Source organism: Tauraco erythrolophus, chromosome 15 (assembly GCF_009769465.1).
Source record: "Tauraco erythrolophus isolate bTauEry1 chromosome 15, bTauEry1.pri, whole genome shotgun sequence".
NCBI lineage: Eukaryota > Metazoa > Chordata > Aves > Musophagiformes > Musophagidae > Tauraco > Tauraco erythrolophus.
This window is the reverse complement of record NC_141479.1, coordinates 1,442,619-1,581,135: the sequence shown is the minus strand read 5'-3', so window position 1 is coordinate 1,581,135 and position 138,517 is coordinate 1,442,619. Positions and strand designations below refer to the sequence as shown.

The window sequence follows — 138,517 nt, the reverse complement described above, 5'->3', positions numbered from 1 at the left end:
GCTCGCGGCAGGTGCGGTACTCCAGGGCGAACTCCCGCAGCAGCTTGCAGATGGGCGTCACCTTCACGTCCCGCGCCACGCTCGCCGGGTACCCCAGGTACAGCAGGAAGGAGTGAAACCTGTGGGGACGTTGGTCACAGCGGGCCACCAACAGGACCACTGGGTTCTCACCGCATCCCCGGAACCTCGAGTCAACCAACCTGTTGAGGACGCGCCTGTGCACCACCTTCAAGACGACGATGCGCTGGGTGCTGTCCTTGAGGAAGTCCGTCAGCTTGCTCTTCAGCACCGGCTTGGTCTCATGCTTGGCGATCACCTTCAGGTTGTCCCAGGAGGCCCTGCACCTCCGCTCCAGCTGCACCAGGCTGTTGGCCAGCTCATCAAAGTCAACCTGGAAGAGCAAGACGTTAGCCCTCGGCCGTGCTGGTGGAGCTGGGCAGCCGTAGGACCTCCACCCGTGCCTTGCCCGGGTGTCATCTGCCTTGCCTCACCTTGGCGGAGCGGGTGATGGAGGCGATCTCCGAGTAGAGGTCGGTGGTTTCTGGGAACTTCTCTACCACCATCTGGCAGAGATGGTGGAGCAAGGACTGCCGGTGCACAGTGTCCTTCACTTCTGAGACCTTCTCCAGGTAACCCAGCTCAAAGCCTCTGCTCTGAAACCCCAACAGACTCAGTGGGGCCTCTACATCCCTCCTCCAGCAGATCACACAGATCCCCACTGGGTCCCCACCAACACCCACACCACCCAGCCTCCTCCGGCACCGCCCCAAGCTTCGCATGGTCCCTCCTCTTGGGTACCCATGCGCCATGGCTGGTCCCATCCTTGTGGCACTCAAGACAGTCCATGTCCCTCCCACCCTGCTCCTCACCTGAGAGCCATTCAGGAAGTTGCCCATGGCCAGCAGCGTGGCCAGGATGCACTTGAAGGTGTGATTTCTGGCCAGCTGCTCCATGCCCACCTTCAGATCAAACAGTGGCTCTGCAATCTCCTGGGTGAGGAAAGAGGCAGGTGAGATCCCTTGGTGACTCTCTCCCTTGGGAGCTTCGGCATTCGCCCTTGCCCATGAGGGCAACCACCCCATGGTCAACTCAAGCCCACACTCGCCTTGGAGACCTGCAGCCCATACCCAGCCAGGACGGCGTGTCCTGCACTTGGACATGGCTGGTTCCCACCAGGAACACGCTTGGCTCAGCACTCAGCACTGCTGGGGCTGGCAGTGGTGGGAGGGCAGAGGGGCGATGGGGTACACAGCTCCGTACCTGCTCCAGGCTCTCGTAGTCCAGCTTGAAGGCCCAGAGCTGGAGCCTGGCCGTGAGGTCACTGATGGAAGCCAGGGCGATCAGGAACTGCTCCGCGGAGCCCAAGGGCACATCAGGGTTGGCCAACTGGGCCTCCTGGATCTTCTGCTTCTCCTCCTCGGTCGGCACCATGGTCAGGATTTTCTATAACAGGCAAAGAGGGATGTGTCAGACTCCAGAGATGTCACCATGGGATGTGTCAACCCAGGGCTGGCAGCACAGGCGTTGTGGCATGGAGGCCTCCTGGCCAGGGGAAATGACCTGCACGAGGACCTCAGAGAAGCTGAGCTGCTCTGGTGCTCACCTCAATCCCTTCCTTGTTGACTGCAAACTCGTCGAAGTTGAGCACGGCCGTCTTGATGATGTGCACGGGTGGCAGGACTGTGAGGCCAATGTTGATGGCGTTGCTCCTCTTGGGGTCCAGCACCACCACCACCTTCTTCCCATCACTGGCCTTCTGCAAAGAGGATTGGATGGATGGGGGCAGCCAGGCAAAGGGCTCACCTTCATGAAAACACCACAGACACGGGCAGCCAGTTGGGGTGCCACTGGTGAGCCAAACCTGTCCGCTGCCCATCACCAAGCCTCTGGGCTGCGGGTACCCATCCTCAGCAGAGGGGAGGGGTGACAACGCGTGCCTAGGGACCCCATGGGAACTAGCAGCCTTCCTCCCACCCCTCAAACCCCCCTGGCTGATGGATGCCAGCCTGCTGGTACCTTCGAGGTTGGCACATCCTTTGACCGTGACTCGAAGAGATGCTGCAGTTTGGCAGCATTGACCTCAACACTCTGCAGGGATGCCCACAGCGTCGCCTGGCCGAACCTGCCTGGCCCCGAAGTGCCATCCAGCTGCTTCAGCTCCTTCCAGAAGAGCTTCACTGTCCTCTTCTTGGCCTGGGAAGGGCCATCTGTTGCTGTGAGGCCTGGTAGACTTGGGGGTGGAGGGCAGCCAGGGACCAGTGGAGGTGGAGGTGGTGGTGGGCAACCAGGGATGGCAGGAGGTGGAGGGGGAGGTGGTGGACAGCCAGGAATTGCTGGTGGTGGAGGGGGAGGTGGTGGGCAGCCAGGGGCTGCTGGTGGTGGAGGGGGAGGTGGTGGGCAGCCAGGGGCTGCTGGTGGTGGAGGAGGACCCATGAGAGTTCCAGTGCTCGTTGCTTCGATGCCAGGAGAGAGGAAGGAGCCGTTGGCCATGGGCCCTGCGTCCAGGATGTCAAAGTCTTCTTCTTCCCCCAAATCAGTGAAGTCCAAGTCCTTGATCTTCAGCTGCACAGGGCTGGCCTCCAGGCGCTCCCATGTCAGCTCCACATCCTTCTTGATGGGCATCATCCCGGTGTTCTCCAGCTTCTGCGTGTGAGTCTCGGCATCTATGCTGGACGCGGCACGCGCCAACTTGGCATGGGCGCTGGCCACCGGCCCTTCCGGAGCCCTGCCATGGAGCTGGGCGCCCTCCTGCTCCCGGCTGCTGCCTCCCTCGACCTCCATCTCCACCTCACCCTGGACCAGGGGGGATGACGGTTCCTTGGCAAAGACCTTCTCCCTCCCTGGCTCCGAGGAGCCCTTGGCGTAGAGCATGTCCAGCATAAACTTGGTGTCAGAGGAGATGGTGCTGCAGGAGTCGGTGGCGTCCGTCCGAGTCAAGCGGGACCCTGCGGGGAGAGGGGGAGAGGCTGGGACAACCCACTGGGAGAGGGTGGGTGCTGCTGGGCTGTGCGTGGAGTTGGGGTTCCGCTCCCTGGCAGAGCGTGCTCGGATGCCGGCGTTCGGAGTGGGACGGGGAGGTACCACCCATGGCTCTGGGTGTAACAAGCATGGGCTGGGGGCAGAGGGGCCAACTGCCACCCACCCTAGCGACCCCGATGGGCCCAGTGCCGCGGACACGCGTCTCGGCAGCACCTACTTATGCCAGGCGGCTCCGTCGCGGGCTCGGGGGTGCCGCTGTCCCTGTCCCACACGAGAGCGGTGGGATGCTCCAGCGCAGCGTTGCCGAGGACATCGAGTCGGCCCTTGGCCAGGGAAGAGATCTTCTCCTTCTGGGCCGCGGCCAGGTTCTCCAAGAAGCGAGCTCTGTGAGATGGGGATGGATGTTGGCCAGGAGCGAGGCAGGAACGGGGAGGACGGGCAAACCACGCCATGCCCCACTGCACAGCCAGCCCCGCAGCACAGAAACCCCCACACTGGGCACACCGTGTCGGGGGGGACCCGGAGGGTTCAACCTCCTCCGAGCCCTGCAGAGAGACAGCTGATGCCACCACAGCTCGGGGACATGGATGCTGCATCCCCACAGGAGCCGATGAGGTGCCACCATCACCTGTTGGTCCCAACGGACCCGGTGGTCACCACAACCCTTGTCCAAAAGCTGCAAAACCCAGGAGGGTGCCCGTGGGGACCCTCCTGCTCCTCATGCCCGGTGTGGCCAGAGCCCAGACACCTCTGGCCGGGTGCCAGCCCGGGGAAGCGCATGCCTGGAGACACACGCATGCCTCTACTTACTCAAACTTCCTCAAAATAGGCTTGTCCCCATGCAAGGAGGGGGCATCCTCCCGCCTGAGGGAAAACAGGGGTTAGCCCCCACCGCTGGCAGCGGCCCCCCGGGGACCCACCTGGCAGCCCTCCGACGTAGGACCCTCGCCCTGCTCTCACCCCATGGCCATGGGCTTCAGGGGGAGCCGGGAGAGCCCCAGCGAGTCCTCTCCTGCCTGGGCACCGCATGGCATTGGCTGCCAGCAAGACGAGGCACCGCGTGTGTGTGTCTCCCCCCCAAACCAGAGCCACCCAGTTTGCCACCAGGATGGCGATGCCAGCCCCGTGGTGGGCTGTGCCACCCCCAGCAGGGCCATGTCACCCCAAAATGGGGACAGATCAGAGGGTGCCATCACCCTGGGGAGGGGATGCTGGTGCCAGGGGAGAGCGGGCCAGGGTGAGAGGCAAGGTGGGTGCGAGGGGCAGCATCGCGGCGGCGGGGAGCAGACGCGCAGAGCCCGGGCACTTACCAGAGCGGGGAGGTTTGGTGCAGCCTGTAAAAGGAAAGATAGAAAGAGTGGGCAGAGGAGAGGGCAAGCGTGGGCAGAGAGGAGCAGCGAAGAAGAGCTGGAGAAGAGCCGTGCGCGCCCGAAGGACACCCCAGAACCCCTGGCTGAACCTTCTCAGATGCCCGCTCCCCCCGTCACACTTCTCTCCAGCCTCAGTTTCCCCCTGGGAGCATCCCCAGGGGGATTCCCCCCCGTGCACCCCAGCCCCTCTGGATACTCACTTGTAGATGCTGCGCTCGCCCGGGCCAAGGGGCTGCTCCTTCTCGGCTGGGGGGGAGGCCAGGGCCAGCCGCACGCTGGACGCGCTGTTGTAGATGCTGGCAGGACAGGGTCTGGAAGGAGAGGTGATGGGGACTGAGAGCAGGTCCCGTGGGGCTGCCACCCGTCCGGGCACCAGGAACGGAGCCAGGCGCCGCTCACAGCACATCCCAGAGTCTTCGCCACCACGGGCCACCTCCAGCTGCACTTACTGCACTGGGCTGCTCGGCGCGGGGACAGCCGGGGCATCCTCAGCAGGGGGTTCCTTTGGGGTGCCAGGGGACCCCAGCAGCGGTTGGGCATCAGGGCTGGGCTCCGGGCAGCTGCCCTGGGATCGCCACCCCCGCCGGCCCTCATCCGTCCTCCTCCGCTCCTTGCGTCCCGCCGCGGGTGGCTCTTCCACCCCATCCTCCAGCTTGAGAGCGCTCTGCAGAGGGACCAGAGGGGTCATGGCACCGGCTACGACCCCGGGCACGGCACCCCTGCCCGCTGCCATGGGACGTGGAGCGTGGCCGGATCCCGCAGAAGCTCCGCTCACCTCATAGAGCGTGAACTGGTGCTTCAAGTCGAGGTCGGTGCCTTTGCTGCCCAGGTACTGCTGCACCACCCGCTCCATGCCCTGCTGCTCCAGGCAGTCCGTCACGTCGTAGAAGGTGTCCTGGTCTGGGAGGGCTGCCAGCGTCTGAGCGGGACCAGAGGGATGCTGCTGGGACTGGCGTGCCCCACGCCGAGCTCCCTGGAGTGGCATCATGGGGTCGCCCTGCCACCCCCTCCCCGGACCTTGTTGATGAGTGTCATGGCGAAGACCAGCAGCTCCGTGTCGGCCCCGTTGCGTTGCTCCAGGATGGCCATCAGGTTGGACCACGGACACGCGCCTGGGGAAAGCGGCACGTGTGGGTGACGTGCAGGCCGGGGGGGGACACCGGCTCCCAGCGGGGACCTCGCGGGTGGCGGGGGCTGCACCCACCTCTCGCCTGGTCCACGGTGTTGACGGCGCGGATGAGGAGCAGGGCGTTGGGCTCTGTGTACTCCACGAACACCAGCAGCAGCTTCAGGGCCATCTTCACCACCAGGCGAAACTGGGAGAAGGGAGGGCAGCAGTGGCAGGGGGCTGCTGGCGTGGCACTGGGACACTGCAGGGTGGCCGTGCCCACAGCCCAGGGCTAGGAGATTTGCCACGGGGCCAGCGACCAGCCTGCAGCTGTGACACTGACAGCCAAGGGGCACCGGGAAAGGACCCAGAGCAGGATTCTCTTACTCAAGCTCTGTGCCCAGGAGCACGGTCACATCAGGATGGGGAGCTCTGGGGACCCTGGTTGACTTCCAGGTGGGTGGGAGTGGGACCCAACACCCCCAAAGGCACCAGGGCACTGTGCCCAAGGGCAGATGGTGAGGCTCACCGGGCTTCCCGACAGTGTGTACAGCCACTGGATGGTCTCGTTGTGGTTGATGACACCCTGCATCCCGTCCACGAAGAGCATGATCTGGCTCAAGGCTGCGAGGCAGAGCGCGGGCACGGTCATGGCATGCCAGCAAGGCCACCATCGCTCCCGCAGGGTAGCCCAGGCAAACGGGCTCGCTCGCCTCCCCGGGGGTGAGAGGTGCCCTGTACCCCAATACCGACCCCGCAGGATGTAATTCTGGTAGTTCTGGTCGGCCTCTGCCCCCACTTTGATGAGGCACGTCAGCCCGTCCAGGTTCACGAACTCTGGCACCAGGTCCTTGTCCTCCTGCAGGGTGAAGGGCAGGCGTTACAGCGGGGACCCCCGGGGACCCTCCACCCCGAACCGCGCCAGCGTCACCGTACCTGGAAGAGCTGCTTGAGGGAGAAGAGGGACCGCCGCAGCTCCGGCCCCTGCGAGTTGTACAGCTTCTCTGGAAGGAAAGGAGAGACCAGCAGTGACACAAAGAACCCCACGAGTTTCCTGTGTGGGACTGAAACAGGAACATGGGCAGGAGGTTGAGCTGCTTTTAGCCGTCCCTCCCCAGGCACAGCCCTGGCACGATCCCGGAGCCACCAGTAGCCCCACATCTTGAGAAGAGCTGCGGGATGAGGATGGGATGGGATGAGGATGAGGATGAGGATGAGGATGAGGATGGGATGGGATGGGATGGGATGGGATGGGATGGGATGGGATGGGATGGGATGGGAGGCAGCGTGACTCCGGCTGATCAGGGACAATAGGACGGTCACTGGGCTGGAGGTTGGATGGAGACTACATGCTCACAGGGATGGAGTCAGCACGGAGCAGCTGGGACATCGGGAAGCTGAGAAGCCCTGCTCTGGCAAGCGGAGAGTGAAGCCATCGGGAGCCAGCGCTTCCCGCATGGCAAAAAAATCGAGTTATCTGAACATCCTGAGTTATTTGGGTCAGGCTTGGAGCTGCAACGCGCCCAAACCACGCTGTCCAAGGAGACATGCCAACGAGGGCTCCGTAGAACATGAGGTCCCAGCAGCCTCCTCCGCTCACTTATCGGCTTGTCAGAGCAGCCGAGAGGGAAAGCAGAGCTCAGCCGGAGCCTGGGAACCACCAGCACAGAGCGTGACCCCGACCCTGGCCTTCCTGCAGGGACAGGGCTCCGTGCCGTGCCCCTTCTTCCCGTGCCACTCGGCTGCAGCCCTGCACAGCCCACCGATGCCCAGCTGGCATCACTCTGCTCGGTGCTTGCTTTGCCCTCTTACTATGGAAAAAAAAAAAAAAATATATAAATGGCTCGAGATTCCCAAATATTTTGCAGGACGTCCAAGCGGGCTGCCCAAAACCCCGGCAGCGCGTTGTGCTGAGCGAGAGCCATTTGTTTGTCTCCTCCCAGGCTGTATTTCGAGCTCGCCTGAATGACCCAGAATATCCGCAGCGGGCTCCCAGCCAAAGAGGCAAAAGTCCCGATTTCGGAGGATGGAGGGGATTAACCCAGCAGGTAACCCGGGGGACCTTGTCCCCTGCACGGCTGGGCGGTTATGGGGCAGGAGCTCCCTCTCCCCATCCTAAAAATCCTGGCCAAACTGCCCCCGGAGACCAAACCTCCGCCGTCTCGGGGGAGGACGAGCTGCCAGACCCGCACCCAGCCCCGACTCACCGAGGATGGCATGGACTCGGACGGAGAGCTGCGTGCGCAGGATCAGGGTCGGCCGTCTGCCCTTCCTAGGGCGGGGGGGAAATGCCACGTGAGCACCTGCAGCGGGACCACCGCAGCCCCCGGCCCTTTCCCATGGCTCCCAGTGGAGCGTGGGGTCCCCGTGTCCTATCCATGGAGGGCTCGGGCACCCCACGTGCCTCACCTGACCTCCTCGTAGAACCCTCCAGATCATCCTTCTGCTCCAGCAAGGACAAGTCAAGGTCCAGGTAGTGTCCAGAGGGGGACACCTGCAGCGCGCAGTCCTCCAGCTGGGGGTACAGACAGCCCCGCTGAGCCCCCGTGCCCACCTCAGCACCCCCAGGGCACCCTCCTGCCCACACCGCACCCACCAGCCAGCCACATCCCGCGGCGGGGTGGCAGATCCCACCCAAGTGCTGCACCCACAGGGACATGTCCCGACACCCTCCGCCCCAGCCCGGTGGTGGGAGGCTGGGGAGAAACACGGAGCCTCGGGCTGGGAAAAGGCAGAGCGAGGGCGGCCATGCTGCCGCCGGGCTCCTTGGCAATCCCTGGGGCGGGAGCCGCTGCGAGAGGCTGATCCGCTGCCTGGGGCTCCCTTTAGTCAGCTGGGGTGCGACCCGGGCAGGATCTGTCCCCTCCCAGGGCTGGGTGCCTTCGCCAGGGTGAATCACCTCTGCCCGTGGGGACTGGCTCTGAGGCAGCCGGCCCGGCCATGGGCACCCCAAACCAGGGCAAATCCCACGTGGCACCTTCCAGCGGGATGGGGGAAGGTGCAGCCCACGGCGAGGCTGGGGTGAGGGCATCTCCCCATGAAAGTCCACGCGCAGCACCCACGGCACACCCCAGCCAGTGGGAACAGCACCCAGGGGTGCTCTGGGCATGGCACCCACAAAGGCCCTGGGACCCAGCAGCCCATGGGCAGGGCTCCGGGGTGAGCTCCCCATGGGACAGAGTGGCTTCTCCTCCAGGCAGGAGTGAAGGCAGAGGGAGGGCAGTGCCTGCCTGCTCCTGCCAGCGCCCCTGTGCCCCGCCAAGCACATCAGGTCCTGTTCCTAAAGTGCCTGCAGCTCCAGCTCACCCCACCTCCGAGGAACTGATGCTCCTTCCCAAACCTGCAAGACTCCGTTACTGGGTTTTATCCAAAGCCCCATCTCCACGTGTCACAACATCATGCCAGAGCTCGCATGTACGGCTTCACCCCCAGCATGATGTTAAGCCAGAGGGCAAAGAAAACCAAAAATGCCACGTGCATTCCAATAATTAACCACCCTGACTCAGCCTCGAGATAACGGGCAATTTGGCAGGGCACTGCGTTGGGCTGGACGCAGTCGTTATGTTGTTAGAGTCCCTGCTCCACCTCCCGCGGCTGCTGGCCACGCCGGCCAGCCATGGCAACGTGCACCAAACACGGGCTGCTGGCACCGGGGCGAGCGCTGCTGGCTGCCAGCTCTGCCTCCGGTGTCGGGAACGCTGACCCTGCGCAGGGTTTGCTTGCTGGGGAAAGCTTCAGATGCCGTACGGGGAAACGGAGAGAATCATAGAATCATGGAACGGTTTGGGTTGGAAGGGTTGAAAGATCATCCAGTTCCAACCCCCCTGCCATGGGCAGGGACACCCTCCACTACACCAGGTTGCCCAAAGCCTCATCCAACCTGGCCTTGAACACTTCCAGGGATGGGGCAGCCACAGCTTCTCTGGGCAACCTGTTCCATCCTGATCTCCTGGATAGAGCTCTCCTGCATCCTCCTGGGCATCCTTGCATCCTCCTGGGCATCTTCCTCAGCCTCCTGGGCATGGGAGACTCCTCTTGCATCCTCCTGGGCATCCCTTCATCCTCCTGGGCATGGGAGACCCCTCCTGCATCCTCAGCATCCTCCTGGGCATCCCTTCATCCTTCTGGGCATCAGAGACCCCTCCTGCAACCCCTCAGGCACCCCTGCATCCTCCTGGGCATGGGAGACCCCCTCCTGCATCCTCCTGGGCACTCAAACACAGTGAAGAGCAACTCACAGCTCCAGCACAAAAGCTTTGCCTTCCCTGGGCTGCCAGAGCCCCGGAAAGCCAGAGTTCACATCCCTAGCTCCGACCCGGCCAGTGACATGTCCCAGCTGGTGGAGGGGAGGCCAAACCCCTGGGATGTGACCCCACGTGTTTCCCACGCGAGCTTGGCAGCGCTCCCTACCAGGGATGGGTGCTCTGAGCGCCCAATCCTGGCTTTGGCTACGACCTCTCTGGCAAGCGCCAGCCCCTGGGGATGGAGACGGGTTGTCCCAGCCTCACGCTGCCCTGCCAAAAATCCCGGGATGACACTTCCGCATCAGGGAGCAACCGCTGCCCCAGGGCTGGGGTTACGCCTGCGCCCCCGGATGAAATTTTGAACCGTGCAGGATCTGAGCTGGGACCTCGGGACCGGGCGCTTTGGGGCCATGGGGTACCGACAGCTCTCGGCGCGGGGCAGCTGCGACCCATCCGCCTCCAGCCTGTAAAACCATTTCAAAAATAAAAGCTGGGCTTCGGGGTCATGGGAAGATGCAGGCAAAGCGGAGCTGGGGGAGGAGGAGAGGGTTCCACGCTCACACCTCCAGCCCATAGCTCCTGGGAGCCTCCATCCACCCCATTGCCTCAAACCTGGGACACGGGGAAGGTGGAAACACACGGACCTCCCTGATGCCACTCCAACATCCAGCAACGAAGCTCAGCGAGGACACACACGCCAGGGAAGTGGCTTTTCCCCTGGGAAAGCCGGGTCCCGGCTCCCTGAACCACGGCGGTGTGACGGAAACATCTCCACCCCCGAGACGGAAGCATCCTCCGCCCCCAGCTGAACTCACGCTGCCCACCACGGCCTCACGTCTTCCTGCTCTCCCCATCACCACATCCCCACGCAGGAGGATGCTCCAAGGCTGGACGGTGAATAATCCTCTTTATCTGCCAGCAAACACTTTTCCTCCCTCTCTAATACTTTCTTTTTGCGGTCATCGCAATTCCCCCGCGCCGCGGCGGCTCTGCTGGGGGGAAACGACAGGAAAAAAATACATTATTCGCTCCAACGGAGGCAACGTTTGAGCTGAAGGCAGCAGTTAAACATGAGGCACCAGCAGGTCAGAAGCACCCGGTGTCTGCTCACCCACCCAAAAACTCATGGGAACCACAGGTTTATAGAGCTACACCGCAGGAGCAACCCCAGCCGGCACCCAAGCACGTTCACCGCGACGTGGCTTCGGGGCTAAAAAAAAAAAGTGTTTATTGCCAGGGCGCTCGGTCGCTGCCTCCTGACGGATGGCGGCACGCGGGTGGGAGTGCTGCCACTGCCTCATCGCGAGGGAATGGGGCAAAAAATAAAATGCCCAGGCCAGGAGGGATCTCTGGAGGTCACCCAGGGTTGGTCCGGAACTGCGTCCCTCTGGAAGTTCCCCCAGCCAGGCTCCTTTCTCACCAACACATCCCTCGTTTCTCATCAACAGCAGGAAGATCCCAGTCCTGGCAAGCAGCTGGCCTTCCCAGTAAAGCCACGGCACGAATGCATGGCCACGGTGCCTGTCCCAGGACCCACGGTGCCTGTCCCAGGACCCACGGTGCCTGTCCCAGGACCCACGGCGCCTGTCCCAGGACCCACGCGAGGACCAGGGAGCGGCGGAGGCTGCCAAGTGCCGGCACTCGGCTCTGAGGGTTCGGCAAGAAGCAGCCGGTGGAGTTTCATGGCGGTTAGGCCGGGGGAGATGGCAGCGCTGCCAACAACCCCGTCTCACCGCTTTCATGCCTGCCAGAGGTTAAGTGGAGCAAAGACCCTCGGCGAAGCTCCCCTCGAGCCGGTTAGGAGAACAAGCAGGATCAGTGGGACGTGGCTTGGGTTGGAAGGGACCTCAAAGATCACCCAGTTCCAACCCCCCTGCCATGGGCAGGGACACCTTCCACTACACCAGGTTGCCCAAAGCCCCATCCAACCTGGCCTTGAACACTGCCAGGGATGGGGCAGCCACAGCTTCTCTGGACAACCTGTGCCAGTGCCTCACCACCCTCAGAGGGAAAAATTTCTTTCTTAGATCTAATCTAAATCTTCCCTCTTTCAGTTTAAAGCCATTGCCCCGTGTCCTGTCACTACACACCCTTGTCCAAAGCCCCTCTCCAGCTTTCTTGTAGCCCCTTTAGGCACTGGAAGGTGCTGGAAGGTCTCCCCAGAGCCTTCTCTTCTCCAGGCTGAAAATCCCAACTGTCTCAGCCTGTCTCCATAGCAGAGGTGCTCCAGTCCTCGCATCATCTTCGTGGCCTCCTCTGGCCCCGCTCCAGCAGCTCCATGTCCTTCTTGTGTTGGGGACTCCAGAGCTGAAGGCAGCACTGCAGGGGGGGTCTCGCGAGAGCACTGAAGTCACCCCAGCAGCTCTCCTGCTTTGCAGCTCCGGGCCCGGCGAGCTGTGTGCTCTTCCTTAGATTTCCAGGGGAGGAAGGGGAAAGCAAAGCTCCAGCTCGCTGGGTTTTGCAATAGTTTGGAAAAATCCCGAGATTCAGAGGTGAGATAGTGCCGGGGGCAAGGGAGCGCAGCGGCCTTTGGGGACTTTTGGGGACTGTCCTGCCAAATCCCGCCTGCAGAGGTTCAGAAAACCCCCCCTCCCAGCGCAAGCATCACCCAAGGGCACTGGAAAAAATGCTGGAAAGCAGGAGAAGATACTATCAGCCTGGGGCCGAACAATGCGGCAGCGGCAAACAAAGCGGGAAGGTATTTTCGAGCACAAACACGCTTTCCGGGAGAGCATGAAAAAGCCATCAGTGGCGGGTCGCGCTCGGGGAGAGGAAGCGCCGAGGGTGTCATGGGGCAGGATGGGCCGTTCGAGGCAGCGGCGCCGGCATCAGAAACCTCCTGCTCATCATCTCCGGGCAGCTTTGCCGTGCCCAGGGAGGGCAGGACCCAGCTGGTCCCCTGTGGAAGCTCATCCCATGGGTGTCTGCAGTTCCGTCCTCTTCTGACAATGCTGAGACCCCCCAGCTCTCCCCCAGCCATTGCACCTCCCTCCTGGTGCTCTGCAGCTCCGGGCTCGCTGCCCAGCGCATGTCACCTCGGGACAAGCCTGGCACTGGGCATCCTCAGCTGAAATATTTATTTCTTTTTTTACAGCCAGTTCCTTGGGAAAAATCTGACTGTTTATTTACTAATTTTAGGGCAGTGAGTAATGGAGCTGAGCGCTACCTGGCACAAAGGGCACCGAGGGAGGTTTTGGCTAGTTGTGCCAGGGTAGTGACATCTGCGTGGCTCCGGGGTGCCAGATCCAAAGTGGGAGTGAACCAGGTGGCTCAGGAGACCAGCCTCACTCCGCAGGGCATAAATTCCGCTGCCTCCCGACGGAGCCAGCGGCTCATGCAAACCTTTTCAGGCCAGGATGGAGCTCCGGATAATGAAGGTAGGATGGTTTATAACCCATATAAACCAGGAATCTGGCTTATAAACCCAGAGCCGGGTCCTGGCCGCTCGCCCGTGGTTTTGCCATGGCGAGCTACAGAAAAAAAAAACATCCAGAGCTCAGCTTAGGCAGGGAACAGAGCTGGAAGCCCCAGGATCAACACGCCTCTGCCGGGCACGGGACCTCCGTGCAACGCTCCTGCCCTCGGGAACGCAGCGTCCAGCCCGGCAGCACCCGGGCTGGCGATCCCGTTACAGCCAGCTCCTGCCCGGGGAGGAGGGCACATGCCTGAAATTTGAGTTCGCTCCATTCGTCATCTCTCAGGGCTGTTTGTTCCCAAACAAACTCCATTTAGTCACCGCCTAAAAATCCCACGACGGTGATGACATGAGACGCTGCCGCTTCGCTCCAAGAAAAATGAAAAGGGGGATAAAAGGGAGGGGTTTTTTGGTGCAGGCAAAGGTCTCACAGCGACCCCCTCTCCCCTGAGAGGCCAGCAATCTCAGTGCCAGGCACACTGAGCCCATTTTCCCCTCCGACTGCCCCCATCCCTCCTGTCCGGCTCCGGGCAGGACATAATCCCCCTGCCCGCATGGGTTCCTGTGCTCCTACGGTGCTGCGACACAGAGATGCTCAGCCAAAACGCTGCTGGGTCCTGCGTAAGGAGGAAGACGAACCCATCCTCACCCTGTAAAGGATGCTCTGAAAGCATCCCGCCAGGAGAAGGTACCCAGGAGGAAGGGTCCCCCGTCCCCTCCGCTCCCCAGCCGATCTTTCCCAGCCTGGATCAGGCCTGAGGGCACGTAAGCGAGACCCAGCACCTCACTTCATCTTCAGCCTCCCGTCTTCCTCCCGGCCGGAGGAATTGCTCAGCGTGAATTTCCGCACCCGCTCTCCGGCGGCAAACCGGAGGGGCCGGCGGCCCTTCGGCTCCACCGTCACCTCCCCAAGGCCCATGTGCTGCTGCGAGCGGGGACACTGGCCGGGTCCTTGGAGTCAGGGAGCCGTGGTGCTCCCCTCGAGGCTCAGCTCCGCTCCCGGTAGCCGGTGTGGAAGGGTGGGAACCGGCATGGGAGCGTGCTGCCTGGCTCAGCCCCGACGACACGGTGATGGGTGCCTGCCCTCGTCCTGCTTCCCCCTGCCCGGGTTCCTGTCTGCTCTGAGCAAGCACATCCTCTTCCTCCCCGCCGACTCATCCGGGGCCGGCCGAGACCCGATATCACCGGCGGGGGCTCCCGGATTCCGCCGTGACTCAACACCGGGAGCGCTGCCCGGGCTCCGGCGGGGACACACCGCCCCGTCCCTCGCCTCCCCGCTCCCTCCAGCCGACAATTCCCCCCTCATTCCCTGCCCGGTGCCTTCTCCCCGCCCGGTCCCGGCCCCGGCTCCCCCTCACCGGCAGCGGGGCCTCGAGCAGGCGGTGCAGGGCGGGCAGCTGCGCCCCCAGGGCCAGCGCCTCCGCCACGGCGTAAACCGGGGCTCGCCGCGGCTCCGGGAAGCTGCCGCAGCCGAAGGGGTCCGCGTCCTCCAGGTACTGCACCCGGCACGGCACCGCCGCCTCCGCCATGGCAGCGCCGCCGCCGCCGCCGCTCCGCGCCGCTCCGCTCCCCCGGGGGTGGTGGCCGGGGAGGCCCCGCCCCTGGCCCCGCCCCCCGCCCCCGGCCCCGCCCCCGGCCCCGCCCCTGGCCCGTAGCTCGGTGCTCGCACGCGCCCTCCCGCTGGTCTCCCGGCGGCGCGGGGGGGGGTTGGCCGCCCGCAGCTGCCCCCCGCAACGGAGGGATGGTCCGGTGCCAGGGATGGTCCGGTGTCTGGGATGCTCCAGGCCCCGGGGATGCTCCGGTGCCAGAGATGCTCCAGTATCTGGGATGCTCCGGTGTCTGGGATGCTCCAGGCCCCAGGGATGGTCCAGTGCCAGGGATGCTCCAGTGCCAGGGATGCTCCAGGCCCCAGGGATGCTCCAGGCCCCAGGCATGCTCCAGTGCCAGAGATGCTCTGGTGTCTGAGATGCTCCGGTGTCTGAGATGCTCCGGTGTCTGGGATGGTCCAGTGTCAGGGATGCTCCAGTGTCAGGGATGCTCCAGGCCCCGGGATGGTCTGGTGTCAGAGATGCTCCAGTGCCAGGGATGGTCCAGTGTCAGGGATGCTCCAGGCCCCGGGATGCTCCAGCTCCAGAGATGCTCCAGTGCCTGGGATGGTCCGGTGCTAGGGATGCTCCAGTGTCTGGGATGCTCCAGGCCCCAGGGATGCTCCAGTGTCTGGGATGCTCCAGTGTCTGGGATGCTCCAGGCCCTGGGGATGCTCCAGTGCCAGGGATGCTCCAGTGTCTGGGATGCTCCAGTGTCAGGAATGGTCTGGTGCTACGGATGCTCCAGTGTCTGGGATGCTCCAGGCCCCGGGGATGCTCCAGTGCCAGGAATGGTCTGGTGCTACGGATGCTCCAGTGTCTGGGATGCTCCAGTGCCAGGGATGCTCCAGGCCCCGGGGATGCTCCAGTGCCAGAGATGCTCTGGTGCCAGAGATGCTCCGGTGTCTGGGATGGTCCAGTGTCTGGAATGCTCTGGTGTCTGGGATGCTCCAGGCCCCAGGGATGCTCCAGTGCCAGGGATGCTCCAGGCCCTGGGGATGCTCCGGGCTGCCCCCGGGGTGCCAGCTGGGGCTGCTCGCCCCCGGTGAATGGGAGCACGGATGGATGGGTGGGTGGGTGGGCTAAAAGTGGGGCAGGGGGGGAAGTGGTAGAGGAACAAGCTGGAGTGACTGGCTAGAGCCACCCTGCCCCAGATAGCCCGGAGCTGGGGTGCAGTGGTACCACCCCAGGCACCTCCGAGGCTGGTGTTGATGCCAATGAGGGTGTCCAAGATGGATCACGCAGTGTCCATCACCCACGATGGTGGGCTTGGGAAGGAGCAGGGAAAGGCAAGCCGGGCCCCGGGGACCGCAGCTGCACCGGGGATGGGACTGGGGATGTGGGGGGGTCTCAAACTCCGCACGAAGCGTTGCTGGGCTCCGCTGAGCACATCCGAGGGTGCCCGTGCCATGGGCAGTACCAGCCAGAGGGCTCGGCCCACTCACGGTGTCCTGTCCCACCTCCAAGGAAACACAGCCACAGCTCAGAGCTGGCGCTCCATGGAGCCAACGTCCCTTCCTGCCCCGTGCCAGGTGGCATCCCCGCTGCCCAGGCATCCCTCGGGGGGCACAGGGATGGGATATGGGAAACGGGGCATCTCCCGGAGCAGGGGGGATGGCCCAGGGTTGGTAGGCAAATGGGAGATTTTAGGGGTGTCTGAGAGGGGCTGGAGAGGTGAGGGAGACCCAGGAACCATGGGAATCCTCCTGGAGTGCTCCCAGACTGGTGCTCGGGCAGCGGCTGGAGCAGGGGTGAGTGGTCTCGGCTGGCAGCAGAAGGGGCTGAGCTCAGAGGGGGATTGGGTGGGAGACTGGGAATCCGGTGGGTGCAGGAGGACTGAGGTGGGCGAGGGGACCAGGGCAGAGCAGGGGCACCAGGGGAGGACACGGGGAACCAGGGTGATGCAGGGGGCACCAGGCAGGTTCCAGGGGACTGGCATGGGGTAGGGGGCACTGAGGCAGGGGTGAGGGGATCATTGTAGGGCAGGGGACAGTAGGGTAGGTGCAGGGGGACTGGCATGGATCAAAGGGCAGTGGGGCAGGTGCAGGGGCAGCAGGGTGATGCAGGTGGCACTGGGGCAGGTGCAGGGGGACTGGTGTGGGACAGGGGGCACCAGGGCAAGTGCAGGGGGACTGGTGTGGAACAGGGGGCACCGGGGCAGGAACAAGGGACTGGTGTGGGGCAGGGGGCATCAGGGCAGGAGCAGGGGACTGGTGTGGGGCAGGGGGCACTGGGGCAAGGAACTGGTGTGGGGCAGGGGGCACCAGGGCAGGTGTGGGGGGACTGGCATGGGTCAAGGGCAGTGGGGCGGGCAGATGCAGGGGCACCAGGGTGATGCAGGTAGCACTGGGGCAGGGAGGACTGGGACAGGTGCAGGGGGACTGGCGTGGGGCAGGGAGCACTGGGGCAGAGGCACCAGGGTGATGCAGATGGCACTAGGACAGGGGCAGGGGGACTGGTGTGGGGCACCGGGGCATCAGGGTGATGCAGGGGGGACCTGCACAGGCGCAGAGGGACCGAGGCGGGGCGGGGGGCACCGGCGGGTGCAGGTGAGCCGGAGTGGCGGGGGCGACACACGCAGGGGGTGAGCAGGGCGGTGCCGGGCCCCGGGGCGGTACCGGAGGGGGGGGGGGAGGCGGGGCGGGGGGGGGCCGGCCCGGTGCGGCGCGGCCCCACGTGCGCGTGACGCGGGCGGGGGCCGGGAGCGCGGCGGAGCGGCGGGGAGCGGCGGGGAGCGGCGGGGAGCGGCGCGGGGCCATGCAGCCCCCGGCGGCCTCCCCCGGCCCCGCCGCCCCGGCGGGTGCCGAGCTGCTGCGGTGGCAGTGGCGGGAGGTGCAGGCGCCCTGTCTGGTGGCCGCTTGGATCCTGGTGGCCAGCCTGGCCAAGATCGGTGAGTGTGTGTCCCCCCCCCCCCCCCAGCAACCCTCTCCGGTCGCCCCGGGGCTCCGGGAGCAGCTGCGCCCACCCGCGGGGCGGGCAGGGTGGGATGCGGCATCCCCGGGGGACGCGGGAGCAGCCGGGGCGATGGGACCACCGGACAGCGGGACACCGGCTGGGGACAAACGGCCGGAGCCCGGCTGGTCCGCGGCCTCAGGTGGGCTGCGGTGGCCTGGCACCACCCCGGCCCCTTCCGTGGGGTGACGAGCGGTGACGAGGTGACAGCGCGGGGGCCCGGGCCCGTTTTCACTGCGGGGGATGGACGGGTGGGTGCAGAGGAGGGACGGAGTGGATGGAGCCGTGGAGCTGAGCAGAGATGTCCAGCGAGGATGTCCCATGCCCTAAAGGCTGGCACGGCACACGCTGGAAGCCATTTGATTCCCTTGGTGGTGCCGGTTTTGGGAAAGATGTCGCCCTGGTAGACTGGGGACAGGTCCGTGCCCCTGGTCCCCTCCAGGGGGTCACCCCAGATCCGTGTGGCCTCAGGCTCTTGTGCTCCCAGGAGCCAGGAGGAGGCTCCACCACGAGAGGCTGCGTGGGAAGGTGCCAGGAGGATGCGCACGAGCTGCTGCAGGGCTGTGCCCCCCACCAGCACCCTTGGGTGGGTGCTGGGGAGGGGACACCCGCGGGTGGGTGCTGAACAGGTCCCCAGGGGCTGGTCCCCTGCAGCATCCCTGCTTGCTGGGCTGGGTCCAGTGGACGAGACCGTGACCTTGAGGCAGGTCTCCTCCTTGGGGACCCCGCCGCGGGCACGGCCCCTGTGGCAGGGGGCGTGGGCACCCTCTTAGTTTGGAGATAGCTCAAGAAACGTGGGTTCAGAGTTAGGCAGGGGAGTCTCCGAGCAGCTGGGGACCAGCAGCAGGTCTGGGTACACGGGGGACAGGTGTGACCACCAGCTTGGCCTCTGCCTGTCCTGAGCATGATGGAAACTGCTACCGTGGACCTCGTGCTCCTCCGTTTCCTTGGCCTTCTCCTGAGGGAGACCTAAAGTGTGGCGAGGAATGAATTAACGGGCGTCGTGAGCTTAAAAATACCACCCTCTGCAGCTGTGCCAGCTCCTGCTGCCGAGCGTCCCTCCTACCTGCAGAAGATCAGCGAGACGATCCCTTTCCCTGCCTCTTATTTTCTTCTCCGACATCTCCTCGGAGCTGCTTGCCGTGCGGGTTTCCCTTCACCCTGGCAGTGCCGGTGGGTGCGGGGGTGGCACGAGCCAGCGTCATTCCCAAGCCCCCAGCCCTGCCACGCTCTTCCAGGCCTGAGGTGAGCTGATGGCCTCCCTCCCTCTCCATCTGGGAGACACAACCCCAATGGTGGGTAGCTCGGGGCTGCGTGGCTCAACGCATCCCATGGGGCTGACGGATACTCGCGGCCCGGGGCAAGGAGCAACACCCGGACCTGGAGACAGGGCTGCAGGCAGCACCCTGGCAGGGGGGTCCCCGGACGTGGCACGTGGCTCCACACACACAGGGCCCCCAGGAACCCACAGAGGGGATGGAGCTGAGGATGTCGGAGAGCGGAGGGGGAAGCAGCGGCCACAGATGCCGGGCGTAGGCTGGCACAGAGGAGCTGTGGCGGTTGCGGCACTGGGCTGCCAGCTCACAGCCCTGTGACTGCAGGGGAGGAAGCGGCCCCATGCCCGGGTGATGGGGAAGTGACACTGCGGGCTCTGTTCTCGGTGGCGGTCATGATGCCAGAGTGCCCCGAGCCAGCAAACACCCGGGGCGGGGGAAAAACTGGCTTGGGTGTTGCCTTCCTGCCCAGCCAGGCATCATCCGGGCTTTGCTGCCTTTTCCGTACTCGGTCAGGGCCCAGATCTGCTTGAACGGGATGTGGGGAAGAGGGAAATTAAGGAGCAGTGAGAAGCATTGCCCCAAACCTGCTCCTCACCCACGGCTGCCCCATGGGCAGGGCTTTGCCAGCAGACGGGTGGGTTTTCTACCCAGCAGCATCCCCATGGGTTGCAACCCTCGCTCCTTGTCCCTTGACCCCTTCGCTTGTGGCACCATCAGCTGTCCCCGGCTGCTCATGTCTTGGTTTCGGTGTTTCCAGGAGCAGGTTTTGACCTAATCCTGTTTTAGGGATGCCTGAGGGTGGATTACGGCTCCGAAGTTAACTCCCGTGTGGCTAAGTCACCGTTGCTGTGGGAACCTTTAATGCTGAAATTCTTGACTAGTGCCTGGAAAATTAGAGCTCGTTCCCTCGCGGCGCCGAGGAGCTCGTGTGCTGCCGTTCACTCGGGAAGGCAGCAGCATCCTCCGCCTCAGCCAGGAAGGATTTTTGGACATGCAGGGTCTTTCCCATCGATGCCGCTCCCTTCTTTGCCCAAGTTTTTGGCTCTGGGACAACCAGGAGCCATGTCCCCGTGTCCCCATAGCATCTCTGTGGGCCCTCCTGGGTCTCTCCTTCCAGCCAGGGCATATTTACGGAGCACGGGGAATGCAGATGGGTTGGCGGAGCAGGGATCTTGGCAATGCTCCCGAGCGTGCAGAAAGGGGCTGGACGCCTCGTTCCCTTTCTTGAAAACTTCAGAGCTTTGTTGCCGTGGGCGGGGAGCGGTTTCGCAGCGTGCCGCAGGCGCCGAGCGAGCGCCGTTCACCCACTGGCGCTGCCTGGGCCGGGCTCACGTGGGGCCAACGGGGCTCTGTCGCGCTCGTGCGGTCCTTCAACAGGAATTTGGCACGGTAGGATGGCATGGCCAGGGCTTCCCATGCCAAGGAGTCAAGCACAGGTCAGCGTGAAGGTCTCTCCAAGAGGTAAAGTGGCCTTTAGCCTGCACGTTCCGTGGTGGGCTCAGAGATGTTGTCTCTGTTCTGGAACCAGACCTTTGACATTGAGTTGTCTCCTCTAATTCAGGGCTCAGCTGCAGTGAAGGAAAGAAAATCAACTAAGGTGCTAGGAAAGGAGAAAGGAAGAACGTCAGGAGGTCACGACCTCAGTGCCCGGGGTGTCCACATCTCAAGGACTGGTCCCAGGAAGGAGAGAGCTGGGCTGGGACAGGTTCAGAGGTTCTCCTGACAAGGGCATAGAGGCATGGAAAGCTACTGATGAAGCACTGCCTGTTCCTGGACTCATCTCCAGGTCCATGCTGCTGGAGACAGGACCCTGGGCTGAGCAGACTTATGGTCTGTCCGTGGGGGTTCCCAAGGAGGGAAGGAGCAGAGGGTCTGCGTGTGATCCCAGCAGAGCTTTCCTTCTAGTGGGATGACTTGGCACAAGCAATGGGCACCTTTAATCCAGCTAAAGGGCTTTAGGGACCGGGGTTTGGGTTGGCAGCAGGGCTGGGCTTGCAGCCAGGTGATGGCTCAGAGGCTGCCCTGACGTCCCTCGTACCTGCTGTGTGTTCAAGGACAGGGCTGGCTCTGGAGGAACCCACCCTCCAGGAGAAGGTTCCTTCGTCTGATGGCCAAGTCATGCTACAGAGCTGGGCGGGATGTCACAGGCGGTGGCAGAACTCAATGCTGGGGGGGAAAAACCGCTTTTGAGGACCCTCAACAGCCTTTCCCCAAGCACTGCCCAAAATATACAGCACCCTACGCTAGGGAGGAGAAATCCACAGGGATGGGGGGTTGCCCACCTGGAAGCTGGACCGATTTGGGATTACACAAGTCGCCCTGGCCCTGGGGACTTGGCTGCCTGGAGGTGTGAGTCCCCTGTGCTGACTGGCATGACATCCTGCTGGCTTGTGCCACGGAGCTGATGGATGAATACCAGGGCATACCCTGCTTGCTTTAAAAAAAAAAATAGATCCTATTCCACAATCCAAACCTTTGATTGTTCAAAGCATCTCTAAAACCTGCAGCTCCTGTTTTTTTTTTCACGCAGGTAGGTTAGCTGGTGCTCTGGCTGATGCTGCAGTGGTTTGCATGCTGCTCCGTCTGCCGGCTCAGACGGCTGCAAACAAGGTCACCCCGTCACCAGGGCCGGGCGTCCTCGGCTCTGAGCGGGGTAACGTGTCCCGGTGAACCAGGACGCCTGCGCTGGAGCAGCCACCGGCATCGCTTGTGACACCGTGACCGCGCTCGCTGGCTGCTGTTATCCGTTAAAGCACGGATGCTGGAGGCCAAGGAAAGCGAAACGCCCGGCTGCTTGGCTTGTTGGGCAGTGGCTGGGGAGGAGATGGAGATCCCAAAGGGTTGGGGATCTGAAATCCTGACCTGGGAACTAGCTGGAAGGTTCTTCTGCACACACATGGCCACGAAGCACCTTTAGGTGCTCCCTTGTCCACCCCAGGGTCCGTCACACGTCGGCCAACCCTTCCGCGGAGCCTCTGGATCTGGGATGCTCTGTCCTCATGCCCGTTTGGCTGACGCTTGCTTTCTTCTTTTCCTTCTAGTTTTCCACCTGTCGAGGAAGGTGACATCCATCGTCCCGGAGAGCTGCCTCCTCATCCTGCTGGGGCTGGGCCTGGGTGGCATCGTGCTGGCTGTGGCGAAGAAAGCTGAGTACCAGCTGGAGCCCAACATGTTCTTCCTCTTCCTTCTACCTCCCATCGTCCTGGACTCAGGCTACTTCATGCCCAGCCGGCTGTTCTTCGACAACATCGGCGCCATCCTCACCTACGCGGTGGTGGGCACCCTCTGGAACTCCTTCACCACCGGCACCGCACTCTGGGGGCTGCACCGGGCTGGCCTCATGGGTGGGTGCACAGGGCTGCCCTGCTTGGACCACATCCCCAAAAGACGGCTCGGAGGGTGCGAAGCACCCTCAAGTTCAGAGCCCACTGCCCGGCCCTGCTGTGGATTCCCAGGAATCAGGGCAGGAGCGGGGTCCTGGCACCCTGGGAATGGTGCTCTGGCAGGACCGTCAAGCGTGCAGGACGCTCAGCACCGGGCTGACTCATGTCTTTGCTATTTTTGTTACCGACCTTGGCTGGCTTTGCCGGCTCACTGCTGTCCTTCCCTGTCCTCTGGCCCTTGACTGGCCTGGGCCGTGTTTTGAGCTCTCCTGAGCACCGAGGAACCTCCAGGTGACCCGAGGTGGGGCTGCCGAGCCTCCTTCGGTGCACATCTACTGGAGGGGCAGCAATGCACCTGGGGGGATGTCCCAGCCCTGCTCCCTTCGTGCTGCAGCAAGGATGTGCTAAACCTTGCTTCGCCGGGGAGACCCCGGAGGTGTGGGAGCACCCCTGGGCTCAGCCCACTGCACTCCACATTGGGATGCTGCAGCCAAGTCACCGGAGCAGATGAGGGTGAGAGGGGCTCTGGGGCAGATGGTCCACCTGAGCTTGGTCCTTCTGTCCTAGCAGATCCAGGCGTTGAAGCTGGGCTGATGGATTTCCTGCTCTTCGGCAGCCTCATCTCAGCTGTGGACCCCGTGGCAGTGCTGGCCGTCTTCGAAGAGGTCCATGTAAATGAGACCCTCTTCATCATCGTGTTTGGCGAATCTCTCCTGAACGATGCTGTCACCGTGGTGAGTTGGAGCTTGGGGAACCCTAATGTAGATGCTCAGGATGGGTGGAGGATGCAGGTGACATCCCCAAGCTGGGAGCAGACCCATGCCGTGCTCCCTGTGTCCTTCCTCTCTCCTGGCCTTGGGGGATTTTGCCTGCTGAGGTGAGCCATGCCACTTGGCAGATGTGGGGCAGGTGATGCCTCTTCCACAGGGTCCATCCCACCCACAAGGGCAATTCCCTGCCTTCCCCAAGGGATTCGCTTTGCCTGCAGGTGCTCTACAAGGTCTTCAACTCTTTTGTGGAGCTGGGCCCAGCGCACATCCGTGCCACAGACTACGTGAAGGGGGTAGGTGAGTATGTGCCCCACCAGCCCCTCCGCCTCTTCCTCCAGCGTGGAAGTGGGGGGGGCAAGCACGGGTGCTGTGGGGTGGGCACTGAGCACCACAGCTCTGTCACCTTCATCCTGGTGCTCACATGCTGGCCGCCATCATGGGATGCTTTGGTGGGGACTTGGGTGGGAGCACAGGGCTCGGCCAGCCCAGCGTGGGATGGCCGTGGGGCACAGGAGCTGGGCTCGCTTGTGCATGGTGCAAACAAATCTTCTCCCCCCACCAGCCTCCTTCTTCCTGGTGAGCCTGGGGGGCACGGCCGTGGGGCTGCTCTTCGCCTTCCTCCTGGCCCTGATCACGCGGTTCACCAAGCGCGTGCGCATCATCGAGCCGCTCTTCGTCTTCCTCCTGGCCTACGTCGCGTACCTCGCTGCCGAGATGGTCTCACTCTCCTCCATCCTGGCGTGAGTACTGGCAAATCCCCTGGAGTGGGAGGTCCAGGAAATCAGGGGTGCTGAGCAGCAAGAGGTGGCGAGCAGACCCACTCCTCATCCCGCCATAGGGTCATGCCGCCTCCTTCTGCCCCTCTGCAGAGTCACCTTCTGTGGGATCTGCTGCAAGAAGTACGTGGAAGCCAACATCTCCCAGAAATCCCGCACCACGGTCAAGTACACCATGAAGACACTGGCCAGCAGCTCAGAGACCATCATCTTCATGTTTCTGGGCATCTCGGCTGTGGACACCTCCAAGTGGGCATGGGACACAGCACTGGTGCTGGGCACCCTCTTCTTTATCCTGCTCTTCAGAGCTGTGGGTCAGTCTACTCAACTGTGTTTCTGGCGGGTAGCACCCAGCCTTTTTCGTGCCGAAAAGTGGCATCCCCCAAGAAAGGCTGGGGCACGAGGCCAGCCATGGCTCCTGTCTGGGCTTTTGCCCCATCTCCAGGGGCAGGCAGGGCTCTGCCGGCATCCTGGGCTCTCCTTCTCCATCTTCCCTAGGTGTTGTCCTCCAGACCTGCGTGCTCAACCGCTTCCGTCTCATCCCTCTGGACAGGATCGACCAGGTGGTCATGTCATATGGTGGCCTACGCGGGGCCGTGGCCTTCGCCCTGGTCATCCTGCTGGACCCGGCAAAAGTCAAAGCCAAGGACTACTTTGTGGCAACGACCATCGTGGTGGTGTTCTTCACTGTCATCGTGCAGGTGAGGGTGGGCCAGGCGGGCACTCGGGGACATGTGCTTGGGGCAAGTACCTCTTTTCAAGTCACCTTTGGTCCTCGGTGCCTCCTGGCACCCCATCCATCACCAGGCTGGCGTGCAGGACCACCACGGCGAGGGTCATGGTGGTGGGGCCATGGCCCATGTTGTTTCCCTGTTGGCCTCTTGTCCTGGGACTGGCTCCAGGAGCAGCAACAGCATATGCCTGGCCAGGCTGTTCTCCTTACAGAGCTGCTGGTGGCTCCTGGATCTGGGGTTCCTGTGCCCCAGGAAGGGGAACTGTGCGGTGGATGGATGCCAGCCTTGGGGAAAGGGGACTGGGCGGGTACGACGTGGTCGCTGCCTGCCAGGACACAGCACCGTTGCCCAGGTCCTGGGCACAGGAGGTCGGGTTGGTAGGGACGTGCACAGCCGGCACAGCTACTGTCCCTGGTCACTTTGTGCTGCTTCTGCTCCCATGCCCCAGCCACGCACCCTCTCGCCCTTCCAGTCTTTCCCTTGCCTTCTCCTGCCGTTCTAGGGCCTCACCATCAAACCCCTGGTGACGTGGCTGAAGGTGAAGCGCAGCGACCACCACAAGCCCACGCTGAATGAGGAGCTGCATGAGCACGTAGGTGCTGGCGCCAGAGGCTGCCCGGCTCCCTGCACGGCTGGCGCTGGGCAGGGGTGATGGCACAGCCTTGGCACCCCAGGGCACCCGCAGCCTCACCACCGCTCTCATCCTTTTCTCCTCCATCAAGGCCTTTGACCACATCCTGGCAGCGGTGGAAGACATCGTGGGACACCATGGCTACCATTACTGGCGGGACAAGTGAGTGTCTCAGCCAGGAGCCTCTGCTGGCCATCCGCTGGGTGGGGGACACGTGCCAGCCCTGGGCACATCGCCGGGTTCCCGCTGGAGGACACCAGGCAGCAGGACCGGGAAGGCTGTATGCCTGTCCATCAGTCCGTCTGGAAGGAGACCGTCTGGCTGCTGTTGTGCAGCAGACCAAGCTCCCAAAAGCATCCCAGAGGTCGGTCAGGCAGGCGCAGCCGGGGATGCTGCGAGACCCGGCGTCGCTTTGCTGTGCTGGAGCTGCCGGGAGGCTGTGGGGCATCCGTGGCGATGACGATGGCCATGTGCCTCCCCAGGGATGGAGCTGCACTGGGTGCTGAGGAGGGAAGAGCCCAGTGAAAGCCTGGGCAGTGTTTATCTGCAGCTCAGCGACAGGAAAAGGATGCGAAAAGCCTGTTTCCTGGAGGGGAAGTGCTCCAGCGTGACAGCCCCGCTCCCACCCCCATCATCTCCCGCAGACCTGCTGGTCTCCAGCTTCCCCTTGGGCAGGGATGAAGGGCCAGCGTGTCCCGTCCCGTCCTGCCCTCCCTGGCAGCATGTCCCTGGATCCTGCATGCCCAGCCTGCTCTTGCCATGCTTTGGACACTCAACCTTGCGTGGGCAGGGGGCTCTGGCCAAGGTGCCCCGTGGGAGCTAAACTACCTGTGTCTTCGTCTCGTGGCAGGTGGGAACAGTTCGACAAGAAGTACCTGAGCCAGCTCCTGATGCGGAAATCTGCCTACAGGCTGCGGGACGAGATCTGGGATGTTTACTACAAGCTGAACATCCGCGATGCCATCAGCTTCGTTGACCAGGTTGGGGCACATGGTGGGAGCCGGGCAGCGGGATGGCCCTGACCGGAGCTGGCTGGCCAGGGGTGGTGGTCCGCCCCACATGTGGCCGTGCCGTGTCCCCTCTGGCAGTGGGGACCCAGCTGGGCTCGGGGGGGTCCCCGCTGCCCCGCTGCCAGCCTTGCCCTTCCACCTCCCAGGGTGGCCATGTGTTGTCGGCCGCCAAGCTGGCGCTGCCCTCCATGCCCAGCCGCACGTCCATGTCGGAGTCATCGGTCACAAACCTCCTGTGAGTACGAGCATCCCTCCAAGCCCCTGGGCAGACCTTGCCCGACCCCCGCAGCCACCCCGTTCCCCTGGGGCTGGCAGGGGGCTCACACGGAGCCCAGCATCTCCATCTCCGTCTCTTCCCCAGGCGGGAGAGCGGGAGCGGCGCGTGCCTGGACCTGCAGGTGATCGACACGGTGCGGAGCCGCCGGGACAAGGAGGACGCGGCCATGCACCACGTGCTGCGAGGGAGCCTCTACAAGCCCCGCCGGCGGGTGAGCGCTCCCCGGCCGCGGCGTGCGGCTCACCCCGAGGGTAGCAGCACCCGCGAGAGGAGCAGGGATGGAGGATGCTCCGCGGGGCCAGCTGGCTCACCCTGTGTCTCTTTGCCTCTCCCTCGGCCAGTACAAGGCCAGCTACAGCCGTCACTTCATCTCTCCAGATAAACAAGAGCGCCAAGATAAAGAAATCTTCCGGCAGAACATGAAGAGGCGGCTGGAGACCTTCAAGTCCACCAAGCACAATGTCTGCTCCTCCAAGAGCAAGGCCAGGCTGAAGGAAAAAGGCAGGAAAAAGGCAAGCGTTCCCAAAACGCCTGCTCCCTTCCACCCTCTGAGATCGGCCTCCCCAGGCTGTGGGTGTTGGGGTCCTTTGGGGTGTAGGTGAGGTGCTGCGGGGCACCAGCAGCTCCGGAGCCAGCGGGGAGAGCGGCTCAGCTCAGCTCAGTCCTGCGTGTGCTGCGCCTGCGGGTGTCACGCGTCCATGTGTCCCCACCACAGCGGCACCGCCGTGGGGCAGCTCTTCCCTAGGCAAAGCCATCCCAAACCCCACATCCCAAGAGCTCTCAGCGTAAAAGAGCCTGAACGTTGGTGCAGGTCCAGGCTCAGGAGCGTGGCCTTAAGTCGAGCCTTAGGTGTCTTCTGTCATTTGGAGGCTCCTGAAGCCGTTGCAGCTGAGATGTTTGTTGTAGGGCCATGAAGATGCAGTGTCTAAGGACGTCTGCTGACTGCCAGCTGCCATCTAGCCAGGGTGGGAATCTGCCCATGCAGGGCCACCTGGGGTGGGGTTAGGGGTTTGCACGGGGCAGGTCCCAGCCAATCCCTCTTCCTTCGCAGAAGAACATCTCTCTGACCAGCGAGGCGCCCAACGGGAAGACGCACAGAAACGTCCCCTGGCAGGAGGCGGGTAAGGCCGGTGGCAGGCGAGGTTTGCAGGTTCTGGCAAGGGGACCTGGTGGGGGGGGATGGAAGCAGCCCACTGTGCCTGCCCACTGCCAGCTCGGTGGCACAGCAGCACCCAGGGTTCCTTCTCCCATGGGTGCAGTCCTTCCGCCCCACCGGATGCCCAATCCTCCAAACCAACTCCCTCCCTCTGGCTGCAGCTCCTGTCCTGGTGATGGTCAGCTCAGAGGAGGAGGAGAGCGATAGCTCGGAGACGGAGAGAGAGGACGATGAAGGGATTGTGTTCATCGCTCGAGCCACCGATGAGGTCCTGCAGGGAAAGACAACTCCTGGTAGGCGCCGGTGCTCCCATGCCAGGGCAGCTGCCACTGGGTAGCTTGTCCTCCCTCCACCTGGGGAACAAAGTTGCCTTGGTCTGGGCAAAACCAAAGTCAGCAGAGCATGAATGACAGGATCACGGTTGTCTGTGGCTCCGGAGGCACGGCAGAGCCTCCCTGGTGGCTCCTGTGTGCCGGGGCCAGCTGGCCATTCAGTAGCAGTTGGTTCTGCAGTGTTTGCAGGGCTCAGGGAGAGCAAGAGCTGGGCAAGGTCCCTCTCACTGTCCCTCCTTCTGCATCTCCAGGCAGCCTGGACGTCTGCCCCAGCCCCTGCATCATCCCACCATCACCCACCTTGGCAGAGAAGGAGCTGCCGTGGAAAGGAGACCAGGCTGATCTGGCTGTTTACGTCTCGTCGGAGACCACCAAAATCGTGCCGGTGGACATGCAGAAGGCGTGGAACCAAAGCATCTCCTCCCTGGAGAGCATCGCTTCCCCGCCAGGCATCGAGAGCGGACCTCAGCACAGGAGATTCGCCTGCCCCGTGCTGGAGGAGCAACCCCAGTCGGCGAGCCAGGCGATGCCGGAGCAGAGCTCCTGCTTCCAGTTCCCCAGCCACATCTCGAAGAGCGGCCGGTCGCAGAGCGACAGCAGCCCGGATGGTGCTGAGCAGCAGGAGCTGCAGCCTTTGATGGCCACGGAGGAGCAGGGCAGGATGGTGCCCACCGCGGAGCCCCGGTGGCTGGTGTTCAACAGAGCGAGCCACCTCTGAGGCAGACCGTGGACGGGGAAGGGGCCGGGGGTTGTGGACAGGCTGCGACCCTCTGACCGCTGCGCTGTCTTGCGTTGTAAAGCTTGTGCGTGTCTCCATAAACTCCAGGAGTGGCAGGAGAGCCCAGTACTCCTCCTGGAGCTGCGTTCCAAGGTGGGCTTTGCCCATGCACCTACTGATGCAAAACCAGTCGATAATTGGGCTTTGTGCTGCAACAGCAGGTACCAGCCCCTGTCCACCTAGGGAGGCACACACCCCAAACCTTTCTCCCTCTCTGGTCCCAGCACATCTTCACAGCGCTGGGAGGCCAGAGATGTTCCTCTCAGTGCTGGGATCTCAGCTGGACTCGATCCTGTCGTGGCTGTGCTGCCCTGAGGTGTGTGGGTGCTGGTTAAGCAGCCGTGGCTGCTCACGGATGTAGGAACATGAGCTGATCTCCAGCCCAGCTGCGAGTAGGAGACCACCAGGGAGAGGGCTGGGAGCGGCGACCAGTGTACAAGAGCCCATCCACACCCAGAAACCGAGCCGTTGGCTTCAAGGTGGCTACAGTGCTGGTTCCTCACAGCATGCCCGGAGCTCAGCCAGGAGGCCGGAGATGGGCTCCTTGCCGCGGCAGCTCTGCATTCCCCCAGTTATGGAGGTACCTCCAAGGCAAGGCCATGACCTTCTCAGGACTGGGAGCAGCGCTCCTGGGGTTTGGCTCCACCAGGAGCTGGATTAGTGAACCTCTACGCACAGGAACTCCTCTAGCAGCCAACCTGCCGTGCCAGCCTCACGGCTGTTGTCTGGATGTGTTCCCAACAGCTGTGGTGTTGGGAATGTGTCCTTGGCATTCATCTTGCCCATATCCCAGTCCCTCCAGTTGCCCGAGGCCCATCAGCTGGGAGGGCTGGTCATGGTACAAGGAGCGGAGTGAGCAGCAGGTATGAATGTACATCAGGAGCAGGGGTGATGGGTGAGAGCTGAGCACGTCTTCAAAGGTCTGTCCCCACCACCGCCCTCCCATCCACCTCTTGTCCCTCCTGAGAGGGTGGTGGGACCCGGTGGCAATGGCCCACCCAGTGCATTATTCCTGGTGTGACCCCCAGAGCCAAGAATTGCTCCCCAAAAACTGCTCAGCCTGCAAAAGCCCAGCACGGCAGCTGGGCACCGGCAACGTGGGAGGGTTGGGGATGCTCCTCTTGGGGAGGAACGGGGAATTGGGCCGTTAATGCCCCACAGCAGGTGAATAACCACCTGTTCCAGCTACGTGGGCGTGCTGAGACAGCAGATGCCAAGGAGATATGAAGATGCACTGGATGAGTGAGCCCAAGGTGGGGCACGTGAGCTGGCAGTACCCCTGGTACTGTTGGCAGGGCTCAGCAAAGGCTGCTCTGCTCTCTACCTGTCCCACCAGATGAGCATGAGGTTTTTAAAAGGTTTTTATATAGTTTTGCATTTCTGGTTTTGATTTCTGGTATTGGGCCATACTAAATCCCTAGCTGGGTCAGTGTTTTCTGTAGCCATGGGCACCACGAATGACTCAAGACTTAATATCTTCTTTGCAAGAATATCGTTTTAATGTGAAAATATACGCAGAGTATTTTGTAACGTTCAATAAATGGGAGTTGGAGCAGGCGTTGTGGGCTGGTCTCTCTGCTGTCTGTGGTTCCTGCAGCTCCTGGTTCAGTTGTCCCTCGCAGGCACTGTGTCCCTGGGCCTCTCTGCCCTTCTCCCCCCGAGGCCACAGCCCCCCTCTCAGACTCGATGTGCCTAACTGGAGTTCCTCGTTTAATAATGTTTGCGGAAAATGTGAAATTCTTTCCAAGGAGAAGCTTGCCCACAGTGTCATTAGGCTGTAAGAGGCCAGCAGGCAGCCGGGCCCGGAGTGCTGGGAGCCCAGGTCTTCCCATGTCCATGCTGCTCCTCTCTTTGCCAAAAATATGGTTCAAATGGGTCTGTTTCAGAGTATTGTGGATCACAGGAACCTCCCTGCATCGATGTGTGCTGGCTTTGCTCTTCCCTCCACCCGCTGGCTCCTGAAGGAGAGTAAATGTGGTTTACTTAGAATCATAGAATCATGGAATGGTTTGGGTTGGAAGGGACCTCAAAGATCATCCAGTTCCAACCCCCCTGCCATGGGCAGGGACACCTTCCACTACACCAGGTTGCTCAAAGCCTTATCCAATCTTGATCCAAATCCAACTACTTGATCCACAAGATCGATGTTTGGATTGTATTCAGCCACCGACACCCCCAGGTCCTTTTTGGCAGGGTCCCTATACAGCTCCCAGCCCGGAGAGCTTTGCACTGGTCCCTCTGGAAGCTCTTCCTCCTCCTGATGTTTCCCATCTGCCTCACATCCCACCATCCAGCACCGCTGGCTGAGCTGTGCTCTGCGTGCCGGACCTCAGTGCCAGCGTTTTCTGCAGACACGACTGCCTTGGCAGTGCACCAGGGTGTGCGGGCCAGGATGTTTTTTTTACAAGGGCGTGTAGTGACAGGACACGGGGCAATGGATTTAAACTGAAAGAGGGCAGATTTAGGTTAGATATAAGAAAGAAATTTTTCACTCTGAGGGTGGTGAGGCACTGGCACAGGTTGCCCAGAGAAGCTGTGGCTGCCCCATCCCTGGCAGTGTTCAAGGCCAGGTTGGATGAGGCTTTGGGCAACCTGGTGTGTAGTGGAAGGTGTCCCTGCCCATGGCAGGGGGGTTGGAACTGGATGATCTTTAAGGTCCCTTCCAACCCAAACCATTCTATGATTCTATGATTCTATGTTTTCCTGGAAGTGGTGGGTCTGCAACATTCAGGTCCTCAGAGGAGGAAAAGTAGACATCTCAGCTCCCAGGAAACACTGGGGCTGGTTGCTGCTCTCACATAGATATCCGAGCCTAGCAGGTAGCGTGCGTGGAAGCTCTCCGTGCCACCAGCCAGCAGCTTGGAGCCCCCTCTTCCCACCCTTGACCCCAGCCATATTGTGACCAGGGATGGTGGCTCCTTCTACAACCTTCCCCACAGGGTTTTGTCAGTTTTTATTCTCCTACTCCGCTCTCTTTCACTTTGCAGGGAGAGATAGCAGGCAGCGTCCTTCCTGCAGAGGACTGCTCTGATCCTTCCACCATAGCACAGAGCCGTCTCCTTCAGCCTAAAAATACTGAAGTGCTTCAGTGGAAAAACACAAGAACCGGGCCAAACCACGAGCACATGTGCCCAAACCTCTGCTTCTCCGGGACACAGAAAGGCACAACCAAAGTTGCTGCTTGTCAGACTGTAACCCAGAACGTACAACTTTCTGTTACTACAAGCAACTCCATCCTGGAGCTGCCTGACTATCGCAGACCCATAATTTCGCATAATTTTGCAGGCTTCTCCTTAGAGCCTGCCATTAGGTCTGCACATTTTTTCCACAGTGATTTATTTTCTCAGCTTCTCTGCTTTCTCCATGGTACCAGAACTTGTGAAGTCAGCAGGGGCTGGAAGGCAGCTCTGGCAACAGGGGCATCAGCTGGATGGAAGAGCCAAGCTGTGGGTGATTGATTGGCGTTGGCCATCTCCCATGTCAGCTAAGCAGCAGCGTTGTGCAGTCATCTCAAAATCATACCTCGCCGTTGCACAATCCATGTTGGAGCATCGGGTAAATTTTAGGCTGGAAGGGGCTCAGGAGGTCTGCAGACCAACGCTGGCTCCATGCAGGGCTGGCGGCAAGTAGAGCAGGTAGCTCAGAGCCCTCTCCCATTGGGTTTAGAAAGTCCCCGAGGATGGAGGTGTCACCACCTCCCTATAGAATCATAGAATGGTTAGAGCTGGAAGGGACCTCAAAGATCATCTAGTTCCAAACCCCCGTGCCATGGGCAAGGAAACCCTTCACTACACCAGGCTGCCCAAAGCCTCATCCAACCTGGCCTTGAACACTTCCAGGGATGGGGCATCTACAACTTCTCTGGGCAACCTGTTCCAGTGCCTCACCACCCTCTGAGTGAAAAATTTCTTCCTTATATCCAATCTAAATCTCCCCTCTTTCAGTTTAAATCCATTGCCCCTTGTCCTGTCACCATGGCTGCGTCACTCTTGTGTGGAATGATTTTCTCCTTATGCCCAGAAAGTGTTTCCCCTGGTGCAGCTTGTCCCTGTTGCCTCTTTTTCTTCCGAGTGTGTCTCTCAGAAGAGTTGGGCTCTGGTTTCTCTGTGCCCCCTCGTAGGTAGCTCCCCTCTTTTCCTTGTTTTCCTAAAGCTGGTTCTCTCTGATCTATCTATCTATCTATCCATCTTGTTCTGGGAACCCCAGATTGGAGATAGTACCCAGTTGTGTCTCACAGGTACCAAGCCAAGAGGAATAATCACTTCCTTGAACCTGCCAGCTTCACGTTCTCTGTTGCAGCAAGGATGCTGTTGACTCACAGGCAACCTTGCGTGATTTTTCATTCTGTTCTATTTCTGGAGCACTTCTGACACCCTCATGTGATGTTTTCACAATGGCCTGTACAGGAACAAGCGGTGGGAAGCTAGTGAATGGGAGCCCAGCTTCTCACCTCCCACTTGGTCCCAGCAAGCACGAAGCGTGGCAGAGGTTTTGGCCACACTCATGTTTTCACAGAGAACAGCAGGAAGGCAAATGCAGGAGAATTCAAGAGTTCAGTCTGATCCTATCTGGAAACACATTTTGGAGACGCATCAGTCCGTTCTTTGCTCCTTCCTGCTCCTGTCTGTCTGTCCAGGCATCCATCTCACCTGGATAGGATCAGACTGGACACCTCTCCTGAATTCTCCCACTCTTTGCACGTGAAGCAGCCAACCCTGCTCCCTGCTTTCACTGGAAGCCTCCTCTGCCCGTTGGTGGAGAGAACGATTCATTTTCACTCCGACTTTCCCTCCGGAGGGGTGGGTGCCAGCCCTGGCCCCGGTCTGCCCCGCTGTGCCGGCTGCTGAAGCCGTGCAGAAGTTGCTGGGCTGACGGGATGCGAGCCGGCCGGGGCTGCGTGGCGAGTGGCTGGTGACGGAGCGGGGATCCGTCGGCAGCCGGGGTGGATAATGAGGAACAGATTTGCACTGGGCAGCGGTTCCCATGCTGCGTTCCAGGGCAGAGCGGCCAGGATGGGAGAGCTTTTGTGCTTCGTGCTGCAGCCCTCCGGCGCGTGCCGAGCCAGCCCCTCGGCTCGTCCGTGTCTCCTCGCTGGCTGCTGGCAGTGAATGTCCCCAGGCTCCCCACAGAGCTGGAGAACTTCTCCAGTGGCTGTGCCACCTGCCAGGCTGCAGAGCTGGGCAGGAGGCTTTCCCCGCACCCCAGCTGTGCAGGGGAACGAGCTGCAGCGTGGACGGGCTGAGGATAGACAAAATCAGCGGGATCTTTAGGTCAGCAGGAGCTGGGTTGGGTGATCCACACCCCTCTTCGTGGTTCAGATTTCTCTGCTTTTGCCTGGAGGAGCAAACACGGTGGTGAGACTCTCTGACCTGGAGGACTACGTGGCCAGGCTGCTGCTCTGGGGACTCTTGCACAACAGCCAGGATGGATGCTGACATGGAGGGGGTTTGGATTTTACGAGTACCCCAGATCCTAGAGTTGTGATCTTCCTCACAGCCAGACAGGGCTGTTTCTTGCTGCCGTGGGGAAGGCAAAGATCCCTGAAGAAGCCACCTGAGCTCCTCTCACCTCACCTTCTCCTGGAATCCAGCGCTGCACAGCCAGACTGCCCCAAAGGTAAATGAAACCTGTGGCGGGTTAGTTGGAGAGGGAGGGCACTGAGGACACTCTGGGGAGGTGGCCGCCAGCCCAGTTGGTCTGATCTACATCAGACTATAGGTTGTCCCAAGCCTGCAGGTAACCCATAAAGAAAGGCCTGGAAAGGTCATGGGGTACTTGTAGAGACCAGATTCTGTGGAAAGTCTGCTGTATTTGTGCTTTCCTCTCTCATAGCCATGCCTGTGCACAAGCTTTGCCTCGCGGAGCCCAGCTAAGCCCACGCTGTCGAAGTCGGAGAGCCAGTTAAAGCTTTGGCTGGCTGGGGGGGGGCTGGTTTTTGGGCTGTGCACACACCTGGGGCCTTGCTGTGTGCAGATCCCCGGTGGTTTTGGGGCTCTGAGGCTCCGAGCTGCCCCGAGAGCCCTCCTTTAGGCACGGCTGGTGCTGGCACCACACGAGCATCACTCGTGCAGGCGTCACCCCCTCCAGATTTCTCCTGGACACTTGGCGTCCTGCCTGCTTTCTCAGAAAGCCTCACCTCCCAGGGCCGGGATATCCTCTTGCCTACCACATATGTGGATGTGGATACAGATATTGTCAGCAGGCATCCCTACCCTCACCTATTCACAGAGAAAGCTGGCAAAAGCTTTGCAAAGGTATCCCGGAAAGATGGAAAACAACCCAAACAAACAACTCAAGGCCAGGAACTATTATGTTTTCACACACCGTGGTGTGGGTCTGGCTGATGGGAGCCGGCCGGTGAAGACGCATGAGTTCGTGTTTGCCAGGACCGAAGGAGAGTTGAGGGAGCAGGTTAGCCAGGCTGCTGGCAGGGAGCCCACCGGGCACCCCTGCCAGGCTCGCCCCCATCTTTTTTTTCTCCTGCGAGGCGAACGGATGGAATCTTTACAAACGTTTGATTTATTCCCCCCTCCTCTTAGGAAAAAATAGCTTCTAAAGCAAACAGGAAATTACAGAGACTGGAGAGTGCAATAAAGAGGGGAAAATCTCCAGCAGCCACCTCGCTGTGCTTGGATTTGCCTAGAAATCCAGCTCCAAAGGTAACCAAATTGCCCCGAACCTGCTGGAAACGGGGGGTCCCTGACCCCCTGGGGCCGCGGCGTGAGGGGAGCATCTCCCCCCCGGTGAGGGGGAGGCACCGAGGGCGTCCGGGGCTGGCCGGACCCCGGCCGTGCCGGAGGGGCGTCCCCGCCGCCGGGAGCTCGTCACCCGCGGGGCCGGGCCCGGCCGCACCCGCGCTGCGCGATGCGGCCGGCAGGGGGCGCCCCGGCCCCGCCCGGTCCCTCCGGGGGGGCTGAGCTCAGCGGGAGGCGCCAAAGGCGCCGCGATTCCACGAAGGGGCAGCCTTAAGGGGGAAACGAAACAAATATATATATATATGTGTGTGTGTGTGTGCGGTAGTTTTGGGTCTCTGGGTGGGGCAGGGGGGCAGCCGTGTGCGGGGTGAGCTGCTCCCCTCGGCTTCCCGCCGCCCGCGCTGCGATGCACAGGCAGCTGCCCGCCCCTTCCCTTTTCCCTTTCCTTTTCCCCTTCCCCAGCCTCTGCCGCTGCCCCTCTTCCCTCTCTTCTCCCCTTCCCCCTCTTCTCCCCTTCCCCCTCTTCTCCCCTTCCCCTTCTTCCCCCCTTCTTCCCCCTCTTCTCCCCTTCCCCCTCTTCCCCCCTTCTTCCCCCCTTCTTCCCCCCTCTTCCCCCCCCTTCCCCCCCCTTTCCCCTTCCTCCTTCCCCCTCTTTCCCCCTTCCCCCTCTTCCCTCTCTTTCGTTCCTTCCCCCCCCTTCCCCCTTCCTCCTTCCCGTTCCCCTTTCACTTTCCCTGCCCCTGCCCCACGGAAGGTCCCACCGCACAATTGCGGGTGGCCAGTGGTCTCGGTGAGCCTCCAGCTCACGCTTCTCCTCAGCCGCCTTCATCTCAGCCAGGGGCAAACGCCGGCAGGGGCTGCCTGGCCAGGGGAAAAGTACGACTCCAAACCAAAGCGTTTTTTAAAGAGAAACAAAAAAAAGCAGCAAAGAACACACGCTGGGACCTGTATGGACGCAGCGGTGGTGAGGAAGTTGCTGCCTGGACTCAGAGGGCCAAGGACCGCTGGCTCCAGCTGGGCTGCTGAACTCCCCGTGCTTCCAGGAATAGGAGTAGGGTACCCGGAGAGGATATACCAGGGATAGCCGGAATATCAATCCCACAGCTCTTGACCCACTTGTCCCGCTTACTGCCGAGTTCCTCTGGAGGCACCTGGGCCCAGTTTAACAATGGGGCCAGCATGGGCCCTGTATGAATGCTAGCAGGATCTAAGCCTCCTGGTCCCTTCCCTCGGTAGCTGGCCTTACCCTGTCTTGATCTGGGAGCAGAGATCGCTCTGCAAGGAGGAAGAGAACGGTAGTGGTGATGGAAGAAGGGCGAGTGAGAGGAAAGCAGAAGAGACGGATGACAGGAGGCATGAGCCCTCTGCCCTTGCTCGTCTGAAGAGGAAGCTGCTCATCTCCTTTGGAGAGACATTGTTATTCCTGCTGATGGGATTAAATCACATTGTTTCCTGCTGGTGCTCTCCAGCCCTGGTGCCCTGGAAATGAGGTGCCCACCCCAGCTGGCATGGCTGTCACATACTCCTGCCCGGTGCAGGGTCCTCTCCCCTCAGCCCGTACTGGGAACGAAGAGCCTCTGGTATAGGACTCATGATCCGCATCACACCATCTTCTCCAGGAACCTGCTGTGCCCCATGTTCCACTCGCTCTGTCTTCCTGCCTGGCATCCTTGCTGAAGGCATTCCCTGAGGTTCGTTCCTCTAATTGCCAGCTACAGATGCCCCATGGCAGACTGCTCCTATCCCCGTCAAACCAGCCCTTTCCAGTGGCATTAAGGAGCCTTCTCATCACTTCCTGCGCTCTGGATCTGCAGTCAGCAGCGTTGGCTCCAGAATCCCCTTGGGAGAAGACCCTGACCCCAAACCGTGGTTTGCCCACTGCAGTGACTCAAACCTCAGCCTGGAGCCTTGTGGAGCTGCTCTGTTGAGACAGAGATGGAGTAACCAGATCTCTCCCCTTTGCTACCAGCTGGGCAAGGCTGGATGGAGGCAAAGCAGGTCACTTCTGTACCAGGGCAGACCATCACTCAGCTCTGAGCAGGTTGCCATTCCCCTGCTGGAAATACCAGCAGGATTAAGAGTCCTTTGAGAAGCACCTGGAGGACCCACAGTGGGGCTGCCAGAGTTCAGTGGGCAACGCAGCCCAGCTGCTGCAGGGAACGTGAGAGCTGGTCTCCGGGAACGCCCATGCGGCTGTATAAAGCACTGATTGCGTGCCCACAGCTGGAGCTGCACCTCGGGGCTGCTGCTCTGCCCTGGTGAGAGCTGAGCTAACCCAGCTGCTTCTCTGCCTGCTTGAGCTGGAGAAGCAAACTGCAGGCAGGTGAGAGCTTTCCTTCTCTCTGGAGAGGCTCTGCCATGGGAGAATGGTTGGCAAGATCTGCTGGGATCTGCTGGGCACAGGCTCTGCAAGTGCTGGCTGTAAGTGTGGGGTTTGTGAGGGGCTGGGGGGTCTGGCTGGGGGCTTAGCAGAGGGAATAGCAATCCTGGGGGTCAGAGCTCCTGGAGCAGAGTGAAGGAGTTGCTGTGGTCCCTGGCTGCCATCCCAGGTAGGACTTGGGTGCTGGCCCTGGGTCTGCAACCTGTGGGGCAGTGGCTGCAGCCAGTGGTCAGAGGGAGGGTCCCTGCTCCCCTGGAGTGGGGTGGTTAGAGCTGGCAGCCCTCCATCCTAGCAGGGCATAGTTGAGTTTAGGTTGCTTTTGGGAAGAGAAGGGATGGGTCTCCTGGTCAGAAGTGTGTCCTAGCCCTTCTTTGGTAGTGGTTGGTGTTTAGTATGTACTTGGGGTGTCTGCTGAGGGCTGTATCTGCTTCTCTTGGTGTGGGCTGGGCAGGTATCTCGTGGGTGTTTGTTGCTCAGGTGTAAGCTGGGCACAGAGCAGGGGACACAGGGATCCTCTGGTGGTGCAGAGGCATGGAGGGGGTTGTGTCTGTGTGTTCTTGCAACCCTTGCTCTGTCAAGCAGACCTGGAAAGAGGAGCGGGCCCTTGGAGTGCGACTGAGGACGGCATCTGTGGTAGCTGTGAGACCCTGTGTGCCACGTCTCCCGTGTCTGCGGGAGAGGGGCTGGGGAGGTGGCTGCTGGGCTGGGGCAGGAAGGGTGTAGGTGCCCGCTGGCATGTCTAGCTCAGAGGTGAGCATGCTGTCTCGGAGAGTACAGTAAACATGTGCTGTGGGGACTAAATAGCATGCAGCATCACTGCCAGCAGGGAAGGTAAATAGATGACTGTCTTATGCCATTGAATACGTGGGATCTGGAGGGAGACAGGTCAGTTTTGGGCTGCTCCTTGGAGAAAGCCAATCTGTCCTTCTCTAACCAGAGACCTTGGTGAGTTTTGAGGCAGCAGTCCTGAAACCACAGCTGGATTTCGAAGCCAAGAGCACTTTGTCCTCAGGAAAGAGAGGCAGTGCCTGAACTTCGGGGAGATAAACCAAGCAGCTCCTCTTAAAGGATTTAAGCTCTTCTAACTGGGTCTGCATCCACAGAGGTGTGGCCCTGCCAGGCACTGCATCCTACAGGTGTCTGTTCCAGGCTGTTGGGGGAATTTGGGGCTTTCTCTCCAGGGTGGTCATGTCTGACCGACCAGTGCACCTGCCTACTGGTCAGAGCACTGGCAGCACCCCAGCAAGGGAGTCCAACCCAGTGGGGAAACATCTCAGGGGGGTGTGTGCTGTAGAGGAAATGTGCCTTATTGAGAAGGTGGATGATCAGGGCAGGAGGCCTGGTTTCCATCCAAGCCTTGCTCCTACCCGTTCTGGGTACGTTCATGACTTTCACATAAGGAAAAATCTCTGGAGGATGCCGTTCTAGAGGCATTAACCCAAGAGTGGTGTGCAGCATGGCCACTTCACAAGGCCTGGGGGCCACTTGTGTCCCCCTTCAAGAACAGCTCGAAGTTAAAGGAACCCAAAGCTTGAGACAGGTGTCTTGGGCATATGCAGAAGCAGGACTTTGTCCTGTGGGCTCTGGCAGCAATCAATGCTAGCGCTGGGCTGTTCCTGAACTGAGACCCTGGGCATGTGGGATGCCTGGAGCAAGTATTAGACTGACAAGTGCTCTGCATGTGTTGAGTCCAACTGGCTTGTCTGGGGAGACACTGTGTGTCATTGAGGCGTGCCTTCCTATCTGTCTGGAGAGGCTCTAAGGCTGGCACTGCCCCGCTTGGATCGCTTCCCTGTGCGACTGCACACTATCAGCTTGCACGTGTGCTGCAGCAGGCCTGATGCACAATTTCTTATTTTATTTTATTTTCCCCCATCCTGTGGCACACGTGGGTATTTGAGAGCCCTAAGTGGGCCCTTCCTGACTTCTGTACCTATAAAACACCTCCTGTAAAGCCTGCTGATGGTTAACTGCACACCATGTTGGCACGTGGCGCTGAACAACATCTTGAAGGGTAGCTGGAGACCTCGTAATTGAGTCGCTCCTGTTCCTTCAAAGGGTGAGCGTGACCAGCTGTTGTTATGTAGTCTCTCCTCCAGTCCTTCTGGGAAATCACACCACGATTATATTTCTGGCTTAAGAAATTTTTCCCCTAATCAGACTGGGCCTCACAATGAGGTTGCCACTTAGTGGTAATTACTTGCTTTAGAAGCCGAACGCCTCCTGAGGATTGCGAATAGGGGATTATCAAATTAATTAGTTAAACCAAGATGTGCTTTTGTGAAGCTGAGGCCTGCTTTGCTTGTGATCTGAAATAAAGGTTTAAATATTATTAAACCACGTACAACCCCCTCTTGTTTCCCTAATGGGGAGAGAGCTAGTTCTTTCCTGCAACGTTGGCGGTGGGATGAAGGGCTGCTCGCAGCTCTACTTGCTGCAGCATTTGTGGCTTTTATTTGATGAAACCTGTTTCAAGCAAACGTCTATCACTGGTCTTAAGGCACCTGTTTGTCCTGAGTGGGGTCTAACGTTGCTTCTTGGTGGCTTCTCATGTCCTCTACAGACTGCTGAGTGCAAGAGGAACAGGGTTCACCATGGGCAGCTTAGCGGGATGGTAACGTACCTTTCTCGAACCTGTGTTTTCAGGGCACAGCTTAATCCATGGGACATCTGCACAGCCATGTGGACATGGGAGCTGGCGGACAGCCCCAGTCCAGCAAAGAAAAGATGCCTGGAAGTAGATTCAGAGGCATCCACTCATCAGTGGGTTAGCAGGGGCTGGAGGTCCTGGAGTACCGCTCTGCCACAGCCTGCTCTCGGGCTCTCCTTTCCCTCACAAGTCCCTATGGACATAGGAAGTTCCCTACGCTGTGCTGAAGCCTACACCAACAATCGTGCTAAGCTAACCTGGAGCATGTGAGAGTGTTTTCCAAGGAGCTGCTGGCTGCAGTAGTGCAATCGCCTAGCTGGCGCGCATGTTGCACAACTTCCCCTAGGTCCGAAGATGTCCTTATCTGGCGTCTGAAACATCTGTCCTGTGTTTCTTCCAGCACAGCTGATTGGGAAAAGTATTGAGCTTTCCCTGATTTGTGCAACTGAAAATGAGCAGAACTCTGCCAGTGGCGACTGAAAGGCAGAGGTCCCTTGCCTGTCTCCTGCCTCTGCCTCTGCTCTTTCCCAGCTCTTGCAGGACCCTAGGTTGTGGTATGGCTTCAGCACACGCTTGAGAAATACTGCAGCTCCAGAAACCAGATCCAACAAAAGGGAAGGGGGGAAAAGTGGGGGGGGTTATGAGACATGGGTCTGAAGCTATGACCCCTGAGGTTTTCAGAACGGTTGGTCTACTGACCCCTCTCCCACCCCCTCCTCTTTCCACTCTGGGGAGACCCCACAGCCTTCAAAGTTTGGCTCCCCATCCTTCCTGGTGTCAGCGTTTGCTGCTTTTTGCTAGATTTCAGCTCTGGGACAGGTTGTGCTTAGCTCAGCTGCTGCTGCACCGGGTACCAAAGCGGTTCCCTGAGGGTAAAACTGCCCGTCGGTCCACGCAAAGGACCTGAGTCTGCCAGATGGGAAGCTGGAGCACCCGGATCTCTGCCGGCAGAGCTGGATGACAGCAGCATTTCGCAGCGGCTTTGGCAATTAAACCAAACCCAAGGAAAGCGCAGGCCTCGCGCAAGAGCAAGGAGCTGCTCCTGCGAGGAGACAGTGCGGGACTGTGTCGGGGAACAAGCGCGGCATTGTCGTGAAGCTCAGTCAAGAGGGGCTTTTTAACACCCACTAAAGTGCTGGCTACAGCTGCCTCCCATGTGCTTGGGTGGGAAATGGATCTACAATGCAGGAGAGGAGGGAAAGACCACTTTGCAATTTAAAAAAAAAAAAAAAAGCTATATTAGGATCCAGCCACGAGCAAACAGCAGTGCCATGTTCCCCCAGCGCAGTGCCGCGGCACAGGAAATCACATCACTGCCTCCGACTGGGATGGGGGTGAGCTGAGCTCGGGATCTCCAGCCTGGAAATCCTTGATGGGGAAGGTGCTCCTGGGCTTTCAGCGCAGCGTAGGAAAGGAAGGAGGCACAAGGCTGGGCTCTAAGCTGCTCTTGTGTTGGACAACCCATTCTCCCTCTGCTTCTATAAATAAATGTCTATAGCTGTCACCTTTCCTGCGTTGTCCTGTGCAGTGTTGGCTTGGGAATTTGTGGGGAGTTTTCAGTTGTCATGTCCACGTCCGAGCTGGCTGCTGCACTGCAAAAAGCATGTATGGGCTAATGGTTACGTAGTTTGAGTAGGACCTGGATAGTGAGCGTTGGCTGTGTGGTGTGGGGGGCGCCTGGCTCTGTCCCTGGTCGCAGAGCTGAAAAATGGGATAGGAACCAGATATGGGCTCTGTGTGCTTATGTGGTGCCCTCCTCATCTGGATTTATGGGGATCCTGTGAACTCCTCCACCAGCCCCTGAAAGTGCTGCTTTGCTCTTTCTGGCCCTCAAAGAGCTGGAATTTGGTGGCTTGACAGTGTCTTACCTGCTTACTCAGAGCTAAAGGAGAAGGCACCCTTGTGCTCCCAGGCCTGTGCAAGCCACCTGAAGGGGTGAGGAAAGCCAAAAGCTGCTCTCACCCTGGAGCTGCTGCCAGAGTCTGGGTGCAGGAGACCTGACCAGTTCAGTAACAGCGTGGGAGCAGATTCTCTGCTCCATCCCCTTCATCCTCATGGGCTCTCAGGTTGTCCTAACTCCACCTGGGTTGCAATTGCCCTTTTTCTGTTTCAAAAAGTGAGGTAGCTCCTGGCTTGTGCAGGAGCCTGTGGAGCACCTTCTGGCCCTGCAGCAGGCTTTCAAACGTATACAACTGCTCTGGGCTTTGGCCCATTGCTGGAGTAGATCTCAACTCAGTTCTCTGCAGACCCCAGGGTAATGGCAGAGACCTGTTTGCTGGATAAAAATAGTTGTGTGCCAAGGAATTGGGTTAGCCCTGGGCAACTGTGGCCTCCTGAAAGGAAACCTGTGTGTATTGCTGCAGTGGAAGAAACAGGAAGGACGTTTCCATAAAACACCTGGGTGTGAGAGGCATGGTGGGTCTCTTCTACCTCCTTTAATCTGCGGTGGAGGCCATGCCTCCAACAGAAATAGCTCAGCACTTCTGATAGCACGAGGTTTGTCACGCCCAGCTGCGTGCCATGCGTGCGCCGGAGGGACGTTGCTCTCTGCGCTCCCTTCCTCGGAGCAGGGACAATCCATAGGGAGACTCCCAGCACCCGCGGGAGGATGTTGCAACGGTGTGGCAATGTTTGTGGGCAAGGAGATGCGTTTGGGGAATAGATGAAGGGCTACTTTGCAGACGTAGCCTTGTGCAGATAGTGAGGTCTGTGGCCAGAGGCTCTGCTGGGGAAGTATGCCAGGTTCCTCATCCTCCTGCTATGAATAGGAGAGCGAAAGAAAGTCTCTCCTGCATCCACAGACAAGATCACAAATTCCTTCAGTTGTTGCGGATGACAACGACTAGGTAGTGCCTGTGCTGGGTTGTTAACATCCTTAGCATTGGCAAGGATGCCTGCCTTCACCCAGCTTGGAATTATCAACTGATCTCACCTGACATGGGCTGGAGGTTCTCGCCACGATGGCGTACTGCGGGCAGTGCCCTGCGGCTGCAGGGAGAAGGCAACTTTCTGTTAGAAGCCATGGGAGGGCCTCTGCAAGCCAGGACTGTGCGAAAGAGAAACGCTGAACAGTGAGGCAGCTGCTCTGGTCCACTGTCAATGTTACATCCTCTTCTAGGAGGACATCTCTTTCCACTTCAGGAAAGCAAACTGCATCCCTGCAGGGACTGTCATCCATCGCTGCTACCCATAGGAAATTCAACAGCACATCAAGCAGCTGGTGCATGGAATGGTTGGCTTTGGGACTGCTTGAACCCCTGTTTCATAGAATCATAGAATCATAGAATGGTTAGGGCTGGAAGGGACCTTCAAAGGTCATCTAGTCCAACCCCCCTGCAAGGAACAGGGATATCTCCAACTAGATCAGGTTGCTCAGGGCCTTGTCCAACCTGGCCTTGAACATCTCCAGGGATGGAGCATCCACCACCTCTCTGGGCAACCTGTTCCAGTGTTCTACCACTCTCATAGTAAAAAATTTTTTCCTAATATCCAACCTGAACCTACCTCCCTCTATTTTAAAACCATTACCCCTTGTCCTATCATAACTGGCCCTCCTGAACAGCCTCTCCCCATCTTTCCTGTAGGCCCCCTTGAGGTACTGGAAGACCGCTATAAGGTCACCCCGGAGCCTCCTCTTCTCCAGGCTGAACAGCCCCAACTCTTTCAGCCTGTCCTCATAGGAAAGGTGCTCCAGCCCTCTTATCATCTTCGTGGCCCTCCTCTGGACCCTCTCCAACTGGTCCATGTCCTTCTTATGTTGGGGACTCCAGAACTGGACGCAGTACTCCAAGTGAGGTCTGCTAGTTGATGTCTGAAAACCTCTAAACTAGCAAACCTCTGCTAGAGGTTTGCTAGTTGATGTCTGAAAACGTGCTGTGAGGCCATCATGTGCACTGGGGTTTAGGGCCAACTGTTGGCAGTCCTCCCTGGGAGAGGAGTATCTGAAGGAATTCTTGGGCTGGGCCAGCCCCTGTGGGCTCTGCTGCTGGCCCCATGGAGCAGGGCTTGGGAAGGCTGTGGGCACCTGCCCCTTCAGCTGAGGCAGCAGAGGTGGTTGGTAGCAGGCTCTCCTGTTTCAGCAGAGGCTTCACTGAGCCTGCCCTTGCAGGGAACATCTTTCCTTCTGCTGTGGGTCCTCAGGTCCTGCCTGGATCACCCCTCCTCTTGGGATGGATTGGTTTGCGTGACCTCTTCCACAACGGGGGACAGCAGCCAGGTACCAGCACCGTGGCCTCCTCGATGGAGTGTCAGACCCCACCGAGACTCCCGAGACCTGCTCTGCCAAGGCTGGGGAGGCAGCTCCCAGTCCCAAGCCCTGCTGCCAGGCCTTGCGCCTCATGTCCAGGGCTCCCGGGCTTCGCTTGTGTGTCACTTCCCGCTCCGCTTCCCGTTACACAAAGCCTTTGTGTGTCAGCAGATCCTGGGATGCCCTGCGGCACCTGCCTCTCCCCTCCCTCTCCGCCTCTGTGGCTCTGCCCTTTCCCGTTGTCACTTTTGTAGGCTGCTGCCTGCCTGTTTGGTGACCTTCCCCACTGCTCGGGACAGTATTTTGGCCCCTGGCCATCTTAAACAATTAATGGAGGGGTGGAGAAACTTGCCATGTTAAATTACTTCCTCCTTTGGGAGGGGGTGAGGTCTCCACATCTCCTGCCCGGTACCAATGCAGTTTGTTGCTGTTGCCTGAAGCGGCCACTGCCTCTCTGTTTTTCTTCTAAAAGTTAGAAAAAACAATCTTTCAGAGCGCTCTCTTTGCATTTCTCGGCGTTTCGCTGAAACCTGCGGCGCTGCCTCAGGCTCTCACGGAACAGAAAAAACTTCCCCGGACTTCGAGAAAAGCAAGCCAAGAGGAGGATTTTACTGGAAACCTCTTTGGGAAGCTGGAGACCTTCTCGGGATGCCTGCCGTGGGCTCCTTCTCCGCTAGCAGCTATTCGCATCTTCCCGGGCGAAGGCAGCTCCCTGCCACGGAGCATCTGCGTTAAGCAGGTCTGTGCGGAGGGCCGGGGCCGCGGATAGCAGCGATGCCGGAACAAGCAGCCCGCGAGCGTTCCTGACTCTGCCCGTGTCCGTACGGTCCCCGCAGGGCTGGGGAACGTGGCACCCCGCGCTCGCTATGCCCCTTCGCCGTCTAGCGCTGGAGTTGGCTGTCAGAGAAACCTTGGAGGTCCCCTGCTCAGCCCCGGTAGTGTCATGAGTTAGATTAGTTGGAGCTGTGCTGGGGGCGGTGAGGGCTTGGATTACAGTCCAGGACTCCAAGTGCTTTTGGTGGTTCACGTCGGAGGGGAGAGGAGACGCCCCGGCGCACACATGGAGGAAAAAGAGAAAAAACGCTGCCTTTGGAATTGAGGGGTGATAAAGGAGGCCGGGAACATGGTAAGGAAATCGCTGCGAGGGGCTCTCGCCCTGGGCACGAGCAGGGGTGCGCGGGACGGAGCTGCTGTCGGGGCAGCCTGCCTGGAGCCAGCGCAGGGCACTAATGCCAGGAGTGGGAAATGGCTCTTCTGGCACTTCCCATTATTCGGATGGCACACTGTACCCTGGGCTGCCAGCCCCAGATGGTGGCTGCAGGGAACAAGGCTCTTGTTGGCGCTGACTGGTTGCGGGGTGCTTAGCAGGGGTACGGCCCCTGGAGCAAGGGGCTGGGATGGGGCAGGTCAGGCAGGGGCCCTGTCTTTTGGGCTGCCCAGATGCTGGGCTCTCCTCCTGCCCTCTGGGGCTGTGGGCACTGCGCCTGCTTCTCTTCTCCTTCCCAAGGTGGGCAGCCAGGGGCTCAGAGAAACCCCTGGAGCCAGGCAGGGATCCTTCCCTTTCAGTGTCAAGTTCTGCACATGGGGGTCCTTGTTTTGGGAGGGGAGAGACTGGCGAGCCCAGGCGGGCAGCAGAGCACTTGTTTCCCTGGGAGCAGCTGCAGGGCAGTGCCCTTCCCAGCCACACTGGCACTGCCCTGCAAACAGAGGTGCCCAGCCCTGGGGCAGCCGTCTGGCTCCTGATGGTTTGTTCCTGGGTTCAGGCTGGGACCTGTGTGTCCAGCAGCCCTAAATCTCCTGGACATGTCCTGCTGTGTCGTGGGCTGCTTCTCCACAGTAGAGGGAACAAAATCCATCAACAGCTTGCGTTGCTGCTGTTCCTGGCAGTGACTTGCTTTTTCTTAAAAGTTCAGTTTCTGGGCTTGGAGAAGCTTGAAGGAAAAATTGCCCAACTTTTGGCTTCTGCAACCTGAGCTAAGTGCATGGACCTATGTCTGTTCCCTTTGCCACCCTCCAGCTCCTCTGCTGATGACCCCATGGCCCCCTGTGCCCTCATGTGGCTATGTCAGAGCTGTGGTGTGTTCTCCTCTCCTATCCTGCCATGGAGGCCAGCAGGCATCTCACTTCTTCCACTTCCCCACCCCAGTCAGGGTCCTCTTTCCCTCACCCCATGCCTAGTGTGTTCCTGGCAATTTTTGGTCTCTACTGGTTATTGTATGAAGTCGAAATCAAAGGTGAGCAGCACTGTTTGGGACTGTGCAAGGGTGGGTGGGTGCCATCCCTTGCAGTCCCATGGGCTGCATTTAGCCATAGGGGCTGGAGCAGGGCTTGTGAAGGCCTGAGGTAGAGACTGGCTGCTGCTATGCCCCATTCCTGGCAGTGTTCAAGGCCAGGTTGGATGAGGCTTTGGGCAACCTGGTGTAGTGGAGAGTTTCCCTGCCCATGGCAGGGGGGTTGGAACTAGATGATCTTTGAGGTCCCTTCCAACTCTAACCATTCCATGATTCTACTCTGCTCCTGCAAACTGGAGATGACTTTCTGATTCTGAAGTGCCTCATCCCCAGTTCAGGTCCTTTACCTTGCTCTAATGTGCGATGCAAAAGCTGTCTGAAGCAGGGTCTTTGTGCAGAGCACTGCCATGGCCAGTCCAGGTGCCACGGTGGGTTGTGGGCGTGCAGGGACCATGCATCACTGCTCGGGGGGGCCATGTGTCTCTCACAGGTGCTGAGTTCAGGCTTAGCAGCTGCAAGGAGTAGGAACCAGAGGCCAAGCTGCCACAGACCTGACAATGGGTGCTGGCCACACCACGGTCACCTGGGCTCTGTCCTCAACGCTGTGGTAGAGCAGTCTGCAGTTTGGGAGAAGTGATCTGTGAGCGGCTTAGTTGTGACTGTAGCTCCAAGCTGTTCTGTTTGACATCAGTTTTTGGTGTCCTGGTGAATCAACCAAACCCTGCAGGCAAAAGATTTGCATCTAAGAGAATGTAGGTCAATCTGTTGGCCTGCATGAGACATCCCCATGGCCTCTGGCAGTCTGCAGGACTTGGTTCCTGATGGGAGCCTGGTGCAGTACAACTGCTGGCTGCCCTGTTCTGTGTGAGGCAGGTGATTCCTCCTCCCAAGGTGTCTGTCACGCTTCAGTGTTATGGATGATGTGGTGCGTGTACGGGCGCACAGGGTTGTTGCAGCTGGGGGATGCCTAAAGCACCAAACGTGTAAGATATCTTCAGCTAAAGTAGCCCACTTCCACTAGAACTGACTTTTGCATGAAAACCCCATGGTGCGAGCAAGGCAGGAGCCTGGCTGGGCTCTGTCTACCCTGCTCGTCCCATCGTGGCTTTCGTGGCTGGGGGTCTGCCCTTCTTCCCTGGTACGGATTTCTCCTCTGTAGGAGAGGGAGCGGGCTTCTCCTTGCCTGGTGCCTGCTGCTGGAGGGTGCACAGCAGGTGGTCAGGGTGTACGGCCAGACCACAGCGCGTTCGACTTGAGGAAGAGTTTCCACCCAAGCGGGTGCAAAACCCTGTTCTCTTGGGTGGGCTGGCTGGAGGCAAAGCAAGCAATAGCCCCTCTCCTCCACTGGACTGTGCAGGGGTCTGGTTTCCAGCCTCTGTCTCCAGGTCATGAGGGACAGCTTCACCTCTGAGAAGTCACTCAAGCTGCAGCAGCTGGCCAGGGAGCCCAGGGCTGCTCTTCCACCCTTGCGAGGGTGATTGCTGCTGCTCTTCAACTGTAGCTGGAGCACTGTGAACCCAGCACGTGAGTTAAATGAGGCTCCCACAACTGTGTCTTGGACTTGCATAGGCTACTCTTCTCACATGGTGGCACTCTCGAAGTCTCCAGCCATCACGCAGATGTGTAGAGCATGGCCTGTGTGTATCACAAGATGTGCAAACGCTGGTGTCTCCCTGCAGAGAAGTTCAGGTGGCACCTCTATGCTGCCAGGAGAGAAGATGGGTTTTGGCAGAAAATAGTCTTTCTTTTATCCTCTGGTTATGTCTTCTCCTGGAGTGGGAAGGAAATGAGTCTGGGAATCACAAAGAGCTTTAAGCATTGGGGATCTTCTTCCTTTATTTCTGTGCCAAAGCCATGAGCAAGATGCTGGAATGCAGACAAAGCCCAGAGACGTAATCCTGAGCACATGGAAGTGGTTCGAAAGCATCTTCTCTGAGGTAACAAGGATGACAATTTGTGCTTAATGCCCCACTTCTTTCCCAAAACGCTGGGCAGGTGAACATGCTGTTCATTGTAGCAATGAAAATAATGGCTAAATGCAGGTGACAGGCCAGCTGCATCCATGTATCTCTGCCCAGCAATCACCCAATATGTCCTCAGTACCGGGTGGGAACGCAAGACAGCAACTGTTTATGGTGTCCAAGGAGGAATGTACACTGAGTGTTGACACTCATTTTCTGGAAATCGGCATCCTGTAGCATAACCACCTCTGGCCACGCTGCTGGCCATCCACTCATGTGTGCAGTCAGCCCTGAGGGCACACCTTGCTCAGTGCACCTGCTTCCTCCGTGGGAAGTTGGCAGAAGAAATCAAAAGTGAGAGCCTTGTGAGCATCTTACTGCTGGTTGCTTCAGAAAAGATAGCCAGCCGGCACCTCTGGCTCGGAATACCAGAGCACAGCATGACCTCTCAGCTCCCAGAGCCTAACTTTCTAGTTTCACCTCAAGCATAACCCTGTTTGCGACCGAGCTGTGCAAAACTGAACCATCCTACAGGCTGTGGGCACAGCCTAAACCTGAGCATCAGTGCTGAGTGTGGGTGGAAGACACAGGGGCTACAGGCCCCTTTAGTACTGAAGTGCTGTAAACTCTCTGTTAAAACAGTCAAGGTGTCTTCTGCAGAAGCTGTAGACTCAACCCACCTGTGGGCACTCAATATCAGAGCACCTTTTGTTCCTGTTCCTGGTTCTCTACCCATGCAGGACCCCTCTGTTCCTGTCCTGCAGAGCTCAACGTAGCCAAGGTCTGAAAAAGTGAGTAGTAGCACCAGGATCGGACGTGTTGCCGACCGAAGAGCCATAAAAAGCAGGGGCAGCCTGCTAGGGAAAGCTGCCTGCTTCTGGTGGTGGGATGCTCTGTGCCGTGCTTTCTACGCCACTCGTGATACCTGGCTTGCAGCTCGGAGAAGTGAATGGACTTGCTCTTGTTGACTCTGAAGGTTTGACCGTGCTAATTGCTCTCTGCTGCACCGAGTGCCTTATCTCTCTTGGCTGGCCTAGTCTTTCGTTAAAAAACAAACATGAAAAAATGGGGCCTTTCTTGTGGTAAGTGGTCCTGACTGGTTTCATACGAATCTCATTTTTTGCATCGCTGGACACCACGTTGAAACTTCTGAGATCAAAGCAGCACAGAATGAATCTGAAAGTCCTTCTGTCTGCTCAAATTTACCATCCTGCCATCAGCCTGGGATGCCCAGGATGAACCCTTGCTCCAGCTGGTGCAACCAGCTACTCGTTTGGATAGAATCAACTGCCTCAGCTGAAGAGCAATGGGGACCAGCCAAAGACTTGCAAGTGCTCCTCCTGGACATCAGTGGATGTGGTAGGGGCCCGATGGGATGCGATGCTGTGGCTGGATGGTGGTTTGCAGGGCGCAGGGAAGAAAAGCTGTAGGAGTTCTGGTGATCTGAGCTAGGTGTCCACCTTGAGCTTCACAGCCGGCATTAGGTGTGGCAGTGCTGGCAGGAGACTGAGTTGCGAGGCTTCCTGAGCAGGTTCCATCAGGAGGATACCTTCCCTGAGGCTGCCTGTCAAATCTCAGTGACTCCCAACAAAAACCTAGTGCTGCCGAGTCTCCACCATGGTTAAAGGATGTGGATTATTTGCTGCCTGCTGTCATCTTTCTGAATACATTTACCTTTTGAACAAGGTCCTTCTCATATGCTCAGGAGGCTGGTATGCAGACCCGTTAATGGATCAAGGGGGAAAATGCCTGTGGATGTATTCTCCTTTGTGTTTGGGCTTATAACCACCCACGTTTTGGCATACATCCCTTCTGTGCACAAAGATGTCTTTTAGAAATCGCTAGTTAAATCTCCACCCTTCTTTGATATGTATGGAAATAATGGGACACGTGAGACTGTTTTCTGTTCGGAAAAAAAAAAAAAAGCTATAAAGGGAGCAGCTCTAAGAGCCTGTGTTTACTCCTTCCTAACTCAGGAGTTTAGTAAAAGCAATGCCCTCAATTTATGCTCAATTTATGACTGATGTACTCAGCTTTCCAGGAGGCACGTGTTTAGCACTGTATCTGGATATAGGGGAAATGTTTTCATCCGAGTGTAAGTCCCAGGCTTGGCTGCTCAGGGCTGGGAGAGCTCGAGCATGCGCGTGTCTGCTCCCCAGTGAGCTCGAAGAGTCTTGGAGCAAATCTGGGTCCTTCTGACCAGGAGCACTTCTCCCTGCAGGGCACAGACTGATGCTTCTTGTGGTGGCCCAGGACTGAGCTGGCAGAGCCATGGCCATCTCTTGGCCGCCTGCTCTGTCCTTCTGGCTCATCCTTCCTCACAGCCTCTTCCTCAGAGGTGGTGTTTGATTGCTGCTGCCAGCTGCTTTTTCATATCAAAGATGTGCAGAGATGTGCTCCTTCAAGGAAGGGTCCTTGTGCACTTACTCTTTCTCATGTGATCGACCAGCCCCTCCTGGAATTGCTACTCGGCTTCAAAGAGTTTTCTGTTCCCTGTTGATGTAGCAGAACTTGTGTTTCATGAACACATGGTAATACAAAGCGTTCAAGGCCAAAAGGAACTATGGCTCATCTCTTATGGGATACTGGGACCATCGTGTGTTAGTTAGCTCCCACATTGAGCCCAGGAGCTCTTTTGTTAACTAAAACATGGCCTTTTCTTAGCAGCACTGACCCTCAATTATGGAGGTTGCAAGAGAGAGCAAACCCACCAGTCCCTTCAGGAGTCTGTCCAGCAGCTCGTGCACCTTGCAGAAGAAGGGGTGGGATACGAATGTGATCCAGCTGCAGCCTCAAGCTCAGAACGCGTGCAAAGCTGGCCGATAAGTAATAATCTAAACACTGACCCTGTGAAGATCGTTTCTGGCACTCGTCAGCTGTCCTGCTGAAGGATTATCATTTTCTCTTTGAGCACAGGAGGCTGCCCATCTGTTGTGAGATGCCCCCAGATGGGTGTCTGAACACAAGGTGTTGGCTATGGCCTCGTGCCTCTGACTAAGAGGTGTTAAAATGAGCTGACCTGTTTGGCCAAGAACTTACCAGGGTGTTTCATAGCGAATAAGCGCATCTTTCATCTGCCCCAAGTGCCCCGTTATTTAGCAGGTGTTAGGCACAAACGGTAAGGGGTACAAGGTGCTACTGCTCAGGCTGGTTTGCGAGATGGATGCCAACACCTGAAGTTGAGAGAGGAGCAAACACTCTAACTAATAATAAGATGAATGAGCCAAGCAATTTCTCCTGTTGGGCAGCAAATAAAAGATTTTTAGTGCATTCACAAGAAGAGCCCTGTAAAGAAAGAGAGGACGCTGTCATGTCCCAGGACTTGTCTGGTGTAGAAGTGGCCTCAGAAATTCTTGGCTCTGTCTGTGATATGTGACAGGATTTAGCAAGCCTTGTCCGAGCTTGTTGTAGGAACATGACACTTTGAACGTGGAGATCCCTGGCTGGACCATGGCATATGGTGTTGTGGCCAGACTGTCGGTGCCCAAGCCAGGGCAGCCCCTGCAGTCTGGTGGTGGGAGCGAAGGGCAGAGCCCTGGGGGGGTCTTGAGGAGGGGGGAAGGCATATGTGGCTAATGCTGGGCAGTGCAACCACAGCCACCATGTGCTCATGCTCTTCTAGCGTGAGTCTATTGCTGGGAAGGGTGTTTTAAAAGTACCCAAAGCTTTGCATCACACCGAGAACAGCTTTGTTAATTAATTGCATGGCTAGATCTACGCCAATGATATTTAAAAAAAATCTGTGCTTAGACAGTTATTTCAGATTAAGGACTTAATCCCTTGATTAAACTAAACCAAAATAAGCTGGTCTCCAGCTGTAGGATGGTGTTTTATACACAGCTCTTCTCATTTACTTGCAGGCCCTCGTTTTGGAAGGAAGATGTCTGTTTAAGGACAGGGCTTTGGTCTGTTCTCTCAGCTGCCCTCTAAACACCTGTATCATCTCCTTGATCTATTGCTAATAGAAAGTAACAGGTCTTTGGCAGCAGGGCTCAGTTGTTGCTCTGGATAAGACCTACCTCCTGCTCAGTTCATGGAGAGCTCAGTTGCGAGCAGGACACAACTCTGCGAGGAAAGGCTTATCTCCATTTCCCAGTTCTGCTCCTCTCTGGCTATAAGAGGACTTGCTTGGATTGTGGGTCAGTGTTTCATCTCCAGTTTGGCCTCTCTAATCTGTTCAGCAGTTGTTAGTGGTGTTTCTGATGTGTTGGGTGGATAAAAAAGGAAAGCCGTAGGCTCTGCTCCAGAGAACCTGGAGTATGAAAACCTAAAAGAAAGGGTAGAGAGAAGCAACGTGAATATAGAGCTCTGGTGGGAAGAGGTGCCGGTCCGCTGTGTCCGAATGCACGTGATGACATTTCCTTTGGGGAGCAGAGTTTGGTCAGGCGATGGCTGAAGGGCAGAGAGTTCGCCGTGCAAGGCTTCCCGTGGAGGGCCGGTGAAGGCTCTGCTTCTCCAGCGGCACAGGCTTTCCTCCCCAAAGGACTGCACCAGCAGATGTCTTTGGCAAGGATGAGTGTTGGGGTTTGGGTACGTTAAGAGCAGGTTTGCTTCTTGTGTTGCTGCATCACACCCATGTAAGCACCCCATCTGCGTGGGGGCAGACCCAGGGTCATGTTGCCATATGCTGATGTTTGCGTTTGGCCACCTGAAGCGTGATGCAGAGCCAGGGATGCCCCCGTACCGGGCTGCCTCTCCTCTCTACCATTCCCTGCCTTTCACCCCAGCATGAGGACAGCACTGGGATAGCTGTGCACTAGCTTTAAAGCTCAAGGCTTGCAGGAGGTCACACTTCACTTTCAAAGCAATCTAAGATGTCCCCTGGGTGATAGCCCAGCATTGGGCTTGCCTCTCCCTGGCCGAGCATGCCCAGACCTACAGCATGCGCAGAAGCGAGACCTCGGAACTCAAAAGCAAATACATCATTTTTCCCTTTGTTTAATTAAATGAGAGATCATGAGTTAATCGCTTCCAAGCGCTTGTTTTCCTGCGGCGCCTGGAATGATAATCCCGCGCGCTGCCCAGTAGGAGCTGCTTTGGCTGCCGCGGCCGCGTCAACCCGGAGAAGGGCTGGGGGAGCAGAGGGAGGCATCTGGAAATGATTCTCTGAGCTCCGTCTGCAGAGCACCACTCCCTGCAAGGCTGTAGGAGCTGGTTTATCCACAGGCTGCGGAGCCGTCCTGCCTGCCCCGGCGGCAGGGGAGCCGAGCTGGGCTACAGCTGTGCCCTGCGCACCGTGGCACGCAGAAGGCGGCCCGCGAGCGAAGCTGGCCTGGGTGAGACTGCAAACCCATTCCTCCCAAGTGGAACGGGGTGCTTTTCTCCCTGAAAAGCCTTAAACGATAGCCCAAAGAGCAGGTAGAACCGTTCCTGGTTATCGCGCAGGAAGGTGGTGTAATTACAGCAGTGCGAGTGCCGACCTCTGCAGCTCCACCACTTAACAGTACGTTATTTTAGCGAAAACGTCTAGAGGTAGGCAGGGTGCCGAAGGCAGGCGCCCTCCTCCCAGCCTCCCCCGGAGCGAGCAGCAGAGGGGGGAGCTGGCACTTGCTCTGGGAAGATTTTTCTCTCTTGAACTCATTGCCGCCGTGATTAGAGCGGCTCAGGAAATGGGGCTGGGAAGGTTCTCCTCCCTGCAGAAAGGGAGTGGGAAATCTCAAATTTTGTCAGAAAAACAAGCCTTGTTTTCAGCCAAAGACCTTTCTGAATGGAGAAACGTCTCGATTTTACAAGGCAAAGTGGCCTGGCTTTCGGCTTTGTGTCAGAAAGTGGAAAGGCTTCATGGAAAGCCCAGAGGTCTGTTTTTACTGGAAATGAGGTTTCTCACGTCAGCTGAGAGCCGAGCGGCCCCAGCCAAGCGGCGCAGCACGGCAGCCTGTGCTGGCGGAGGGACCGGCTAACCCGTCCCTGCTCGGTGCCTGCTGTGTGCTCCTTTTCCCCCAGTCCCAAAGCTGGCTGGGGGCCACGGGCAGGCACCACGCTGCGATGTTTGGAGCTCTGCCTCTTCCCAGTTTCTCTGTTCTTTCTACTTTCCAGTTCTGGGGTGTGGGGGGGTTGGGTTATCCCTCCTCCCTCCACCTTTGCAGGCTCTGGTCTCTTCTGTCCTGCCTTTGCACTGTCCATTGGTACTTGGGCAAGATGGGAGAAAATGGGTGCGTGCAGGACGTGGCCAGGCTCTGGGCAGCCGACAGAAGGAGGACAAAGTTGTGGGAGCTCCTGGCAAGGCCTCCCTGCTGAGCAGGAGCCAAGACGCTCGATGACTCAGAGCTGGGCGTACCATGGGCACTGCTCGTTCTGCTCACAGCCTCTTGGGCTCTGCTCCACTGCCCAGCTATGCTCCTTGCCCCACCAAGCCACAACAAGCACTGGGTTTAACTGGGGCACGTTGGGATACGTAGTTTTATTCTTTAGCTGCTCAGATGGGGGTCTAGGTTTCTCGGAGCACAGCTGCAGATCCCTCAGCTAAATTCCTGTCGCAAGATGAATCGTCAGCGTGTTACATGGGCCAGTCCAGCCTGCTAGAACGGAGTGTTGTCTGCCATAAGTCCTGGGTGAAACAGTTGGTCTGGCCTCACTGTGCTGATGGCTTTTAGGAGTCTTCAGGCAGCATGTAGGCTGTCAGCAGGGAAGATCTGTGCCTCTTCTTTACGTTCTCCTTGATCAAGACTCAACTTTTTGTAGACAAAGTTCTTGAGCAAGACGCTGGCTTCTCAGCAAGGTGCCTGGGTGAGTTGCAGCGAAAATGCTGCCAAGGCTTTGTGGGCCCAGGTGGGTCCAGCAGGGTTGCACCCTTGCCTTGCACTGACCTGTGTTGTCCTGTGCCACTTGGGTTCCTGCCCCGGGAGCTTGCTGGGAGAGCGCAGGTATTCTGACGCTGCACAAGGTGTGTAGCCCTGGGGATGTCTCTGCTCCCCGGGCAGGCTGGCTTCTTGTTCTCCAAACCCATAGGAGGCTCTCCAGGCTTCAGCCTTCACTGGTGAGCAGCAGGTCTCAAAGAGGAAGTCAAGTCCTGAATCAGAAAGAAATGTAGCTTGGCAAGAGTTCCCAGCAGCCGGAGCTGTTATGTAGATCTCCCTGTGCCCACAAAGGTAGGCAGAAAATTCAATCAGTGCACCTAGGAAAGCCCAAGAAGCTCCTGGTTACTCCAGATGCCTCTTGACAGGCTCCTCTCCCATCCTGCAGCGGCTGCTCACACCAGGAGAGGTAGACGTGTTCCCTGAGCGGGGTTGTAACTGATCTTGGGCTCCTCTTCCGGCTGCCTGCTTGTTAGTCCTGGCTTGGGGCTTCTGCCTGGACACTTGTAACCTCATCTCTCCAACAACTCCTGGTTCTTGCTGCAGTTTGTGATGGGGAGAGGGGCTCTTAGGGCCCAGCAGCAAAGCTTTGCTGCAGCAGTCTTTACCCCTCTATTCATTTCACAGCTTCTGTGGCTCCCATTATATCAGGGTGGTGGGCACCCAGGTCATTTCTGCCCCAACTCAGACCTGAGCTCTCTGTCAATTGTGAAGCCCTCCTGGGCTCTCCCTTCTCTCCAGCCCTCCTGAGTGGGACCACGCTGGCTTGTTCCCGTCACATGGCTCTGCCTGCAGAGCCCATCCTGTCCCCACGTGCCGCGTTCCTCTTCCCTCACTGTGCTCCAGCCCCTGCACCGGCAGCCGGCTCCCAGCTGAGGAGCAGTGAAAGCCGGTATGGCCGGACGTGACCTTCACCTGGGCTTTATTTAGCGCCTTGATTTATAGAGGAGTTATTTTAAAAGCATGTTTCTCTTTCAGGAGGTGTGGTGAGCATCTGGCGAGTGGTGGCGGTGAGCTGGAGTTCATAGGTCCTCCTGTGCTGTTGACAAAGAAGTATTTGAGTCTGAAGACATGTTTTGCTTGGGGAGATGCTCTCTGGCTTGGTTGGAAAACACTCCTGTTCGCCTTCGTGCTGGGTGGCTGAAAAGGAGCAAGTGTCCAGAGCCTTTCCTGGGAGGAGGATGTGGCAATACTGTTGGAGGCAGGGAAGCCTGAGACTTGTGTTCCCTGGAGGGAGCTGCTTTCTCCAGGAGGCTTTCTGTGCTCTGCCAGCTCTCAGAGGCTGCAGGAGCAGGCATGGGCTGAAGTGGAAGTGTGCTGGGGCAGGAGTGCCTTCTCCTTGGATCCTTGCTGCGTTTAGCTTGTTCTCCTCTTCAGGCACTGTTCCCTCATCCTGGGTCACAGAGGTTTCTCCTCATGCCTGCTGGGGGTTGCATCGCCTGCTTGAGATAAGGGATGTGGTTTGCAGGTAGGATGAGCTTTAGACTTCAGGTTTACCAGCCTCTGGAGCACAGGATGCTATCCCCTTCTTTTGCTCTCTTGAGCTGGTTCATATGAGTTCCGTGTGCCTCAAGCCATGGCTTCTCCACGCATGTGGCAGCAGGTACTGCCCGCAGGTCAGGTGTGTGAGGCTGGCCATTGACCAGCAGGACCACGTGGCCTCTTGCAGCCCTTGCTGAGGCCCTTTCCGCAGGCCACTCTGCAATCTGAGAAGTTAATTAGTACAAACAAGCAGCCCCATCCCTAGGATCGTGAGTTGGTTTAATGAGTCCACGATGGAGGGGAATCTGCTGCTGTTGCAGGCTCCAAGCTCTGCTATGTTTCACCCTCTGTGTTTCAAGGTGGCTTCTGAGCCTCTGAGGCTTCATCCTCCACCCAGGCAGGACCCATCCCTGGGAGACCACCCTGGGTGGGTGGAAGCACTGAAAAGTTGTGTTGCCTCCACGGAGGCTGTGTCCATCCTTATTCCATAACTGCCCAATGATGCTGGTGCTGTGATCGCATGTGTCACGATGGGATGTATGAATTTCTTTCCGTGTTGGGGGCTTTTCATGTGGAATTAGCAGAGACTGGTGAAAACATCTCCTCTTTCTACCAAACGGTAGGGGTTGAAACCTTCTCCTTGTCCTTTCAAAGCCTGCACAGCAGTCATGGCTTCGTGGTATAGCCTACCTGGAGAGAGGTGAAGCCTCTGTGCTGAGGAGCACAGTTAGCACTGAACTCTGCAATGGCTACAGGCTATGGTTATCCTGTGTTTTACTAAAGGAAGGATAATATACAGCTTGGTTTATTTTAACCATATAAAGGATTTTTGATTCGGTGCCAGTGCTAATAATTGTCTTGTGAAGGCTTTGCTAAGGCAGCAGGAACGGTGTGAGAACCTTAGAGCAATGCACTGACTCGTGCAAATATTTTGACTTCTTTGTTTTGTTTGCAATAGCAAACTTAACCAATTTCATTCGAGGGGGGATTGATATCTGGAAGAATTTTGCTCAAGAAGAGGAAGAGATATGGGGCAGAAGACAGCACAGAACCTCCTCTGGCTGGTTTTGACTGAGATTTTGAACCTGTGGACTGGGGAGGGTCAGATGGAAATTGTTTTCAAACACTACCAGCAGTAATGCTACTGTGCGTGTGCCCAAGCACGCTGGGCTCTGTGGTGGCTGGTGCCAGGTGGGAGAACACCTGTATGAAGGCCAGTTGTGTCCGACAAGGCCACAGATGCTTGCTGGGACAGGTTGGCGTCAACAGAGCTTACTGGAGCTGTGCTTGGCCCCTCTCTGTCATTTCACAAGAGCACAGGAGAGAAACAATGTGTGATGTTCAGTGCGTTATGTCACTATTTAGCAAAATTAGGTGAATTGAGGGGCTTCATGTTGGGCTTCATACCCATTTCCCTACCCTACTCCCTTCCCTTCATGTCTTTTTTAGCAGGCCCAGGGTACCATGTAAAGGCAACATTTCCTATTTAGGCTGTCGTCTTGGGTCTGTACAACTCATCCCACAGTTCCTATCGATCTGCTTTCTCTTCTTCTGTTTCCTGAACTCTGCTGGGCTCTCCCCTCATACCTCACATGGGGATGGTCTTGACCAGAATTGTGCAGAGGGCTGCAAGCTGCTGTACAGAGCAGGCTGATTTCCCTGAGATCTAAGGAAGAAATTTTTTACACTGAGGGTGGTGAGGCACTGGCACAGGTTGCCCAGAGAAGCTGTGGCTGCCCCATCCCTGGAAGTGTTCAAGGCCAGGTTGGATGAGACTTTGAGCAACCTGGTGTAGTGGAAGGTGTCCCTGCCCATGGCAGGGGGGTTGGCACTAGATGGTTTTGAAGGTCCCTTCCAACCCAAACCATTCTGTGATTCCATGATTGTCAGCTCTTGGCAATTTTCTCTTGATCTCCACAATAGCTAGTGGAAGATTTTCTCTGAAGACCTGTTCCTGCAGAGAAGGAAGTGCCTGGAAACTTCCAGGCTTTTCAGTTCAATTAATGGAATAAAAGTTGAGGGTTCATATCCTTCTTTTGAGTGGAAAGAAGCTTGTTTAAAACAGTCTTCTCCCATTTAGGATCGGGGTTAAATGCTCAGTCCTAGCATTCAACGCTAGGAAGCGTGCACATAAGGCTCCTGCTTTTTGAGTCCTTGGGTTAAGAATATGAAAAATAGCTCCTTAAACTCTATTTATCCAATTGCATTGACCTTGAGGGGTATTGCAGGAGGCAGCTGGTCTCTCCAAAGAGCTGCAAGTGCTTTAGGAGCCTGCTGCCATCAAGCCTTGCTTGTTGCTGACATCAGGAGAAACAACAGGAAAAAGTAATGGAGCAGTGCTGTGCCATGGGCAGCGTGTGGTTTGCTGCCACCCATGTTCTGCCAGCTCGGTGCAGGCAGGGACCATCGAGGCATCGCCTGGGTGTCCTCATCTTCCCTGTGCAATTCCGCAGGCTGTCCTACAAGAAAGTGTTACAGCAGAGCAGGGAGTTTACATTGTGCTTAAAACGCCCAACCCTCAAAAGGAGGAATTTAAAGATAGTTGAGCTGGGCAGCTTCGAGAGATGGGAAGGCTTGTGCGAGGAGCATCGTTTCTGCTGCCACTGCAGGTTGATTTAGGCTTCTCCTGAGACTCCGGCGTTTTCTCAGGCCAGTGGAGGTACCTGGAGCGATGAACATGTGCTCCCTCAGTGTGGAAGAAGCAAACCAGTTTGTTTCCTCCTGATCCCTTCGTTCTCCTGTTCCCTGGTGACAGCGTAAGCTGTCGTGGCGCTGCTTTGTTTAACTTTCTCTCCCAATCTTGCTGTGGGACTGAGGTATGTTTTCAGGCATGTCCATGCAGCTGTTCCTGTTCTGCAGGAGGCTGTAGGGCGCCTGGGCCAGCGGCTGAAATGCTTTTCTTGTCTCTAGTGAAGGGAGGTGGATTTAGATCAGATGAGGATCTGGCCAGACACCTGAGTAAACTTTCATTTGATTTTGTATCAAAACCCCCTCCCATTGGCTGCAAGTCAGCCAGAGAGGTCCCCATTAACTAGAAAGGAAAGGAGAGATCCTGATCCTCTCTCCAGATGTGTACAGATTTATTTTATTTTTTTTTTTTTTTGGCAAGCTCTCTTGATTTTACACCCATGCCATAGATCAGAATTTGGCCTCTAGCACTGGAATTGGTCCTGACACCGTGGGCAGGCTCTGGCTGGAAGGCTCTTCCCAAATGAAGGTGGAAGTAGGGAAGCCATCGCCTCTGATCCCTGGCAGGAAACGGGCATCCTACATATTGATGCCCGTGCTTGGGCACCAAAGGCAACTGTGTTCATGTGCAGCCTGCAGATCCTGTCGTGAGGCACCTCTCATGCTGGAAAATTCCTGGATCCTGGAGTGACCCTTTCATGAGAGGCAAACAACTTTGAATAACGAAGAATAGCACTGGTGAGCGGCCTTCCTTGGTAGTGAACAGCTCCGGCAGCTTATCCTGCACAGGGACTTCCAAGGGCAGTAGGCTGAGGTGCTTCAGCACGACTGGAACACAGGCACTGGCACAGGTTGCCCAGAGAAGCTGTGGCTGCCCCATCCCTGGAAGTGTTCAAGGCCAGGTTGGATGAGGCTTTGGGCGACCTGGTGTAGTGGAAGGTGTCCCTGCCCATGGCAGGGGGGTTGGAACTGGATGATCTTTGAAGTCCTTTCCAACCCAAACCATTCCGTGATTCTAACTGTTGCCCCTGCAACTCCCCTCAGCCCTCTGGGGAGCGTAACACAGGGCTTTAATGTACCCGAGCACTGGTTGGCATTTCCAGCCCTGGGTGTCCGGAACGTGGGGCCTGCCAATCCTGCCGATCCATCCACCCATGATACTCTGGCTCGCTCGCACGCACTCACGTGCTGCGGTGATGGTTTAATAGCAGCCCCACCCAGCGCAGTCGGGAGCAGGACTTGCTGCGTAAGCAAAAGCTGGGAAATCTCGCCGCTGCGCGCAGCGCTCCGTGAGCACTTCGCTGGCGTTTTGGGAGAGCTTTTTTTTTTTTTTTTTTTGTTTACCTGGAATTACAAGTGCCAAAAGAAAACTAGAAAGGACGGCAGTTTGCTCCTTTTGATCTTCGCTCCTCCTGCGTTTGGAGATGGCTGTGCTCCTGGGCGTAGGGCTCGCCCGGGCACCGGGGCGTACCGTGCCGTGGTACCGCTAACGCTTTCTCTCTTGGCAGGACTCGGAGTCGCTGGACGGCTGCATTCAGAGTACGTTATCAGCACTCTACCCTCCGTTTGAGGCTACCGCAGCCACTGTTCTGTGCCAAGTTTTTGATGTGGTGGAGAAGACGTACCGTGGGGATGGACTGCGCTACCTCATAGACTTCCTGATTCCAGCCAAGCACATCCTGCAGTGCATTCAGCAGGATGCCTGTGTGAGTACATCATGCTCTCTAAGGCCTGCGAAAGCTTTCTTGGAGAGCTTGCTTTCTCCTCCTGTATGTAAAACAGCTGGCAAAAAGTGCCGTGTGTATGGCAGCCTGGGTGGGAGGGCAGGCAGACAATTAGGAAACACTTGGGAAATCGTTACTGGAGCTGAACTGTGCAGAGATCAGCTGTGGAGCAGTGCCTTTGCCTTCCATAACCAGCAACACCGAACAGGAGGCTGAGAGGGTTCAGAGGGGGAGGTTTAGTGAAGCGTTTGCTGGATATGGCTGACTCGCATGGCTTCTAACCCCAGTCGTTCCCTGGCCCTGGGGATGAAGCTGTCGGGCTCTCACTGCTGGCAGGAGGATGTGTGGGGCGAAATGCTGCCAGTCGGTGTTTTTCCCAGAACTCCGGCACCCCTTTGATGGTTGCTGGAACGGTCGCAAGGCTCAGTAGCCCCGAGGAGTCATGTTACGTTTACTGCCAGAACGAGTCCAAGATTAACGTGCTTTACTGTTGGGAGTCTAAAATGTTAGAAACGATGAGTCAAATGCCTTCATCACAAACTTGGCTCGAAGTTTGCAAGATGGAGAAAAAAAAAAAACAAACCAACAACCAACCCCAACAACCTAAACCTGGGATTTGTTCTAGGCTTTCTGTTTTTAAACCTAGAGGGTGTGTACGGCCAGACTTTCGACAGAAGTCCTCATGGTGGAAGACAAGAGACTTCTGAGAGGAGGAAAAATATTAAATAGCTGAAATAGTCAGTTACTTGTTTGTCTCCAGGAGGTGAAATGCTGGAGGATCCATTGCATAGGACGGATCCACGTAACAGCCCTGGGAGCTGGTCACCTTGGAAGTGTTTTGGTGTGGTGTTTGTCCCACTGCGTTGTCAGCAGCCTCCGGCGTGGTGCCAGCCACGTCTTTGAGCCTGTACGGGAAGATCCAAGGTTGTACGTAAGGATTTTGGGGAGCTGCTTTCTCTCACCCGGAACACTCGAATAGGAATTATTCTATCGGTTTATCCGGCTGCAGTTTGCGATGCGACGGTGCATGGCGTGGTTCTCCCCTTGAAAGAAACGAAAGGCTTTTTGCTTGTACAAACCGGTAATTATTGCAAGACGTTTCATGGCTTTCCCCAAACCGCCTCCCTCACCGAAGGAGGTGAGGCAGCAATTTCCCCATTCCCCGAGATTTTGGCAGCTTCCAAGCCGCCGGCGGTGCCCTGGGCAGGTGAGGCAGCGGAGGGGAGGGAAGGAAGGAGCCTGGCTCCGAGCGGAGCCCGCTGCTCGGCACGGCCCTCCGCGGTTGGTTCATGGGGAGCTGTGTTCGGGGCGGACCCGCAGGAAGGGTGCCAGCGAGGGGGGCTGCTGGTCTGGCCCTCGCTGGGTGCCAGGCAGGGGCTGGCGAGGCCACGCACCCACCACAGGCCATGGCCGCCCTCGGGGCAAGGCCCTGGGAGACAGGGTGGCAGGGAGGGGAGGGCCTTGTGCTCCCTGACAGCCAATGGGAGGACAGCTGAGGCTGCGGCAGCCAATAGGAGTGTGGGGCTGCCTTGATGGGCATGGTGGCCTTGGCTGAGCTGGGGGCTGTTGGAGCAGGAGGTGGTGAGGTGATGGGCCCTGAGGTGGCAGAGGTGTGAGGGTGGTGGGCCCTGAGGGTCCTGAGGTGGCAGAGGTGTGAGGGTGGTGGGCTGTGGGGGTCCTGAGGTGGGAGGGTGGTGGGCCCTGGGGGTCCCTGAGGTGGGAGAGGTGAAGAGGGTGGGCCCTGGGGGTCTGAGAGATGTGAGAGTTGTGAGGGCGGTGGGCCCTGAGGTGAGAGGGGTGAAGGGAGTGGGCCCTGGGGGTCCTGAGGTGTGAGGGTGGTGGGCCCTGGGGGGTCCTGAGGTGGCAGAGGTGAGGGCGGTGGGCCCTGGAGGGCCTCAGGGTGCTGACAGCCCCTCAGGCTGGCCTGGAGCATGGGCCCGTTTGACATGGAGGCAAGGGGGTTGGTGGTGGCTGAGAGGTTGAGGTTCTGCTGGGGAGGGAAACCAGTATGGTGGGGCTGTCCTACACATGCAGCACTTTTCGGGGGGTGGTGGGGGGGGCAGGGCCAGCAGCCATGCTTGGAGCTGCCCTCCGGTCACAGGCCCAGGAATGGGGGAGGGCTCAGTGCCTGCCGTGGGGCAGCCACCTCCAGTGAGGGGCTGCCAGGGCTCAGCATTAGGTATTGGGGGCTTTTGCTGAAGTGTGACGTGTCTGGAAGAGTGGGCAGCAAGAGGCAGAGAGCTGGCACAGAGCTCTCAAAGAGCCCAGCTGGATGCCTGAACCTTTCCTGCTTGCTCATGTCCCCTTCTGGCCTTAAGATTTTGTGCTTTCAGTCTGGCAATACAGGGAGATCAAGGGAAGCTCTAGGTACCTTGCACTGTCTTTAGAGGAGGGCCCAGGCCATTCCATGTTTCATTTAGAAGTCTGCTTGTTTGAATTTTTATTGCGGAAAGTTATTTCTTTTCATTTGTTGTGCACCCCTCTTCCTCAGACCTCCGCTGCGTGCCCCTTCTTCTGTCTTCACTGTCTGAAATCACAGGACTATTTCTTGTTACTTTATTTTTTAAAAGTTTTGTCTGCTTTTTAGAGACTCTAAACAAAAGCAATGTTTCCTCCTTAGCTTGTAGTTCAACTGGTCTATATGAGCTTTTCCTAAGGGGGGGGAGGGGGGAGGCAAAAAGTATCTCCTGTCTGAATGGCTACTGTAGGAAATCTCGAGAGCACTGAATCTTTTTCTCAGCCTCTGCAGTGACAAAAGTTTAAGTGGCTTCATGAAGTGTTAGACGAGGTCATAGGTTTTAGCTTGGTGTATTAAAATCAATAGCCTGTGTGTGATCCCCAGGGGCTGTGGAGGGGTGTGCCAAGGAATCAGTTACTCTGCTCAGCACAGAGTAAGAAACCAGATTTTGCCCCTGGCCTTCAGATGACATCCTGAGCTAAATGGACTGCTGGTGTGTTCCAGCCCAGCCATCCCGATAGCTCTAGGAGCTACCTCCGTTCTGCCATCTCTGTCGTTGGTGCCCAGCTCTTTCCTCAGAGACAGCTTTATTCCTGGCTGCAACCACTGGGCATAGAGTCTGTTCCTGGCACTCCTCTGACGAGCCTGGTTTGGCTTAGTAGTGATTGGACATGAGAAGGGCAAATACTTGAGCCTCAAAGTGAAATGTTAAAACAACTGAAATAAGCCTCTTCACGTAATCTTCCCTTTGAAGGTGCTTCTTGGAGCAAGAGCAGCATGAGGATGCTCCACTTCTAAAATTGTAAAACTCTGAAGTGTTTAGGCTATTGAAGGACTGACATTCCTGCTTGGATGTTCCTCTAGCTCTTGCTGCAGTTTACACTGTGGCTTTGTAGGGTTTTTCAGGGACTTCAATGTGTGCTGCATTTTGGTTTTGGTGATTTTATTGCTGAGTTTTCTTCCACTTGTCAGTCAGTAGGCAGACAGCTCATCTAAGCAGTGAGGTTGGGTTTGGGATTTCTTAATGTATAAACTCCACATCCAGGTTTTAATAGAAACTCTGTGTCAGGTAGGTGCAGATGGAATTCAGCTTTGTGTTTATGCTACTGCTGATGGTGTCTCTCACTTTTCAGCCATATAAACTATTTGTAGTAGTTTGTAACTGATATTTTTTTATTGTCTGCCTCTTCTTCCCCCTAAAAGGCCCTTAGGTACAGATGGTCTTAGTGTACCTACTAGGAAATATTCTAATGGCAGAAGAAGGATTGATGTGGTCTGGTGTAGGGTGCAACTGTATAGTCTCTTTTGGAAAAAAGCACCTTGTTTTTGTTTAAAACCTTGTGTATAAAATATTTGGCTCGGACACTTACTGCAAGAGATACAAGCTGTGTTGACCGAGGTGCTGTGTGAGACTTGAGCTTGATGGAAAAGTCAGTGAAATACGTATGGCCTGAGACTTGCTGAAGCCAGTAGCAACTTCTGCAAACTGTGTCGTAAAGGCGGTCTTGTTTTTTGCTGATTCCAGCCCTGCTCTGCAAGAAAGGGAATAGTTGACGTAGAGGCATCAGAAAGCATAAGAACACAAGACCACAAAGCTTAGCTCCCTGTGCCTTTGAGGGAACTGTGTAAGATTTTAGGCTTTTTAAATTCTAAATTATTAAAGAAAGGGAGAGGGCAGTTGCTCTGAGTTCAAGGTTAGAATACAAAGGTAATATTAATATGGTGCTTAAGACAAATGACAGCTAAAGTAAGATTCAGTTTAGTAGTGATACAGCATGTAGATACAAGAGTAAGGCAGTTGCACTGAGTGAACAGAAATAAAACTGCTGTGACTGAAATGGATATGGAATGGGCTGTTGAAGAAAAGGGACTGGCTGGTCTCCATCCTGGAATATGGAAGAAGTTACCATGTCATGCTCAGTGTCTGATAACAGGGCTTTGTATTGAATCTGTTAAGTCAGGGCTAGTACCAAAACACAGAGAATAAGCTGAGCATACAACACCATGCACTGAGCAAGGACTGAATTACCTGACTCATTAAAAACTGGATAACGTTTTTTCCTGTGGTTTGCTCCATAGCAGGTAGTGTAAGACCAGCCTTTTTTGTAAAGCAGCTCTCTCCAGAGAGAAAAGTTTCGTTGTCTCATCTCTTCCATAAAGGATTTATGATGGAGTCATGTGGAAAATTAATTAAATGTGTCAAAGGGATGGAGGTTTATGCAAGTATTGCAAGATGAGTAGCAAACTGGTGAAAGGGAGGGTGCTTGTACTGCAGTGAAAACTGAGTTGGAGACAGGAGTCATGAGACACGCATTACTTCTCATCCGTGACCTCGGCATAAAAAGTAAGAGTATGCAGATGACAGATATTTGTGATGAAACCAGTGTGGGAGACATGAGCAATAACATAAAGGAGGAGGAGGAGGGTGATAAGTATATTACACAAGGTGAGCTCTAAAACTTTGAACTGAAGTTTTTGTAGCAGTAGATTCAGAGGGCAAGCACGTGCCTTGGCAAAGCAACAGGCAGAATTTCTCTTGTAAACTGGGGTTCATCAGTTTGAAATGAAAAACCGACAGGTGACTGGGTTACTGTAGGGGCACGACTGGAAGACAAGTGTGATCTCGGCTTTAAGAGATGCTTCTAGCACAGCTGGGAAGTGTTGGTGCCATTTAATGCAGTGTTTTGCAGTGCTTTGCACAATGAAAAAGTGGAACAAATAAATGTGTTGTGTGTTGTTGGTTTTGTTTTTTAAAAAAGGGCATCATCGAGGAGGTACTTCAGGCAGGCCCAAGAGATGATCAGGGGAGATGTGTTAAGGTGACGTGACATGGCATAATAATTTTAAGCAATGGGAACACATCCAGAGAATAAGCTCCAGGGTTGAGGAGGAGGAGGAGTTACTGAATCTGAAGGATGTTTTGGGCTTTCAAGCCTCTGAGCGACTTTGCATCAGGTGCAGTAGGGATAGGAAACCTGGCTGGGCTGGAGGTAAAGCTTGATGAACATAGGAAGAAACTTACTTAATGTTATTACTTATTGTTTCAAGGTGTGAGGATCCAGGGGTTTCCTTCCAGTTCTGTGGTTTCTCTGCTATATGGCAAAAAACTTGAATTAAAGTGTATTTTTTTCTTTCATCCATCTGGCCTGCAGAATATAGCATGTTTAGAAATTGCTTTCTCTGTCAAGACTTCCATGGGACCATGTAAAAGAAACAAAATAAAATGTCTGAAGTCTAATGCTGCCGATGCTAAAGTCTTTAGGCTTCCAGATGGCAGCTTTCTAATGGATGTGTTGCATCCAATACAGGTGAATCCTATCTAACCCCTTGTTGTGACGGAGAAAGATGAAAGCAATCATGAAGCTGATGGCTTATGTCATGGCTCAATCGAAATCTTACTTTATCCAAACAGAATCAAGTTCAAAGCAGTGATTATATTTTTTGAAGTTGTGATAAAGCTGGAAATAATTGAGTCAAGTTAGTTCAGCCATGAAACTTCAGTTCTTTTACTTGGTTGGGATTTGTCCGAGACTTGTCCTGAGTGCTGCTATGTTTTGGGAATGAGGAGATTAAGTGTAGTTCCTCGCAGCTTGCTGATGGGACTTGCTGCCTTCTTTCTCTGTGGTCCTGCTATGCCTTCCTCGTTTGCTGCCTCCTTTCTCCTGCCGTGTCTTAGCAGTGTCTCCTTCCATTTGCTGGTAGGTTGCAACCATCCCTTGCTGCTGCATCCCATGTGGCGTGTCTCCACCTGTCTTGTATAGGCCCTTGATAGCACTGGTTGAATGATGCTTTTTACCTGGCTCCATGCTCTTCGATTTGGCTTAACCAGAATCGCATGGGACATGCTGCATACTCCAGCAGAACACATTAGGGAATAAAAACAAGTCCTCAAACAGATCTTGGCGTTTTATTCTACCTTCCCTCATCAGCAAAGCTCTTCGTTACCTCCCTTCCAGCAGACCTCAGTCTAAAGACCCAACACTGCTTCAACAGGCAAAAGTTTTGTGGTGCCAGGCTGACTGGCAGCATCCTGTGCAATGAGGTTTCCGCATCTACAGCCTCCTTCCGGCAGGTTGGTGTCAAGTGTACCTGATACAACCTAGAGCTTGCTGTGGGTGCTCTGGAAATGATGTGTGTTTGGCTGTCTTCTCTGTTGAGGCTGTGGATGGTCATCAGTGGGGTTTGTCTGAGCGCTGTAAGCAGACCGCTGTCTGCCTGCACTTCTCTAATGGCACTTGGTCAGGGATGCTCTATGGTCAGAATTTTCATCTTAGTCCAGTTGGTCCTAATAAGTCAGAAATTAGGGTCTCCCAGCTTGAGAACTGGAAGGTGAGAACTTCTGATTTCTCTGCCCTGGAGTTCTGGGACTTAGACCTCTGCCTGTCTGTGCTGACTCAGCTTTAAAGCAGGGCTGACACCGGTTGGTTCGTAATCAGATCCTGAGTTGCTGGTGATCTGCGTTGGTAGCTTTTCTTGTTTCTGCTTTTCAAAGAGAAGACCTCAGTATGGAAAACTTTCCTACGCTAATAACCAAAGACCGTAAATTCAACTGTTCTATTGCTACTGCTGTGAAAGACTGGCCTTGATCTCCTGTCCAAAAGCTTGAGCTGAGGTTTGTTCCTGATGCTGAAAACACTTTCTCTTTTCTCCGTAGGTTCAGTACTGTGGCTTGCTGTTTCGCCATGAGGGCTGGCCCCTGTGTATTCACGAGAAGATTGTAGTCCAGTTGGCTTCCGTTGACTGGCGAATCTTGAAGCCTGGTGACTTCTACCTGCAGGTGGTCCCCTATCTCAAGAAGTCTCCACGAATTGTATTGAAATGTTTGGCGAAAGACAAGCATAATGTAGAGGAAGTCGTGATTCCAGAAGTTTCCTATACCTCTATTTTTACTCTGGAATGGTTGAGTACTATCAATGGAGAGCGGATGGGTATAGCACTGGAAAATTGTTTACTAACCACTGATGATAAAATATTTCGTGTCCCCTGGGACAAAGTGGTTAATCCTGAATTTATAAATAAACCAAAAATAATTGAGAACGATATCATCTCTCCAGAAATAACAGAGGAACCTTCAATTTTGTGCCTCCCCATGGACCATGCTGAGTGCAATTCACCAGACCTAGCATCTCAGTATCTACAGGAACAAAGTCCAAATCGAGACAACCTCGTCAGCAGCAGCACAGCTCCGCAGTCGAGTGAAGCTCTTGTCAATGGTGTGTGTACAAGTCCCGTGCCTCAAGAGAACTTGAAAAGTGACCTTGAAGGGGAGTACGTTGAGTTGACAGAAGTTTCACTGCCCAGGTTTGGACCACAAACAGGCTCTTTAACCCAATCACTAGCTTTAAATTATCTAACTCAGCCCAGAACACGAGTGAATGTGTCTAAAGGCAAGCACAGGTTTATTGTCATTCAAGACAGCACCTACTCCAAGAACTTCGTTCACTCAGCACTTATGCAGAAGGAGCACTGTCAAATGGACACTCTGAAGACTTCTTCTACAGAAGTTCTCAAAAATGTAATTCCATTGGAAAGCAATGAAGTGATGGTGCATGGAGAACTGTCTCCAGAAGGTCAACTGATATCAGGTGGTCCTGGAAACATGGGGAACAGCTTTCCTGTGGCTGAGTCTCCTGCCTGCAGTGTAGAAGATTCACCTGCAGAGCAGGAGACCTGTAGCGAACACTCGATCGATTGGCAATATGCACTGTGCAGCTACAGCGACCTGTGTGCTGGCGATGGTGTCAACTGCAAAGCACAAATGCCTGGTGCTCCTGGAAACATGGAAGGAGAAAGTGATGGTCCTAGCAGAAATCCTGGTGTTGAAACATCAGAGCAGAGCCCAGAAACAGTTCTAGATGCTGCTGCTGCTCCTGCTAAAGAAGAGGTACTGAGAGGACATGGAGAACCACTGACCGAGGGTCAAAATGAGGTGACACAGATGGATCCCTCTCCTGTGTCTGTCCTGGGACCTTCGGGACCACATTGCACACTGAAAGAAGGTTCTGATGTTTCTTGTCAGAGCATCAGTGAAAGTGTTGCACCAGTCCAGGCCACCACATTGCTTATCACGCCTGAGAGTTCAGATGTAGGTGTGGAGAGAGGCTCTCCTTCAGGGAACGTGGCAGATGTAGGAGCAGTTGGCACTTGCTGCGATGATCAGGAAGCAAATCTGAGTTCTCCGTTAAATCCTCCAGAACAGAACCAAGGAGTAGATGAATTTGAGCTGGGAAGAAGGGACAACCCTGAGGAAGTCAAAGAGATTGAACAAATATTGACTGTAAATGAGAATCAGAGTAGTCATAGTCACTGTTCTGTCAGAGCTCCTACAGATGGACTCTTGTCAGAGGGTGAAGAGCAAGAGGTCTCTGCATGTCAGCACAAGAAAGCTGAAGAAGCCGTACTACTCCAAAGTGCTGTGTCAGCAGAGGGTGATCAGACGGCAGAACAATTAAATAACAGTGACTCTTCGGGCCCTGATGCACAAGCAGAAGGCTCAAGTCAGTTCAGAACCCTCAGATCTGGAGAGAGGTGTGAGGAACCACAAAGACAAGCAGAAAACCAGGGCTGTAAAAGTGAAGAGAACTCTGTGCTGAACCCAGAGTGTGTTGCGGTACGGGAGTCCCAGGGAGGGGAGGAGAACCGCGGAGGTTTTTCTTACGGGGAAAAGCCAAAGACTATAGCCTTAAAACCACTGGAATCCATCGAAGAGGAACTGGAGGTTGGACCGCTGTCCTCAGAACCTGCTGAGGGCCATACAGAGTCCACTGCTCTGTGCTCCCACCAAGAGGCAGCTTCTGAGGCACCATCTCCTAAAGGTACAGCACTTGGGCGTTTGTGTGTTTGGCTGTTTGATAACGTGGATCGAATGCGAAGTCCTCAGGAGGTACCGCTGACAAGTGTGCCTGCTGGGAGGTTTTGGGGTAATAGCACAAACTACGGGAAAGTGATGAAGTTGTCATTTTTGTGGCTTGGAATTGGCTTTCTCTTCAGAGGTGGCTTTACTGTAGGTATTTTGTTTAAGAGTTCTTTGCAAATTTACATTGGTACAGAACAAAGTCCCAGTGTAACGGGCTTTTAGTTAATCTGATTGCTGGTGACCTCCACCCGTTACATTTGTCACGTGCACATTGTGGATGCACGCGATAGGAATGCGTGAGAAGAGAATGTCTCACTGTAGAAGTCTTTCAGAGTTGGAAATTAGCTTTGGGAAGATAGTTGTGGCAAGAGGAAGCAGCAGTGGATCTCACAGTAAAATACTAGTTGTGTAGCACGACCTGAAGATCAGCAAATGCGTGTGCTGGTAGCTGATGGAAGAAGCAAGCTGTGGAGTTGAGAATTTTTTTTCCCCCCTTCTTCCCTCCCTTCCCCTCTGCTTCACCCTAGTGAAGGGTTTAGAGAACTTGTCCTACGAGGAGCGGCTGAGGGAGCTGGGACTGTTAAGTCTGGAGAAGAGGAGGCTCGGGGTGGGGGGGACCTTATCACTCTACAGTCACCTGAAAGGAAGGTGCAGGGAGATGGGGGTCAGTCTCTTCTTCCACATTATGAATGACAGGATGAGAGGGAACGACCTCAAGTTACACCGGGGGAAATTTAGGTTAGATATCGGGAAAAATTTCTTTCCAGAGAGGGTTGTGAAGTATTGGAACAGGCTACCCAGGGAGGTGGTGGAGTCCCCATCCCTGGAGGTGTTTAAAAACCGTGTGGATTTGGTGTTGAGGAACGTGGTTTAGGGACCCTGACAGTGCAAGCTGAATGGTTGGACTCGATGATCTTGAGGGTCTCCTCCAACCAGATGATTGGAAGATTGGTTATAATTCAGCTTGGTTGTGTTTCAGGTAGGAACTGTTGAACTTGAGTGTGACAGCACAGAGAAATTAAACATCTAAACTTAAACAGTGTGTTCAAGTAGATATTGCCCAGACTTCTTGCTGCCTGGGTTCCTGTGCTGGAGCTGTGTTCCTTCAGAAGGAATTAGCAGGCAACCCAGGTCCCTCTGCCTTTGGCACCGGGCCGTAGGCAGGCCGTGTGGAACCGCAGGGACACCATGTTGGCTTTGCCTACTCTGCTGAGTCTGGAAAGCTGGAGGCAGATATGCAGATCGCATCGAGGAGAGCGTGTGTGGCGGGGGCGGGTGAGACGTGCCATTCCAGTTCGACAGCTCTCATTCCCTGAGACCCCTGGCTAGGAAAATTACCCGGCTCGAAATATTCGAGTGAGGACTCTGGAAAGGGTCGGAGGTACAGACCCATGTTGCTAGAGCATGTCTGGAGGAACAGATCAAGTCTTGGGACAGGCTGCCAGCTTGTGCTGGTCCTGGATTGCGTGGATCACCCCTGCAGTGCTGCTCCCTTCAGCTGCAAACAGCTACTTTCTCAAGTGTTCAAAAATCACATTTTTCCTGATATGACCTCCTAATGGAGCTAAAGTGGCCTTTGATTAAAATGAGAGTTCATTAACACCTGCACCAAAATATTTTAATGCCATAATTAGACAGGCCCACGATTGCCAGGCATTTCTGATACTTTTGGAGTGACATGCTGTGGAATGGAGGGGTCAGCTCAACTTTGTTGCTGAAATGTGCATCTCTCTAAGCATCTACACCATGAGCAGAAAGAGAGGTCACCTTCTGCCTATGTGTAGCTCTTGGGGGATGCATGCCAGTAAATAACCACGTGGTGGGTATCCATACCCCTGACCGAGCTGAACCTGGCTTAATTCCTGTTTGCACAGGACCGGACCTCAGCAAACCCAGGCTGTGGGGAGTGCTGGCTGTACGCTTTCCTAACGGCTCCAGCGGCTGCTTCTTTGCTGTTCCCATCTCTCCTGTCTAAAATTAGCCAGGTCCAGCTCATGTATGAGATAATAAGTGTGATGTTCTCACTGCTCCACAGGCTTCTTGGCCGCTGCTGTGAATTTCATCAGCGACGGACCCCTCTGGGGTATGTGTGGAGTTTGTTTTTAATGAAAGACAATTCAGATCTTTCTGGGGATTTGGCTGAAATAAGTGACGTTCATGGCCCGATTCTGATGGTGTTAAACTTTAGCATTGCAGTTAAAAACCCTGTTATCTCAGAGTTCACAGAGCAAAAGAAACAACCTAAATCACCAGAGACACCTGCCCCCCGCCCCCCTCCCCAACCACCAACCAAACTCTTTAAGGCATAGGGCAGGTCAGATAGCTGTTAATGCCAGGAGTATTTCCTGAACATTATCGCTGGAACTGGAATAAGCTTAATCTATTCAATTACGTTTGATTGCTTTGAGATCCAAACAAGCCATCCCCTTATCTAGCCCCATCAAACCCTCAGAGATACAATAATAACATAATTCAGATATAAAATTACAAAATGAAGCAAATGTCCTACTCTCAGTCCTACAAATGGACTTTTTTTTTTTTTTTTTCCCAGCCGGTCAGTCTGTAGGCAAGCTAAATTCTCTGTAACTGCCTCTTGCTGGGGTCATTTTGCTACTGTGATTGGGAACTGTGGGTATCTTGCCCAAACTATGAGTAACAACAAGCTTAAGCTTTACTAGGCCAGTTCTGATCTGCAGTTGACACCTCAGGAGTAGTGGGCAGATGCACAATTTGCTCTATGGGAGGTGGAGGAACTTGCTTGTTACGGCAGACGTTGTAGATCGTGTCAAAATACACGTTCAGAACTGGGGTGTCCGAGTTTGCTGTGTCTGCAGATTTTTCCTTGTCCTCTCTCCTCTTCCTCTTCTTCCCAGTCGCAAACTGAGCTTATTTTCTGCGCAAATATGATTCAACTCCAAGATTTTGAGTCGAACGTGAGCCGTTTCAAGTTGGTGCCTTAAAATTTACACTGGTTCCGTTCACAGAAAATCTGACTGCTGTTTCTCCCTAATGACTAACTGTAAGTGAAAGTGAATTTTGAAGCTTTGCAGCTCTGGAAAGGATTCCTATGTTTTGAGGGTGGTCAGTATCTTGATATTCAAGAAACGGGCTGAAAAGCCACACTGGGGCATGTTCAGCAGCACCTGTTAGGGTGTTCTGTTCCTGCTCCCTGTTACTACGTGACGTGAGCGTAGATGATGCTGGTGCTGGGGCAGTTTGCAGGAGAAATGCTAATGTCTCTTTGAAATGCACACAAGCAAATCCTCCTCTGCCACTTCCTTAACCTCAGGGAAAGGTGGAACCTGCAAACATGGCAAATTCAGATGTCTCAGTTCTCAATTTGCTTTTTGATGTGATCCCCCGTGTTCTACAATTTCCGCTTTAGTAAGTGTCTCCACCCCAGATTGTGAATAACAAACAGGGTGCTTGGGCCTGTTGGGAGGGAGGTGGGCGCTGCAGATCCTAACTGAGCGTGTGAAGCTCAGGGAAGAGGTTTTTTCGGGCAAGATGTATGTAGTCTGGAAGTTGCACCACTCCAGTGAGGTTTCCCTGGGGCTGAAAAGCCTCAGTACCAGGACCATGTCTGGTGGGCTGAGCAAAAGGCTTCTCTCTTCTGGCATTTGGGAGCTGCCACCTCATTCCTAAGAGATATCCAAGGCAGGGCTGCCATGTACGTTTGTGTCTTTCTCTTGCCCTGTTGTGGTACCTTCAATATAGCTATGTTCCCTTTCTTATCTTCTTTAAATGCTACCTTTTGGTCCTCTTTGCAGGCTTTCTACATTTAATGCAGATTTCTTTACTACAAACTGTGTGGTTCTGCTTGTTACCAGGTCCTACAGCTCCTTGCGAAGATGTTCTTCTAGAAAGTCTGTCACACTTTAATGTGAAACTGTTGAGGTGTGACTTACATGGCTTGGTGATTTTCAAGATACCCCATCTATGGGAGATCTGTGACCCTTTAAAATGCTGCTCCAGGAAGATCTAGCAGCATTGTCCAAAGCCAATGACCTCTTGCATCACTGGGAAGTGGAGGCTGAGGTAGCATTGGGAACACAACTGAGCTCTGGTGTGTCTCAGAACCCTGAAGCCATCGCACCAGCTTACGTAGTCAGATGCCACAGATGCCAAGCTGGGTCCCAGGGATGCTCCCTCGAGAGGGCTGTTACCAAAGACTGGTGAGCAGCTACTCCATCACGGCCTCGGTGCAGAGCCCTGGAGCCCCTCCTGGTTTCCCCCCCACTGTTTTATTTATTATTTTCAGATAATTTTGCGCAGTGAGCCACACTGCTCAGGGCGCTTCTCTCGCCCACTTTAGCAATTTTGAAAGCAGTTTGGGCTGAGCCTCAACCTGTAAATCTCCTTCACTGCTAAAACTTGTATTGAAAGCCACTTCAAGGACTGCTTTGTTCCTGGTCCTGCTCTTTAATGAAGTATTGGAATCTGTTAGTAAATAAACTGAGTCAATCGTCAGCATTGTTGATGCAGCAGGAAGGTAGGATGGTTGAAGTCAATTTTAAATAGCAATTAAAATGTCTGACCTCATAGCAAGCAAATAAACACTCCGTTCTTTTATTTTCCTAAAGAGAGGTTGATTTTTTTTTTGTTGGTAGCTGTTGCAGTATCAGGATTTGCAGCGAAGTGTAGACTTTTGTCTGCTTTATCTTTCTGCCAAATGGTGGGATAGCTTAGCTGTATTCTTAGGATGCTAAAGACGTATCGTTGAAGACATATTGTTGGCTTCCAATTCCTACAACGTTGGGAAATGGGGAATAATACTTCTTACACAGTAGGTAGATTTATCTTTTTTTCTTCTCTCCAGCTACTTTTACATGAAAATTGAAACTTGTTAAAACTAGCATTCGTTTCCCATGCAGTATTTTAGATGTTTAATTTTAGAATTAAATGTTTCTGATACTTTGTACTTTAGAGCTGGGTAAAGGAAGGATTTTCTCCAGTTCTCAGACAGAGCTGGTTGGTGTAATCATCCTGTTCTGCAGGGTTTTAAAATAGATTTCTGACTTCCACATTAACTGTTAATTAAAAAAATCTGGACGAGCAGAACAAGGTATCCTTGGCTAATTTCCAGCGGATTTGTCAGCCTCGAGTTGACTTCATGTTTTCAGGAACTAGTCTGAAAGTGGTGTTGGGGGAGTAATTCTGCTCTGGTGGAGCAGCTCTCCCTGTCAGGAGCTGGTTTATCACTTCAGCGTGCTCCAGCTGCTGGAGCTGAGCCAGGGACTTGTGCCGTGCCAGGCTTCCAGGCTGTGAGCGGACACGTACTGCTTGATACCTTGCCTTTAAAAATGACTTTGACTACAGTAATCCTGATCTGAATTGAGTTTTTGTACCTCGCAAACTTCACAAGAAATTGTTTGGTGTTTTTTTTTTTTTCTTAGAATTACAGTTGTATTAATGTTATAACCAGTTTTGGAACATGCATGCTACTGGCACGAGGACTGGAAGAGCTGCAGAGTGCTGGGGCTGGGGGCATGTCCCTCCCCAGCCTGGGACTTACCTGGGGCCTTTTGGGTGGAGCTCTGCTCTAGCTTCTGACTGCTGCTTGTCTTACAGGGATGGTGTCGGAAGGGGCAGAGATGAGAAAAGAAGCAACTGGCACAGATGTGTTGAAACCAGCAAGTAAAGTCAGTGCCCTGGAGGAACCCTCAGCTGCTGTTGCTCCACCGACATCTCCAGCTTCTGGGAGTGCCTGGGGTGGTCGGTCTGCACCTACCATAGTCAAGGATGTGAACCCAGAAGTGCTCAGGAGCGGAGTTGCCTGCCTGCCTGGTGAGTAGCTGAGCCAGAACGTGTCTGGGAAGCGTGGTTTGTAGGAGGGCAAAGCTGATGAGCCTCTGGTTGCAGCACTGTGGACTGGTGCCAGTTCCGTTCTGTTCACCCCAAACCTCTCCAGAAGCAACGCTTTTGAATCCTCTAAAGTTTCTGGATGGGAAGGACAGAAAGTAGAACTTCTCTCTCATGGAGGCCATGTTAACTTGCTCCCAGGAGTCCCAAAATGTTAACGAAGCATGCGTGAGTCAGAAAGGCCAAATCTGTGTGCTCATAGCAGGAGTTCAAAAAGAGAAGAGTGAGGATGCAGCTAATGATGGGCTGGTGGGCCTGACATCAGACCTGGTCGAAACAATAGGAACTTGATTCACTTGGTAGATAATTAAAGGATAGGAGTGTGGAAGATGCTGTTTGACGTTGCTCTTGTGAAACCAGTTTTATTCTTGGTAATTAGAAGTTTGGTTGATTAAATGTAGCTGCCTTAGATAGAATAGATTTTTAGAAAACGTTTGACTTTATGGCACATCGTGTTGAACGGAATATCCCAATGGGGTGTGGATGAGCACCGTGTGGAATGAACGATACTGCAGCTAAATAGCAGATGACAAAACTAGCTATCGAGGGAGGACTTCCCAGAATTGTTCTGCTGAGATCAGCTGTAGGTCAAACGTTGTTCAGTGTTTGCATCTGATATGGCAGCAAGTATCAAATTGTTGCAAATAAAACTTCATAGAATCATAGAATCACAGAATGGTTTGGGTTGGAAGAGACCTCAAAGATCATCTCTTTTCAACGCCTCTGCCATGGTCAGGGAAACCCTCCACTACACCAGGTTGCCCAAAACTTCTGGATGGGACAAATATTGGCAGAGTGATAAACAAAGCTGAGGCTGTTGGACAGGGCAGCCAGGATGGCTTGGTGTGCAGGGCCCACACAAGAGGTCTTTGTGTTGAACCAAACACGAGGGAAAGTGGAGGAAGTGAGATCCAACTCTCCAGAGCAAAACAGCCATTTGGCAGCGTCTGCCTGAGCTGCCCCTGCGGGCTTGCTCCCTTCCACAGCCAGCCAGAGGGTTGTCCAGTGCAGGGCAGGAAGATAGCTGCATTCAGGCAGCTCAGGAGCCACGTACAAGTTGAAAATTGGCCAGAGAAGAGGTTGAGCAGACTTGTGCAGGATGGAGAAGTTGGGAAGGAGGGCAGAAAGGCAGCACAGTGATTTCCCACACAGTGCTGGGGCTGCAAGACCAATTTTGACCTCAGATGTGTGAAGAAGAGATGACTAACCAGATTAGGACGGTGAGTTTACATCTGTGTGCTTGTTGGTGATGCATCTCAGATAGTTTGGGCTGCTTTGATGCCTTTGTTCTAAAAGGAAATGGAGAATGTTGGAGCTGGTGCAGAAAAGGGTGACAGCTCTTTCTTGTAACTGAATTGGATGCCTTATGGCAAGAGACTGGAAGGTTGTTTATCTCATAAGATGATTGAAAATGAGGTGAAAAAACCTTTCTGCAGGGAAGAAGAAAAAGGAAATAAGACTTTCCCAGTCTTCTGGAAAAGATGAAATGAGGAACTAAGTGCTGGGCAGAGTTACAGTACATTCAAACACGTAACTTTGCATTGGGAGGTGAATTGTTAGAACGAATTCCAAAGGCGGATTTCTAATCTTCTGGTCTGCTGATCAGGTTGGATGTTTTTATGCTGTGTACAACAGCCAAAAAATTACAGGTTTCGAGAGAGGGGTCTTTCAGAGAAGCTCATAGTCTGTGTTACGTGGTCTAATGCTCTAGTTGTTTCCTTTGTCACAGGTTTGTATCATAATGTGCAACTGTTAAATGAGGCAAATGCACTTGAATATCATAGAGTCGTAGAATGGTTTGGGTTGGAAGGAACCTCCAAGATCATCCAGTTCCAACCCCCCTGCCATGGGCAGGGACACCTTCCACTACACCAGGTTGCCCAAAGCCTCATCCAGCCTGGCCTTGAACACTTCCAGGGATGGGGCAGCCACAGCTTCTCTGGGCAACCTGTGCCAGTGCCTCACCATCCTCAATGTAAAAAATTTCTTCCTTCTATCTCATGGAAATCTCCCCTCTTTCAGTTTAAAGCCATTGCCCCGTGTCCTGTCACTACACACCTTTGTCCAAAGCCCCTCTCCAGCTTTCCTGTAGCCCTTTTAGGCACTGGAAGGTGCTGGAAGGTCTCCCTGAAGCCTTCTCTTCTCCAGGCTGAACAGCCCCAACTCTCTCAGCCTGTCTCCACAGCAGAGGTGCTCCAGCCCTCGGATCATCTTCATGGCCTCCTCTGGCCCCGCTCCAACAGCTCCGTGTCCTTCTGATGTTGGGGACCCCAGAGCTGAACGCAGCACTGCAGGGGGGGTCTCAGGAGAGCAGAGCAGAGGGGCAGAACGGGATGAAGGGTTGTGCACTTGAAATGCACTGAAGCAACAAGGTTGGGTTTGATACCACCGAAGGGCGTTTTTGCCTAAGGAAGGAATCCCGTTTTCTGTAGAAGCAGTATCGGATTTGACGGACATGGTTTCTCTCACATGTCTCCGTTTGGATTTCAGCGGGCAGTGCTCACACCTGAGGGGGAATGTGCTCACCACTCAGTTAAATGCTTTATGTTACACATTGATAATGATCCAGTAATTGCGTTAGGAGGGATAACTTCTATAATGAATAGTGAATAAGAGCTAATTAATAAACTAGTAGCTGATGGAGTCAGGAAGAAATTTTCCCTTCAGGAGAGTTTCGTTCCTGCGTTCTGCTCTTGAATCATCTGGTTATGCCACTGTTGGAGACCTGGCCCTGGTGGTGGTGGTTGCTTTTTTGACCTAGGCAGGTGATTCCCAGGCTCCTATATAGAAGTTCAAGCTTTGGTCAAGTTCTGGTGGTGCCCAGCCTCCCTGGTGGACAAAAGATGTTGCTTCAGAGTAAGAAAGTTTTTACTGAGCCTGGTTATTGAGCCGTTTTTCCTGTAATTTGAGTGCTTTGCTCTCTTTTGTAATTTTCTGATGATTCCCTTAGCTTAGCAAACAAGGTATATTAATAAGCTTTTTTCCTAATTTGTCTCCAGCTCTTTGATTATATGGTGTTCAGAATGCAGGATTTCAAGAGTAATGAAATTCCTCCTGAATCACACAGATGACAGAAGATTTTGTCCCTGCTGTGAGCAGGAAAATGCCTGTGTCACAGTGCTGGTCCCTGGGAGGACAAAGCCCTGCTTCTAAGTGAAGCCCATCTGTGTCTGTGGCCCTCACTCAAGTCACGTCCCAGTGACAGATTGAGATGGCACCGGGGCAGTTGTCTGTGCTCGGGGCTGTCCATCTGTATCTGTGTTACCTGGCAACTCACGTGCTTGTCCCTGGGATGGGGAGAGAGGTGGTCCAGACCAGTATCTCCTGTGGTAGCAGTGAAGTTCAGAAGAGAAAGACAACATAGCTTTCTCTAAGCTTCTGGTTTTGTCTTGTGCTTGGGATTTTTTTCCACCCCCCCCCCGCCCCCCCCATCAAATTTGTATGCCAGGAAATAGCTCCCGTTCGTGTGAATTACTTTTCACACAATAGAGGTGTAGTCCCTACTGTTCTCCAGGTCATTTACCTTCCTGGTGACGTGCACAGGCGCAGAGCAGGCTCACACTGCAGGCACGGCTCGCTTCAGAATGCAGCTCTGGGGCTCCAAAGTGGTGTGTCCACCTGCTCTTTACCTCTGCTTTGCATCCGGAGAGGAGGCTGCATGTAATTCTAGAAATGTCACTTTTATGTCTGTCTCTTCAGAGTTCTCAATGCATGTTGTGGCTAAAGCCTGAAGCTGGACTATCGTTTCGTTTTGGGAGCTCATAGAGCAGGCTTGGTTCCTGGGATAAACCGTGTCTCACCTTTTGGGAAGCACGGAGTGGAGAACTGTTGTCATGGCTAAGCGAAGCAGAGGAGTTTCTCCTTCCTCAACGTATCACAACTCAGCTGTGTTGCCAACACTGTGCCTTGTCCATTCCCTAGGCACTGAGTGAGCTCAGAAACTAATGAAAGCCTGGCACCAACCCTGCCCTTGCCAGAGCTGCGGGCAGGCAAGCGTGTGCTCCTGGGCTGCCCGCTCTGCAGCCTCTGAGGAGGAGCTCCAGGGCTTTGCTCCCAGGAGTGGATGTCTGGTTACGTGCTAGGCTCAGCCTGCAGTCTGCATGCCCAGTCTCATTAGGGAGCGCGTATTGTTCTGCAAGCCTGTGTTCTCTCATCTAACAGCAATGTAAATATTGTAAGCTAATTGGAGGTGAGATTAATTTGTCTTGAGTTTGACTCTTGCTTTTCCCAAAAGGTTGGGTTATCGTTAGCCAACTTCAGCCATATTTTATGAAGAATGTGATTGTGTAGAGGAGAACAGTCCAAACTTAACACTACCATGAGAGAAAGACAAGCAGAGCTCAGTTACTTCACTGTGGGGCTGCATTTGGGTACTGTGGAATTGTGTTTGTAGTCTACCGTGATCTGCAACATACATAGTTTTGGGCAACCTGTTATAGTGGAGGGTGTCCCTGCCCATGGCAGGGGGGTTGGAACTAGGTGATCTTTGAGGTCCCTTCCAACCCTAACCATTCCATGATTCTATGATTCAGTGGAGTGTTTCCAGGAAGGCAGTGGGGTGGTAGTAGGGGAATGAAGCATACACACCTGGAACCAGGCTCTGTTGACTTCCTTGTGTGACATTTCCCCCCTCCCCTCTTTTTACAGGAACCAGAGATAAATCAGGACGTGCAGTGGCCATAATAACGACGAGGAACACAGCCTGGTTAAACCCCCACTGCAACACCACTGAGCTTGTACGCCTTCTTCTGTACCTGCGTAGCATCCCAAGGTTTGTGATGCTCGGGGGCTGACGGAGTGGGCACTGCTGCTGTGTCTGCTTTGCATTTAGGGCTGTGGAAGCTGAGGCGGTGAGTGGAACAGGTTGTCCTTATTGACCTAGGAGCCTGGTCCAGACAGTCCCAAAACGGTACAGGTGGGGATCTCCTGTCAGGGCGAACTGGCTGGGGCTCAGTGGGCACTCTGGCTATTCTGTATGTGCCTTGTGTGTGCACGTGGTGTGGTAGAACTAGGTACGTACTGAATGTTTTCATGCGTTGCCATGAATCCAAGCTGTTCTCGCTGTCCTTCATTAGCTCAGAAAATGGGATTTGGGAGCTGTGATGGGGCAGTCATGCAGCAGCTCCGTGATAGTGTTGTGACATGATATTTTAAGGCCGGGCCTCCAAGTTGAGAGGGAGGGGAGGATTGCAAGGATTGAGAAAATCTGCCTTGATGTCTGGCTGACAATTGTTTTTGGAGTCTGCAGGCTGGAGTTCGCTGCAGCTACTCTTCCTTTCACTGTGACAGACTCTCCCCTCCAGCTCCCACAGGCTCTACGGAGACATTGTTTCACTTTTAGATGTTTACACTAGTAAGAGCTAAAGCTAACACTCTGAAAGTGATTTTTTTTATTATTATTTATTTTTTAGCCTTTGATAGAGGGAGCAGACTTAACCCATGAGAAAGCTTCTGCCACTCATGCTTTGTTTCTTATGCTTCTCCCTTCAAATCTGATTCTGGGCAAGGTAGATAATAGGATCTGATCCAGACTGGCTGTTCTTGTGAGGCACTGTGGCTAAGGCCAAGCTTGTCCCTCAACAAAACTAGGAAGGACTGGTTTTCCTGTGTGGATTACCCACAGCGGGTATCAACACTTTTTCCATCAGCGAGATGTATCTTAGAAATTTGAGAAATGGGAAGTTCAGGTGTGAACTGGAAATAGCAGGTAAAAACTGAGCAGTCCAGGTGGTGGTTTCCATGTATACAGGTTAGGAGAAGGTGGCCAGTTAGTTCCCTGACCTTAGAGCCATAAGATACTGTTTTTTTCACACTGTCATGACTACAGGTTCTGTTTCCATAATCTTGGTGATTTTCACTGATGACAAACATGAACTCTTTTTCTCTGTCCTCGCAGACTAGAATGCCAGGCTTTGGGTCTAACCGTTCTGGTGGATGCTCGTCGCTGTTCACCGGTCCCTGCTCTCTTCAAGGCATTCAACACACTGCAGGTGAGCCTTGAGCCTGGCCAAAGGAACGGTAGTTGGCTTGCTGTCTTGGTTGGATCTCCATCTGCTGCTTACATCTCTATCTGTCACCTGGCTTTTAGTTGGCTTTGAGAGGTGGAGTTATGCACCAAGCCCTGTTTTAGGAGGATGATCTGGACTTGCCAGACTGCAGACAAAGCAAAAAACCTATGCAAGCTTGGGTTAGGAGAGAAGACCCCTCCCCACCCCTCAAAATTTGCTTCTGTATCTGTGCTGAGAACAGCCTGTACCCAAATCTAAACACTGTTATGAATTATCACGCTTGGAGATGTCCCCAGCACGGAGAGACTGTGTGAAATATGCAGGGATTTTTGCCCACCATGGAGAAGAGAGAAAGAGAGGCCTCTGCCTCTGCTGTGCAGGGAAGGGAAGGACACTGCTTGTCATGCCAGGTGGAAGAGCACATGCAGCTGTTGATGTGGCTGTTGGTGAATGATTGAAATCAGACATGCTGTAACTCTATATTGCTTCAGGTCAAAGGCTTCCATATCACTCACTTGGAAGGCAAGTGGGTTGCGTTGCCCCTGCTCCCAGATAGCTTCTGTCTGCTGCTGTTAGAAAGCCAAGGAGATGCTGGGTTGTAACTATGACTAATCTTGTTTAAGCAGGTGTTCCTTTCAAGTCAGAGCTTAGGTCTCTCAGGACTCAAACTCTGCAAACTGGAACAGGGCAATGTTTTAATAAGGTTGGTGTCTCTGTGGTTTATGTGCTTCAGTGCCACATCTGAGAGTTGGGGCTGAGTCAGAGGTCTGTCCTCCTGCTTCCTGGGCTGGGTGGAGCTGTGAGCTGTATCAGTGTGCTCATTCTCTGTGGTGGAGGAGTAATCTGGTGCCCTGCTCAGTTCTGCAGAGGTAACAAGCAAGTGTCTTCTCTTCTATGCTGTGCCCATAGGGCAGTGGGCTTGCTAAAGCTTTTGAGCATTTCGTTGCCCATGTAATTCGCATGGTCGTGTCTTAGTGGGATGATTTGGAAATCAGCAACGTGTCGACACTGTCCCCAGTCTTGTACAAACATGGCAGGAATAAAGCCATTCTAACCTCTGAAATGAGGGGCAGGTGGGGGGTGGGAAGCTTTTTGCAGTGTCTCTGTAACATCCTGCTGTGATGGCTGTTTGGCTCTGAGCACCTCGTTATCAGGTTGGTGCACCAGTTAACAGCAATTAACGTGCTGCAACACAGATTGCTGGAGTTGAGCCTGTGCTCCAGGTAACAGTGACTGACAGAGGCTGGTTGCTCTGCTTGTGGTTTTCTGGTCCTTACCCTGACTCTCCTGCAGACTCCGTAAACAAGACCTGTTCAGCGAGCTCATCATCTGGTTGTGGCACAGGAACAATCCCTTGGCTCCTCCGAGCCTTTTGGTGATCCTTAGTATTTACCTCTGATCCCATGGCAGTACTCTCATCTGCTCCGAAACAAGGACAGAGAAGTACAGAGAAGTGACTAACTACAGCAGGGCAAGCCAAGCTTTCCAGGCTGCAGCCGAGTTTGCTGCTCAGTGGATACAGAGGTGCACAATCTGTGGTGTGCCTGAAGGTCACAGAGCAGATCATCTCCTTGGGGTCCTTTCTGAAATCCCTAACACATCTCCCGGTGTCTCTTGTCTCTGACAGACTGTCTCTGGAGCTCATTTCTCTGCTATTCTGTTTTCCACTTCAACGGGATTTTATTCACCTGGCTTTTGTGAAGCCTGCTATGATAGTGTGGGTGGAGTCCGTTAAACGCTGAGGTCCAGTGTTGCTTGTTCAATTTTGAAGGGACGTTTTCCTCTTGAGCAGTGAGGAGCACTGCCTCGCAGTGGGTCAGCACAGATCGGCTGACCTAACTCAGCGTCCCTTCCCCCTGCAGTGCTTGGATCTGTTAATCCTAGAGAACCTCCCTGGGGAAGCAAGGCTTTGATCCCACAAGTTTCTGGGTCAAGATCTGGCAATCTGAGGAAATACTTACTCCACTCTTCCATCTTTCCAGAATAAATGTGTGAACGGACTTTTTAAGTGCTCATACACAACTTCTGGTGCTGGCAGGTAGCTTTCCTTACAGTGTAGAGAGACTATCAGTTACTCTGTCTAGAGCCACGTAGTAAACTGGTGAAAGCTTCTCATCTTCTCTGCCTTCAGGATGGGGGGAGTTATGTTCTGCAAGACTTTTTTCCTCCTTCCTTTTGAGAATATGGGTGGCTGGGCACTGCTTGAAGTCCTTCTGTCCCAGACAGTACTGGGAGCAGCGGCAGAATAAAGTGCTGCAGCAGAGCTAAGTCAGGAAGGAGGGAGGAGGAACTCTGGCAGGCCCGTACGGAGGTGAAGGGAAACGCGCAGTGTGTACATGCTGCAAGAATTAGATCATGCTTGTTCCTGTGGGAAGCTGCATAATGATGCTTCGGAGCAAGGATTTTTGTGGAGGTAAATGCTGCTGTGATGTTTGGTCGCCGGTTGTCAGCAGTAAGCTCTGTGCTGGGGGACTTGTTCGGAGGAACTTTGCTCCTTGGTAGTGCTGGGCTGATCCCCTGATCAGTGAGCAGGCGGGGCATGGACAGTGGAATGTATGCCCTGGTCTTCAGGGAACAGATATCTGGGGGATTTCCCTCGGCCTGAGCCTTTGTAGAGTGAGGTTCTTTTGAATTTCACCTATCAGTACAAATGCTTAATCCTGTAATCTGCCGCATCTGAGAGTTGGATTGGGAAGGGAAGAGTCTGTTAGTGAAAACAGAGATAGAACAGCTGTTCAAAGCAGAAGACTTCTGTGCAAACCTTTCTGTTCATATTAAATGCCTTATTACTGCTGAAGTGCAGAGGACCTTGGTCTGATGTTGAAGAGCAGGGACCTCCTACTACTCCCTTAGAAGTGGTCACTTGGAGATTGAACATGGTATGTGAGAACTGTCCCATCTGCGCTGGTGTTTCTGGCAGCCTGTGCTTCAGACTGTGCTGGTGATGTTTGGGCTTCCGTTTGGGTCAGGAAGCCAGAAGACTGAAACTTCACTGCCTAATTCTCTCTTTAAAGAATAATAGTAAAGGGATGGGTATTTAACCTGGTGCTTTCTGAGCTCCTGTTGATGCTCCTCTGTTCTACGCTGTCCACACTGTGCCTTTTTTGGGAGGTGAGGAGTTTGTTTATGTGTGTGGGACTCTGTGTCTTTGCTTCCAGACAGCTGGTTTTGTTAGCAGAGGTGATACAAGATTGTGTGGAAAGCTGCAGGAAGGCTTCCCCAAGGAGAATCCTGCTGCTTCCAGCTCTGCCTGTCTCCCAAGATGCTCCTGTAAACTGTTTTAGTCTCTTTGGATTGCTCCATTAGTGCTGGATGAGACTGACTTATCTTCAGCTGTTTAAAGACAAAAATATGGTGAAAAATACTCAATTTCTTCAGAAATACGACTACTTCTTGGATTGGAAAGCCCTGAACTTCTCTCCTGACAGCTTTTATTTGTGAATGGTTTTTCAGTCTCTATTTTTAGCAGTAACAAAACAAGCAAGTGAGTGTTTTGGCTGTCGTTGTAACCTGGTGTTACACCGTCACTACCTTTGTCCCTTGCTCAGATTGCTCATCTCATGACTCTTAGAGTAGAAGAGTTGTGAAAGAATAAGTTTGTTTTGTGCCATGAACTGTCTTGAAACTGTGGCCAGTCTTCATCCTTCAGTACTTTCTGGCAGACAAATTCCAAGCTGCTGATGCAGCTGTAATACCTCCCCATCCTCTCTTCAGCACTTTAGTATTTACCTAATGCAGCCCAATTATGCAATAAATTCTTTTCAGCTGCTTGATCAGTGTTCAAATAACAGTGAAAGTGTGAATAATTTGCCTCAGAGAAAGGGGTTTGAGAAGACTGATAAACCTCTCACTGTTCTGGGAGGTGTTTCTGTTGGGATTTTTTTTTTCCTGACAGTTCAAAAGGATTGAGAGAAAGGTCTTGTTTTCTGCTCTGGAATCTCTGCTGCTGCTGCTTTGCTTGCAGAATTGGGTCTCCTTGCTTTGGTGTTGTTTCTTAATTGCCCTGCTGGGCCCAGAGTCGGGTTAGGCGGCTCAGTCTCTGCTGGTGCACTCTCTCCTCTGGCTCTGCCACTCCTGTTGGATATTTAACCTTAAACGCTGCTTGGAGCCGTTTATTTAAACAGGATTCCCTTGCCGTCATGGCCTGCTGTGTGGCGAGTTCCTTGCAGCTCAAGCAATACCAGAAAGGATTTGCTGCTCAGTTTCTGAGATATTTGCAGAGGCAAAGACCATCTAGGAGACATCTAGATGGGGTGGCTCTTACTTAACCATGTGGAATGACAGCTCAAACGACTGTGCTCCTTCCTGTGCAGATCCAGGCATCGTGTTTCGTGGGCCCTGTCTCCACGATCTGGATCTTTCTGCTGTTTCCTTCTTCCTGCTGTTGCTCTCTGCCTGTTTCTCACTTCCCTGTAGAGTGCTTCTATCATTGGAGAGCTGCTCCTGCATCACAGAGTTTGAACCGCAGCTGCCAGACGGCCCTTGTATTTGGAATTTCTGTCGGTTTAACAGTAGCGACAGGATGCAAGTCCTTGATTGTGAGTTGGCAGTAAGTAAAGACAAGATGACGTTTTTGGCACTGTGGGAAAAAAAAAAAACCTAACTTCCTTTCAGTTAGAAGTGACCAGGAAAGTTATCAAGAAAAAACTTGGACATTGGATATGATTTGGGGTTTTTTTTTAGTGTGGTGGTTTTTGTGTTTTTGTTTTTTTCCTCCCCCAACACGTTTCCTTATGGGGAAGGCAGAGGGTTTTTTTAGTACAGCCAAGACCTGACCTTTTTCATTGTTTCCTTAAATACTGCTGGACTAGTTGATCTGAAGAAACTACCCTAAGGACATAGCCTTGGTGCTCTGTAGAATGGCCTTCCCTATACCTGATGACTGTCTTCTGGGCTTCCTAAATGCCTTTGAAGGATAAAATGCAACCTCTTGTGCAAACCTGCTGTCGTATGTTCTCCTTAGCATCCCAGGCAGATAGGTAATGGATTTGCACTCTGTTCTGTTGTAGGACATCGATCCTCATTGCATTCATGGAGTACTGCTTCTGGTTGAAAGAGATCTGACTTTTCGGATGGAGAAGCCACCAGCAGGACAGGTAATGGGACCATTCATCCAGAGGTTGCTCTTGATGTTCTCCGTTTAACTTTCCAAGCAGCGAGTTCTCTGTCCGTGACATATGTTTATTCCCACATGAAATCTCTGTAGTTGTTCTCTGTGTTTTATGGTTGTGGTCTCTTACGGGTGTGGTATTTATAGGCTTGTAAAGTTTATACAAGCTGAACATATCTCTGTCATGCCGTGTTTATTGCCGAGTCCATCGGTGACATTCGCACCGTAATTGTGTCAGTCTGCTGGGGCCCTCAAGACACAGGGGGTTTGTTGGAAACATGGATAGCTGTGTGGAGGAGCCCTGCACAATTAACAGTGATAGGGGTGCTTTTCGTGTTCCCCTCTTAACAAGGGGGGAAAATCCTTGGTCAGGAAGAGATCATGTTAGGCTAAATCCTGAGCTCCATCCTTTGAAGGTTTCTTGTTGCTTTTCCACGAGATTTTGCATATCTCGTGTTTCCTCTCCTCGTAGCTGATGCTGTTAGTGGCTGAGAGACTTCTGTGAGAGAGGAAAGAGGAGATATGCATGTGTGTGATGTTCCCTTTGCAGCTGAAATGTCTAGGAAGGCTAACAGGAGATGGTAAGAGGAGGGAAATTCATCACAACGTTGCTGAACACCCCCACTAGAAGTAAATCTGCCTCCATATTCCATAGTTGTGTAAGAAATGTAGGCTCTCAGCCACTCTTTGTGCTGAGTGAATAGAGCATCAGGCTGCATCTTAGTCACCTCTCCCTGCTCTACAACTGTTACAAGCTACAAGAGTGGACTGAAATTCTGTGCCTGCCAAAACTCCGTACACTTTAGAGTAGGCCAGGGCCTCCCTTCTGGCTCCTGTGGATGAAAACATTGTGAACAGCATCAGTTGAGCTGTGCGTGATGTGCTCGCCCCGAAAGGGTGAAGAATAACAAATGCCATTAGTCCGTTTCCTCATTGCCCCTGCGTGGAAGGATTTGAAGCGAGAATGGGGACTGCAGGCATGTGCACGCAGGGAGAGCTGCAGAAGATGTTAAACACATTGAACAAATACAAAAGGCGTAGGAGGGAGCGGAGCAAAGGCGAGTAAAGACGCGGGCATGCGGGAGGAATTGGAAACATCATCACTATTTTGTAAGGAGGTGGAAACTTCACAGCATGTGGTGGTGGTGGGAGGGTTAAATGGCTGCACCTGAATTCCTGGTGTCTGGGCTGGCTTCCATGTACCTGCAGGAGCACTTGTCTGTTTCTCTGCTGAGTATAAAAACGCTCTGAGGTCCTACAGCCTCACAGAAGGCAAGTTATCTGTGTCAAGATCCAGGAAACACTTGGAGCAAACAGCTGCTGTGGTGAGTGGAGAGTTGAGGGCAGGGCAGAGGCTGCTCTGTTAGACTGTTTTTCCAGGAAGTGAAATGGGGAAGCTGGGAGCTGGATTTAACCTCTCAGACTCTCCAAACAAATGCAAATCAGAGCGCAACGTGGGAACATATGAGGGAGTTGCTCTGCCTATACTGGGAGGTACTGGCTCTGGAGAAGCCTGACTGCTGCCAGACTTCCATGACAGATGTTCTGCCTGGTGAAACGGCGTGTTGTGGCCTGCATTCCCTCAAGGTTCGCCCACTAAGCCGTACAGCAAGCTGCTCTAACATTGAATTGATTTTTTTTTTTCCCTTCGTACTGTAGTTACGTTGCAGATGGATGCTGCGTGCCTTGTTTCTACACAAGATAGATGAAGAAATAAAGGATGCTGTCTTTCGTTAACCTTCCCCTCCTCCTCCTCCAATACTCACACCTTAATGCGAACGTGCTTTTATTTCTTCTATTCCCGTGCAGTTTGAACTTCTCACCTCCATGAAGTCCCTCCATAAGCACATAGACAGCTCACAGCTGCCTCTAGAGCTGGATGGGACCTTCCCTTATTGCCACCGGGACTGGTTAAGCTTTCGCATGGTGAGTAGGATGCCTCCTGTTCTTTGGTGTCTGAGAGAGGAAATGGCATGGTAACGAAGCAAGAGGAGCTTATCAACAGCTTTAAAAGACAATAGTTCCTGTAATAGCTATGTATGCAAATGAATCTGTTATCAAAAGAATATTAATACTGTCTCCATAAAATGAGTGCACACTGCGACCTATTGGCATGACTACAGGAACTAAAATCTTAGTTCTTAACTCATCTGCTTGAACTGCATTAATTCAGATCTGGCCATATTTTGAAGGGAAGGAAGAAACAGAATCCTGGTTTGTTGTAATAGCCAGGGGCACTTCTCTTTGGTTATAGTCTGGGGCTTGAAGGGCAGACACTTCTTGTGCTAATCTCAGGAGAAGGTGTTAGTATCACGTTGCCTTTGAACTAGCAATCAAGAACTTAGCATTGTTGGTTTTGCAGCAGGTTCCCCAGACCAGGCTAGATGCTCCTGAGTGAAAACTGCAATCCTGGTAGGAGTGAAACTTGGAAGTTCCTGTTAATCAATTCAGATGCTTCTAGGAACTTTTTTCCTCCTTTAGATATAATTCACTCACTTACCAAAGTTGTCATCACACCTAAAAACTTTAGGAAAGCATCTAAACTAAAAACACAGAGAAGATTTAGCCCAGGAGAGCACTGAATTCCCCTTTGAGAGCTGGCCACGTGAGGCAAAGAAACAAAAGAAACGCAGATTCCGTGTTGGGTGAGTCTCAGGACCAAGATAACAGTAGGAGGCAGTACCAGCAATCTGTTCTTTCCCTCGTTTGGCTGCTCTGGATATGCCTCTCTGCCATGATCCTGTTTGACCTTCGTGCTTTTCTCCAGAAGGGTCCTGGATCAAGAGGTCTACAGTGAACTGTAGCTGGCTGCGGATTAGAGCAAGCCCAACGTGCAGGGAGGTGACTACCCCGTGGAAACGTTTGAGCTGACCCAGATTCAGCCTCGAGGGTAGAGGGGCTGAAACCGCAGCGCCCAGACACTGTTGCTAAAGAAGGGAGCCCTGACAAAGGGTGCTGTGGGCACCAGCGTGGCATGTGCTGATGATCTGTGGCAGGACTCCAGGTGTTGCTGGCCGTGCCACAGGGAACGTGCAGACTGCCAGAAATCCGCACAAGTAGCATCTGTGGCACCAGTACCCCGCTCTGGGTACACTCGTGCTGCAGAGCGGGCGTGGGTCTGTGGATCATGTGCTTGTGGAATCTTTAAAAGCTGTATCTAGGCATGATTTGGCACACTGAGACCAGAGAGGATTAAATCATAGGATCATAGAATCATAGACTGGTTAAGGTTGGAAGGGACCTCAAAGATCATCCAGTTCCAACCCCCCTGCCATGGGCAGGGACACCTTCCACTACACCAGGTTGCTCAAAGCCTCATCCAACCTGGCCTTGAACACTGCCAGGGATGGGGCATCTACACTTCTCTGGGCAACCTGTTCCAGTGCCTCAGCACCCTCAGAGTGAAAAATTTCTTCCTTCTACCTAGTCTAAATCTCCCCTCTTTCAGTTTAAATCCATTGCCCCGTGTCCTGTCACTACACACCCTTGTCCAAAGCCCCTCTCCAGCTTTCCTGTAGCCCCTTTAGGCACTGGAAGGTCTCCCCTTAGCCTTCTCTTCTCCAGGCTGAACAGCCCCAACTCTCTCAGCCTGTCTCCAGAGCAGAGGTGCTCCAGCCCTCGCATCATCTTTGTGGCCTCCTCTGGACCTGCTCCAACAGCTCCATGTCCTTCTGATGTTGGGGACCCCAGAGCTGAACGCAGCACTGTATGGGGGGGGTCTGAGGAGAGCAGATTAGAGGGGCAGAATCCCCTCCCTCGACCTGCACACAAATTGGCTGTCTTCACTTTGCGTTTGACTTACTCTGGTGACAGAACCATCACCGCAGCTTCCAAAATACTTGGTGGTCTTTTGGCTCTGGTCTCGCTGCCCGGGGTGCTGCGTGGCACAGTGCAGCCTTTGAAGCAGGTTAAGATATCATTGATGATACCGCTGCGTTGCTGGTGGCAAGCTTCAGCGGTGCGGCTTAGCGTGTGCCAAATGTTAGCTTATTTTTTCCAACTTATTTTAAAACCCATTTTTTAAACTTGCCTCTAAAAGCACCAGTATGAACCCGTGCCTATGTGGTAGAAGTACAGAAGCCGATTCTCGGTGCCTGGGATTCAGTTTGAGAATTTGAGCTTTATTTGACAGTGAGGAAGCGGAGAAGCTTTGCAAGAGGTTATGGATTGTTTTTTTGGACAGAGCTGAGAAAAACTTGAGAGCTGAGGTGCCCTGTCCGTGGAGAAGGATAATTTTTGAAGGAAGGAGCAAGGTACCAGAGTACTTCTTGTTTGTGTCTTGCATCTTAACGTGCGAAATGTTACCAAAGGGAGTTAGTGTAGGAATCAATCTACATGGGTTACCTATTTATATGATGTGCTGACCCACGTGCTCAGCTCCTTCAGATCTGCAGCTGTGTGACAAACAACATTTATTTCCTGTCCCAGGGATCTCACCTGCATCCTGTCTGCTAATCTGTCACTGCTGGGGCTGTTCCAGCGCTCCAGGGAGGGAGTTCAGTTCAGTAAAGATTCAAACAGCTGGGTTTTTTTTTTTTGGGGTGGTGTTTTGTTTTGAGCATGCTTGTTTTGGAATTGCTGTTTCTCCATTCTCTGATTTCAGTGGCTAGAGGGTGGCATCTGACACTATTGAGGCTTTATATCACTGACTTTTTAGAAAAGTACTGTCTCGAGAACCCCTGTGAAATGTTTGGGGTTTTTTTTTGTTTTGTTGTTTTTTGTCCTTCTCCCCGCCGCCCCAAAAGAAAAGGAATTTCAGATCTGTCAGTAGTTAAACGTGCTTAATTGTGGAAGCTTTCCAGTTTCCTAATCATTAATTTACACTACTTTTAACATGAAGAGAAATAAGTAGAGAAATTCCAAGTACTCGTTCTATGTTTTGGTCCTCCCAAATTCATGCATAGTGATTCATCTCAGTGGGAAGTTACTAGAAATGCTAATCATAGAAGAATGTGGGACATAAGTGTATTGACTTTTTATTTATTTTCCTCTAAAGCATGGCCCATACAAGCCACGAGTATGCAAGTTTAGAAGGTCTGTGTAGAGGCTTTGGTATAGTGTGATGCATCTGAAGCCTCTGATGGGCCTCTCTTTGCTGACACAGCCTCACCGAGTGGTATAATCGAACCCTTGGGTTAATGTGTTTGATCCTCTCTGGATTTCGGTCCTTTTAACCTTCTGCAAGCTGAAAAGACAGCTTTCTTGTAAGTCAGGAGACAATACCCTCTGCCTTGGTCCTTTCTTCTTGTAGAAGCTGGAACATTTGCTGCAAGGATGCCAAGGTGCTTGTGCCTTCCTCCAGGGAGCCATTCATAAAGTGGAATCTGGAAAATTACCAGAAAGAGCTGAGGTAAGCGTGTCCCTCACCTCGTGTCAGAGGTGGGCCTGGGAGGGAGGAGAGCAGGAGGCTGGATAGCTGCAGAAAAGCTGTAGCTTTGGATTTGCAAGCTGTAGTAGCAGGGTATTCCGAGTGCTGTGTCACTGTGGAGCTGGCAGGACAGCGGGACAAGTAGAAGCTAATCCAAATGAAGTGATAGGGGCTCCACTGGGTGTAGAAGCTGATTCTCTGATCCGTCAGTGTCACCCAGGAGATCTCCTCATCAGCTGTGCTTGTGGCTGCTGAGTGCTTGCTCCGGCGTTGGGGTGCACTCTGAGCAGCTCCACAGCGCTGGGGCTGCTCCCAGCTTTGGTGTGTCTGGTACTGAGCACCTGCCTCAGGCTGTGCCATGCCAGGTTGGCTGGAATGGCCCGGAATAAAGTTAGGTGACAACAGAGATGGTGTTCACAAGGGCAAGGCTGTGCTGTGGTCCCAGCTTTGCTGCTGCCTCCAGAACAGAAATTTGGAAGCGGGCAAAAGGAGAAAGGTACGAAGGCCGAGCCAGTGTTGTTGCAAACGAATCATAGAATCATAGAATGGTTTGGGTTGGAAGGGACCTTAAAGATCATCTAGTTCCAACCCCCCTGCCATGGGCAGGGAAACCCTCCACTACACCAGGTTGCCCAAAGCCTCATCCAACCTGGCCTTGAACACTGCCAGGGATGGGGCAGCCACAGCTTCTCTGGGCAACCTGTAATGTTGTATCCCCTTGTCTGGAGAAGCTGCTGTACCCCTGGCAGGGTAGGAAATTGCTGCCAGCTCTGCATTAAGTGTCCCAGCAGTAAAATAATGGTGGCTTCTCTGGGTCTTCCTGCATCCGTGTGTATATTCACAAACCCTTCACATGCATCGTGTCCCATGGCTTGGAGCATGCAGGTCCAGGCTCTAAGAACAGTAGGAGCTAGCTGTGAGTGGAAAATGAGGCTGGAAAGCTCATTCCTTCTATGCCCAGCAAATGGGGTAGGGACAATGACAGGAACTGGATTTCAATTTTGGCCTGGTGAGGAAAGCATCGAGAGCATAAGGAGCACTGTTTATTGCTTCAGGCCTGGCAGGCTCGACAGAAACAGCCGTGGGAGCCAACCTCCCTCTTTCCTAGGGTGGGCCAAGGTGAGAGGTGGTTTGTGTGTGGTTTGGGTCGGCTGCTGGTTTTTGCCTGTTCCCTCATTGCCTGTAGGTTGCAGTAACCACTCATCTCCCTTTGTGATCCCTCCAGGAGGCAGCTGTGCTGCTGAGGAATTACAGACAGTTGATGAAGAACGTTCTTGAAGATGCGCGGCTGGTCAGGCTGCAGCTGGAGGGTGGAGCGCTCCTGGCCAGACTCAGGAAGGAGGAATCTTGTGTCACACTCACCCATGACTACAGGTGAGCCCCAAGAATGGGAGAAGAGGAGATGGAGATGAGCAAAAAGCAGGCACTGGGAGTCTCTGAGATGACCCGTCGTTGGTGCAGGCTAGAGAGAAGCTTCATGTAGCGAGGAATTTTGTTGAAAACAGCAAAGGTGAAAAACGTGATGAATTTTACTCTTCTCCTGACTGCTTCTTCGCTAGTCCAAAAACATCTCTGAGTGGATTCTCTTAGATGGTTAAAGTTCCTTTTCCAAGCCAAATCAGACTTCTCGTCTGTAGTGGAGAGAGGGCTGGGTATTTTGTGCACCTCTCAAACACAGTTCTTAATTGATGATGCCAGTGATGAATGATAAGGTTCAAGGCGTTATCGCTGTGTGAATTTTCTGAGGCGCTCCTTACGCAAGGGGATTTCCAAGGACCTTAACTGCGAGGAATGCTTCCTGGCTGCAGCAAGCTCCGCTCTCCTCGCACGTTGGTACGGTTTGCACAAACATTCGGTGCCCGTTGGCAGCACCGGTATGAGGAGCGGGGATGAGAGAGGCCAGCTGTTGGAAATCCCAGGGCGTTGCACAACTCCTGTTTGCGCTGTGAAAACACCTGAAGCCTATCAGCGTGTGAAGGCCTCTGTGCTATGTGCTGTGCAAACAGCAAGGCAGGAAGACAGCCCTTGCACCCGGGAGCTTCCAGCCCGAGTGGGAGATAAATTCTGGCATGGGTGCAGGTGGGGGTGTAGTGGATGATGGGACAGTGTGGAATGGCTCCATGCACCCGCAGCCTTGCTCTGGTTAAACTCTCTGTTGCTCTCGTGAGCTGGGAGGTTTGAAGGGAGGGAACGGAGAGAAGATAACAAAAGAACTCGCAGGGTATCTCACCCCGGTGCTGGGGAAAGAGGAACATTTGTCTTTGGCAATTCAGCAAGTGGATGGCAGTGCAAGTTGCTGCCTGTCGCTGGGAGATGGGGGTCGGTGTTTTGATGCTGGACAGATGTGACCGTTCCTTTTCCCTGGTTGCCGTGGCTGCCCTCTGGCAGGCCCTGCAGGCACTGTTTGCACGCTGGTTTGGTGCTCCTGATGGGATTTTGGATAGATTAGTCCAGTATAGCCTTTGCATTCTGACACGATGTGAGAAGCACGGATAATGCGGGTTGTTGTGTTTTGGTTGGGTTTATTTCATATTAAGCAACGCATGGCGACTTTAGAGTCTTAGGAGAACGGGGAGAATGTGCAAGCTTTTATGTTTTGTTTTGGTTTTAAGGTAAGCCCTGTGTTCTTGTGCAGGGAAATGATCAACTTTGAAACATGATCTGACAGAGCCCCTAAGGATAACTTACTGCCTCGATTACCTTAGCAAAGACAGGGGCGGGCGATACACACAGAACTCTCTGGTTGCACAGTGTCTGAGCGCGTGCCGAGGCTGTCCAACATGTTCTCTGTTTAACTCGGGTTATATTCATCCCCTACCAGTATGAATGGAGAGCGTGCGCTATGGGTCAAATATGTGTGACTCTCTCCAGTCTGAGGAGTGTAAATGAATATGGTGGGAGCAAGTTAGTCCTCTTCTGGCCTGGGGATTAGTTGCAGAAGCTAAAATCCATGCAGTATTTTAAGTGAGGAAACGCCTGCTTGTCATTGAATCATAGAGTGGTTTGAGTTGGAAAGGACCTTCAAGATCATCTAGTTCCAACCCCCCTGCCATGGGCAGGGACACCTTCCACTACACCAGGTTGCCCAAAGCCTCATCCAACCTGGCCTTGAACACTGCCAGGGATGGGGCAGCCACAGCTTCTCTAGGCAACCTGTGCCAGTGCCTCAGCACCCTCAGAGTGAAAAATTTCTTCCTTCTACCTAGTCTAAGTCTCCCCTCTTTCAGTTTAAAGCCATTGCCCCTTGGCCTGTTCATGCACACCCTTGTCCAAAGCCCCTCTCCAGCTTTCTTGTAGCCCCTTTAGGCACTGGAAGGCTGCTGGAAGGTCTCCCTGGAACCTTCTCTTCTCCAGGCTGAACAGCCCCAACTCTCTCAGCCTGTCTCCATAGCAGAGGTGCTCCAGCCCTCGCATCATCTTCATGGCCTCCTCTGGACCCGCTCCAGCAGCTCCATGTCCTTCTGATGTTGGGGACCCCAGAGCTGAACGCAGCACTGCAGGGGAGGTCTCAGGAGAGCAGAGCAGAGGGGCAGAATCCCCTCCCTCAACCTGCTGGCCATGCAGATCGTGTAACTCGGGGCAGAGGACTGAAGAAGTCAACTCTTCCCTGTTCCAGGATCCTTTTAAATGGGGAAGAAGTTCTATCACTTGGCTAGAGAACTCAGTATAACTACTGGTTTTAGATCCTCTATGGCTCTTCTCTCCTCCACTTGTTCTCTCCAAACAAGTGTGCAGATATTAAAGGTTCTGAGCTCTGCTAACCCTGTGAAGGTTCCTGTGGTTATGATTTTTGAAGGCTGCTTTAACTGCTAGGATCAAAGTAGAGTAGGGAGAAAATATTGTTGTTGGCCTACACAAAATATTGTTTGTAGTTGGCCTACAAAGCTAGCATGGAGTGGCAATTGATGTATGTGGGTCCAATACTAGATTTTCGACTGGTGATGTGTGAAAATGAAGCAGGACTGGTTGTGTCCATGCACTCACCAAGGCCTGTTGTATTGCTTTTTTCAATTTTTGAATTGTAAAATCATGATCAATGCTTAACAGTCTTTAATTTCACACCTGCTCCTACTTGAAATCAAATTATTTACAAAAGCAAGTCAAGTGGCTTTATCCTTTTGGCTCTTGTGTTAATCACGTGTCTCATTGTTTTAGTTTTTTTTCTTCTCTTGTGGTGCGAAAGCTTGATCAAGCAGAGAGTTATGACTGCGAAGACTTCTTAGTCAGAGGTTGTGAGGCCAGCTGTGAACAGGTAACTGTCAAAACATGCAAGAATGGCACATAAATAGAGGCAAAAATTGTAAGAGGAAAGTTTTCTGGACTCTTAGCTCCAGTTAGTTAAAATATACCAACCAGAAGGGCAGAGCTAAAGGTAAAACACGTGATTTTTCTTAAGACCCACAAAGAGGACAAGCCCAGCTGCACCATCACCTTGGCATTAAACAAGCAACAGACTGACTTGCTGCTTTGCAGGGGACGTATTTTGCCAATTCTCATGTCTTACTTTCTTGCTGGTTTGTGACTTCACGTGGCAAAAAGAATACCAGGAGGCAGCAAGCCTAGAGATGGAGAAACCCATCTGAAAACACTTGACTGCAGGCTAGAGATAGCATGCCAAAATAGGCAAGGAAGCACGCTGGTGCAGTCAGATGTTATCTGCCAAATACCTTTCTGGAGCACATGGCAAACAAGACTTGCTTTAGTCTTTCTTTAGTAATGAAACTCTTCCTTTGGGGTTGGTTTTGGCATGTTTCCCTGCTCTGCCCTCCTGGAGAGCAGAGATGCCCTTTGGAGTGTTTCATGACACAGAGCAGTGGGATTTTGTTGCTCTTCATGTCTGACCCATGTTTGTGAGGCATTGCTAAGCCAGTGACACAGCTCCTTTCCTGCAGGAATTGAACTCATCCCATCAGAGACGTGGTCGTGCAGGAGAGCTGTGTTGTGGTACATCCATTTGTTTCTCTGACAAACGGTTTAAGAGCCTTCGGGAGTCCCTTCTGGATGGTCCCATCCTGAGAGATGCTGTAACACCACAGCAGTGGTAACTCTACTCTGCTCTCAGTGTGAGCTGACCAAGGGTTTCCATGCTCCTCCCTCCACCAAGTACCGCTGTAGACGATAGCCTCGCCTTTCCAGCACTTATCCACAAAGGGAAAGACAGACTTCTCCAAGCAGTCTTTCTGATCTCAGCCTTTTCCCAGCTTAGAAAGGAAGAGCTCCATTACAAGAATACGTGTCCTGCAGGCAGCCCCTTGCAGGGAGTTGGCTAAGGGAGTGTGGTGTGCTCGGCTGGTCCCACGCCGCTCTTCCACCTTGGGCAAGACCAGACTGAATTTGGCCCAGAGCTGGTGTGGGTGTGGTACTCGAGCCAGTATCTCGGTGGCGCCTCTGTAAGTGCTGTAATGACAGCTTCAGCACGGGCTGGCCACCCAAAGGGGCAGGTGGACTGCTGAAGGCAGCATTGCCACTTATTCATTGTTGGTGGAGCTGGGTGGCTGTAAAGCCAACTCATTTGCCATCACACCATCTGCTGCGCAGAAGGCTCGGTGCTTCTCCAGGTCTGTTAGCTGGAAGCTTCCAGGTTTGGCTGTCCTGGTCTTTCTGGGGATTGAAATGCAGAGCTATTAGCCTAGCTGAAGCTCCTGTCGGTAAGTGTGGACAAATGCCACGCAGACATCCATCACTTTAATGCTACTAATACTTATTTTTGCACTTCTGGACAGGAAATTTTTAATGAACACAGTCTTTTTAGTAAGTTACATAGAGTTGGCCAGCAAATGGATCTTTGGCTTCTGGATATCTAATGTATTGATCAACCCACCTGTGGCTTGCAGGCAACTCACTAAACCAGTTGTGGAAGGTGGACTAATGCATTGCTTATTTTGTGGTGGATTTCAAAGACTTCTCCAGGCTTATGATGGAAGTGCCAGAGAAGCTGCCAGAAGCCAGGCAGCCGCAGTGGGAGCTCTTACTAAAGTGAGGTAGTTGTGTGGGGCTGGGCAGCGAGGCAGGGAGACTTCTAACCTGGTCTTTAGCCAGACATTTTCCCCTGTTGTTTTCGTTATTGCTGCTCTTCCAGCATAGCCAAGAACTGGGAATGTTTTCCACTGGGAACACTGGACAAAGTATCCAGTGATGCCTTTTGTTCTGTAGATGAGTCAGAAGTGGAGTAAAGAAGATATAAACATTTTATACTAATATAAAGATTATTGGAGAGGGACTTTTTGCAAGGGCATGTAGTGATAGGACAAGGGGCACTGGCTTTAAACTGAAAGAGGGGAGATTTCCATGAGATCTAAGGAAGAAATTCTTCCCTCTGAGGGTGGTGAGGCACTGGCACAGGTTGCCCAGAGAAGCTGTGGCTGCCCCATCCCTGGAAGTGTCCAAGGCCAGGTTGGATGAGGCTTTGAGCAACCTGGTGTAGTGGAAGGTGTCCCTCCCATGGCAGGGGGATTGGAACTAGAAGATCTTGAAGGTCCCTTCCAACCCAAACCATTCTCTGGTAAAGATGCTTTATGGTAGTTGAACCAGACTACAGCTGGCACGACTGACTCTACCAGCGAACCGGCGTTCTCAGTGTGGCATGGGAGTGGGATTGCATCATGCTCTGCATGTTGTCGGGCAAGACAGCCACAAGACTAGGTGTGAGAGCTGAAAGAAAGAGAAAAACCTCAGATGGTGAAGGAATGACCAGGTTGGGTGCTGGGCTCTGTGCAACATGGAACCAGAAAAAGCATAATCTCTTCCCCCAAGCTCCTCATCTGAAAAGAATTTGTGCTTGCAAGCTGTGAATAAGCAGCTTATAAATAGATAGAGGAGTGAATTCTGCTTTTGTTTGCAGAAGGCAGTATAGTTAGTCTCTGCACTTTGAGGGTGGAGTGGCAAGAGCCAAGAGCTGGTTTTGTGAGCTGGCTATTTTTAGTGTGGCTTGGTGATCTGGTTGGAAGCCCTGGGTGGGGACGTGAGCTGAGCAGAGGTAATGGGCAGTGTGGAGCGGACTTCCTGAGCAGCTGCCGGGTTCCTCATGCTGGACCTGACTCAATGACAGCAACAGAGAGGATGATCTCACAGCTAACAGCCTCTGCAGCTCTTGAGCCTGGCTTCCACGTGCAGTATTGAGGCACTAGGTCTGCTTGAAGCTGTGGCTGATTAACGTAGGGATCTCTGCTGTCGATGAAGCACTAGGTTGTAGCTGTGTGGTGCTACAGGAGCTCATGTTTGTGGGTCTTGAGCAAGACTCCTGTTAGTCGCAGCTCCTGCAATGCTCCAAGGCAGGCACATGCCACTCTGCGAAGTGGTGTACGAGGTCCTTTCGGTAGAAGTCAACTTGGGTAACGTACAAGCTCTCAGTGGCTCCAGGAGGGCCTGTCAAGGGACTGCATAAGTGCCATCTGAAGCTTTTTCTATCTGGGATCTAGGCAGATCCAGTGGATCATCGAAAGCGTGGGACAAGTTGGGGGTGAGGGCAGAGGGGGAGACAGGTGCCTGGTGCATAAGTTCTTGTCTGGGGAGAATGGGATGGCTGGCATTCTTGGTTTGGAGGGTAAAAGGTGTGTGCCTCCAAGCTAACAGCTCCTGCCATATGCTGGTGGTCATGGTCTGACAACCTACGTGGGGAGATCCTTCCTGGAGGTGGTCTTGTCTTCTACTATTCTCTTCCTGCTTTAGAGATGTGTTTGCTTCTGTCTGCGCCGCGGCCAGTTCGAGGGTTGCTGCTCTGTGCATTAGCACGTGCTTCAGAAGGTGGCAGTGCTTGTGTCCCTTTCACTGGTGCCGTCTTCCTGGTTTGCTTAACTAGCGCTTGCTCATCTCCCTGCCTCTCTGGGAGCTTTGGGAACGCTTCCCCTTCCATAGCACACACTCCTGACGTGGTCTGCAAGATGCACCTTCCATTGATAGGCATCCTTTGCGTGTTTCTCCTGTGGCCTTGACCCGAAAACTTTCATCTCTTGGTTAGGACAAGCTCTGTGTACCTTGAAACGCGATGAAAAACTGTGCTTAAATCCTGGTCTCAGAGATTGGCAGTTTTCTACCGTGAGACGCCTCTGCCTTGTTGCTGGTGCCACAGAAGATGCTGACGAGCCCGAAACCTTTGGCCTTTAGCAGTGCATGGGTGGCAGCGCTCTGCCGTGGTCTTATCTGTTTGTCAGGTGGAGGGAGGAGCGCACGGCGACATTTCCATCCAAACACCTAGCGTGCTGCTTGGTATTCGTGTTCCTTAGTCTAACCTGTTCCCTCTGCTTGCGTGGTGGTTTTAGCCTGCTGGAAAGCACTTAACAAACCTCACTGCTCTGCACGTGAAGGAGTGTGGGGCCGGTGTCGTTCCGAGTGTACGGAGTGCTGTGTGGAGCCAGCTGTGGCATTTGCAGAGAGGTAAAAAATTGCAGAGCTCTGTCAAGGTAAGTATTCGTTGTTCCTTTAAGCTTTTCATGAGATGCTCCCTTTCTGCTGTTTATTTTCTGCTGTCTTGTGTCCTAAATTTTCCTGGATTCAGTGGAAAGTTACCCAGAAGGCTCTGGTTTTGCTTGTTCTTGTTTGCAACGTTTGTCATGCCAACAGGGCATTAGGTAATTAATGACACACTGTGTGTTTTATCTGTTTAAAAATATTACGGAACAAATTGCAAAAAGTTTCCAGTATAGGATGTTAACTGAACCGCCTGAAATTCCTGGCTCAGCCCAGACCATCCCACAAGCACCAGTTTTCATATGGCTGAGCTGGGGTAGGTGTTGCTGTTGTTGGGGTAGTTACAGCACTGTTATGTGTGTCATAACACTGGGAGTGTGCAAAAATCAGGGAAATAGGTGTGTGGCTTTAAACGACAGTGGGCATGTGTTTGAGCAGGGCATCTTGGAAACCTGGTGGTCCCAACTCCAAGAACACAGCTGTCAGACTCGTGCAGTCGGCCTCGATAACAAATATAAGTAGGTGAATGTATGTAGGATGAAGTTTGGAGGGAGGAGTTTTTCACAGCTGATAGAAAACCACAGATTGATGCTTGGTGTTCCCAGAATGGTCTTCCCACATCCTATCTCAGGCTCCACTGCGGGGTGAGCTTTCCTTGTAAGTAGGTGTCCTGGTTGGCTACTTGTTGGTTTGGGATGTCTTTTCCTTTTTTTTTTTCCCCAGTCGGTTTTATGGATCTTACTGGGATTTAAAATCAACCAAAGTCTGAATGCAGTTTTATTGTAACTGAATGTGAGCCAGGCTGGGGAAAAAAACTGAAGGTCCCAGGTTGGGGCCGCACTCGGACACTTGTCTAACCATATGCATCAATCCCTTTGCTTTTAGAGGGACTGCAGAGTATATTCCTGCTAAAAACACGTTTAAATGAACCGTGCTCCAGAAGAGAATTCTCTCGGCAATTATGGTCTGCGGCGTGTTGTATTAATTGTTGCTCCCAGCGTGTGTGCTTGTCAGGTCAGCTAGTGAGGAGGGATCCAGGCAGGTCTGCGGTCGCCGCTGTTCCCCGGATGAATGGCAGGAATCCCACAGGCAACCCCAAACTTGGTGTTTGACCTCTGTGCCTTTCTAAGGACACTTTGGGGTTCCAAAAACTGTACCCAGTTCCTCAAATACCTTTATTAGGTGATTAAAACCACTGTGGCTATTTGTGTGCTGCAGAGAATAATTACAGTTTATTTAGCAATATCTGCACTAGCTTTACCGTGGCTGGTTTGAATTTTAACCTCAGCTGCATATGAAGTGTTCAGCTTGAAGAGCAGGAAGGTGCATTTGAGGTTGACCTCTTTTTATGGGATCATTACAAATATGGCAGTTGAGTAGGTTGCTACCATAATGCATTAATGACCAGGAAAAGTCCTATTGCATTTCTCTTCCTGCGAAACAGCCCTCAGGCACACAGCGCTTTCCCTGCAAAGCTGGAAGGGTTTCTTCCTGAAGCATTGCTCAGGATGAGTAAATGGTTTGTAGCCAAGGTGTCAGCACAAATGATCTGGGTGACGTCCTTGGACAAACTATTCTTTAAATCTCCTAGTTGCCAGATTTTATTCCTTTTCTGCCAAAACCTGTAGAGGCATCCACAAGGGAAGTTCAGCACCAGGAGTGGAAGACTAGACGAGGCTAATGTTGGAACATCTGGCTGTGTTTCTTCTAAATTACAGAACGATCAGGGATATCTGATTTTCCAGGGCAATTTAACTGGAATATACTTGCCTAAACCCCATCAAATACACTAGCAAAAGGCAGTGCGTCTCGTGTTCCTTCCATCCACGAGTTTTTCCTGTTTTAAAATTGACCCGGGTCAGTCAGAGGATAGGCTCTGACACTTTAGCTGTCCCTCTTGCTGTTGGCTGGAGCGGTTTTTCATGGGGCAGGCAGCAGGTTGCAGAATAGTGATGGTTCCGCTGCGTCCCTCCCTGCCCTCTGTTTCTGTCTCACTGGCATCAGCGGGCATGGCTCGTGCAGCACCTGCTTTTGCAAACCTGCTGGATGCCTCTTCCGTGGCCGTTCGTTTTCGAAAACAAATCAGGTATTTTGCTTTGAAAACTAAAGTGTAACTCTCCAAGGCTGGCTTTTTTTTGAAGGACCGATTCAGACAGAAATGGCCTTTCTAAATGGTAGGTTTAAAATTACCCTACCATTATACAACAGCTTGGCACTCCTCCAGAAAACTGGAGACGTTTGGAACCTTTTCCACTGAAACGGTAATTGCCCAATGAAAACAGGATTTGGGGAAGCATAAACTTGACATCAAGCTACTCCTTTTTGCTATAAATTATCTTGACTCTGCACTATTGCAGAATTAGTTTGGATGATTCGAGCACGGAAGAATGTAGTGGAAGACTCTTATTACCGCAGTGACATGTTGCAGGGCGATTGCAATGCATCCAAACAAACCTAAACTTAGACAAGACTTTCCCCTGACTTCAAACAGCTCTGCTCTTCTGCCTCAGAGTTGCTCAGGCCTCTATTAAAACATCTTTAAGGTGCTTAACAACCAGGTGTTTCCCTTTGTGTGCAGGGAGGAAGTCACTTTTTCTTTTTCAACCAATTTTTCAGTATTTGCTTTGTTTACTCCAAGCCGCCTTGAAAGCAATGAAGGACAGGAATGAAAAACTCCCAGTTCTGACTCTGAAGGTATCATTTTTCCCATTAAACTCCCTGTTGCAGGATATCGCTGAGTTCACTAGTATACTGGAAACGATTTAGGAAGAAGCTTTTAAGATGTGTATCAGCAAACGGATGGGCGTGTGTAGATAAGTAAACAGATGTATGGAGATTTGGGAGAACGTGCTTGATGCCCAATGGATGTTTTCAGGGAGCACCGAAGTGAATCCGAAAAACCAAACTTTCCCATGGACTGTGAGTAATTTCTTTATTGGCTCAGTTTGCCTACTTACTTTATACTCCAGGGTGGAAAGGGTTATATTTTCCTCTGTGTAAGAGAGCAAAAGATGGATGTTAGTCAGAGAGCCTGTCGGGCTGGTAAAAGTGAACTGTCAAGAGCTGACAACGTATGAATGGAGTTACCTTGGAGATGCAATGGAAGAGCAACAACTAGACGTTGAGGTTTTAATGAATGCCTGCCAAGCGAGGCAGAACATGTGAAAACAGTGTGGCTGGACCTTGAAACAAAGGATTGAGGTGCTGGGATGCTGGAGGAACTTGGCTGAGGAAGAGGAGGAGGGATGGTGTAAGGCCACACCTGAAGTCCCTCTGGGGCTCTGAGCCCGGAGGAGCCATTTGGAAACACTTTTTTCTGGATGGCCTGTGAGCAGTCACTCAGCAAACCATTGGCAGGACCACGAGAAAGGGTAGCCTAGAGTACTGGGTTGTGCCCTGATACGTATTTATGCTCTAAACAGCCCAACTTAGGATGAAAACAAGCTAATTTCCAGCCCTCTTACCTGAAATGAATTCTCTGTCCAGTCCCTGCTTATGGTATAAACTCCCCACTGCATCCCAGACTGGTCTAGGTAAGTTTGAGATGCCCGTGGATCAGTAAAGCCAAGGTTTCCATGTTTGTGTTCGGTAACAGGGTGTCAGTTTTAGTTCCCTTGAATCAGTGGAGATAAAGGGAAGACGACTGAATAGATGTGTGCAGCTGCTGCTTTCTTTGCCGGGAAGTGGATTGCGTCTGATAGCACCAAGGGCTGGGTGCTTGCTTCTAAACTGGGGGCTCTAGCTTGGTTCTTCCTTACCACCCTCTGCAAATGCAAGGGAGGCTTGGTCCTATCGAGATTTTCAGAGTCTGGCTATTGCCAATAATATGGGATAAATCCTTCTGTGGAAGGACCGTGTGTGGGGGCAGAAGAGTTCTGTTTGGGGTGGGTATTTTTCAGTCCTTCAGCTCAGGAGTGAGCAGTTCATCCGAGCCCCTTCTCCTGAACGAGAATTTCTGTTTATACTAACAGTATTTCTGATTATATATGAAAAAATACTTAACATGTTTGTCTTGTAATGGCTTCCTATCCCTCTACCTTAAGAGTGATTTTTCCCATAGTTGCAGCGTTGTCTTCAGGAGAACTTCTGTTTTGTGGCTTTGGGAAACGTGCTGTCTGCTACATGGGAATCTTTTAGTATTTAGAGCCTTGCAGCCCAGGTTGTGACTGACTCCTGTCAAGGAAAACCACTCAAATTTGAGACAACTGGAGTCCTGTTTCCTCCATCAGGTATGGAAAGGAGTGGAGAGGGACTCCCTGGCTCCCTTCCCCTCTGTCAGATCATGCTGTGTGGTAGGTCAGCCAACGCAAGAGCTGGAACTCTTGTTTCAAGTTGCTCAAGTTCAAGGTTACCGTCTTGTGATATCTTGTTAAGCCTTGAAACCATGCATGCTTGCTTGATCATGGGCTTGGGTGGACGTGAGGACTCCCATTACAGAAAGGTCTAGCAGGTCCATCGAGCTCGTTGATGAGTGCCGTCAAAGTGGCATCAACACTGAAGTGATTTCCATGGAAGCTCAGGGAAAGGTTGGAAAAGTATTTTGCCTCACGAGAGACTAATTGCAGATGTTTGCATCTAACAGCCTGTAATGTCTGAAGTTCCAGGTGCTTGCTTGTCTGTGCCAGGGGGAGGAAAGCATTTGCTGTATCGGTGAGTGGATGGGAGCGTTCGTGCCAGCAGAGACTTCAGAGCCGTGGGAGTCAGACCCAAGGGTGTCTGCCTGTCTGGCCATCAGTATGCTGGAGCCTTGCTCAGAAACTAGGACCTGACAGATACGCTCTGCTGCACAAAACTCAACAGCATGAGTATTGTTGCCAAATATAACTTCCAGCAGTCTTCCGAACTGTTTCTCATTAGCTGTCCTAGCTGTGTCACTGCTGCTGACGGGAACTGGCCTTCCCAACCTGCTCTGTACACAGGCTTTCCAGAGCTCAGCTTGGACAGCGGTTGGGCTCTGCTGCTGCAAGTCTCCTGGGTTGGATCTGGGTCCGTCCCTGGGACAGGATTACAGACCAGAAGGCTCAGATCATCGCTGCTTGTTTATGATGGTTTCGGGAAACGCGGGAGCAGCGTTACAGCTTGGATCTTTCCATTGAAGCTTGCAGATTCTCTGTAGAGAACCTGTCTCCTCTGCACTGCAGTAGCACTGATCTTAGTCCAGAAACAATTCAGGCTTTTTTGGCTGCGCTTTGGAGAAATTCATTCAGTCTAATGGCATTTTGAAGAGGAAAAACAAAAGTATCTAAGAGCCTGAGGTTTGAGAAGTTGGCTGTTGCACGCTGGGTGGAATTCCGAATGGAAAAATCCTGTGGATTTCTGCTATGCAGAGCTAGTTGTTCAGACCTATTGTACTACCCTGTGTCAATTAAGCGCTATCTAAAAACTGCGGGACGGTTGCCGCTAAACTCTTGTATTCAGTTGCATTTCATAGGTTCAAGATGCCTATAACCCAAGACAGAAATAAACATCAGTGCTGAATTCCTTCTATGAATTTCCATTAGTAAAGCTTCCAGAGTTTATTAGCTACCTATTCCACAAGTGCCTTGGATAATTTTAATAATACGATAAAAAAAACATACTCATATAAGCCAGGTGATTGTAAGACAGTTGCAAAACAAAAGCTGGTTTGGGTGAGTACAGGAGATGCTCAGGCAGCTGAACACGCTGGTGTAGAGCACAGCTGAAGAAGGCTGTAGTGTTTTTGTTGAAGGTGTCTGAGTCTGTATTTGTAAAAGGAGGCAAAATCTAGAAGCAGAAGAAATATGAGAAGTTCAGGGACACGAAGAAAGAAGAAGCTTGAATGCAATTCTGGATCCTGGCTCTAATTCGGTCAAACCTGTGCTGGAGATGTGCTGCTCACGTCTTAACCTGCTAATATTCATCATCATGCCAGGATTAAATGCTGTGCGCAGTCCCTGGCTCCAGCATCCAAGGGAACTGGGCTCCGGCCTCAACCCCTCCATCCCTGCCTGTGCCCAGAGGAAGTTAACTTCTGCTGCGGCCAGGCTGGCCGGGACAGTACTGCCTGGTGTTGCCTGTGGAAGACAGGGAGCTCTGTCTTTAAATTTTTCCAGCATAACATAGTAAAATTCAATTCTCTTGGTGCTGGGGTGCTGTACACTTCACGTGTTCATTTGACTGGTGGAAATTTGTGAGAGTGAGCGGGGCATCAAGTGCTTTATATTGTTGTTGTCATTTAGGAGAGACTTGCTTCCTAGTGATTGCTCACTTAAATTCAGACGGTGGGTTTGGACATTGAGATGCAACAGCCTGCATTCATGAAAAGCTGAGCATCCCATCTGAAAGTTTGACAAGAACTCTAAGTTTTGCAAGGAGCCTGACTGGGAGGAGGTGCTCTTGTCCTTCCTGCCAGGCTGTCTGCATTGGGATGGGAGAGTGGTGAATCACAAGAATGTGCGGGGAGCAGCATTATTCTCCTTCTGTTCTCCATATGGAGATGGCCATTATGGGTCTCATGGGGAGGCTGACTGAAGCGCCTCTGTCAGCCGGGTCATGTTTGCATGAAGTGCTGGGGGAAGGACCTGATGCAAAACCCCTGACCAGACTTGTGTCCCCTTCCAGAGACGCGCTTGATGCTGCCAGCGTGTTTTATAATCGAGTTGATGAGGGCGTTCACCGACTGGTGATGTTGTCCAACAAACGCATCCAGGAACTGGAGCTGGTGATGGAGTTTGAGCAAGTGGAAGAATGTTTTAAGGAGGTAAGGCCTGTTCGTGAGTTCCAGTGACTGCCTGCTGCCACCCTCTGACTGTACATCCTATAGCAGGTCCTGGGCCTCTTGATCTCTTGTGAAGGTGTAGAAAGATGCCTGTAGACCCTTAAAAAGAACATCAACAACTGAACATTAGTATTTGGGATACGTTTTCAGATGTGCTGAGAACCAAGCCACTGTTTGCCTGGTATCTCTTGATGCCAAGTAAAAGTCTCCTGGCTGCTCTCTGGGTGTGGATCAGTCAAACCCCATAAACGTCTGTGGTGGTTTTTTATACACGGTGTAGTGGTTCATTGGTAAGCAGTACACTTGGAGGCGGGCTGTCTTTTCACACTGGTCAGCAAAAGTACCCTCTCAGCAAGACTGTTGAGGAGCCATTCTTCATGCTCCATCTTGAGAAGCTGCAGAGCGATGGCAACAAGCTGATGAGTCCGCGTGTCCCCTCTGGGTTGTGGATCCTGCAGGGTTTGCCTACATCCTGTTGCTGAATGAGGCTAGCTGCCCATCCCTGCTGTGAGCTTATTGAGATTCCTGTGGAGTGCTCAGGTCCTTGCTATTTGATAAGGCCCAGGCACACTCTTTCCCCTCTGGGTGCAGCCCCAGGCACGTTCCTTTTGCCTCTGGCTGCAGCGCTACTACAGTCTCCAGGCAGGGGAACAGCCTTAGCCCAAGAGCTCAGCCCCTCCAACCCCCCTGCACTTCTGTGGGAGCTTAAGCTTCCTTTCATGTGGTCCTCATCGAAACTCTTTACAGCCGTGGGATAACTGAAGCAAACAGGCACTGGTTTCCAGAAAGACCTTTGAAACGTAGCCACGTAGATAGAGAACTTTAAAAAGCCATAAAGTAGCTCAGGCTGTGAGCGTCCTACAAGATCTGATCAGTTCTCTCAGTGTGGTGCATCCCAGATGTGCTCCCTAAGCCTGAATTCAGCCTCGAGGTTATGGAGTCACAGAGTCTCCTTTACTGTAACTTCTCAGCAGCGGGAAGTTTTCTGTATCACTTAATACCCTGTGTGTGTGTGCAGGGTTGTGTGCTGGTTGGTGCTCACCTAAGGAACCTGCATCCTTAAAGATGAGTACAAGGACCAGTTTTACCATGGCTCTCCTAGGATTCTGGGCTCTTCTCCTCTGGAGAGAACTGGATTTGCAAAGGAGGCTGTAGTTTACCTGTTGTTTTCACAGGCCAAGGTGGATCCAAGAGTTTTAATGACTTCCCATTTGGAAGTAGACACTCGGGCGCCATGCACTGGGTGTTCAGGTCAAGAAGTGTGATGCAAGAACCTAGTAAAGCCTCCCTTAAACACATGTATTTCCAATAACAAACAGAAATGAAAAGCACAAAGGCAGGCTCTGCAACCCGTCCCTGCTTTAAGCTGAACTTTTTTTGATCGAATCGAGCCAAACTGACTGACTGCTCCCAGCTGGCTTTGCTTGCACATCACCAATGATGGCAGAATTGCTGGCAGCAGCTGCTCCTGTGTTTAAGCCTGCCTGGGAGCTCTAGGCAGCAGCAGCTTGCCCCTCTGCAGTATGGGTCACCACCTGGGACCCACCCCGTCTCCTCCTCTTGCCAGTGGGCTTGTTCCATGGGCACGGACCCTCTCTCAGTCCAGAAGACTAGGAGTTTGTCCTGGACCATGAGGTTGAGTTGGGATATGGAAAACAGGACACATGGGCGTTAGGAAACGTTTAGTCTGTCCCTTCCCCCAGGTGCAGCTGTGCCTGAAGCACTGCAGACAAGTTTACCAGCCTGTTTTTAAAACCTACTATTGGAGGAAATGCTGTGTTATCCTGCCTGGCCTCCTGTGTCTGCTTTGCTTCTAGGACAAGGCCAGGTTGGATGAGGCTTTGAGCAACCTGATCTAGTGGAAGGTGTCCCTGCTCATGGCAGGGGGGTTGGAACTGGATGATCTTTAAGATCCCTCCCAACCCAAACCATTCTGTGATTCTGTAACACTCTTGTTAGTCAGTTCCCTACCCATGTGGGAGGATACAGGCTCATAACTGTGGCAGTGGCTGGGCTCTGTCAAGGAACCTGCAATTACTGCATGGCTTTACGGTGATCTGCCTTCAGAAAACCAGCAGCGGAGAGGCCTAGGGAACCACGGAATATGGCAGATGGGGAGAATACGTCAGTACCTTCACACTGACGTAGTTCGTGTCCTGCCAGCCAGAGAAGGGAAGTGGTGTAGGAAACCTGGCAGCAGGGAGATTTTATCCCACTTGGGGGTAACAATACCAGGAACATCAGGCCAGCCTGCAGGTTGCAGAGCTCGCGTTAGACCATGGCTCACCCAAGCCAGAGCCCAAGCAGCTACTTGCCCTGTTTATGCCTAAGGCCAGTGAGCAATAGCAGAGTTTTGCAATTACTCAGTAACCTGAAGTGGAAAAACTCCTAGCAGGAGGCTCAGGCTGAAATGTCAGGATGGGAGGAGAAGTGTACATGCACATTCTTTCCAGTAATGAAATGACCAGTGTTATGAGAGCAGTTCCTTGCTCTTTCCACATAAAGGCCTACCTTGGTGAGTAGCACAGAGTGAGTAATAGAGGAGCTTTTCCCTTTTCTCCTAGGTCAGCAGTTGGATCGAGAATGTTGGCAGAAAACGGCTAAAGGAAACGATCAACCTGGACGATTCTTTGGAGATGCTGCTTCAAGCACAAAAGCAATTCAGGGAGTTTGATCTTATTGCCAGTGTAAGTGTTGTCTGATTGGAAAAACATACTCTCCAGAGTCTGAGCTGGCAGCATATGTGCCTCATATGTGCTCAGCCAAACCCATGATGCTAAGAGAGGGTTCATCACCAGGGTGTGTGTCGTTCTTTCACACTACTTGGCTTCCCTGCTCTCCTCTTGTAGACAAAGCCACCAGCTCAGCCCCTCAGTAGATGGCATTTGCCAGTCTTGAGGAAAATAACTACTGTGATAGAAGAAGGGTTTTTGTTAATCCCTTGATGTGCTTGTAACACTGTCTTTTTCTGATCCTAATTGTCCTGTAACCTGACTGCGTAGGCCTTTACAAGCTGCCATGTGGCTCTTGTAAATCAGAACAGAGGTCAGGGCTCTCCAAAATTCTGCTGTAAACAAGTACACCTCTGCTTATTAAAAAACAGTCTAATTAGTCCTAGGTGTTAATGACCTTGAAGACTATCTACTGTCTAGGTCAGGTCTCTATCCTCATATGCAATTGCATTTTGCTTTCAGGAATATTGCAGAAGAGGGCAGGAAGCACTAAAGAAGATGGATCGATGGGAAGACTTCTCCTCTGTGGATGTACATTCTTACAGGGTAAAGCTGGACACCTACAAAGATCAACTGGAAGAGTTCTGCACCCAACTGGATGAAAACAGGCATCGAATCTGTGAGACGGTCAGGCTGTATGAATTCTTTGACAAGGTAAGACAAGGCATCTGCTGCACGGAGGAGGACGTAAAAAGCCTGCTTGGACTCAGTCCATAGCTTGGTTGTTTATGAAAGATGTGAGATGTAGTATGTGTGCAGCAACAGGGAGTTGGATCTATGACCTGCAAAAGCCCTCTTTATGCTCATGTGTCTGCAGTGATTTTTTTTTCAAGTCAATGTGGATGAAGGGATGGGTGTGTGTTCAAGAAAATATCTGCATCTGTTAAGTATAGAGGTCTTCTTCTGTCTGGAGCTTGTAGGCCCCTCTCGTGGCTGCAGTGGACAGAAGGATGGTGGCAGCGCTAGCTCAGACATCGAGGGCCAAGAGATTGGCTGCTTGTGTCCAGTGTTGGCCATCAGGCCAGGGCAGGCTGCCTGCGTTTTGCTCCTAGGATGTCCTCACACACCGGTACTTTCAGCCTGTTGACACATCAGGAGCAGCCCCCCACTATTCAGCGCTGAGTATAGCCCAGCTCCTCTCTTGTGGGGGCCCGTGCGAGGAAACGGGGTGCTGGGAAGTGTGGCTGAGGGAACAAGGGGACTGGGTTGGCCCAGGCATCTGAGAAGCAGGAGAGGATGCATGTGGTGACTGAGCTGAGTGCTTGGCCTTCTCACCTGTTTGGCGTAATGCAAACGCACCCATTCAGCAGACCTGCAGTCGGATTTGGTGTCCTTTAATTTCTGAAGTTGCGAATGAATAAACAGTAGGATTTTCTAAGTGCGTTTTAAAATACAGCTTTGGCAAGCACAGAATGCCAGGGAGTCTGTACTCCATTTATTCCCCACTTGTACAAACATTGGGTATTGAAGTTCTCAAATTCCAGAAAGAATAGACGCTAAAAGTTAAGTTGTACCAGATGTAGGTGCCACTTACGGGCTGTCTCCGAGCTGCCTTGGCAGCCAGAAGTGCTCGGGGAGGGGAGAGGGAGTTCAGCTAAACATGAAGACATCAGGCATCCTGTGCGAGGGAGGAAAGTGGAGAAGGCAGCCCAGAGCTTTGCTGTCAGGACACGTGAGGGACTGAGTTTGTTTTGTGATGCTCTGGAGGTCTGCTGTAGCTCATCTGTGTGGTTTGCTGTGCAGGTGGGAGATGCTCCCGCTGTGGGAATATGTAATTTTAAATTTTTTTCCCCCCAGTGGAGAGATAAGTGCCTTCTGTGCCATAGGAGAACGGCAAGAACCTGTGCTCTGCTCACTCATTGAGCACGGACATTCAGGGGCTGCTCCGGTCCTTGAACGCCTGTTGCCAGCATGGAGGGATTCTGGGAAGGATCCTGGGAAGGATGGTTGTTGTCATATTTCTTCTGATAAACTGAGGCACGCAAAGGTGCCAGGTCTTGCTCAGCATCTTGGCAAATCTGGCCACGCCAAATATCAGTCCTGTATGAACCTACCCAGCCAAAGCTGGAGATCTCTGGAGCACAGACATGGACTGTAGCGCCTGATGGCTGCTCTGTTCTCCGTTCAGACACGGAAACTACATCACAGTAGTAGGTCTTGGGCTACCAGAGTAGTCAGACATGGCTCGACAGCAATGGGTGTTCTTCCACATCTTCAAAGCCTTTCCAAAGCCTGGGTGATTCCTAGGGGCGCAAATCCTACGCAGACCCCAATGAAAGCCCATTCCTTTTCTTAGGGCATCATAGCACTGCTCACACAGCTGCTTTTTGGGGGATGACAGTTGGGGGACGCAGCCCTCGGCAGCGGAGTCCCTCTTGGCTGTGCCTGTCACGCTGTGCAGCCCCAGTGAAAACAGAATGATGGTGGCACGGTGTGTCTGCTCGCTGCTTTGGTGTGGAGGAGAGGTGCCTCGCTTAGTGAGGGAGGAGGAATTTGACCTCACTGGTTTCAGTAGAACTGTAAACAATGCTGGTGGTGTAAATATAACACGTGTGTCTTGTGAACCGGTGGCCAACCGAAACCAGGGATGTGGAGGAGATAAGTCCTGCAGCTGTAGGATGAGTGCAGAAATTGCTGCGCAGCATGAAAGTTCTTTCAACGCCACTTATTTTGATCTTGATCTGCAGAATGTTTTCTGCCTTCCCAGTGCGGAGTCAGTGGTGTGGTCTGGGAGGTGGGGGGGAAAGCAGAAGATGTTATCTGAACTGATTTCACTCTCTTCTGATGCTGAGCTGCTTTGACCTTTCTGCAGTGATCTTGTCAGTGCCTGCCTAACCCCCTTCTCTCTTCCCTCGTGTCTGAGGGGATCAACAGCAGGAGTCTGAACTAAGCAATGTCCTTGATTTTCCTTCTTGTAAAGAGCTTGCAGCGTGCCAGACCCCAGGATTTGGGGAAGAAGCCTGAGAATGCGTAAGCAATGTACGCTATGGTAATGAGCTGGCAAGCTCACATGCCTCCAAACAGCTCAGCATGCGCCAAGGGAGCGGAGTGCCCACCACAAGGATCATGGTATTCATGCCTCATGTAGCTCCCTGTCCACTGGGAATGGGAGGTTCTGTTCTGCTGGGCCTTCTTCTGCATGTGGCAGACAGGTGTTTCGTAGGGTGCTGCTTGTGGCTGCTGGACAGGACAGCACAACCCCATATGGTCCATCAGGACCCTGTACTGTGTCTTCTCACTGCTTGGCAGCTCCTGATGGCCCATCAGAGCTCCCTGTGATGAGGCACGCTGAGCCAGGCCAGACCACATGGAGCTTGCACATGGGCTGGCACGTTTCCCTCCACAAAGCCATGACTGATGCCAAGCTGGATGTTTCCATTTGTCCCCACTTCCTTTGTGGCAGGAGCTCTTGGTGCCTGATGAGGGCTGGATGGTGGCTGGAGGAGCAGGGAAGGAAGCTGCCTTCCCCATCTCTAACTGCGGGTGGAAGATTGTTTTTCAGTACCACAAACTCAGCGTGGGCATACTCGGGGACCTGCCATCTTCCTGTGGCTTCGAGCCTGCTCTGGCCACTGTCTCTTGTTTACTCAATTCCAAGACTGTGTTGGGATCTGGCTCCACACCATGCTTTGGGAGAAGCACTGGGAAGCTGAGCAAGCAAGGGTGTACGTTGTACCGAAAGCGCTGATGTCTGCTTCATTCTGGAGAGCCTGCAAGGCTGGTCATCAGTCTGCTTCTCTCGCTCCCTGTCCTGGGCACACCAGGAGCTAGAGCACATCTCCTTCTCCTTGCTTACCTTGTTAGCCTTCACGTTTTTTTTCCTTGCTTGAGCATTCTCTGGGTAAAATTATTTCCCAGCTCGGTCTTACATTCCCTACTCTTGACTCTACTGTGAGCCAAGTGTCCACGGGTTTGACATGGCCCACGTGAGAGCTGTGCACCCTGTCAGGACTGCAGCTGCCTAACTTGCCGTGGCATGTCTAACGAGTCGGAGCACACAGCACGGTCTCTGCTGGCCCTGGGATGACAACCGGTCCTGCGGAAGGTCGGTAGCAAAGGTTGGTGATATTTGCTGGCAGAAGTCACACTGTTGGAAGAAAGCACTGACCCAACTGGAAAGGGCAGAGTCCCATCGCACTGGCTCAGCACCTGCATACCCTGCAGCCGTGCGGTGCCCAGGGCCTCACAGCTGAACTCCCTGTGTCATTACAGCAGGGCCTGAGGCGGCCCCAGGGGCTTTTTCCTGCTTGTCAGGATGTTGTGCAAGACATGGCCTCTCTTGGTGCTCAGGGAAAGGGTGGGCGTCGCTCCGCCATGGCCAGGGAGGCTCTGGCAGCTTGGGCCCTCGCCTCGCATTTGCTTTCGGAGGGAAGCTGTTCAGAGTCCTGCTGCTCAGGATCAGTGCGGTGAGGCTGGTCAAGAAATGGGAGCGTTTCCTTTGCTGGGCATTTCTTTGGGCTCTGCTCCATGAGCCGTTCCTTCAGTGACGTTCTCTGTCTGCCACCCTCGGATCCCTTCCCTCAGAAGTCCCTTGGCCACCAGCCTGTGCTGATTCTGGTTCCTCAGCAGTGGTCTCCAGCTGTCCCTGGCGTCCTTCTGCTGCGTGCAGGGACCTGCTCCTTCCGAGCTCCGCTTGGAGCGGGCAGAATGCTGCCCGACCCGTTTCCATCCGTGTTGACATCTCTGGCGGAGTGGGTTACCTGCGCTCACGTGTGGATCTGCCCCCACAGCCGGTTCTCCTCCGCCCTCCTCCTCCTCCTCTCACTCTCCAGTCACTTTGTTCTTTGTGGCTTAGAAAACAAAGCCTTTGGCAAGTGAAGGAGGTGCCTGCCCTTCCTGGGGGAGGGCCAGCTGGCCTGCATTTGATTATGGCAGCGCCTCCTCATCCCTCCCCATTGTCCTTGCTGTAGGAATGCCAGCCTTTTTGCGCTCCATCCCCTGAACAAGTGTTGCTGCCTCTGGGGCCCAAAGAGGGGCTGTGGGCCCTTCCTCCCACCCACCCAGGCCTCACTGGCAGGAGAACCTCTCTGCACATCTCCATGCACCTTCCCTCTGAGTCGAATACACCCCGTCCTGACTCCGGCTGCAGACAGGCAGAGCGAACCCTCTGGTAAGTACTGATTGTCCGGCGCTCCGGCTGACATGGGAGCGCTGGATTGAGATTGTTTTGGAAACAATGCCAAGAAGGCTTTTTGCTCGGTCGCTTGTGAGCGTCTGCGTGCGTCCAGCGTGAATCAGAGTGCTGTGTGTGTGTCCTTTGTGCGCCCAGACAGAGCCCTGGGGGCTCAGCGCCTCTTCGTGTGGTCCCTCCGAATCCCAGAGTCGTGCTGTCCCTCTTTATCAGAGGTTATTGCATGATCGTTTCAGTGGGCATAATTTAACTGCAGCTAGAAGTTGTTGCTGGGACTGCGTGCCTCCAGACTGGCCGGGGTACGTGCAGGGCAGGTGGTACCTCTCTGTCTGCCCGGGCTGCTGTTGGAGGTTGTGGACAGCACAAGACAGGGCTGCTCTCCTCGACCGCTCCGAGGTTTGCCGGGCTTCTGTCCCAGGAGTGACTGAGACCTGCTGGCACAGCATTCCCAGCTTCGAGAGATGGATCTGACCTTAGATGTGACAGCAGAAATCCAGAGGATGATAGACTAGCTGACTTCCACACATCATTTCCTACTTCTCCCCAAAAGATTTGGAACAGCGACCTGCTGATAGGTTTTCTGTTGTGCTTGGTTTCTGATGATACCGTGTTGCAGATGATGGTTTTGAGGGGGGAAAAAAGAAATCAAGACCCCTTCAGGCAGTACATTATTGATGTTTCTTTTTGCTTAGCCTTTGATGAGGAAGGAAGGGTTTGTGAATGCTGGTCTGTGGGAAGCTGGAAAGGATCCTGGTGGCTGGGACCTAAAAGTGTGATTTATTTTTTTTTTCCTATCGCAGGCCATTTGGCCCAGGTTGAGAGTTAATTTAATGGAAAGGACGTTAATGATTCTCTGCTCTGGGAATGTGCTTGGAGGAGAAGTGGAGAGTTAGAACTTAGCACCGAAGTGGAAAAAAGAGGCATTTGATGTGTCATTACTGAGCATACTTACTACAGACAGACACGCAGGTCGCCATGCCGTGATGCGTGTCTCTTGCCAGCCGTCCCGCGCAGGCTGGAACGTGGCTCTGCCCCCCAGCACCTCTGAGAAAATGAGGTTTTTGCTCTGGCTTATAATAAAGTCTCTGCAGGAGGCTTAACACGAGCTCTTCTCCCTCTGCCTCTGCGCAGAGGTCGGCTTTACTTTTCTGAGGACGAGCTGCATGAAATTCATAGAAGAGAATCATGGAATGGCTTGGGTTGGAAGGGACCGTAAAGATCATCTAGTTCCAACCCCCCTGCCACAATTCCCAAACAGCAGCTTTCTTCTGGTTACTCGTGCAAGTACTGAAGATGACGAAGGAAGATCCGAGCAGCACAACAGAGGAATACATACCGTGCCTTCCTAATGCTGCGGAACTGTTTTAGGGAAAGCTGCTGGCTTTGGCATTGTCCGACAGCAGCTGTCTCATCTCTCTTTCTCTCTCCTCTCTCTCCTTCCTCAGTTACACTCGTAAAGTCGTGCCCCCAGACAGACATCTACTCCGATTTGCTCTCCTGTTTCAGGGGTGTCCTTTTTCATGAGCAGCCTGAAGCAGTTGGGGGAATGAGCCTCGAGGTTAGAAAATCGATCGTCTGGCAGAGTTCGTGCAAGGTTAACGCGTGAAATCTCTCCCTTCTCATTCCCACCAGGTTTTTTGCTAGAGAAGTCTTCTTGCAAGGTTAATAAGCCTCTAATTGTTACTTTCCCATCAAAAGGCGTTCATGTATCAGAAAGTTTCTGCTTTGCCTTGGAGTTTGCGATAGCCGTCTTGCACAGACGCGAAATCCTGACCGTCTGAAGCTGATCGGCTGTAACTTACAGCTCCCCCGTGTTTTTCTGTCTTGCAAAATGACTGATTCGGAAACTGTTCTGCTTTATGAATTCTCCAGTAATTCACTGCTAGATCTACTGGTGCCCAGGCTATTTTCTCCGGTGTTTCCTCAATGACTTTATTGCCAAATTGGCTCCCAGCAAGCTCTGCAACCAGAGGTGAATGCCAACTAGCAGTTGGCACCAGCACTTGGTGCTCCTTACTGGTTGCAACATGGGTGTGTGACTGGTGCATAGGTTTTGTCCCTCAGTGTTACAAGGCAGCAGTGAATTAATTTGGGTTTTTCACTTGCGAAATCCAAGCACAACTGGCAGGTGAAGGGGAGGATTTCTTGGGTCAAGATGCTTTTGAGCACCTTCCCCAGCACCTCAGGCTGGAGGAGGTCTGTGTGGTGTGTTTGTGGCATGTGCAGGAGGGGCGAAGCCTTGATCTGTCTGTCTGGGGTCCTTCTCCCTCCTGCTGTGCTGGCTGCATCCTCCCCCTCGCCGGAGGGCACGGCAGGAAGAGGCTGGGGGAGCCAGCCAGTGCGCTGCATCTTTTGAGGTGTAGCCTGCTCACCCCTCAACTGCTTTCGCTGATCCCAGGAGTGCCAACGTGTTTTGCCACTGCTCTGTATGCAGGGAGGCAATGTTTGACATGCTGAAAGCATCTGCTGCCTTTGTCCTCGATCGCCAGAGCACCTCTGAGTAAATATTCCTCGGTGTCTTTGGCCACCCACGAGCATAAACTGACAGTTGTCTGAAAGTTTGAGGCTCCTTTTCTGTGAGTTGAGTGGAATCAGATCTCCTGCAGGATCACAGCACTGGGAGCCAGTCACTACGGGCGGGGAAGCAGCGTTTCCCCCCAGCAGGTTTAGGGAATTCCCCCCCAGCTCGTGTTGCAGCTGAGCTGCAAGGGGAGCACATGGCACTTGAGGTGTAAGATCTGATGCCCGTGGAGGTCTTTCCTCAGCTGACCCCATCCTTGTGCATGTGGTGCAAAACTTTGGGTTTGGGTGCTTTTTGTCACTCGGATATTGGGATAGGAGCTGCGCAAGGTGACAGATTTTCGGAGTGTTTGTGTGCTGGCATCCATCTGGATGCTGGGATCCTCCTGGAGACTGGAATTCCCTTTAGTTACGGGGGTTAAATAGATCTGTTCAAGCAATCTGGAGGTGAAGCTCCTCTCGGAGTACAGATGGGGCTGAAGCTCACAATGGTTCCCATCTGCATATCAAAGCCCTGGACATATGGACAGGGTTCTCCCAAGCACCCGCTGCCTCTGACCAGGCTCCTTTGGCTGCTCCACAGGGTTTCACATCTTGTGAGTACATCTCAGTGTGCTGTTAAGCCGGGGCGTCATTTCTAGCCGTGTCAGCCACTGTGAAGAAGAGGGAGGCACGCAGCGGGTGTCTGGGTTCGGTTTCTCCCAAGGCACGAGCGCCCACGGTGCGGTGCAGAGAGATTCCAGCACATCATTGAATAATTAGGTGGAGTTTAGCTCAGCTTATCACAGGGGAAAGGATGTGAATTGAAGACTGCAGAGAAAGCATCCACGCTCCCCCATCCAAGCCCAAGGGCGTACTGGAAGTTTCGCAATCCCCAGGTGGGGATGGAGGACCTCATTAGAAGGGAGCAGACAAGGAGACACCTACCACAGTCCGCTCTGTCGTCGCTGGCCTGCGGTGTGCTGCTACAGCGAGGTGTTTGTACGGCGTAACGATGTGGCTGTCGGGACAGATGTAAAAGCGAAACACCCCAAAAAAAAAACCCCTCTGGAGGTGCCATTAGGCTCTGAGCAGAGCGACTCGTTGCTGTTGTGCACGTCGCCAGCTTCCGTGAGTCACACATCATGGCGTGGCTTGATCTTGGATCTGGCTGGTGAAGTGAGGCTCTCGCTGCTCTCCAAAGAGAGGAGTTCTCCCTTTTGCTAAAAGAAGCCAGAAAACATGCTGCCCTTTTTCCTCCTCCTCTAGGCAGTGGTCATACGTTCCTAAATACACACACTCGCTCCTTCCTGCCTTCTGCTTTCTCAGCTGTGGGTGAGTTACACTCAGTGTGTGTAACTCAGTGTGTGTAACTCAGTGTGTGTAACTCAGTGTGTGTAACTTCTTTCCAGTCAATATTTCCATGGTTTTGTGACTCTGTAGTGACTGATGGAGGTTGCAGCCAAATGAAGGACCAGCCACCAGATCCCAGTTAAGGGCAGCGGCCAAAGCAGACTTCAGCACGCGATTTGGGTTTGTAACTGGGGAAGCATCAGAAAGGAGGGAGGATAATATTCACCGAGGCAGGGAAACAGCTTCTGCTCTTCTTCTGGTAAGAAGAGGTTGTGAGTGGAATTTCAGTGACAAAAAAAGCTTTGCAATGAGTGCACAAAGCTGATGAAAAGATGGGCAGTGCCCCAAACATTGAGAAGGCTGGTTTGCAGCAAATGCAAATGTTAAAGGTTCTGATTTTACCGGGAGCAAACTCAGACTGGTCCTCTGGGCTCAGGAGTTTTTAAATGTAGAAGAAAACCCCTTGCTTGGGTCAAAAAAATAAAAGAGGGGGAGAAAATCAGTGCAGAACTTACCCAAAGGTGCAACGTCATGAGCAACTGTGGAGCAAAAAGGAAAAACGGAGGGAAAACTGCACGTTGTCGGCTGCTGGGAGATCTTCTCTACTTGCAGAGCAGTGGAAGCTGTGGGGAGGGCACATCTCAGCCACTTGCTGCCCGGCTTCCCAGGGAGTCACTGTACACATCCATACAGTACAAATATCTATACATACGTGTGTGTATATAAATATATAGCGAAACTGGCGCAGGGTGCGCTCTGGAAGCTCTGAACTGTTTTGAAGCAGGGATTATTGTGGCTTGTTGTGATTCATCAGCTGAGTCAGCCCGTTCCTGCTGGAGCTACCCGAGGTGTTGCTTGGCAGTGGCAGCAGTTAGAGCAAAGAAGGGCGAGCACGCGTCCTGCGCGCCAGCTCCGGCACAACGAGCCACATTTGCCCTTTGGGTCCTCGTGCTGTCGTCAAGTGAGCAGAAATCATGTGCAATCCTATTTTATCCAATTATATTCTCCTGTAATTAGACTCTCCTGGGCTTGTCAAGCCTGGCGGCCCAGAGGGGAAACGAAGGGATTTTTTTTGAGCTGTGTTTGTGTTCACCCAGAGCGCTGCTACAAAAGGATTTCCAAGCACGTTGCTTTAATGAGCATCCTTTGATGATGCTCGGGCTGAGGCGTGCCCAGACCAACCCTGACTCATGTTGCTTCTCTGACCCTTTCTTCTTCCCTGCCCAGCTGTGGGCATCTACCTGTTCTCCTGTCTTATGGTTAATCACAGAATGGTTTGGGTTGGAAGGGACCTTCAAGATCATCCAGTTCCAACCCCCCTGCCATGGGCAGGGACACCTTCCACTACACCAGGTTGCTCAAAGCCTCATCCAACCTGGCCTTGGACACTTCCAGGGATGGGGCAGCCACAGCTTCTCTGGGCAACCTGTTCCAGTGCCTCTACACCCTCAGAGGGAACAATTTCTTCTTTGGATCTCATGGAAATCTCCCCTTTTTCAGTTTAAAGCCATTGCCCCTTGTCCTGTCACTACACACCCTTGTCCAAAGCCCCTCTCCAGCTTTCTTGTAGCCCCTTTAGGCACTGGCAGGCTGCTGGAAGGTCTCCCCAGAGCCTTCTCTTCTCCAGGCTGAACAGCCCCAACTCTCTCAGCCTGTCTCCATAGCAGAGGTGCTCCAGCCCTTGCATCATCTTTGTGGCCTCCTCTGGACCCACTCCAACAGCTCCATGTCCTTCTGATGTTGGGGACCCCAGAGCTGAATGCAGCACTGCAGGGGGGGTCTGAGGAGAGCAGAGCAGAGGGGCAGAATCCCCTCCCTCGACCTGCTGCCCACGCTGCTTTGGATGCAGCCCAGGACACGGTTGGCTTTCTAGGCTGCCAGTGCACATTGCCGGCTCATGAGCTTCCCATCAACCAACACCCCCAAGTCCTTCTCCTCAGGGCTGCTCTCCATCCATTCTCCACCCAGCCTGTGCTTGTGCTTGGGATTGCCCTCACCCATGTGCAGGAACTCTCCTGAAATCCAAGGAGTTTGTAGTCCGCGCTCGTCTCATCCTTCGCTCTCCCGCAGTGTTTGTTCAGCGTCGGGCACTTGGTAACAGGCAGAAATGCAAATACAGGATTTACCATTTACTTTCCTTAGCGGCGAATTGTAGGTGAACTGGTGATTTCAGTGGTCTGCCCTCCCTTGGAGAGAAGAGGGGAGGCACTGTGAGCTACACAGCAGCTCAGAAATGGTTTGGCTTTTTATTTCGAGATGGTGAGTCCTTCCTTCGGTGTTTAGAGCTGAGCTTTTAGCAGCTACATCCCGCGCAGGACACAGTTTTGGTCAGGTTGGTTGCTGCTGCTGCTGAATCCCAGGCGGGGCTTGAAATGCAGCTTGGAAAAGTCGAATGCTACAGAGTGGGGGAGAGAGTAACTGCAAACCTCTGCACGGAGAGGAGAGAACTTGTGACTCGGTGGCTTCGCTGAAATGTTCGTGCTCTGAAATTCCGTGGTTTCTCGGACCTCCGAGCGCAGCCGCCTGCTTGCCGAGCCACAAATCTTGCTAGAAGTGAGCAAGGGCTTTGCCTTTTAGAGATGTGGAAAAAGCATCGCCACGTCTGGGAGGGATTTCTGTTTTCTCCAAAGCTCTTGTGTGTCGGGTGGCAGCTCCCTTTGAATTTTCCATTAATTTGGGGTCAGTTGGGATGTTTTCACTCCCTGTTTTTGCCCTGAAAGAAAGGGGGTCTGGCCTGTGCCCAGCCGGGGTGTTCTCCGCACACTTCAGTAGTTCTCGTGTGAAGCGCGGGCCCTTCCCCCCTGCCGTGTCTCTGGTTGCCAGGGCTCCTCAATCTGGTATTTAGGCTAGCAGCCTTCGCTCGTGAATAGCCAGAGCTGGGGCCACGCACTGAAGCGGTGGCCCTGCTGTAGGGGATGGTAACATACAGCCCAGAGCTGGGCACAGCCAGGATATGGACCCCCTCTGTACGGATGGGAAGGTAGGACAAGATCTCTTTTTAACTGATTAATCAACTTGCCAGGGGCACATCTGTAGGTCCGGAAGTCTTGCTCTGCCTCTTCCTTCCTGGGAGCCTGAGGAAGGTGCAAAGCAGTTCCACGTGAGCGGAGAGCCCACTGCTTTTTACTACAGCTCCTTGATCCCTGTGAGTTAGCAGAGAAACAGGCTTGTCACTGTTTTTCACCTAAGATTTTAGTCTGTATGATTTTGCTTTCAACGTATTTTGCTGTAAAATGGCTTTTTAATTGGGGTCCTTCTGAACTGTCAGCATACAAGGCAGTCTTCTGCCACGGGTCCCCACCAATGCCGTGATGAGGGATGGCATCAGTGTTGTAAGCAGGAGTCAGTTCTCAAGGCAGCCTAAAGCCAAGTTGGATTTTTAGAGGGAATAAGCCCAAATGAGCATCTGTAATGAGAGGAGCAGGCATTTTTGTGCAAGAAAGCAGCATTTACTTTGGACTTGTGTTCTGCTAAGTGCCCTGTCACTCCTTTTGCAGCACGTGCAGCACAAGAGTAACGAGCATCTTGGTTCTGCAGGTTCATTGCTGAGACCTTGGGCTGCTGGCAGAGCAGGGCAGCTGCAAGAGTCAGTGCCTACGTGGCACCGTGTATAGCTGTTGGGAAGTGCTTGGATCAGTCCTTGTGATGCTTTGATCTCTCCTGGCTGCACCAGTTCTGTCTCCTTTGCTACAAGCCAACCTCATCTTGCTCTCCAAACTCAACGGCTGAAGTTAAGGGTACCACCTTAGTGGTGGTGACAGGAGGTCTTGTTAAATGGGGAGTTGTGCAGTTGTTTCTTGCCACAAAGACCTGTGATTAGTCGTGTCTCGCTAACAAACAGCAGAGCGGAGCACAGCTCGTGTACAGGAGCTGCACACAAGCTGAATCAGGGCTGATTTGATTACGTTGGTTTCTTTTTTGCTGTCCTTGGCAGTGTTCCCAGCTGTTGTGCTGTTTCCCTCTCTCTGTGTTGTAGAAAGCAGGAGAGTGGGGGGCTTGCAGTCCTGGGACATCATCGCAGAAGGATGGGAGACTCGACCTGTCTTGTTGCTGTGCTTCAGTTGTTGTGCTCACAGCTGCTCTTGCATCCCTGTCTGTACTGTCGCTCAAGTCTTGGCTTTTCCCCACCCCTATCTCAGCTTCCTTGTGCAGTCCCTTCGGATTCAGAAGGAAGCCTTCCAGCAGCAGTTAGTCACCCACCCAGGTGCGTTTTTCTTCTGCAGAAAGTTGGAGGGCTTGTGATCTGCCCATTCCACCTACCTCTGGCTATTCAGACATCCAGTTCCCTATGTGACAAGAAAATACAGTTGTACTCATCGTCTTCCCCCAGGAAGAGATGAAGGAGAAGGTTTGGACAAAGGCAGGCCCCCTTGAAATTGCCCCTTCTGGCATATGTCTGCAGATGCACGATGGTTGTCTCCTATCTCGGCTACCCAGAAGGTGTATTAGAGATCACTGGACCTTGAGTATGAGAGGAATCTGGTGGGTTTGTGATAGGTTTGGGTTGGGGAGGTGTGATGGGGTAGCTCAGGGGAGGATCTGGGACCCCTGGAAGGCTTTCTATGCTTCACCCTGGCAAGGTGCCCTGAGCCAGGGCCGAGCAGCTTCTCTTGGCTCCTGTTTGCAGATGGCACTTCAGTGGTGCCAAAGACAACAGACTCCAGGAGCTTCTGTCCTCAATGCACATGGTGAAGTGAGCGGGGACTGACGCAGCGCGATGGGCTTGAGGGTTGCGCTGTGCTTCAGCGAAGTCCTTGGCTCTTCCTTATGGCATGGCAGGTCCCCAAGAGCCCCTGCCTCCCCTGGGCAGCCTGGCAGGACCGACCTGTTGCTGAGTCCTCACGCAGCTGCTGGATAGGTCAGCCCTCTGTATGCAGGAAGCACGTTTGTCTTTAATCCTGTAATTGAGAGTTTCAGTAATGACTTGCCTGTAAAGATCAAAAGCTGGGGTACAGGCTCCTTCCTGCCTGGTTCCAGACACGGTTGGGAAGATTCAATTTCCCTGCACGCAGCAGCCTCCGCGTATGTACGAGCCGCTCTTGCAGCTTTGCAGAGAAGCTGTAGGGCTGCCTGCTCCCCAGATGCCCCACGGCTGGAGGGCAGTATCCAGGCTTGGCTGGACCTGGTTTGCAACCTTACCAGGCCAGAGATGATGGCAATATCATTCCCTCCTGGGTGCTGGGGCATATTTGGGCCTTGGAGAGGGCTGCTGTGTAGTGTGCTAAAAGAGGCAGTTGAAGCGGATGATGTGACTGGGGAAAGCCTTGGTGGCCACTTAGCATGTTACCAAGCAAGCTGCGGGGTGCGGAGGGCTGCTCCCATTGTGCAGGGAACAAAGCCCAGCTATTCACTGCCTGCGACAGGCGCTGGGGATGGGAGGAACGCCGGCGAGATGGAGAGTCGTTTCTGCGCAGCCCTTGGAGTCCGTGCCAAGAACAGACAGATCCCAAATGAAGATGAGATTCCCTCCCTGTGTGGTTCGCCGCCCTGACTCCTCCTCGCTGTGGCCCCATGCAGATATTCAGAGTTTCCTAGAAATAAAAGAAGCCTCTCTTCTCTCTCTCTCTCCATCCATGCGTGGAAGGGGGGTCCTCAGCCTTGGAGTGAGGTGCAGACACAGACTCCACAACTTGGAAAGTTGTAAAGTAGGTATGTTTATTGCAGCGCTGGGTGCACGGGGGATCGCTCCACCACAAACGTGCACACCCGCCGTAGCAGTTTTTCTTGTATTTATACAGAAATACTCATCACGCTCCCCCCAAAAGGGCAGTCTCTCTCTCGGGAGATCGTTTCCATAGTCCTTGCCTCAGGATCCGCCTCCGGCTCCTCCTCGACACGCCTCCTGGTGGTCGTGGGCAGGGGTCTTTGGGATGAAGGCCGTAGGTCTTCCTCGCTGTGTGTTTTTCACTTCTTCCCTAAAACTCTAAAACTCTTGTTTTGGCTGGGCCCATAGAGCCAAACCGTTTCCCTGGCCTTGGGTGGACACCTGGTTGTCTCCTACTTGTTATTGCTTGAAGACAATTGTTGGTTCTCGTTAGTCCTTATCTCTCCTCTTTGTCTGTTACAACCTTGCCATCATTTATTTTGTCTCTCTTACCGATCTTCTTTCTGGAGAGCATTTCACAGCAGGGATTAGTATTTGATAACTTCTAACATTTCACAGAGCTATGTATTCCAGAGTTTTATGCAGTCTTGTGTCTACTCTTATACCTATCCATAGAAATAGTAGCTAATATAGTTTTATACCTATACCTATCCCCCTATCAGGAGAAGGCCTTCACAGGGTGGCTGCCCTCTCAGCTGGCTCCTGTAAAGGCCAGGCTGGCCTGCTGGATGTGCCTCTCCTGCACGTTGCTCCCAGCACCATCTTTCACAGCCCTGTGTGCCTTTTGAGCTTGACTTTTCCCATCAGTGAGCAAAAAGGAGCCTGGCATGCAGCTCTCAGTCGAGATCACCCACTGACCTCCACAGCCAGGATGATGAGACGTGCCCTTAGCCTGTACTGCTGGCGAGCCCCTGCTCAGGGCAGAGCTGGAAGGGGCTGGTGTTGGTTTGCCTACAGCTGGAGGGAGCAGCTCAAAAAACCAGCAGCAAAAAAGGCCGTCTGTTGCTCCAGTACGGATCCGCCGGGCTCCGCTGCCGTCAGCGTTTCACCTCGCCTTGATGTACTCCTGCCTCCAGGGAGCAAAAGAACCTCCGCAGCACGGATAAATGCAGATTCTCACCAGGGTCTGACTGTCTCCTCTGCCTCTGCACGCCCCTCCCGGCCCCTGGCAGCGGGCAAGCCTAAAGCATAAAGCCCAGATCAAGAGGGAGGCAGGTCGGGGGCCTGTTGCTGCTCGAGGCAGGGTGATGGGGGGCGAGGGGGCTGCTGCTCTTCCGATGGTCCTGTGCTGCGGTCGCGTGGGGCTGTTGGAGCAGCATTTTCCCCGAGCAGCTGCTGGTGTTTCTGAAGCAGCTCCTTGCTCCGCATGAGTAATGGGGCTGGCTGCACGCACGCCGTGCAGCTGCAGCTCGGAAGAGCGATGCGGATGGCTGTGGGAGCTCCTGCGGCATCTGTCCCTGGAGTGCCTCTGCCCAGTCTGCAGGCTACCCCTCCTGCGCTGGCATTCAGCTCTCGTGCAAACAGCAGCACTTGTCTTTCAGGCCGTGCCCATCCAGGGCTTAGGCACCACACGGATGAAGCACCTCCTGCCCTGCCTACCTCTGTCACCAGCCTGGCACCTGGCCTGTTTGACCACCGCATCCCTGGTGGGGATGCAGTGTCTGCTTCATGTCTGCATGAAGCTTGAGTGGATTTTCTTGGTGTCTAAGGCTCTGTTCTGCATAAGAACAAGTGCTGGAAGCTCTCTGAGGGAAGGCTGTCACAGTAAAGCTGTTCAGCAGGTTGAAAATGGTCCAAGGGTGGCCGCTTCGTTCCTGGCACTTAAGCATGAGTGGTGCTTGTCTGCAGAAACGGAACAGGTACTCAGGACCGGGCAGGCCAGGTGCTAGAGATGGTCTCACTCACTCCAAGGGCAGCCTGTGGTGTTTCTGCACATCTACTGGTCTTGGGCAGTTGGTGGAAGTGCCAGGCAGGCCTGTGCTGGACGTTTTCCCTGCTTTGTGCCTCTGATTTTAGCAAATAACTTTGTGGGTTTGCTGATGAGCAGGAAAGTTCCCTGGCCAGGCCTATGGCAGCTGGTCACATCTTACTGACTCTATAGTTAGACCTTGTCATCATCTGTGTTTTATAGAGAAAGTAATAGCTTATGAGCCCGAGTAATTCATATGTTTGCCTTTTCTCCCATTTTTATCGATGACAGACAGGCCTTAGTGCATGGTGCATCATTAACCCCTTTCCTGCCGTGGTGGCAAGGCACTCCTACCTTGCCTCTGTCACATTGGACCACGTTTTGTCCCGCTCCTCTTGTTCAACCAATAAAGCAGAGCTGGTTCAGCAAGGCCAGCATGGGCACTGCTGCTAGAGTTGAGCCCCATGAAACTGCTTCGAGCATTCCTGGAGTATTAGAAATAAACTGGTGAGCTTGGTATTGGAATGACCAGTGCAAGCACGTGGTGCAGTCGCAAGCAGGGCCAGGTAGATAGGCAGGGCTCAGCGTACCACGCAGGTGTGGAAAATGCACAAGCTGCAACTGGGCTTGCATGGTCTCAGATTCCTACTTGCTGCAAGGATGGGTCAGAGCACTCAGGGTGATCCACAGAGCCCAGCTCTGATGGAGCTCCAGGCCTCTGCATGCCGTCAGCTCCATGGAAACAGCATGGGGAGCAGCAGTCCTGCTCCCTGCAGCCTACTGATGCTCTTCCGACCTCATCCTGCGTGGTAGTGGTGGGAATGGTTAGGTGAAGGAGGAGGACGAGTTCCAGGTTTTATACCAAGCAGGACCAGGCTGAGGTGTGAATTCCTACAGTCTTGTCAGCGGCTTTCCCTTGGGCCTCCCTGCCCAGAGAGGACAAACGTGCCCAGCAGCGTGGGTGCCCGGCCTTACGGGGACCTGGCAGGGAGGTGGAGCTGTGGCAGAGCAGCCAGCACAGCTGAAGCTGACTGCATAAGGAGCTGTTTGTTTTGCTGAATTGTTAAGCCCCATTGACAATAGCAGCACCCCCCCTCCTCTCACACTCGAGGAACTGTGGTGGCCACACACTGATCCTTTCTCTTGTCTTCAGGCACCGAATTTGAGTTATTCTTCCCCAAGCCCCTCTGACTGCCTGTTGCCTTTTGTTCCCGCTCTCTGCAGGCGTACGAGTGGGCCTTGGAAGGGATGCGACACCTCGCCTGCATCAGCATGGAGGACTGCAGCTCCGCCGAGCACTGCGCAGGTGTGATCAAGTGCCTGGAGAGCTACAAGGGGCAGCACCCAGACATCAGCGATGCCCGATTCCAGGAGATGAAGGAGCTGGCCTGTGAGCTGAAAAGTGACAAGGGACTCAAGCAGTGGAAGTTTGCATGGTCCAAATGCCAGGAGACCAAGCTGGTTTTTGAAAAGAAACTCGAAGCAGCCTTGAGAACAAGGAGGTCTCTGCTGTCAGAGCGCAAACCAGCTGCGGGGGAGCAGCCGCGGGCTGGCAGCGAGGCTGGCGCTCCGCCCCACCGGAGGCACTCCGAGGGGGCCACCTCCGGGTCCCCCTGGGACAGGACTTACAGCGCGTCCCACTGCTACAACAGGCCCGGCTGCTCTCCGGGGTGGACTAAGGAGAAAGCTCCCTCGCCCTCCCTGGGCTGCCCCGGCGATGTGAGTGCTGGGGAAGAATTTGCCTGCCAAGCTGCTCTCAGCCCCGGGCCTCACTCGAGCAGAGTTTCGTTTGCCAGCGGGGCCTCCAAGTCTCCAAAGCTGCCTGAAGAAAAGCCAAACCTGGAGAGCATATTAGAAACCTTGGAGGTGAAGCCGTCCTGCACCTCCAGCCCAGCCTCTGGGAAGCTGCCTCCCAGGAGGATGCTCCGCAAGGCCCAAAGCTTTGACCTCCCCTGCGGTGAGAGCCTGTGGTCAGGCTGCCAGAGGACGCTGAGCGAGCCGGCCAGATACGGCAACACCGGTGTCTTCATCAAGGGGCTGGAGGTGAGCAGCACCGAGCTGGTGGACAGGACTTTCGCGCTGCGGCAGCCAGCTGTGCACAGCTGGGCTGCGGACTGCCTGCTGGAGGGACAGAGGGGCTGCCTGTCCGCGTCAGAAGCCAGGAGCTGGGGCAGGTAAGTGACTGGGACACTCGGTGCTCTGGTCCTCAGGGTAGTGAGAAGGCAGCCAGCAGAGATGCGAAGAGCTCTCCAGTGCCAGTCCCTTTGGTGATGGTACAGAGTGGAGAGGTGGAGATGTAGCTCCAGCTTTCCTACACGTGTGTGTGGTGCTGGGTGGGCCCACTGGCATGGCCCCACACAGCCTGGCACCTGCCTTTGTGGGGAGGCAGGGAAATGGGATCTCTTGCTCTTCCCCCTATGACATGATTCCTTCATACAAGGGGAGAGAGCAGTTCCCAGGCACGAGAGGGAGTCTCTGAATGTTGCTTGTGTAAGAGGAACGAGGGTTTGCAGAAACAGCATTTGGGGACCTAGCAAGCCGTAGTGGGAGAGCAAAAGCACAGTGCATCATCCTCCCTACTTTTGGGAGGGTTGTACCCAGTGTGGGACACTTCTAGTGCCCTGTGACAGCTGCTTCATGGGTAAGAGGGTGTTTGTACTTACCCTTTGGGGCTGAGATCTCTATTTGTGTGGCCAACTTTGTTCTTTTCCTTCTCTGTCCTTGAGGATCTCAGCTTAACTTTGGTGTAGTGCTGCAACATGCCTAGGACATGTGAGCCCAGGGATGCAAGCTGGTCTTGAAAGGGCAGGTCTTTCAGCTGTTCTCGTTGGAAAAGATGAAAAATTAAAAAAAATTAGTGGCAGAGATGAGAAACGAGTGCTGGATGCAGGGGAACCGTAGAGCTCCTTCGCTGCTTCTGCTTTGGATGGGATGGCTGGGGACAGTGAAAACCTCTGGAAGGGGCCTCTGATATCCCAGCATGTGTCAGGAAAGCTCATGGTAGGTGATGAACACCAGCAAATCAGAGGTGTTAGGCGCAGGGTTAGACTGGCTGTGTTTGGTGCTGCACTGCCTCGCAGTGGAAACCTCGAAAACCGAGACGTGTCTCAGAGACGTGCGGAGCAGCCCGTGCTGGGAACTGCTGTTCGCTGATGCGCTGATACGAGGTTTGTTTCCCACTCTCATGTTTACTGGAACAAGCCCAACAGCACCTGGGTCTAGGGCTTGTGTTCTCCCAGGGTTGAAATTGCCTCCCACAGCATCCAGTCGTCAGGCTGGCTCCTCCTCACAGAAGTTACCGTGATTTCTGCTGTCCATGTTGTTTCGGGAGTGCAGCCGTTTGCGGAGCAGCCTGTTGTGTCCAGAGCAGGGGCTGGGTGGGCCCGGGGGTGCGTGTCCTGCTGAGGTTGTGTCAGGAGCACAGCCAGCCTGGGGCTTGCCCTTCCCAAACAGAAAAGCCAACAGAATTCCTTAGATCAGCCACGAGCTTTGTCAGTGCTCAGGGTCGGAGCTGACACAGGCAGTTCTGAATCTGATCTTGGATGGTGCTGAGGGATCATCTCATCTCCGTGATGGTTCTCAGTGAGAGCTTCTCTAGGGATAGTCCAGTGTTTTGCAGGCACTCTTGGACTGCTGGAGCCCCGCTGTGGTCCAGGTCCCTTCAAGGCTGAGTGTTTCCTCTTGCAGCAAGCTGCGGCACATCATCGACGAGATGGTCACCACGGAGCGGGAATACGTGAGGTCGCTTTGCTACATCATCGATAGCTACTTCCCTGAGATGGAGCGCCTCGACCTCCCCCAGGACCTGCGTGGGAAGCGCAGTGTCATTTTTGGGAACCTGGAGAAACTCTACGACTTCCACAGTCAGTACTTCCTGCGAGAGCTCGAGAGCTGCTGCAACCACCCGCTGCGGGTCAGCCACTGCTTCCTCCGACATGTAAGGCATCAGCACCTTCCTCCTGTGGTCGGGCTCCTCCGGGCACGCGCCTGGCTCCCGTGCCAGGCGGTGCCTGCAGGTTTGACTGCTCACCTGCTTGTTAGTGGGCTGAGGCTCTTTGGCAGCAGGAGGACTACCCTGTGCTGGATTGGTTTGTCCCCTGCCAGCTCAAATTCTAGGTTGGACTGGGATGGCTCTGCGAGGCTGAGCCCAGGCAGCAGCAGATGCTCTTTGCCTTTCCTGTTGTTCTTTGCTACCAAAAGACACTGCCATGAAGCTAAATATCTGCTCCTTAAAGCCCACCTACTTCTGCAGGGACATCCCTTACCCTGTCTTTCTGTGGTGTCAGTGTGGAAGGACTTTCTCGAGCAGAGAAGTCCTGCTCTCTTGTTGAAAAGGGCTGCTAGGGAGAAGCATGGGGCGCTGGTCTTAAGCTCAGCTGCCCCATGCATGTTTGCTGCTACCAGGTGAATGGTACCTGTTGGGGTATGTAAGGGGCAAGGGTTAACAGGACAATGGATTAAAAAGTCCTAGCTACTGTAGGAGTAGGAAGACAGGAACATTCCCTGGCTCTTCATGAACTTGAAGCAAAGTCGTTCCTGATACCATAGGAGGCTTTGGTGCAGCCTGGGAGAGGCAGAAGTACTAGAGGAACCGAGCCAGGGGCACGGCTGTCACTGTGTCCTGGCTGTGCCTTGGTCTCACGCGGGGATCTCTCTTGCAGAAAGACCAGTTTGGGATGTACGCGTTGTACAGCAAGAACAAGCCGAAGTCGGACTCGCTGCTGGCCAGCCATGGCAATACCTTCTTCAAGGTAAATTCCAGTGCCTGCATCACACTTGCTCTTGGTATTTGGGTCACTGATCTGTTTAAACAAGCCCAACTTTCCTGCTTGAGGGATGCTTTCCTGCCACAAGTGTATGTTGGGGTGACAGGGGCAGAGATGTGATGAGAGCTTTGGAGAGGAGCTCAGCACCCAGCAGCATTGGTCCTATGGCCTCGCATTTCCCTGCATAGCAAATGGGTACCCCAGTCAGGAAAGCTGTTGGTGTCAGTGCCTGCCTGGGGACAGGGGGTGCTCCACTGGAAGCTGCTGCCTTCATTCTCTGCCGCGTTTCTCAGTTCAAGCAGGTGCAGCTTGGGGATAAGATGGACCTGGCCTCCTACCTGCTGAAACCCATCCAACGGATGAGCAAATACGCCCTGCTCCTGAAGGACCTGATCAAGGAGTGCAGCGAGGCGCAAGAGCAGGAGCTGGGCTACCTCCGTGCAGCTGAGGAGATGGTGAAGTTTCAGCTCCGGCACGGAAATGACCTGCTGGCCATGGATGCCATCCGTGACTGTGACGTACGTTCCAGTGTCCTCCCCTGCTTGGGGAGGCAGAGCCACACTTGCCCTTCTCTAGGATTTTGGGGCTTTTGGATCATATGGCGAGCCTCCCCTCAAATTCCCACAGTGATCAGGGTGCTGTCTGCTAGCGCAGTGTAGCGGGACAGCTGAGGCACAGAGCAAGGTCTCCTTGATCTGCTGGATCAAGGATGGATGCTGTTCCTGGAGCTGAATGAGCTGCTTGTCGTAAACAGGCTCCCAGGTGGCATGAGGCAGCCTGGCAGCCCTTGCAGATGGTGTCCTGCAGACTGTCTTGGGCCCTTCTGTCTCTTGAGCTGGTGATAAGAGGGTCAGGCAGTTTGCAAGGAATTCAAAATGATGCTGAGGCCAGAGGTAGGCTAAAATCACCTAGGTGGTACTTGGAGGAGAAGATGCATAGTGCAGCACTGTAGGAGGAGAAACCACAGGGCTCAGGGTGGAGGAAGATGGATCTGGGAGAGGAAGAACTGAGGGGACTTCCCTTCTGACCCGGATATGCTCCTGGCAGTTTGATGGGACTCCTTTCCTCTTCAGTTCTCTTCTTTTTCCCAAGAGACAAAGCAGCTCTGGCTGCTGCCTCTGATGGCCACCCGAGAGGTTTGTCACAGGGTGACAGGAGAGGGTCATCTGTGTACCGTGCCTAGCAGAGAGGTGCAGCTCTTACCTTAGCTCTGAGCCAGTTGTTTCGGCCTGATGTGGCCCCTGGCACTGCCACGCAGCCCTACCTCTTCAAAAACCCTCCTAAGATGACAGGTAGCTGCTGTTTCTTCGCTGCCTGGGCCACAGCCATATGGGACCCTTCTCTCCCAAGTCCAGGCCTGGGGCTGCCCGGACCTCATCCTGCCGGGGTCTTACCAGGATGTTCCCTGTGTCCAGGTGAACCTGAAGGAGCAGGGGCAGCTGGTGCGGCAGGACGAGTTCACCATCTGGCTGGGCCGTAGGAAGTGCCAGCGACACGTCTTCCTCTTCGAGGACCTGATCCTCTTCAGCAAGCCCAAGAGGATCGAAGGTGGCTTTGATGTGTATATCTACAAGCGCTCCTTCAAGGTAAGGGCAGCCCTGCAGCTCCCTCTTGTTCGGGATGTGTCCATGGCTGGTTTCTCCATGGAAAGATGGCTCTGAAATGGGGAGCAGGAGCACCTTCAGCAGAACAGCTGCTCCCACCACTGGCAAGCCTTCTCCAAGCCCTGCAGTGAAGCCAGAAGGAAACACTTCACACATTAATGCCTAGGCCTGCTCCGTGCTGTGAGATGTGGGGCCAAGGTCTTCTGGGGGATGCAGAGTGTGAGGGAAAGGCAGTGTGTGTGGCAGGGAGGTGGTGCTGAATCTGGATGAAGCGCTGGGAATTGCCTGGGCTGTCTCTGCCCATCTGTGTCCAGACCTTACCTTCTCCTGTCCAAACCCTCAGGCTTCTTCCTGTTGGGTCTACTGAGCTGGGGGAAGCTCTGGCACAGTGTGCAGGCAGAATTTACCCTTTCTGCTCCTGGTGGAGCCCCAGTTGATGCTTTGCTTTTCCTTTTCTGGCAGACTGCAGACATTGGTCTGACAGAAAACTCTGGAGACAGTGGCTTGCGCTTTGAGATCTGGTTCCGAAGGCGGAAGTCCAGCGACACCTACATCCTCCAGGCCAGCTCAGCCGAGACTAAGCAGGCCTGGACCAGTGACATTGCCAAGATCCTGTGGCAGCAGGCAGCCCGCAATAAAGGTGTGATTCCTTCCCGGGGCGTCTGTGCCGCAAAAGGTGCGGGAGCCCTGTTCGGCTCGTGCTGTCCTGAGTAGGTTTGGAGCCTGTTACCGGGCAGCTCTGTGCAGTGAGCAGCTGTGTGCCAGCATGCAGCCTCAGGAGCATGTGCTGGGCTTGGCTGGGCATGTCCCTTCCCTGTCCCTCATCCCAAGGGACCTTGACCAGTCCAACCTCTGTGACTGTAGACACCCACCTGGACTCCAGGAGAGAAACGGGAGATACTAGCACAGGGTTCCCTGCTCTGTGAGTGTGAGCTGTGCCTCTGAAAGGCTCACCGCTCTCCCCGTGGTCTAGGCTGCCCCTGGAGGGGCAGCTGTCTGGCTGAGTCTCTCCTCTCCGCCCCAGGCTTCCCGCTTGGCAGGACTCTCGTAGGCAGCATGGCACTGAGCTGCTTGGCCAGAGCAGGGCATGATTGCTTTGTCTGCAAAGACTCTTCAGGACTGGGGAGCAAGGGGAGAGCGGATCTAATCGCAGTAGTTCGGGAGCAGCCTGGCGCAGGATTGCTCTGGCCTGGGGCTGCGTAGTGCCTGTGGGGAGGGTTGGAGCCAACCTCACAATGTGGCTGTGGGTCTCTTCCCCTCTAGAAATCCGTATGCAGGAGATGGTCTCCATGGGTGTGGGCAACAAACCGTTCCTGGATATCAAACCCAGCGAGGCAGCTATCAATGACCGTGCTATCGATTACATCATGAAAGGCAGAGGTGAGTGCCAGCCGTGCCTGCCCCCTTGCTGTGGGTGAGCTAGGCAGGACTGGTGCTCAGGGCTCTTTTTTGGTGTGTTTTCTGGCAGGTGCCAGGACCAGAGCATCAATCGCAGTGTCTCTGTTTGACCATTCCAACCCGTACAAGAGGACGCAGGCGCAGCTCTCCGCTGGCAGCACCCCCGCTGCATACAGCCCTTCCTCCTCCTCCCTGCTGGGACCCCTCAACCTCCACATGTACCTGGACCAGGCTCTGCTGCCCGGCGTCCTGGCCCCCGGCCGCCCCTTTGACATTGGCACCTGCATTGAGGAAGATGAGCTGGAGCACGAGACGAGCAGCCAGCCGTCACTGAGTACGTACGATCCCGCTGCTCCACAGTGCGCCCTGGGATGTGCGGGCTCATCCCCACGCCACGTTCTGCACTCAGACCAGGCTCGCTGGGGTCACAGCAGTCCCTGTCTCGTACCCAGATGGGGCAAGGAGGGCCCTGCCCTTTCCATGCCAGCTTTGTCTTGGTGCTCATGGGGGGAGTTAGCTCAGACGCAGGGATTAGTGAAGTGCCCACTGATCTGCAGCTGGCCCCGTGGCAGGCTTGGTGCCACATCCTGTGGCCTTGCAGACCAGTGCTCGTGTCTCTGCCCCTCTGGTATGTGGCACTCTGTCCCTCGCTCTCGCCAGCCTGGTCCAGTGACCCCTTGGCTTCCCCTGCGTGAACTTCCCTGGCCAGTCTGTACCAATCTCCGGCAGTTTGCTACGCTTCCGTGGGTTATTTTGTTGCCTCTGGCTTTAAAGAGGCCTGGACAGGAGGAGTGTGGCTTATCTGTGGGCTTGTGTGGCCAGTGCCTCTGCAAACAGAAACCTTGTGTGTACATGGCAGAGGTCATGCAGGCCAAATCCGTGGTCATCAGAGTGACCTTCCTCTCTTCCCCCAGCAACAGAGAGCTCAGAGTCGTCGCACTGCATGTCAGGCAGCGGCTCCAGCGGCTCCGACAGCGGCTGTGTCTCCAGCATCCCACAAGAAAGCTTCTGTGAAGACGTGGGCTCACCCCCCTACATGCCCCTGGGCTCCCAACACAGCTCTGCCATGGAGAAGCCCAGGTTCACCAACAGCCAGTACATTTCCGCAGTAAGTGCGAGCAGCCAAAATACTTTCTTCTCTCTGCCTGCTTTGGCAACTGTCTCCCCAGTTCAAGCCGCTGCCTCTCATGGGGGCACAGAAGATGTCACTGTGGGGAAGTGACCTTTCCTCCTGCAGCCACTCATCTCCTCTGGGGCAGGAGAAAGCCCCTCTGTTGTCAGAGCCTCCTCTGTGGTGGCCAGGATCCCTGAGGAGATGCACTGGGAAGGACCTGCAGTGCTGGAGGCTGTACCAGGAGGGGATGCTGCACACACAGGAGCTTTAATGCTGTCGTGGGCCGGGGGTACATCCGTAACCTCCTGGGATGGATGGAGCTCTGCTGCAGATGCTGCTGAGCTCTTTTCCTGGGAGGTTTGAGCCTTTTGGGGAGCGATGAGATGGCGGAGCGGGAGCCTGTCACTATGAGATGTCGGTGTGTCTCGTTCTCCTGAGAGTTCTCAACTGCTTCCCTTCCCACTAGATCGTGTCCTGATGCTGTTGTCCTCTAACCCTGTACTAATGCTGGCTTCTCTCCTCTGCAGAAAGCAGGCCAGGTCACCATAAGTCCCTCGACAATAGTGTGAGCCCCTCTGCACACGTATACCGCCTAAGGAAGTGGAGTTGCTGTAAGTAGCCCCTGAAGGGGATTTTTCAGCAGCTCTGAGTGCTGGTCAGGTTTGTCACTAGCTCTGAGTCAGGAGAACCTCACCCTCTGCTTCTCCATGAGAAGTTTTCCACTCACATTCCTGACCGGTCTCTGAGGTTCCGACTCATCTGGTTGGAGAAGACCGGCTCCCACAGAGCCATCGCCTTAAACGGCCGCTCTGATGCCTCCCTGGTTTGAAGGAGCACAAGTAAACCCAGCAAAATCGCTTTCTGGTCGTAGAGGCTTGAGCACCATCTAGTCATCGGCGTTCAGATGAGCTTCTTTCCTCTGAAGGCTGCCCAGCTCTCTAACCACTAATCTGTTTCTTGTGGCCGTTTGCCGGAATCCTGCTCTTCGTTAGTCCCTCTTTAACTGCCTTGGGGAATCCACGGTATTTCTCCCCAGGCTGGATTTATCCCTTTTGGAGGTTCAAAGGAAGCTGCACATCACCAGGCAGAGGAACCTGCTAGGTTATATGCTCGGGATGTTCCGAGGGAGCTGCCAGGTGTTGCTCCTGTACTTACTGGTTTCTGGAGGATGCCTCCTCTGCGAGGAAATCGCTGTTGATCTGAGCAAGACCTGCAGCCAAGCAGGGCTTCCTCCGTGTGGGTGGTGGCCCTTGGAAAGCCGTCATGCCCTGCTCGAACTAGCCTGCCTCTGGCACAGCTTTTTCCTCTCTGACCTTAGGGCTGAGCCTCCTTTTTCACAGGGAGCAGAGGGGTATGAATAGAGAGAGGCAGGATTAGGGCTGGGATGGTCAAGGCACCAGGTGGCAGGTGGCTCGTAGGTTTGGCACCGCGGGGGTGTCGGAAGCACGCAGGCCCACGGCTTGTGACCTGCAGGTACTGGAGCTCATAACCAGCTGAACAGAACTGGCCAAGGTGAACGTTTCAGATCCAGAGCCCCTTCTGGGGGAGTCACAGACAAAACCTCCCAAGTGGCCACAGAAGCTGCTGCTGGGCCAGCAGCACGGAGCCTCTGGCTGAGCCCCGAGGTGCAGAGGCAGCCCTGCACGCGGGGGAAGAGCCACCCTTCTCCTGCCAGGCTCTTCCCCTAAAACCTTGTGTCCCCACGGAAACGCAGCTCTGACAAACGGCGCTTTGGGAGCGTTTTGCAAAAGGGCCCCGTGGGATCCTGGGAGTGCAGCCATCTAACCCATCGCACGGTGCTGTGTTCCAGGTTTGATTGCCATTTCAAACTCACGGAAGACCCCAGGCCTCTGACCAGCAGAAGGAGACAGTCTTCACCCATGAAGATATACATCTCTCTCTCTTTTTTTTTTTTTTTTTAATACATAATCAGGCTCTCAGACAGCCCCAAACCTGACCTCTGCCTGGCA

The 138,517-nt window shown here is 53.9% G+C and overlaps 3 protein-coding genes across 4 annotated transcripts in view; 2 read left to right on the top strand and 1 right to left on the bottom strand.

The window, feature by feature from the left end:
* Window positions 1–15,050, bottom strand: part of FHOD1 (formin homology 2 domain containing 1) — a 16,232-nt gene extending 1,182 nt beyond the window's left edge. The window contains 21 exon segments of the mRNA XM_086621240.1: window positions 1–119; window positions 201–391; window positions 492–653; window positions 870–989; window positions 1,261–1,443; window positions 1,604–1,756; window positions 2,017–2,222; window positions 2,286–2,945; window positions 3,197–3,363; window positions 4,550–4,660; window positions 4,799–5,013; window positions 5,125–5,268; window positions 5,367–5,461; window positions 5,554–5,665; window positions 5,987–6,081; window positions 6,211–6,316; window positions 6,394–6,461; window positions 7,665–7,729; window positions 7,867–7,885; window positions 7,888–7,972; window positions 14,475–15,050. The exon segment at window positions 1–119 is cut by the window's left edge and continues 74 nt beyond it. Of these exon segments, the coding sequence (XP_086477366.1) occupies window positions 1–119; window positions 201–391; window positions 492–653; window positions 870–989; window positions 1,261–1,443; window positions 1,604–1,756; window positions 2,017–2,222; window positions 2,286–2,945; window positions 3,197–3,363; window positions 4,550–4,660; window positions 4,799–5,013; window positions 5,125–5,268; window positions 5,367–5,461; window positions 5,554–5,665; window positions 5,987–6,081; window positions 6,211–6,316; window positions 6,394–6,461; window positions 7,665–7,729; window positions 7,867–7,885; window positions 7,888–7,972; window positions 14,475–15,050 (3,652 nt within the window).
* Window positions 15,051–17,459: 2,409 nt separating this feature from the next.
* Window positions 17,460–28,718, top strand: SLC9A5 (solute carrier family 9 member A5). 2 transcript variants are annotated; one of them, XM_086620732.1, is made up of 16 exons: window positions 17,460–17,592; window positions 21,973–22,275; window positions 22,885–23,048; window positions 23,303–23,381; window positions 23,647–23,824; window positions 23,954–24,174; window positions 24,359–24,561; window positions 25,097–25,186; window positions 25,317–25,387; window positions 26,076–26,205; window positions 26,382–26,470; window positions 26,597–26,723; window positions 26,854–27,024; window positions 27,564–27,633; window positions 27,830–27,961; window positions 28,252–28,718. In XM_086620732.1, exons 1-16 carry the CDS (start codon window positions 17,460–17,462, stop codon window positions 28,716–28,718), a joined length of 2,628 nt encoding a protein of 875 aa, XP_086476858.1. The 2 variants fall into 2 exon arrangements, with proteins under 2 accessions (XP_086476858.1, XP_086476859.1); XM_086620733.1 differs by having other exon boundaries at window positions 22,882–23,048.
* Window positions 28,719–37,831: 9,113 nt separating this feature from the next.
* PLEKHG4 (pleckstrin homology and RhoGEF domain containing G4) lies at window positions 37,832–136,655 on the top strand. Its single transcript, XM_086621239.1, has 23 exons — window positions 37,832–37,894; window positions 61,414–61,611; window positions 68,742–70,902; window positions 72,979–73,026; window positions 76,515–76,730; window positions 81,453–81,576; window positions 82,702–82,795; window positions 87,823–87,909; window positions 89,733–89,849; window positions 93,175–93,273; window positions 94,517–94,665; window positions 108,280–108,418; window positions 111,001–111,123; window positions 111,631–111,822; window positions 128,890–129,839; window positions 131,353–131,602; window positions 132,327–132,416; window positions 132,725–132,949; window positions 133,847–134,017; window positions 134,498–134,711; window positions 135,299–135,415; window positions 135,504–135,767; window positions 136,348–136,655. Exons 1-23 carry the CDS (start codon window positions 37,832–37,834, stop codon window positions 136,653–136,655), a joined length of 6,399 nt encoding a protein of 2,132 aa, XP_086477365.1.
* Window positions 136,656–138,517: the final 1,862 nt, after the last annotated feature.

Excerpts from the sequence above, each read along its gene's own strand:
- SLC9A5 (XM_086620733.1), top strand. The coding sequence starts at position 17,460 with ATGCAGCCCCCGGCGGCCTCCCCCGGCCCCGCCGCCCCGGCGGGTGCC. Across the intron at positions 25,187-25,316 it reads ATGAGGAGCTGCATGAGCAC|GCCTTTGACCACATCCTGGC; the intron begins GTAGGTGCTGGC and ends TCCTCCATCAAG. Across the intron at positions 27,962-28,251 it reads GCAGGGAAAGACAACTCCTG|GCAGCCTGGACGTCTGCCCC; the intron begins GTAGGCGCCGGT and ends CTGCATCTCCAG.
- PLEKHG4 (XM_086621239.1), top strand. The coding sequence starts at position 37,832 with ATGGGAGAATGGTTGGCAAGATCTGCTGGGATCTGCTGGGCACAGGCT. Across the intron at positions 81,577-82,701 it reads TACCTGCGTAGCATCCCAAG|ACTAGAATGCCAGGCTTTGG; the intron begins GTTTGTGATGCT and ends CTGTCCTCGCAG. Across the intron at positions 94,666-108,279 it reads ACACTCACCCATGACTACAG|AGACGCGCTTGATGCTGCCA; the intron begins GTGAGCCCCAAG and ends GTCCCCTTCCAG.